Here is a 142,488-nt window from a genome sequence, read left to right on the forward strand (position 1 = left end):
GTTCCAGCTCCAGGAGGCCATCAGGGTGGCATGAGGTGGAATAAGTGGGTGGCGTGGATAGGCGCCGCAGCACTCGGTCCTTGCTCTCAGGCTGAGAGTGGGCACAGCGGGCTGCATCAGGGTGGCGTGCAGGGGAGGGAGGCGCCAGCGTGGCAGCCAGCTCAGCATCCTCTCCCTCTCGGGGCCACATGGCCAGGGCTGAGTGAGGCCCACAGCCGCCCTGCCTCAGCGCGACGGGCTCTGTGAATGTCAGGGAAGGAGTGACCCAGCTCAGCTCCCTAACCCACGGGTGGCTCCTGGCCAGGGTAGCTGGTTTCTCTGGGTGTGTTTTAGTCACGGGCAAAATGGGGACATCGTTTTGACAGAGGTTAGTCCCAGCGGAGCGAGACCTGTGACACACACCCCTCACTGCACAAGGACGGCCCGACTTAGGAGGGGTGCGCATGTGGGTCATGCCCGGTGGATCTGTGCACCCCCCTCCCCACAGCTGGATCCGCCCACCTGCCCAGCCACCATCACCCGCTGACCCACACGGACTCGGAAGGGCGAGCGGGAAGAAAGACGCCTTCAAACTGGTGCTTTCCTTCTTAGTCATGACGAAAGAATCATGGCCTTGGAGCCTTTAATCCAGTCGATCCGGGTCTTCTTGCTTTTGTTTTGTTTTGGCCAAAGAGGAGAGATTTGGGGGGGAAGAAAAGACACAGAGAGTGAGGTGGCAGGTGGCAGGCCACATGGTCTGCTGGGCTGCCCTAACACGTGCCCTGCCGCAACAGTGCTGTGCTCACAGCAGAGACACTTTGTCTCTTGATTCTGGGGCTGGAAGTCTGAGATGGGGTGTGGCAGGCTGGTCCCCCAGGCTGTGAGGGAGGGTCTCTCCCAGCCTCCCCCAGCCTCTGTACCTGCTGCCGACCTTGGCGTTCCTGGATTTGTGGAGACAACACCCCAGTCTCTGCCACATCTCCCCAGGGCACTCTGCCTGCTTGGTGGCTGTGCCCACGTTCCCCTTTTTATAAGGACCTACTTGTACTGGCTTGGGCCTCACACAGTGTGACCTCCCCTGCGCCATGGCATTCATGAAGACCTGTTTCCAAAGAAGGCCACACTCCAAGCTGCTAGGCTGGCACTTGGATGTACCTGTGAGGGAGCACAACTCCTCCCCTGAGAGAGCAGGAAATATCTTGCACAGAAATGGTGACTGTCCCAAGGAAGCAGGAGAAGTCCCCACTCATGACAGTCCTGGCGCCTTCTGAACAGCCAAAGCTGATCAGGCTTGTCCTCGGGACTCAGTGTCAGATCCAGCCCTGTTTTCATGACAATATCTTGTTTTCTGTCACCTCTTGTCCCCTCATATAAGATGGCAAATTTGCTCCATCCTGACTCAGGGAACCACGCTTCAGGCATCTTAGCAGAAAGGGAGGATGGATGGGACAGAGCTGGGGACCAGGACAGGGTTGGGGACCAGCACCCATGGAACCTAAGTCACCCCGACGCAGGCTAGAGTCTGGGAACACAGTCTGGGAACAGCTGTGACTCTGCACATAGTGTAGACCGGGGTTGGGGCTCCCCCACTGTGGGACTCCAAGCCAGCTGTGAGCAGGGTCAGCTGGGTGCTTCTTCAGTCTGCAAAGCCAGCTTGCCTGGGCAGAGCCAACCCCTGGGGTCAGCAAGGGGTCCTCAAGGGACTCCAGCCCAAGGACATGATGAGAGGGGAACTCCTCCGGGAGGGTGACAACCCGGGCGGCTTGGCCGCAGGTGGTGGAATTCGGGTCTGGCTGGGAGCTCTGCTGCTGCGTCTCCAGCCTTTTCTGGAAGGTCCATCTGCTCGGGGCCTACCTGGTACCCCAAGGGCCCCAAGCCCAGTCTGTCCCACATTCCTGCTTCCACTGGAGCCCATTAGGTGACACCTGCCCAGCAATTGTTCTCGATTAAAAAGACCAACCACAAAGTCCCCAAACCTGTGGGAGGCAGCAAAAGCAGGAGGGACACTCATAGCCATGGATGCCCAGATCAAAAAAATCCACACAAACAGCCCAACTTAGCACTTCAAGGAGCCAGAGAAGCAAGAACAAGCCAAGTCCAAATCCAGCAGGAAGAAGAAACCAAGACAGAGCAGAAGTACAGGAAATAGAGTACAGAAAAGAATAAAAACCCAAGAGTTCCGCGTCCTAAGTACTTCAAATGTCTATCAGAACGTCACATTGTATGTCTTAAATATATGCTATTTTTTTCACCATACCTTCTTTTTTATTTACATATGACAGTGGAATGCACTACCACTCTTATTACACGTATAGAGCACAATTTTTCATATCTCTGGTTGTATACAAAGTACATTTACACTATGTTTATTTTCATAAAGTTTTGAGACATGACTTCACTCCAGTATGAACGGCTATTGTCAAAAAGAGAAGAGACAGGAGTGGCCTTCACACTGCAGGTGGTCAGCCCAGCACTGGGAAAGCAGGACGGAGTCCTCAGAAGGTTAAAAATAGAGCCATGGGGGGAGCATAGTGCAGTCCCACTTCTGGCCAGACGTCCACAGGAATTGAGATCATGACCTTGAAGAGACTGCCCCCAGGTCCACTGTAACACTGTCCACCATGACCCAGGAATATGCATCGTGGATGAATGGATAAAGCAACATGGCAGATGTGCAGAGTAGAACCTCTTCCACCTCAAAAGAAGGGCTGACATCTGCGACATCTTTCAGTGAAATAAGTCAGGCACAGGGACTAACCCTCCTGACGCTCCCTCCATGATGACTGTGAAGCAGTCACACTCATGGAGCCATGGTGGTTGCCAGGGCTGGAGGGGAATGTGGGGAGGAAATGGACAAAGAGGACCAATGTCTGTTGTATGAGAGGTATGGATTCTAGAACACTGTGTGCCTGTTGTCAACAGCCCATATTTCACATTTAGAAACGTTGCTAAGAGGTAGACCTTGTGTTAAGTGTCCCTGGTCATTATCATAACAGTAACTGTAAATAAGGATCAGGGAACCTCTGTGTGTTTGGGGAAGCTTCATGGATAGTCTGTGCTGATGGTTTCCTGGGCCAACACTCACCTCCAAACCCATCAGGTCGCATGCAGTAATGATGTACAGACTCTCGTTACATCAAAACAATTAAATGAAAAAAAATGGTTGAAGAAAACATTTAGCCTAGCATGAATCCAACCCCTGAGGGGCGATGAGCATGAGGGTAGCAGTGCCAGGGGCCATGGGTGTGCCTGCTCTAGCAGACCCCAAGAGCCACCTGGGACTCCCTGTGGCAAGCACTGCCCATCTCATCCTCTGTGTAGAGTGCTCCCCGTGGAGTGCTGGAAGCAGATTCTCATCTGAACCAGGACCCCCTAGGTTACCACCTAGGGCGAGGCTGCAAACCTGTTCTTTCCCAAAGCACCTCTGCTGTATGGAGCAACCAGCAGCTGGAACAGGTATATCCTGATTCCCACGAGTCTTCAAAGGAGCTTCCAGGTGCCCCAGGTACAGCTTGGAAGAGCTAGGAAGGGGCTGGCTGCATCTGTCCTAAGCCAGGGGCCAGCTCAGCATCCTCTCTATCTCGTGGCCACATGGCCAGGGCTGAGTGAGGCCCACAGCCGCCCTGCCTGAGAGCGACGGGCTCTGTGAATGTCAGGGAAGGAGTGACCCAGCTCCCTAACCCTAACCCTGACCCTGACCCTAACCCTAACCCAACCCTAACCCTAACCCTAACCCTAACCCTAACATAACCCTAACCCTAACCTAAAGCAGGAACTTGCCATAGTCGAGCAGCTCGCAGGCTCTGAAGGCCACCCTCGGCACCATGATGTCCACCGTGGACATGGGGATATGCACTTTGGGTATAATGACATCCACTCTAGATACTGTGACATCCACTCCAGACACAGTGATGCCCATTGTGGGTATGGTGATGACAACCCTAGACATGGTGATGTCCACTATGGGTGGAGTGCATCCACTTTAGATGTGGTGACATCTACCCTAGACATGGTGATATCCACCATGGCTGTTATGATGTGCACTGTAGACTCAGAGATGTCCACTGTAGGTGTGCTGAGGTCCACTCTAGAAATGGTGATGTCCACCCTAGACATAGGGATGTCCACTGTGGGCATGATGACATCCATTCTAGACATGGTGATGTCCACCCTAGGGCCAGTGATATCCACTCTAGACCCAGTGATGTCCACTGTAGGTGTAGTGAGGCCCACTCTAGACATGGTGATGTTCACCATGGTGTGGTGATTTCCACCCTAGACGTAATGATGTCTACTGTGGGCATGGTGACACCCATTCTAGACATGGTGATGTCCACCCTAGGCCCAGTGATATCCATTGTGGGTATGGTGACATTCATACTCTAGACATGGTGACATCCAACCTAGACATGGTGATGTCCACTGTGGGCATAGTGACATCCATTCTGAACACGGTAACATCTACCCTAGACCCAGTGATATATACTGTGGGGTGGTGAGGTCTGCTCTAGACACGGTGAGGTCCACCCTAGGCACAATGATGTTTGCTTCAAACTTGGTGCCTGTGTGAAGGAAGAGAAATTTGGGCAGAGAGGGAGTTTGGGTCTCGACCTGGGGCTCACAGCACACGCATACCCCTTGCGTTAGGCTTGGTGAAGATCAGTAACCTCGAGCTCAGCCCACAGACACAGCTGTCGTGACTGGGTGAGCAGAGTAGGGATCCTGGGAGACCCACCCCTGTTCTCCCGAGGTCCGAGGCAGACAGCAGCACTGGGGCTTTCAGAAGAGCCTGCACTCTGCCCTGAGTGAGGGGAGATGCGTCACTCGGTCCTGAACCCGTGTTGCACCGTGAATGGAGCAGGGCTTCCCTGGGGCCTTGTTTTGAAGCACATGTGTAGAGGGGAAGGAGTACGAGTGCACTCATGGGAGTGTGATAATTGCTATATGTTTGCTTGACGTGGATTCAAAGGTAAATCACAACAGAAGTAATTAGAGTAATTATTAAAGTCTGCCTTAATCTGGAAGCCCCAGGGAAGAGTACACATTCATCCTCTGGGGCCCGATACACTTGTACGCAACGTGCTGCCTCTGGAACCTTCCGCTGCTCTGCTCCTGGTGAGCACAGTCTGGGATGACATCCTTGCTGGGGGTCTCTCCCTGTGATGTTGTCCGTGAGGCTACTCAGGGTGCTTCCAAGGAGCCCAAAACCATCACCAAGAGCTCGGTGTTTCCCAGGTCACCTTCCTTGGCGTCATGACACGGAGTTGTTTGGAGTTTTGTCCCAGCTTACAAAGCTGGAGGCACAGTGTGTTCTCCATGAGCGGCTGGACTCTCCACTGACCGTCTCCCAGACCCATCAGTGGGAAGTCCTTGGGGACAGAGTCAGTATAGCTCACTGCTATGGGATTTTGTGACCTTCCTCCAGAACCCCAGCTCACCATCCCTGAGAATCACCAACTGAAGGACATACCCCACCCCACAGTGGCTTCGACTGGTCCTTGCTGGTCAGTTTGAAGCCTTCTGGGTGCACCTGCGGGCTTCAGTCAGGAGGGGAACTGCGTCCGTCTCCTGCCGGCCTGCGTGCTCTGCTGGGCTCCGGGGCGCTCTGGGCAGACGGGCTCCCACTTGCCCAGGCACACTGACCTGCTGCTCTGCGGTGGGAGGGAAGCTAGGATTTGTGATTCCGTCTTCACTTGTAAGAAGCGATTCACTAGCGGCTGCAGCTCTGTGCTGCTAGGCCCTGGGCCTGACACAGGCCGTCCGTCCTTCCCAGGCCCTTTCTTCCCGTGTGAAGAATGGGGGTCGAGCGGCACCTGTGTCCAGGGCCACCGAGTGGAACTGGTGACCTGTGCTTGGGACCAGAAGGCCTGTGAGGTCCTCCCTAACAAGAGCACCCACTGCCACAGAGGCCCCGCGCCTACTGCCCTGGACGGAAGTGAGAACTGTGTTGGGGGGCAGCTGCCCCCTCTTCCTCCTATAGGGGCTGCAGGAAGGAGAACGCCTCCAAGGAACCCATCTCGTCTTTCCTGCTCTGGATCCCACAGGGCCAACTCAGCCCCAGCTTCCTGTCAGGGACCTGGCTAGGGACCTCCCACCATCCAAACTGGTCTGATAACTGTTCTTGGCAGACACCCGGCCAACTGCAGGTAGAGAGAAACTGCCACGCACCTGGCACACACCAGGGCTTCCCTGTGCTGGTCTCACCATCACCTGTGAGTTCCCTAAACAGGGCTGGGAACGGTAAGCTAGGACAAAAATCAGGGATCAACTGGGCGCAGGGGCACCTGCCTGTCATCCCAGCAGCTGGGGAGGCTGAGGCAGGAGGATGCAAGTTCAAAGCCAGCCTCAGCAAAAGTGAGGAGCCAAGCAACTCAGGGAGACCCCGTCTCTAAATAAAATACAAAATAGGGCTGGGGGTGTGGCTCAGTGGTCAGTGCCCCCCACCCCCCTCCAAGAAAAATCAAGGGTTGTAGGAAGAGATTGGTATGTGGATGGGCACTGAGACTTATTATTAAAGATTTTTTAAACTAGTAACTGGAGGGCCGGGAGACAGTGAGTGAAAGAGGGCTTCTCCAGCAGATGGAGGCCCTCAGTTCATCCCCAGCTGTACACAGAAACAAACCAAACCCACAAAACTAGTAAGATGGTCAACGAAGCAAGTTCCCGAGAACGAGATGGGTTTTCTGGCCGTCCTCCATACAAAGGGTACGACCAACAAGCTTCTCTCCTGGTCAGCAGGCCCGACAGCTCAGGTTTCACCTCAGCCATCAACACAGTGGATTGTCTTCCTTCATCTCCAAACCACATGAAAATCAAATGTGCATCTTTATCCAGTGCTCTGAATTTCCTGAGCCTACAAGAGCATTTGAGATAAGTAACGAATGTGGATTCTAACAGGTAACAAAAGCAAAACTGGCTGTCTCGTGTCCACAGACTCCAGGACGGACAGGTGTGAAGAAGCCATTTCTCTCCTGAGCACCAGGCGCACCCCCCCGCCCCCGCATCGTCTCAGCAGCTGTGGCCAGCACACGGCCACCAGCAAGCCCTGCTCCTGGAGCACTGGTTTCTTTGTCCCCTCTCGGGCTCCTGGCCAGGGACAGCTTACTCCAGAAAGGTCCTGGGAGGCTCAGCGTCACCCACACCCGCACCTGCCAGGGTGATGGCGAGGGAAGCCCTACGCATGGTCGTCACAGAGCCCCGCCATGTGGGGTGTGGCAAAACCCGAGTGTCCGAGAGCCAGAGCCAGAGTGGGATTTCCCAGCCTGGCCTCATGATGGGGTGAGGGACAGGACTCCATGCAGGGAAAGTCAGGGTCAGTTGCCAGTGTGACTGGCACAGTTGCCTAAGGGACTGGCTGTCCAGGGGTGGCTTCAGATGCTACATGTGGGGTCTGTGTGGGTACAGAGAAGGACACCTCTGGGGAGTCCATGGACCAGCCTGCCTGCACCCTGACTGTCCCTACAGTGTGTGGCTGAGCGGCATAGCTTTCCCGAGCGCAGAGGACAGGCAGGGCTGGGAGCTGGGGGAGCAGCTTGCGAACAGCGGCCACTGGAGAAGGTCCACACGTGGGAATCCAGCATGGCCAGTGCAAGCAGTGCTCAGGACACAGAGCCGCCCGAGCTGCCCAGACACCCACTCTCACCAGCTGGCGCTGAGGCTCTGGATCGGAGGGGCTGCTCCCCTGAGGAGGGACTCAGGGGCCAAGGGCAGTCTCCTGTGCGAGAGTACAAGCACGGACCCCACGTCCTTCCAAGTGGCATTCAGTAACTACTGTTCGAGGTCATCACAAAAGGGGTCTGGGTCAGGCTTTGGCCTAAGAATCAAAAGCCGTGTCCCAGGATGGGGACAGCCTGGAGACAGCCGGCCGCGGAGTCTTCTGCTTCGTGCAGAGGCCACTGGCACGAGAAGTTCAGGGGCCATCTCAGACACATGACATTTGTCCATTCCAAATTCACGGAACGAGGCAGCTTGGCGACCTGCTTCACCAAGTGAAGCCGCATCTCCAGGAGTCTCTGAAGCCCAACGTGAAGCAGTAGCTGCTGGTCCGAGTCTGCTGGCAGGGAAGACGGTGGTCAGAGTCCACTCCGCCCAGCAGTGGAGATGTAGACAGGCATCTTCCCTGTTCTCCTGGGGCTGATGAGGCTCCCTGTGTGGCTGAAGAGCACTTAGAACAAACCCCTCTGCTTGTCCGTTCCATTGCATTTCAGGGACTTTGGGTTTAAAAGATACTCTAAAATGCAAATATCTAAATCTGCCGTCATGCGGACCCCAGTGGAAACACAGTGGTGAGGTGGGGCGGACCTGTGTGGCCTGCGCCTGCCCAGCGGGGCCTCTCAGGCTGGGTGGAACGGCTTGTCAGGCACCCTGACTCCTGGAACATGGTGGGGACCGCGGTTTCCTTCCTCTGCCCAGCAGTCTGGCCCTGTCCCCCTGCTGGCCCACAACACCGTCCACCGAGGTTCCTGCAGTGCCAGCTCTCTCCTAGAAGCTTTGACCAGACCATGCTGCATGGCTTCCACAGGTTGGCAGCTGATGCCCAGCTCCAGCCTTTCCCCTGGCCTTGACTGGACCTTTAACACCAGGGACTGTTTTGACTTGAGAATTGGTTGCTTTCCATTTGGCAGAGACTGGGCAGCTGAGGAGATGGAAGGTTCTAGCAGGGAGGTCGATGGGAGGTGTACACATGTACCGAGGCCCACCCTGGTACATGATCCCAAAGGAGGTCAGAAGTCAGAGGTCAGAAATAGGAATGGGCCAGCCAGAAGGCAGAAACTAATGGACCCATCAGAGGCCAGAGTAAGATGGAGCCGGGGGAGGCTAGGTATGTGAGTGAACTAGTCCACGTCTGCTCAGCGTGGGTGGGTGGGTGAGAGGTCGGAGACTAGAATGGGAGGCCAGGTGTGTGAACTGAGGCAGGAGGCCAGCGGGGGCAGGATCATGGCATAGGTGGGCTCCAGGGCAGCTGGAGAGCCTCTTGCATGGGGGGCCTGGATGGAGGTGGTGTGGGGAAGGAGAGCCCCTAGGAACAGGGGTGCTGGGAGAGGTGCCCCCCACCTGCCCTGGCCACTCCCACGGGGGCCTGCGAGCACCTGCCTCTCGCTCCCCCGGACTTTTCCTGTTGCTGCTGCAGAACTGCTTTCCCGTGGGGAGCCTTCCACCATATGAACAGGCTGCACTCCTCACAGAGGTACTTGGCACACGATTTGAAGCCACAGAGCACCCTATCAAGCCAAGTCTCCGTGGAAGTCCAAATGCAGGGCAGGCCTCTGTTGGAGGGGCTCCTCCCTGCACCACCCCCCCCGGCAGCTCAGAGAATCCTCCATGAGGGTTTTCCAAGAGTGGGGGGCTGTGTCTGAGGAATAGGGTCCCTCCCGGGGAGCGTGGAGTCAAGGCACCTTGGGTCGGCGGGAACCCTCTGGCGAACGCAGCCAGGAAGGCCCAGGGTGGGTGAGAAGCTGACGACTTCTGAGGGTGCTATGAAGCTCTTGCGGGTGCACCTGCCTGTGGGTGAGCTTGGTAGATCTTGTAAACTTGGGTCACTCCAGATGCAGGGTCCAGGGCACTTCTGCCCACGGAAAGTGGGCTCCTACTCTGGCCTCATGCCCGTGTCCCCAGTCCTCCAGACAGGGTGGGGCTGCACTGCCAACATGCTGTGACAGCTCCTGGGGGTCACACACCCCTCACTGGTGGGGCCCACAGCCGTCCCACCCCTGCGCTGTGCCCTGCTCACCAAGACTGGGCGGGGGTCTAGGCGGGGCACCATCAGAGTCTCAGGCCCCAGCACCTCCTCCTCCAGAGCCTCCCTCGTCACCGCCCGGACCCTCCTTCTCCCAGGCTTACGGGGGTGAGCAAAGGGTCCTGCGGGCATCTGTAGGGCACCCCAGACTGTGGTCTTCGGCCAGGAGAGCTCCCTGCCTCACAGTTCTGAGGGCTGGACGTCCAGGCCAGACTCGTCTGCGGGGCTGGCCCCTTTGAGTTCTCGGAGGAAGGACCTGCCCCAGGCTTCACTCCTGGGGCTACAGGTGGCTGTCTTCTCCCTGTGACTCTGCACACCTCCCTCCGAGTGTCTGTGTCCTTGTCCCCTTCCATAAGGCTGCCACTCACAATGGGCCAGATACATCTGCAACCACCTGTCTCAAGTGAGGTCCCATCCTGAGGCCCTGGGGCGCCTGCTGTGTCCAGCCCAGGAACGGCACCCCTGGCCATCTGCAGAGCCCCTCCTGAGCACCTCCGCTGCTCCTCCACCAGACACCGTCTCCTCAGGACCAGATCTCTCCCCATCCGCTCCAGCTGCTACTTCCGGCAGCTCATTCTCTGGGGAAGAGGAGCTCTCTGCCTCCTCTCACACCTGCCTCTGATCCCGGCTCCCAGGTCTTGGAGCTCTCCTTTGCTCAGGGGTCAACTGGAAGTCTGCTGAAAGCTCTGCTTCTTGATCCCCTGGTCCTCTCTACGCACGCCTTCCACATTTCCTGACGGCAGTTGTGTCTGTCCATCTCTCTGCCTTTTGAAGCCAATTCCGACTTGTTCCAGGAAGGCTCAGGGCCTGCCCCACGGAAGAGCTCCTCTCTCTGAGGTCCTGGGACGGGCGGTGGCCACATCTCGCAGCCAGTTCTTGGCGTTTGCCTGGATGTGTGGCTTCTTGGCCCTGCAGCAGTGTCTTCTCTCCCAGCTCTCCTGGGAGCTCTTGAGAGGAGGACTCGGCCCCCCAGGCCTCGAGCACGAGCCGGGCTCAGGGGCTGTCCAGCCAGGGTTGCTGCAGGAGGGCTGCTGCTAATGAAGGTGCGGTGCAGCGTGGAGGAGGGGCCGTGCTGGCGGCTGCGTCCCCAGAGGCAGGAGAGGGCTGCAGCTCTCTCCCCTTGGCCAGATGCCTTGTGCCTCAGCATTAGATGGAGGTCTCCTAAGACTCCGTCTTGGGCTTCCTGATCTTTTTCCCAGAGTCAGAAGCTGCCTTTCTAATGATGAGCTTGTTACTTGCCTTTCCCCGATGAAGCCCTGCAGCCTCTATTACAAGATCTTGCATGGCACTGTGACTTCTAGGCACCAGAAGTTCTCACAGTGACATTTGGAGTAAGCTAGATGTGGGTTCGCATCTAGACTTCACACCGATGGAAAGCAAGAATAGACACTTGTCTTGTGGGCATACGGTGAGGACAACATCAGCTGGCACCGTCTCTAGCCTGGGCCACGGCACTGTAGGCGGTTGACAGATTTCCTGGTTTTCATGTTGGAGTCCAGCTGGGCTCAGGAGATGGAGTCCACCAGGTGTGCACGGCGGGACGTGTTCAGGAGGTCGTGATGGGTCCATCGGGCGCTAAGAGCAGTCCTCCTGTCCAGGCTCTGTCTCCTGAGCAAGCTGGGACGTCTGGCTGGGGCTGCCGGGAGTTGCAGAGATGCTGGGCACTGGGCCTGTACCTGAGATGAGGGCAGCCCGGGGACAGCCGTCTCCTCTGTGACGTCCGCTTAGTTTGCCTGCCCAGGTTCCAGGTCTGCTCGGAAGTCGAGTCCCACGGGTGAGCTGTGCCACAGGAATTCGTTGTCTCCACCGACCACCTTTTTAAATATTAGGAACTTCCTGAAAGTGCATGAGAACAAACTCCAAGGTCGACACTTCAGTGGACCAATCTGCCACTTTCTCATCCTCGCCACCCTCCCCACGTCACACGGCCCTCACCACTGTCCCCATCTCACACAACCCATGCCACCCTCCCCCACCCCACGTGTTCCCTCATGGCCCTCCCCATCCACACGCCCCATGCCACCCTCCCCCACCCCACTTGTTCCCACATGGCCCTCCCCCATCCACATGCCCCATGCCACCCTCCCCCACCCCACATGTTCCCTCATGGCCCTCCCCCATCCACATGCCCCATGCCACCCTCCCCCACCCCACGTGTTCCCACATGGCCCTCCCCATCCACACCCGTCACGACTCTCAACAGAGCAGTGGGGCTCTTTTCTTTTCCCCTATTTACTTTGAATCTCACCTTTGTCAATTAACAGCAGATCTGAGCTATACATGAAGGAAATTCTGATGCCTTTTAATTTCCATTCCAGTTGATTTGACATCCAAGTTTATGCTGTTATTTTGTAGTAGGAGCAACAGGGGCAATTTAAATTCAGAAAATTTCATCCATAGGTGCACGTTTGCTTTTCACGAGGCGTGCCTGGTGAATAGTTTATATACTCCCTCTGAATGGGGACAGCAGTGGCTAAGGCAGCTGGAGGCAGGCGGGGGCGGGGGGGGGGGGGTGCCCGGCCACCGCATAGCAACCACCAGGTTTCCAAGGGCAAATGCTCCTCCGACCCTAAGCAACCGGATGAGAACATCAAAACATGCCTCGCACAAGATGGCTGGTGCCCATTAGTGTTAGGGACTGCTGCCTCCATCGGGAGTGACAGAGCCCTAATTATTAAGGTAATTAGAAGTTATAACACTGGCAACATTCGAGGGAGAACTTGCCGAGCCCATTAACAATGTTACTTTAAGTGATCTGGCTGTGAACTGCTCAAATCTCTAATTACATTACACGTCTGTCTTAAAGGGTGATGTAATTAACTGACGGGAGCAGGATTAATGTATAGAGACTGCTGTGTGACCCTCCCAAGTACTGTTTTCACAGAATGGGCTTCAGGAATGTCATTTGGTTTCCTTCCACTAAACTGTATACATTATGTAGCAAAAAAATCCTAACCTTGATATATTTATGTGCATTTTATGCACGAATTTTTTTTTGTTCTTTCTGCTGTTTAATTTGTTTCTTTATGTTATAAACACTTAAACATTATATTTTTATCCACTATAAAATCAGTTTTTGATAATGTAACATTATAAAGGAAACCTTCAAATAATATATCATTGAATTTTTATAACCAGAGTAATGCATTTTGTATTGCACCCATCACTACATGTGGTTTTCTAGAACAATTTATCATGGCATCCAAATTATCTTGTAAGACCCAGTGAGGTTTGCTTATTTGTCCTAAGTCATTACCTAATCACAGTGTTTAAACAATGTGGGTTTTTAAATTAGATTTCCTGGAAGGACAACATTTCAGGTTGACTTTATTGAGAGCTTTGCTTTTATTTCATGAGTCATGTGTCATTTGAAAATCACCTACTGATTCATACCACACGTGACTTATGAATATCGAGAATGACATTCCCCTCACTTAAAACCAGGATCTCTGGTCCCCTGGAGCAGGATTAAGGGCACAGCTGCCGTCTGTCTGGTCTTGAATCCACAGCTGGCTTTCTCTCTCCTTTGCTCTGTCCAGCTCCAGGTCAGCTTCCTCCTGCAGCCTGTGCCAGGGAGCCTTCAAGGTGGTCCTCCACCCCGTCCCCAGGGTCTCCTCTCATGTCCACAAACAGGGCGGGGCTCTCCCCACACAGGCTGATGGTGCTGGGCCCTGGAGCCCACGTTCAGTGTGTCCCCACGTCGCGTGAGCTCTGCAGCCCTCCTGAAGAGACAGAGGAGACCAGGACCCGTTTTTTGCTGGGATCCATCCTGGAGGGGCAGCACTGGGGACACCTCTGCCTCAGCAAGTCACTCCCTCTGCCGACTGCTGAGGTGGTGGCACCAGCAGAAGCACTTGCCAGGAGAGAGAGGTCCACCTTAGGGTGGCAACCGGCCTTCAGTGTCTAGTGAGACACAAAGGATGATGGGCACCCACCTCCGGGAACATCGCTGCGAGGACTTCCCAAGGTCTCTTGATCCCAGAGCGAGAAGGCCGGTTGGGGTGCCTTTCCCTCTCCCCAGCAGACACGATATGTCGTCTTCCCACTTTTCCCTTCTGAGGGAACCCCGAGCAGCCGCCCTCCTCCTCCTACACGGATCATGAGTTCCAGGGGACGGGCCCAGCCCAGCTGCATAGCGCTTCCTAAGTGGCCACAACCTGGTCCCAACAGACAGGTGTAGGCGCTGCATGAAGAAGCCGGTCGCGGGATGCTGACTGTGGCCTCTTGGCCCATCACGGCTGTGGAGAGCTCGCTCCCTCTACCCTGGACACAGGCAAGAGAGCACCTGGCCCTATTAGTACGTGGTGCTGGCAGCTGGGCACAGCAGGGCGTGAGGACACCCAGGGGCAGGTGTCTGCCTCCTCCTCACCCAGCTAAAGCCTGGAGCCCCGCTCCTGGGTGCGCCTTGTATTTGAGATTAGAACTAAATTTTAAAATAGACTTTTAATGTTCTCACCACAAAGAAAGGATAGACTAGTGAAGTTATGGATATTAATTAGATTGACTAAAATTTTCTATTATGGATACATGGATCAAAACATTACATTTTACCCCACAAATATACACAATTATTTATCAATTAAAATTAAATTTTAAAAAGACAGGAATAAAACAGAAATAAATAAAAGGAGATTTTTACAAGTAACAAAACCAAAGTCCCCATTGTTAGAGAAGTTAAAGGGGGTTTCGGTTACTTGCAGCCCAGAGCCTCCCTGTGCAACCTGGTCACGTGGCACCCTTGTCACGGATGGTCCTAAGTGAGGAGACGAGCCAACAGGCAGCACCGGGCCCTGGTTGCAGAGCAGAGTGGCCACGGACTCTGAGGAACGAGCAGAGATCATTGTCTCAAGCTTCTGGGTCCCCTGGGTGCCGCGTCCCTGTGACAGTACTGAAGAATGAATAGCCGTGAGGGCCCGAGTGGAGAGCCACGGGCCTTCTGCCTCCAGACACTCCTGTCTCAGCTGGCCCTCTGTTGGCCACGGGAGGACCACAGCACAGGTCCCGGCCCTGCCGAAGCCTGTTCCTCCCGGTAGCTGAGCGACATGGGGCCCCTGAGTAAGAGCCAGACGACGAGTGGCCGGACTCTGCTTAGCCACAGGCGAGACTCGCCCTGCTGAGCCCAAACTCTGTGCTTCCGTATTCAGGAACCTAAAGCGTCATTCAGCCCGGTTTACGGCTGTCAGTTCCCATTTCAGTCTCTGTCTTTCCAACTCTCCTGTCCGTACTTTTGCCGTGGCCTTTGGAAATATCTGACAAGAGATTTAAGGATTAATTGAACCTTTCATTAAATGTGAAGGTGAGCACATTTGGATTTTGAAATTAGCCATCACCAAAATCTGCAAAGCTAAATACATGGAAATTAGATTTTCTTCCCCTTGACCCTAGAGGTCATGGGCGGGGTGTGCTCAGTGCTAGGTCTTCTCTCAAGAGTTGCATTTATCCATCTGGTAAAACAGACATGTGCGTGTGCGCGTGCTCACACACACACCCTCAGTGGTGATCACAGGGCTTCTCCCTGGGGAGCAAGAGCTGAGGGGCTCCCCCCAGGCCACGGCCCTTCCCCAGCCTCCGGAGTGGGATGAGCTTCACACTTCTGCATTGTTTGCCTTTGGCCACGGCAGCATTTGTTCTGGGGTCGTGCGGGTGATGTCGCACCTGAAGGAAAGGTAGTGTAGACGGCAGCTGTGTTCAGTGGGCCATATCTAGCATCTGCACCCAGCACCAGCAACGTGGCCTGTGACTGCAGCTGGCCTCGGAGGCCCCTGGTGTCCCTGCAAGCCAGGACCCAGCGAGCCCTGGTCCCGTGAGCCTGTGGCCAAGGGGGACCTGTCCTGCCGGTGTTAACCAAAGGCATTGCTCCTTAGACAAAGGAGTGGACTTGGCCGGCCAGGCTCGCGGCCCTTGGAAACAGCTCTGCTGCACCTGACCTCTGCTGCTTCCCGGGCCTCAGGAGAAAATCGAGCACTTCTGAATTGCTGGGAAGCATCGGCAAATTAACTTGCAACACGTGGGAAGACCTCAGCGAAAAAGGGAATCAATCCTATGAAGTGTAAAGAATTTTTGAACTAAAATTAGTAAGATTATTAGCATTCGAAAAATCACGATCTCAGCAGGGGCACTAAAACATTTCACTTTGAGAGCATCGCATCAGAAATGCTCTGAAAACACATGGAGCCCGGGGAGGTGGCCATGAATGGAGATCAAATTGACAGGGGGCCCGGCAACCTGGGGTTCCCTGCCCGTGCCTTGTTCCTCTTCCTCTCTGCTCATAGTGCAGTGCCCACGCACCAGCACAGGAGCGAGTCCTGTAGAATCATGGCTTCCACACGACCACAAACTCCTGCGTGTACCCAGCGTGGCTGTCTACAGTACCTGTGTCTACACACGTGTCCACCTGTAGCACAATTAAATGCAATTTAAGTCTAGGAGAAGTGCCCCCGACCTCAACAAATAGTACTCAGTACTGCTGATCGTGTTGTCTTCAAGATTGGAGGGTTCAGGACCATGCCTTCAGCACTCACAGACTCAACTCCCAGCGTTTCCTACAGATGAAGTCAGCACTGGAGCGTGGAAGGCCCTGAGATTGCTCACTTAGCTGAGGACCTTCAGGAACCCTTGGCCAGATCCCAAACTCAGAACCTGAACAAGGAAAGAGCAGGGAGGTCCCCTTTTCCACATGGTCATTTCCTCTCCATTCCCTGGCGGCTCAAGACAGGAGACGGGGCACTGGGCGTACCCATTCCAGGGTGGCCTCCAGCCCTGAGGGGAGACGTCAGCAGCAACCTCTCCCCGGAGTAATCGCAGGGGCTGGGGGAGGTTACATGGGCCTCCCCCGAGACCCGTTCCACTTCCCACGCCTGCCTATGCACGAGGCCGCTAGAGGGGTCACTACAGCCTGGACGTAGCTGTGCTGTACCCATAAGGACGCTGTGACAACAGAACGCAGTGTGTGAAGCTCTTCTCACCTGGAAATGAGAAAGTTAAAGCTGATTTCCAATTAATTCAATTCCTTCACCACCTTTTATCCATTAAGTCAAGGAGAAGTGCCCCCTGACCTCAAGTTGTATCTACCAATACTTAGCACATTAAAATTAAAACTGGTAAAACGTTTAGGTATTTATTAACTTATTTAAAAATAACAATCGAACGTAAGTCATCACTCTGTGACATCTTTGTGCAAGGTGACTCTATTTTCCAGGGATGAAAGGATTCGTGGCAGTGTTTGACGTCTGGCTTAAGGGAGGACAACCGGATTCTCACAGCTCCATGTGCCTCTGTTGCTGTTTTGGTTGAAACTTAGGAAGCAAATTCTGCCCCACACAGCAGCGCCTCACAGTGCCCCACACGGCCCCACGGTCAGCAGGTTCTTGGCCATGGCGAGAGCGTGGCTGTAATGACCACTGCAAGAACTCCCACAGGCCTGTGTGGTGCGGCCAGCTACACACCTGAGCCGTGCGGTACGGCATGTGGCCCACGTTACACATCTAAACACGTCCCAACATGGATGAGGGACAGCGAAAACTGCTTGGGAGGTTGAAAGATGGTACCCGCCCAGGGGCCTGCGTCACAGGCCTGCAGGACCCGAGTGGTCCCTCCTGCAGGCTGGGGACCTGACCCTGCTGTGGACTTCACATGGCACTACTCTCAGGATGCTCCTTCACACAGTGTTTTCCCTTTAATCAGTAACAAGCAACCTTAGCCACTGTAACTTCCTGCTTTGTAAACTTTCAATACTTCCAACTTTTTGACTCTTGTCATCACACCTAGCTCAAAGCACAGACACAGTGTTCAGCTGAAAAAAGTATCTTCTCCTTTTTATCTTGATCCGAGGCTCTTTTTTCTTCTTCTGATCTTTATTTCTGCACTTCTAATGTCTTTGCTAAAGTCTGAGACACAACACTACCCTGGCCTCGGCCTGCACAGCGCCAGGGTGGCCCCACCACTGCCTCCCACCCCAGCTCCTGTCCTCTGGCAGGCCCTCAGGGGCAGAAACTCAGGCGCCGTCCCCTGGTGAGGACAACCTGAGCTGGTCCAGCTGCAGCCCACCAGCACAGAGTGCCCCTGCAGGAGCCCCACCTGCCGTGTGCCTGCCACTCACATGGTCACCAAATATGACAGTGGCCCAAGGGGCAGGGACAATGTAAACTAGCCGTATGCACTGCATTGCAAGTCACACTGCCACTGTCACTGGCTACATGGACACTGGCAGTGAGGAGCGTGTGGGGACCCTCCTGGATGAATGGGTGCTGCTGCCCGGGCCAGGCCAGGCAACAGCTGGCCGCTCCTGCGCTTCTGGACGTCGACACACTGAAGGGGTAAAACTGCTGTGATCTGGGGTTAGAGTTGGGGTTCCAAACTCTAACCTGGGTACCCCATTTTGAGAACTGCCAATCATGAAGGAAAATCTTCCAGAATCTCAGAAACTGGAAAGGACTCCACCCAAGCCACGGAGACGGCAGCATGTCCTCAGTCGCGGGATGGGCTCGGGAGCGCTGTCTGGAGAGAACTGGCGTGTCAGCTCAGAGGCCCACGCAGCGCCTGCGATTCCAGGGGCCGTCCCCACCAAACTGCAGGCCAAGAGGCTGCCGCGGCCTCTGGCTTCTCCAGGGGATGGCCAAACCCGTAGCTCCGCTCCAAGTCTCTGTCCCCACCAGGGTGGGCTGAGAAAGGGCACCCGGTCCCAATGAATTCACAAGTACTGGTGACTCTGATGAAGGCCATTATTCAATTTAAAAAGGTATACAACTTGCACCCTACAGAAAACAAAAGTTTAATAAAAATCTTAGAAAGCAAGAAAAATATCCTATTGGTGAGCTCCATAGAGTTAGTATACAGGCAGCCCACACTTCAGCCTAAATCCATTCTCAGAGGCAAACAAAGACAATAAAAGCCAACAATGGCTGGAGCTCCAGTTAATCTGCAGAATTCAATTTATGCCTTGGCAGTTTACTCTGTTTTTTGGTGAACACAGGTTTTTGAAAGATTTTTGGCTTCGATTCAGCCCAACACAGTGAGGCTGGGAGCAGGCAGGGTCCTGGGTCCTGCGAGGACGGCCCCCGGCTCGTTCGCCTTGGAGGGTTGGCGTCTGACTCAAGTGTCTCTCACAAGCCTTTTTTTTTTTTTTATTTTTTTGGAATAGATGATGCAGGTCTGAAAATGGAAAGTAAACGCGTTGCTAATGCGTATTGATATTTTAAGGACATTGATACTGTAGAACAAGTTTATCCAGAAAATACCTTACAGATGACTGGCAAGATAGGTTTGAGCCTGTTTAAACTGCACTGATCACTTTATCACTGTTGACTCGGCCACGAAGGAGACCGTGGAGCTGTGATGCACTGTTTTTTGAGCCTTCTCCAGAGAAAGGTGCCCTCGGAGGGCTGGCTTGGCTTCATCTCAACAATAATCACGATGCTCTTACCATGGGCATGGCCCTGACACACGGCAGATCACACGGATGTTGGTCCCATATTTAATCCAACGGGGGTGGTCATCTCATAACTGTGCTGGATCTAATTAGCACAGAGAGAGCCAAGAATCAGCCACCGGCACCAAGCCCCATCTACCTGACCCTCTGTCACGTGATTCCATCCCCTTTGCTCCCCAAAAGGACCCAGGGTGCTGGGTGCTGCTGCCTGGGCCAGGGTCAGGATGAAAGCAATTTATAAAGACTTAAAACGGGAAAGGTGCTGGTGAGACAATCCCTGCACCCGCTCCACGGCAGGGAAGCCGCAGGCGGCCAGGATCCTCGGCGTGTGCCCTCCAGCCCACACAGGAGCCAGGGCTCCCGGGAGCACCTCATTCAGCCCTCAGGCTCCACCCGTGCTCCGAGGAACTCCTCTAGGGCCACACATGCAGGTGGACTGGTCTCACCACCCAGGGGCCTATGGCATGCAGCGGCCATGCAGGGGAATTGTAAATCACAGGCAGAGAACTAGGAGGTCCCCAGAGCCCCAGAGAACATGTTTCATGTCAAAAGGTGAAAGTCCCTTCAAAGCAACACCAATTTACGACAATGATTCACAGGTGCTCAGCCAACAGTCGCAGGTCCCTGAGTTTGGAAAACACCCTGTGGAACGTCAGTCCTCCCTTCATAATCACTGTCACACGATACCGCGAAGCCGGCAGGGTCTGCCGATGGCTCCCCGTGGGGAGGGGCGCGGCTGGCACTGGAGAGCCCTGTTCCCCACCAGGCCCCTGCAACCTCACGCACTCCGCTCACCATGCACTGGATGAGGCGATTCCAGAGTCCCACATCATGCCACGCAGTCAGAGCAGAGAGGGACAGGTCAGCTGTCATTCTCAAGGCCATGTGGGTCACCCTCTCCTGTGAAAGAGCCAGTAAATAATATGATATTTTATTCAGAAGACCACTAACGCAGGCTGCTAAGGGAGGGAAGCCTTGACCCTCTGCTCAGGGACACACCTGCCTGGGTGGTGCTGGCGGGTGCCTTTGGAAGGCAGGAATCACCCTAGGGCAGGGAGTTTGGCTGCGCTGGAGGGAGGAGCTGGGTTTCCAATCCTTTGGTTTCTGAACCTCCTCACTGCGGAGAATTTCTACTACATCCTGAAGTAGAGACTAGAATAACAGCCCCCGAGCCTCACTGTCCACCCTGGGCCACTGTGCCCACCCCACCCCGCCTCTGGAAGGCTAGAAAGCAATCCAGGACCTCGCTGTTCAACAATAACATGCCGGCACGTGTCTTGAAAAGATAAGGACTTCCGGAAAGCATAAGCAATATCATTACTACCCTGATTGCTAACAGAATTCACTAGCAACTTCTCAGTGGGAAACCAAACCACAGGCAACAACCACAAAAATAGACAAAGTGGATGATACCAAAGTTTAAAATGTCCATGCATCGCAGGGCACTATCGACAGTTGAGAGGGAAACTCTGGGATGGGAGGAAATATTTACAGGTCAAGTAACTGATAAGAGGTGAAAACCCAGAATGCATAAGAACTCCTGAGGCTCAAATCCCCTAAGACCCTGATTGTGAATTGGGCAAATGGCTTGAATAGACGTTTCTTCAAAGGAGATGGGCACATGCCAAGAGGCCCATGGAGAGGCTCAGCCTCAGCCTTTGGTTGGGGAAATGCCAACCAGAGCCACAATGAGGTGTGGCTTCCCATTGGCGAGGATGTGACCATCCAGCGAGGAAAGCAGACGGCAGGCGTGGGCAAGGTGTGGAGAGAGCGGCCTGTGTGCTGGTGCAGGCAGAGGTCCGCTTGCCGTGGCACACGGTGGGACCGAGCCTTAGATGCTAGGATACCAAGGGGTCAGCAGTGCCAGACCCAGAAGTCCTGGAAGTGGGGTCTGGGAGCCACGTCTGTCACCTGTGGCCTGGCAGCATCATTCACATCAGCCAAAAGGCAGGAGATACCAGTGCCCGGGGGTGATGACTGGTCCATACAGACTGTGGAATACTATTCAGCCTTAAAAAGGAAGGACAGTCTGTCACCAGCTACAAGAGGAAGAGCCTTGGAGAGACTACAGTAGGGCAAAGAGCCAGACTCCAGAGGACTTCCCTAAGTGACATCTCTAGAGCTGTCAGGTTCACAGGGACAGAAAGCAGAATGGGGGTGCCAGGACCTGGGCAGTGGGGAGTAGGGAGCTTGTGTTTAGTGGGATGGAGTTTCAGTTTAGGGTGAGGATCTCTGGAGTTAAGGGGCAATGGTTGTGCAGCAACGCATGTCACACACTTGGTCGGGCCAGGCCTGGCACTTCCTGGCACAGCTGGTGAGCCAAGTGGCCCATGAAGCGTGATCCAACTCAAGGCCAGGAGGGTGTGCCACCTCAGAGGCACCAGGCCCTGCTCTGTGACTTCCCCATCCCCACACTGCCACCGGCGGCCTTTGGAAGTTCTCTGAAGCAGATCAGGCTGCTACAGTGTCGTGTCTGGGGTCTGAGGTTGGGGGCGCCAAGCCCGGGGCCCACCCAGGGGGCGGGCAGGCACAGGGAGTGTCCCTGGTTGTGAGGGGCTTGTTTCCTCAGCCTGGGGGATGACTGACCTTGGCTTCCAGGCTGGGGCGCAGGAAGAGGCACGGCATCCTCCCCCGACAGGAAGTGCCACTTCTGAGTTTCCAAGGAATTCTGCCTAAGCACCTCTGGTGTTTTGGCCACCTGGGTGGGACACCCAGGTACCAGGACACGGATTGAGGAGGGAGAACTTCAATGTGAAGAAGAATGTTTTGACCCAAGTGAATTCAGGTTTTCATGAGGTTTTGGGGAGGGTTGAGTGACCCCAGAAGCACAGCCCCTTGCAGGGTGGGGGTTGGTGACCCCAGAAGCAGAGCCCCTTGCAGGGTGAGGGGTGGTGAGCCCAGAAGCACAGCCCCTTGAAGACCCCTTCCAAATTAAATTCCCTTAGGCTGGGTCCTGCTGGAACCCACCCTGAGGCGAGGGCTGTCTTCTCCGGGGAGTGGACTCTCGCACCTGGCGTTTTCTGCGCTGGTGGCATCTCACTCCCCGGGTGGCCACACACAGCCCTGAGCACTCAGAAGGGGCTGGTCAGCAGGGTTCTTCCTCTGCCCGTGCTCCAGACCCGTGTGAGCTCTTGCACAAGTCCCCTGGCATTTCAAAAGCCACGGCTATCGTGCGGAGGTGTGCATCTGGGAAGACACCCTGCCGAGCCTGAGTGTTGGGCTCCAGAGGGTTCTGAATAGTCCACCTGACCAAGCAGACAGGAGAGGCCCGTGAAGGTGTCCCGGGCATTTCCTCAGAACACAGTGACCTCAAATGTCTCAAAAGCAAGGGGTCCCAACACTTTGTGCTCTAGAGCCAAAGCCGCTTCCGGAACAATCCACCAGCTTCGTGGTCTCCTGTGGCATGAGTGTAAAGCCTCCCTTCTACAGGTCCATGAGCAGATTGGCAGCCGTCCTAGGACTAGGTACAGCCGGGAGGGGAAGCGGAGTCTGAGGGGATAACTGCCTAGTCCCCTCCCGGGAGCAGGGTCTTGCCACTTCCTAAACCCCTACCCGGTCTCAGCCAGGGGCAGCTCAGGCGGAATCCTGTTGCCCCAGGTATCCACCCCTGAGAAGCTTGGCCCACCACCCGATTGCCCGCACCTTGGGCTTTAAAGAAACAAGGAGGACTTTTCAGAGATTCTTAGGGAAAAAATGTTCTAATTACGTCAAAAGCAACAACCTGCGTGCAACAGAACCCCTGCCTAGGCGTCCCCACGAGAGGTCCCCAGGTGTGGCCCCCGACTCTGGGTGGAGGGGGTCTTCAGCATGGGACCACCACAGCCTCCTGAGCCCTATCACGCCAGCTCTGTTGCTTTGGTAGAGTCCTCGTGTCCTAGGTGAGTCCTCGTCCTGCGTATCCAGGACTTTGGCTTCGCCTACCTCCATCCCCCTCCCCCTCCGCCCCTTCCTTGTACCGCTGAACTCATCCTCCCTCTCCCTCCCTTCCCGCTCCTCTCTGTCTTTTCGATTCCACAGAGGATCGTGCAGTGGTTTGCTTACCCCCCTAACGCACCCCTGCCGTCGCGAAAGATGCGGCTCCGGTTTCCTCTTGAGGGAGACCAACGTTGCCTCTGTACATTAGCACGTCTTCCTCCTGCAGCGCCCACTGGCGGACACCCAGGCATGCCGTGTCCTGCTGTGGCTACAGGGTGGCAGTGGACGCAGGAGTACCCGAGTCTTTACGTGGTGAGGTCATCCCCTGTGAGCACAGTCTGGGGCCCCCACACTGTCCTCCATAGTGGCTGCACCAGCCCTCCTCCCGCCCTCAGTGTGCCAAGGCTCACTGTCCTTGCGCCCTCGCCAGTGTCTGCCATCGCTGGTCTGGTGGCCTCCCTCCCACACTTTTGGTTTGCATTTCCCTCTGGGTGGGGTGGTGATATAGGGTGACCCGTATCTGGTGGCCATTTTTATGTGTTCCCTGGAGACATTTCTGTTGAGGTCTTTGCCCACTTTTAAAGTCAGGTCATCTGCGAGGTTCTTATGAATCCTCGGCCCTCATCAGACGTCACGTGGCTGCTGAGTGTCTCCACCGCTCGTCTTGTGGGCGGTCCCCTTTGCTGTGCAGAGGGTTCTCAAAGTTTCATGAAGTCCCATCGGAGCTTGTGGTGTGAATCCAAACTGCCCTTGCCAAGGCCACTGCCATCGTGTCCCAGGGTGTCCCCACGTCCTAGTCTAGGAGCTCTGTGGTCTCGGCTTGGGTCCAGGCCCCTGCCCATCCTGAGCCAGCGTTTGTGTGTGATGCGGCCCGGGAGGACGGCCTGTCTTCTAGGCTCCCTTGGTGGTGCCCCTGCTGGCCAGGAGGTGTGGGTGTGGGGTTTGCTCTGGGCGCTGCTTCTCCCAGGATCCTGCTCCGTGTCCGAGGCAGGCTGTGTCCTCGGATGCAGCTGTAGGGTGGGACTTAGGGTCACTCGTGTGATGCTTCCGACCTTGGTCTTCTTTCTCAGCTTGGCCTTGGCTACTCAGGGTTTTCTGTGGATCCGCATGCGTTTTAGGATTGTTTCTACTTCTGCAAAGAGTGAGGGCCATTTTAGCTTTGGTGGGAGTGACATTAAATCTGTTTATTGCTTTGGGTCCCGTGGACACTGAATCATTAATTCTGGTGCATAAACACGGGACGTTCTACCACTTACTGCGTCCTTTGCAGTTTCGTTCATGGGGGTTTCATACTCCCCAGTATACAACTCTTCCCCCTCCTCCCATCACCCTGAGTTGTTTTGCCTTGGGAGGATGGTCCCCTGCCGGGTGGCGATGGCTGCAAACCTCGCCTGGGGCCCACATTCTGCAGCTTCCCCGAGATCCCTCCTTCCCTGGTCCTGGCCGTTGTGAGGGCACGTGGAGTGGGGTCCTTCACACGCAGATGGCAGCATGGGTCCTGATGGGAGGCTCTTGGTCCCCTTCCTCATCCCATGCCCCATGAGTGCCCCAGGGGTGCGTGTGCTGAACACAAGCACAAGTGGGCACCCGGCTGGGTCAGGTCTCCACGGCAATGCTGCCAGATGTGCCCCTGACCGTGGCACGCCATGGTTTCCACCAGTGCCCCCTGTTGTGTGAGGACCTCCTCCCTTCCCGGCACCCGGACCGTCAGGGGTTTCACCAGGAAAGGTGCTGAACCTCCGGGCGCCTTCCTGCACCCGCTGAGAGGGTTCCGTGGCCATTTCGCCCCATCGGCCCAGACCTGCAACAGCCTGGAAACCAGTGCAGTGTGGACGTGATGAATTCCGTCCTCGGGGCCTCGAACCCGCACCCTCCCGCGCTCTCCCTGGCCTCCTCCGGAACGCAGATGCCCAGGATGCGAGTCGGCTTCCGCTCCGGTTCCGGGAGCTTTCACAGACCAGCCCTCTGAGTGATGCGCTACCCTCCCCCAAGACGCCGGTTCGGGGGCCAGGTGTCTTGGGGGCGCCACACTCACTCCCAGCCTTGGAGGAGCGACTGGGAGACGCGGTGCTGCCTCCTGGCCACAGGGCGGTGCAGCCACCCCAGGTCCCGAGCCCCCAGTCAGGCCCACACGGCAGGCACCTTGTCTGCGATTTCACTGCGTCTCGGTTCTCCCTCTGCGAGGTGCCAGGCGGCACTGCCCTGCCCGCTGGCACAGGACAGTCGCAGGGCTCTGCGAGGCCTCAGAAAGGAGGTCACTTCAGCAGGAAGATGTCCTGCTTCCCATGTGGTACGGAGGGCCTTGGGAAGCACACGGGGGTCTGTGGCTGCACAGAGGGGGTCCCGCCATCCCTTGGCCCCCACCCTCCTGGACCTCCGCGTGGCCAGCCATTGGAGGCTCTCAAGTACTCTAAAGCCCCCTTTGGAGGCTTCTTGGCCCAGTGCTGATCAGGGGCACGCTGCTGAACTTTGTGGACTTTCCTCCTCTGTTGGATTCCAGTCCCACGCTGCTGCGGCTGGAGATGGCACGGGTCTGATCTCAGCCTTCTTGACGTAGCTCGGCTGCGTGGAAAACACCAGGTCTCGCTCTCTGGGGTTCGTGAGCCCTGTCGTGTCAGAGTACCCCCCCCGCAGCCTGAGCAAAGCAAGCTGGCTGCTTCCCTGTCGACCTGGCTCCCCAAATCCAGGAACCCCACTCTGAACACATTAGGAATGAATAGTGCACAGGCTTGTGCAGGCAGACCCCAGTGAGCACAGAGGCTCACACACACCGGAAATGGACTTGGCACCCGGCCTAGCGATGCGCCCTTGGGCGTACCCAGAGGGTCCAAACCTGCATCACGCAGGACACTCACCAGGCTGCTCAGTGGGAGGAAACCCGAGCCCTCTGCACCCTGCCACAGTGTCCAGGAGTAGGAAGGGGCAAGGAGGGCAGGGGCGGGATCAGAGTGGACCGCTGAGTGCAGGCCAGGGCCCCGGGTCCCATCCCCAGTGCCGGCCGGGGGCCAGGAAGAGAAGATGCAAACTGGGTGCAGGTGCACAGAGTGGACGAACTCAAGGACAGTCCCTTGGAAGGTCAGTGCGGCTCCTCCACTTAGCTCTCCTGAGATGACAACGTGGTGCAGAGGAGAACAGACCCGTGTCGGGGAAGGGCAGAAAAGAAGAGGTGTTTACGTTTCCTTCTGTTCGTCCAAAGAAACGAGGAGGACGTTCAGAAGCCAGGCTGTCCTCTGAGGTGGTGGTGGCTGAAGCTACGACAGGTGAGGCTGCACAGAGCCCTGGGGCCATGCACACGCATGCACACACGTAGGCACACCTGGGACTGGCCGGAGGCTCCTGCCACCAGAGAGACCTGGGAAAGCCCTGCGGATCTACCTGTCAGCTGCCTGGTGTCCACGGGGCCTGAGTGTTGGGCAGGGGACCTCCCAGCACGTTTCAGTGAATTCCTGTGAGTCAGTGTCGTCCAAAATCAAATGCTGAAATAAATGACAGAGGAGAGGGGCTGTGCGGGGCGTGCGGCAGGGGCGGGGCCTCCAAGCACAGGAATGCAGGTGTGCACCTGGACTCCTCACAGGTGGCTCCCACCCACCGCTGGCACCTGGCAGGCTCCTGCTGGCCCGGCTCACGGCCGCTCTGGGCCACTCAGACTCTCGGATCCTGGACCCTCAGTCCCCACGGAGCTTCCCCACCTATTCTCACGGTTCTATATTCTATTTATGATAAAATGTGACATCCTAACTGCCTTCCATCAGTGAGCACAAGGGCCGCTGGTGGCCGTCCACTAGCTTGCACAACACCGTGATGGACGGCCCCTTGTAGACCTTTCACATGTGCAAAGGTCCGCCCTCAGAGTCGATTCCCGGGTTGCATCTCTAAGTTCACAGATGTTCCCAGACCTTCCACCCGCTCTGCATGGACTCTGCCCAGACCACAGAGAGCATCGTCCAGATTTTGGACCTGGGTCCCAGGAGCACCTTCTTCCGGGTGTGAGGAGCATTTGCATGGTCTTCTCTGAGGACCGATTTTTCGTTTCTGTTGCCTACTTTTTTTCCTACCTTACTGATCTTTTTTCTTGTTGATTCCTAAGACACTTTACATATTAGGGAAATCAGTCTTTGTGGTAGATCGCATCCCTTTTCTCTGCGACCTAACAGTGTGCCTGTTGGTGCAGGGCGAGTTCAACACCTGTGAACAGTGGAAAGTCACGCTCCTCTCAGCTACACTTGAGTTCCTGAGTCCGGGTCACTTCTTCGGTCCACGTCACGGAGGAGCTCGCTCTGCTCTGCATGTTGGCAGCTTGTCTTTTTTACGTTAGCTCCCGGTCCACCTGGAGTCTGTCCCGCTGTGTGGCCTGGCAAGTGAACCCAGCTATGGGTTTGTGGTCAGCTGCCCAGTTGTCCTGCTCTATGGGCAAGTTTCACTCTGTTCCCTGACCTAGGCACAGCTGTGTCCAGTGCTAGCTCCTGCAGAGACCGTGTCTAAGGCTGGGCTTTCTTCTCTGCTCCCCTGGTCTCAAGTGCTCAGCCCCACACTGCTCTAGCTACAGGTCCCGGTGGCCACGTCCTGTCAGCTGAGGACCCTGTGACTCACTTGTTCTGTAGGAGTTTGGGCTGGGATTCATTTTCCGTCATGAGCTTAGAAACTAACTTGCTTAGTTGAAAAAGAGAAATCCCTCGGTAATCCTGTTGGGATGGTGTCACGTTTCTGTGACAAGATGATCCATATGTAGTGTGGAGACTTTAGCAAGAGGAGAGTGGCTTCCCGGCTGCTCGGGGCTTCTGTGCTGCACTCACCAGAGACCGTGAAGCTCTCTTCACACGCATGTTCCAGTTTCCTGTTGAGTTTACTCCTGGTTTTGTTACTGTTGATGGTGTTGCTATTCACATGAGTCAGCTTCCATCACTATCATGAAACACCTGAGACAATTAACTTTATGAAGCAAAGAGTTTTATTTTGGCTCACTGTCTTGGTGAGCCAGTCTAAGACGGGCTGGCCGATGATTTGGGGCTGACACAGCGGTATGTCGTGGAGGACAGAGTGGGGCGAAGCTGCTCACCTCATGAGCCAGGACAGAGGAGGAGAACAGGTCCCACGTCCCCTTCTAAGGCAATGACCTGAGACCCATGAGGCCCCACCTCCTGGGTCCACAGCACCTCCCAATGGCATGGCCTGGGGACCCTTCTTTGCCGCCTAGGCCCTGGCTATTCGTAACCACGAAGGAGAACAGTTTAGGAGACACGTGTAAAATGTAGCTGCCTGAACACCTCAGAAAGCACGGGTCACCTGGGCACGAAGCCAGTCACTGCTGCCACTCACGGTGCCCTGCAGCAGTCCAAGGTCACTACATGTCAGGGCTTCTTTTCCTGCCATGCCTGCCCCCAGAGTGCCCCAGCCTGGGCTGCTGCTGCCAGAGCCCTGAGTGACAGGAAGTGGCTGGACACCTTACCTCCCAGCTCCTCAGGGAGGCAGCCCAGCCGGGGAAGGTCTGCACACGGTCCTCCCAGGGCCTCAGGATGATGGCTGTGACTTCCTGCAGGCCTCTACTGGGGAACCTGGGGTGCTGTGATCACCTGGGCGCCTGGTCAGGCGTTCCCTGGGTGCAGGGAACGCACCTCCCTCCTCTGTCCCTGAGCACATGACAGAAGCCCGACTCCTGCAGAGACCTACTTGCACCTGCATGTGAACAGCACTCCTCCTGCCACGTCCTGGGGACACCTCCACAGGGGCTCCGCCAACATCCAGGAGGCCAGGCGGGCCAGGGCTGCCCACGATGGTGACCACCCCAGACCAGCCCTGCCGCCCACTGACCCTGGGCCCGGTTGTCCCAGTCTGCCGGGGTTTGGATGAGAGGCGGAGGAGGATACGCCAGGTCAAGCCGCGGTTGAGACACGTCTCCATGCGTGTTCACCAGGTGGAGGAGGGACAGGAGGACGGAGGGCTCCGGAGGGGCCAGGGCAGGGCCGCCCATCCAGCTGCTTCTGGCCATCACAGAGGGCGCTTGACCACACAGACCAGAAGGAAGGTGCCCAGGGAGCCACACTGCCTGGGGCCCAGCCCAGAGCCACGGGGCCACCGCCTGCATCCTGCTGGCCACGGCACGAAGCTCGAGTGGAGGGAAGACCCCCAGAGACCCTGGAGCCCCGAGCCCAGTCCACGCAGCGAGGGTGCGGGAGGCCGGATGGGGGGGAGGGGAGGTAGAGGCAGGTGGTCAGAGAGGCTGCAGGTCCGGGGCCCCGACGGCAGGAAGGAGATCCTGCTGGGAGGGCGCCATTCAGAGGGCAGGGCCCTGGAGGAGGGGAGGGGACGGAGGGCAGCAGGGGGACGCGGGGAGCTTGCCTCTGGCTCTGTGAAGAGGCTGCTCAGAATCACAGCCCGGGGGGAGAAGCAGATCATGGGTGTCCTGCACTGATGGCCAGCAGGCGGCCAGCAGCACCAGGGAAGGGCCAGCACTGGCGGAAGGGGACCTTCCTGGACCCTGGACCTCCCTGAGGCTAACACCAGTGGGCAACACTAGCAGAGGAAGGCGACACGGTGGGCCTCGGAGGCGACCAGAGCTGCTCCCTGAACACACGCAGACGAGCCCTGAGGAAGCCAGGGGCCGGCCCAGGGTCCGAAGCAGCCTGGCCCCAGGGCAGGAGGCCTCGGCAGAGGGCTAGAAAGGAGTCCCTGAGGCCGGGGCCCAGGCTGGACACAAGCCCAGGCTGGACACAGAGGGTGCAGGAGTGGGCTCTGTCCAGGGGCCCTGACCTGAGCAGCGGTGGGCCTCTCTGCTGTGCTCCCCGTGTGGCCACCCGGTCAGAGGGGACTTGCAGGGAACTAGAAGGATGAGCAGGTTCTGGAAAGGGAGGAGGAGGGTCGCGGGAGAGGAGAACCACAGAGAGACGGTCCTGGAACCACCCTGCAGGCTAGACGATCATCCGCCAATGCAGGCCCCCTGGTGTGACAGGACTCTTAGTTCTGCCCGCGGACTCTCCGTCTCTCGGGCTGCCCCTACATCACTTTCACCAGCTGATTAATGGCCAGTGGTTTGGTCTCGTCTAAACATGGCCAGCTGCCTGAGCCTGGTGCCGGCTTCTTTTCCGCAGTCAGCAGGACCGCGGCTCTGGGCTGCTGTGACCAGCCAGGCAGAGACTGGCAGAGCTGACCCTGCAGCATCCAAGGGACCAGCACAGTGAGAGCAGTGTGGGGTCCAGGTGATCAGCACAGGGGCCTGGAAGACTAGCAGTGAGGGGCCAGCCCAGCCGGTGGACCAATACTAAACTGCATGTGAACTCCCAGTGAACGTGGCTCCTGGACCCACGTGGGGCCGTGAACCTGGATCAGATGGGGGTGCACAAGTGCGTGTCCCTCACGGGCGAGGCTGTCCTGCCTGTGTCCTCTCCCCGACGCCCCGCAGTCCTCCCTGTAGCCCCAGGTGTCCAGCTTCCCCTCTGCCACTCCACATCCTGAAAACTGGGACAGGAATCTGAATGGGGAGGGGCTCAGGCTGTCCTGAGGTGCAGGTGAGACCTGGCGCAGGCCAGGCACCAAGGTGGCCTGTGCAGTGCGGGGGCCCCAGGAGAGCCAGGCGCGGACAGCAGCTGAGGGAGGATGCGCAGAGGGACGACTGACCGAGCCACAGGGCTCCACGGGGCCCTCAAGGCATGTGACAGAAGGAGTGCTCACCTGGGGGAGTGGCAGGCCACAGACAGAGGAAGGCCCTGGGGGGGCTGGAAGGGCTCCTGCCTTCCCAAGCACCCTACTGTCCCGCCAACCCGAGAGGGGCCAGTCCAGCTGGTTCCCACCATGCCGCGGCAGAGCTGGGTTCCCAAGCGCAGGGGCTGGAGTTTGCAGACTGTTTAAAGACCTGAACTTCACCCCACACACACACCATCCAGGAGGAGGTATTTCTTCACACAGGGTAGACTCCGTGCCTGTCAGCAGAGCCTCCTTCTCAAAGAGACAATTTGATTGACATATTTTCACACCCATGGAGCTTCCGCGGAAGTCAAAGTCCAACAGAGCCCCACGGTGCCAAGCCACACATGCTGAAATCAATGCACAGGCCCACGGTCAGCTTTGTCCTCACCGCTCCCTGGGGGGTGAGCACGCAGCCGGGCAAAGTCACGCTGGGTTATTGGCACACGAAGAATACAGCCGGCACCTCCGGGGCTGGGGCTCTCCTCTGCCTGCAGGGCTGGCTGCAGAGCGGGAGATCAGTACAGAAGGGGAGGAAGCCTGCCAAGGAGGCCTGAAGAACAGCCGGGACTCTTGGCATCAGCTTTCTGGAGGAGCCTTGGACCGCCGCGGACACGCAGGCCAGGCCCTGGGGCTCCCGGAGATGGGTGCTTTCGCCCTGTCCTAGGTACAGACCCTGCCCAGGCACGTCTGCGGGAAGTTTCCACAGGGTGACCTTGGGGAAGGGTGGCAAACTTCAGGCAGCAGGGAACTAATCCCACTAAGTCCTCGCAGGGTCCTATCCAAGGGGGACAGACCAGCAGGGGAGGACCACGGAAGATGAATTTCTGAATTTGTTGCCTGACCAAATGACCTTTTGAGACTCCTGACAATTCGGAAATGCAGGGCCTTGCGGCAGAGAGCGTTACCACCCAGGAAGTGAGGTGCCGGGACAGAATCGATACTGAGAGTCCCTCACCAAGACCGGTCCCCTGACGGGTCCAGGGGACAGCCAGGTCAGCTGTGACCAGTCATGGCAGAGGCAGGGACCTCATATCGCCTCCCAGCTGGCTCTGGCTCCCAGGCAATGGTCAGGGTGCTTGGACTCCTGCTCCTCACACCCATGGGAGGCTCCTGTATTCTGCGTGTCCAGTGAGAGGATGGTGAAGGTGCCCATTATTGAGCACCTGCTGTATGCCAGGCACTGCATGAGGACCTCTAATGTGTGCTCTCCAACATGCAAAACACTGCGGCAGGTACACACTTGTTCCCACGTTGTCACTGGGTGAACTGAGGCTCGGGGTAAGTGCTGCCTGTGGTCTCGGTGTCTTGATGGCAGTAGACGGTGTGACAGGTCTATCAAGTCCCAGCCTGCCTTTGGTCTCGTGGAAGTCCCAGCGTGAGTGGCAGCAGCCCGAGACGTGTTTCGGTTGTCAAAGTCACCAGTGTCGACCGAGTGCCCCTGTGTGTCCTGTGTTCCTCGAGGCCTTGAGGGAAGCCCCAGGTCCCCAGCTGGTCTCTCTTGCCTGCTGGCCCGAGTGCTTCCCACCGCCCACCTGGTAGGCCAGCGCCTCCTGGGCCTCCAGGGAGTCCTGCCTCTCTGCCTCTGAGCTGTGAGGGCCTTGACAAGCCCCCCAGCTCTGGCTCCTGTCTGTGAGGAGGAACAGCAGCATGGCAGCCCACATGCTAGCTCGCTGGCCGACTCTGGGCTGACCGGGACTCCGGCTTCTTGCTTTGTTTAGATGCCCTTTGTCTCTTGTGGCTCCCGGTGCCCCAAGCTAGCCCCGACACCTGGAATTCAACTGCCTGCTTGGCTTCCTGCTTTCTGAACCAGTCTATCCCTTAGACAGGATGCGGGGGTGTTCTCACTTGCCTTTCTGTAACGGTTTCTTAAGTGAACACCGTCCACCTCCAGGTCCCTGCGAACAGAAGCCCTGTTTTTCTCACTCCATTCAACATCCACGCCCACACATGGAGGTCCTCAGTGAACGTCTGTGGAGTGAGGGGCTCGTGCTGTCACCGTGAGCTTGGTCACCCGGCCCCATTGTGCATGTGTGCTGAGCGAGGACAGGTGGCCTCCACGTCTGGCTGGCCCAGGCAGTCAGGGTGCAGAGTCGGAGTCCAGAGAGCAACGGCTGGGGTGGGCAGAGGTGGAGTAGCACCTGCACGGAGCCCGGACCAGAGCTGCTGCACTGAATTCCATGTGGCGGGAGACCCCCGCAGAACAGGGACCTCGGCTGCTGGGAAGAGGGGGCCCGCAGACAGGAGGCCGGAGGTCAGCCTGGCAGTCCCGCCGGGACCTTGAGTGAGAGCACTTGGACGGAGGGAACAAAGGCCACCAGGTACCCTCTCTCCTTCAGGCCTTCCGCAAGCATCGCCCGCCCCGCGAGGCCTTTGCAGACTTTTTAGTTCTTTAATTGACAAGTTCCCTGAGACCAGGGACTACGTTTTCTATTTCCCTCCTGCAGTGGTTCACGGAAACCTTGGTGGGCCAGGTTCTGCTCACACCCAGGTGCCCTTTGTCAGGGCCCATGCATGTTTCACTGCCATGAACTGTCACTCTGTCCACTAGATTCTCATCTCCTTAAAGACCAGGTCTTATTTATTTTAATCTGCCCAGAACTTAGGAAGGTATCTACACGTCATGAACGGTCAGTGTTGACATTGGTCAGATAAAAAGCAAACAAACACGGTTAGATGAATGGGTGGGTGGAACCGTCTCACCTGCCCCAGAAATGGTGGGCTGGGACGTTGAGGGTTCAGCAGAAGAGAGAAGCCATCACCAGGGTCCAGTGTGAGAGCTGAGTAACCCGCAGCAGGGTCACCATGTGGCAGGGGCTGCAGGCCTGGCCTTCAGACCCTCTCTCTCGTTTTGCCTGATGCACCTAGTAGGGGGTTCATTCTGAAATAGTCACGAATGCGTATGACACAGTTTTCTCTGTCTTCACTCCCAGGACTGCCCTCCCTCCCTCTGCTGGCCGTCCTCCACTCCGTGGGTCTCCCTCTGTCCATTGTGATTGGTGCCACATAAAGTTGGGAGGCCCTGCGGTGCGTTCACACACGCACGTGGCATGATGTGGCCAGCCTTACTCATTCCCCAGTTCTTCCTCTTAGCCTCTCCTCTGACCCCAGCTTGACCCCTGCTTTTCCTCCACCGCTCAGACTCCTAGATCTCAAAGGACTGGTCCACTGACAACTTTGTCACCAGCATGAACTGTTAGGTCAAGTGCCACTGAAACCACTGGTCTGGCCCCAGAACACACGGCCAGGGCCAGGGAGCTGCACCCCCACCCCACCCCACCCCACCCCACCCCACTGCCGCTGCTGCAAATGGTGGAGCTGGTGACTCCACAGGAGGCTGACCCCTGTCATCGCCCTTTGCAAACCCTGCCACACAACAGCTGCCAGACACGGTGTGGCCCCGTGGAAATGCCCACCTGTGCAGCCCGCCAGGAGCAGGCAGTGTTCAAGTGCCCCCTACAGCGTCCACCTCACGTCTGCCGTGAGGTCTCCTGCAGGAGGGAAACCTGCCCCGGGAAGTGTGATTGACATTCAGACCCCGAGCGGCAGGGGTCAGAGTGGGCTCCGAAGTTCCCGGCTGCTGTGGGCAGGAAGACATGCTGGGGAGCGGGCAAGGCGGCTGTGTGGAGGGGAAGCAGTGCCCCGTCCAGTGTGTGTGCAAACAGGCCCCTTGTCAGCAGGACTGGCTGTGGGGCAGCCGTGCAGCAGAGGTGCGGTTCCTCCTGACACTGGCAGTTAACAGCATTAACCCATTAGTCCTACTGTGGACTCAGGCTTGGGTTCCTGTCGAGGTGAGTGGAGTAAAACCAAACCCTGCCCAGCATCTCTCAGAAGCAGTGCACCTCTAACCACCTGGGCTCCCGCCTTGGGCTCCCTCTCTCTGCACGATCCGCTGCTGCCAGGGCCCGAACCCCTGCTCCTTCAAGTGCTCCTGGTGCGTTCTCTTCCCGAATGTTCCCATGGTCCATCAAGATGAAAAGGCAAAAGTGGAAGTCACTTCCGAGGCTCCGAAGGCCACCGTGTCTGCACCTTCCTTGTCACCCGCTGGCTTGGAGGCGCCCCACGCCCTGTGCCCACGCCTGGGCTTCTTGCTGCACGGGACGGTTCCTCTCCCCGGGAGCAAGCCTTGGCTTCCTGGCTCAGCACCGTGCCCGGAGCAGCCGGGGGGAGCCCTCTCCACCAGCCTGGGTCTCACTGCTCAGGACCTGGACCCAAACTCACCAGTTTACTCTCCCCAATCACTAAAAGGATCCCCTGGACAGTGTCCACACAGGGCCCCAGGCTCTGCAAGTGAAGGGGCAGTCCCCTCTGCCTTCCTCAGCCACTGCTTGCCACCTGCAGAAGCCTGGCCTCAGGTGGGGATCTAACCAAGAGAGTCCAGCCTTCAGGTAGTGCTCCATGCAGACTTGGAACCTCAGCCGAGCGTCTCGGTGTGTCGTTTGGGGACTGCTGAGGTCCTGGTGCCGTGGCTGCCCTCTTGGGCCTCTCCAGCACCATCTGCACTCAGGGCTCTGCTTCACCAGCACTTCTTTGCCAAGCACGCCAACCCTGTACCAGAAGAGCACCTGCCAGCAGCGCTCAATGGCTTCCCCACTCTAACTCCAGGGCCCTTCGCAGCCTTCGCCTCCTTGGCCTTCAGGACCACCAGCAGAAGTCACCTCCCTTCCTCCTGAGGCACCATCATATCCAGGCTTCCAGAGAACCCCAGCCCTGGTTCTCCCAGCCCCAGCCCCTCCCCTGCGGGTCCATCCTGCACCTGCCCTCTCGGCACGGGGCTTGCCGAGATGCCCGCCCCTGCTGCCCCAGGGGCCCTGCCAGCCACGCCACACCAACAGCCCCTGGTCCCAGCTGGGGGCTCCTCGCTCACACCCCGGTGAACAGCGGTGCTCCTGACTCTCTGGTGGCTGCAGAAAGGACACCCCAGGACTCGCTTGGTGGAATCTTACCCCACATCCTCCCTCCCTCCCCCACCGTCGTCCATAGCAGCTCTTCCTGCAAGTCGCTTGGTCCGGCACCTGGGAGGCGTTGCCTTCTCCTTCTCTCTCATCTCAGCCCATCACGAGCTTGTCCAGAGCCTGTGCGTGGCTTCCACCAGCGAGCGCCCAGCCCCATCTCCCAGCCGGGACTTCTGACCACAGGCAGCAAATTCTCGATAAAGAAGAAAACATGGGGTGGACCAAGGGAAAACAGAGTGACTTTGGCTCATATAAGTATCAGCTGAGAAAGTCGTTCACCCTCCTAGATCCTACCCAGGCTCTTTGTTCCCTTCCTTTTTCCTCTTTGGCAGTGCCTGTGCTGGAACAGGGCCTCGGGCGTGCTCACCACCGAGTGTACCCCAACCCTGAAGCCATCCCATAATTCCTTATTTCACCTGCTTATGCTGAAAAATAGTAGGAATACTACAAATGCATGGGTTTCCCTCTATGCACAACTAGAAGTGCTTTGGATTCTGCTGTGGAGGAATCCAAGCCGTAGCTCCCCTGCTAAGGAGCACCGTCACAAAGCAAGCACACACCTCAACAAAGTCCAGGCAGGCAGCTCCCGCGGCCCTTCAAGTTCCAGTCAAATGTCTGCAGTCAGGGCCCTGTCAGTCTACCCGGGGAGGAGATTTCAGAGCAGAAAGAAACTCAGACAGCGTCCCCGTGGCCAACAGCCATCAGCATCCTGCCCACCAGCCTGCCCATCTCCTCCCTTTCTCTCCTCTTGCTCCAATGTCCCTGTTCCCACCAGGACTGTCCAGTCCCCTCCACCGAGATGGACAGGCCAGGTAGGGTATGGAGAGCCCCAGCAGGGCCCAGCACCTGTCCTGGTGCAGGTCGTGGCTGGAGCCCAAGGTCCATCACTCCTTCATGTGACACTAGATTCCACAGTGACAGAGGCACCAACTCACGTGTGAACAGGATGAAAATTCTGATTTAAACCTCTGACCCTGCTTCTGACAAAATGAAACAAAGGCGCAATCTTCAGTACATTTGTATCTTTTGCTGTTAGTTTCCAGTTTATAATGAGTTAGACTTCAAGTCCTCAGTGGCATTCGCCACCCTTGCACACTCAGCAGACAGATCCCTGTCTCCTCACAGGACAGCCCTGAGCAGGTCTCTGTCCCCCAGAGGTGGGGATAAACTGGGTTATTTAAAGCAGAAATCAAACAGTACCTTCTTTAAATACTAGGTCCTAGCCACAAAAGGTAGCAGATCCGCAAATCTTGTCTGAATGAAGCTCTTGCCGCCTGGCTGGCTTCCCAGCGGCGACCCAACTGCAGAAGCATTTGAAGTTCACTCTAAACCCCCCAGGTGTGGCGTGGCCAGACAGCATCGCCAGAGGGAAGCCCAGCCCTGCCAGGAGGAATCGCCCTCCACGGTTTCCCAACTGTGTGGCAGAGTGGAGCTGCGGAGGCAGGCTGGGGCTGAGAGGCTGTTCCCTTGAGAACCTCCAGTTCTTCATTCCCAAGACCTAAGTGATCTCCGAGACTTGAGAAGCCGGCAAGTGGACGCCCCTCTGCCTCTGGGGCTTCCACAGTCACTTCCCAGGATTGGGGTTGTGGTCAGGGCCCCCTGCGCACAGTGCTCCCTCCTGCAGCCCCATGCTGGTCCCTGAACAGACTCGCTCGCCCACCTCCAAGCTCTCCAAAGCAGGCCTCATGGGATGTGCGCCCGTGTATGTCAGTCGTTCTGCTCGACGTGACCATCAAGAGGTCCCTTGGTGTTGCCTCTCAAGGTAGCAGTGTTGTGTGCCATTATGACTGCACACAGCTCTGAGCATGTCGAGGGTCACAGTGAGAGCAACCACTGCTGAGCCACTACTGGGTCCTAATGGTGTCTATTAAAAGCTTTGTTGTTTTCTTTGTCCATCCATCTGTTGATGGGCATCTGGCTGTTTCCATGGCTTTGCTATTATGAATTGCACTCCATGAACATTGGCCTGCATGTGTCACTGTGGCACCACGATTTCAGTTCTTCTGGATAAACACCAAGGGGTGGGACGCCTGGATTGCAGGGTGGTCCATTCCTAGTCTCTTGAGGAGGCCACACTGGTTTCCCGAGGACCATGGTCGTCTGCAGGCCCACCGACAAGGCACGGGTGTGCCGCAGTCCAGCTGCAGCAAAATAACCTGGGGGTGACGAATAACTTGTGTAGATAGATACAGCAGGAGTGGGAGCCGTTTATTGCAGGACAGGAGCAGTATTTATACATTCCACACAGCTTATCTAATTAGCATAAACTAGATACATCAGTCAACCAATCAGGAATCTCCACACTTAATGGCTCGCTGGTGTTACTTCACAAACCACTCCCTCTGGCAAAATGCCAGGCGCCATCCAGACTTGCTTACAGACTCTAGCACGGGTGCACCTTCCCCACGTCCCTGCCAGCTTCTGTGGCCATTGTATTCTTGCCATTCTGACTAGAGTAAGATGAAATGTCAGTTAGCTGAGTTGCATGTCACTGACTGCAGAAGAATGTCTTTTTCATACATCTGTTTTGGCCACTTGCTCTTCTTTTGAAAAATGTCTGTTTAGTTCATTTGCCCATTTACTGGTTGGGTTATTGGATTTGGGGGATTTTGTTTTGTGGTAAATGGTGGAACTGTAAAAGGCTCAGTGAAATAAGCCAGGCTCAGAGAGTCAAGGGGGTGGCTGTTTCCTCTCACATATGGAGGTAGAGAGAAATAAGAAATTGTAAAAGGGGGTGACCTTATGAAAATACAAGGGAGAACACTGAAGGGGACCAAAGGAGGGGAGGAAGGGTGGGAAAGGGTGGAGTCGCCGAATGAAATCAGCCGAATCGTGCCGTGTTCTGCGTGAAGGTATCACAATGAGTCCCACTTTCACAATAAGTACAAGGCACCAATCTGAAAAATGAGGGAGTAGAAGGAAGACCCAGAGAGGAGAGGGAGGGGATCAGAAGGAGGGAGGGGGAGGGAGGGGACAGTACTGGGGATGGAAATGGAGCACACTGGTAGAGCGCTCACCTAGCACGTGTGAGGCCCTGGGTTCGATTCTCAGCACCACATAAAAACAAATAAACAAAATAAGGGTATTGTGTCCAACTACTTCTAAAAAATAAATATCAAAAAAAATGAATGGAGCACACTCTTATACGTATTGGTGAGTCTGTCAAAACGAACCCCCAAATTTGTAAGACTTCAATGTACTAAAAAAAGAAAAGAGTAAGTGTCTGTCTCCACTGCCGCTTTCAAAATGAATTGATCCCATCATTGTCTTCACCCCCACCTCTTCCTGTCCCTACAAGATGCCCTTTGGCCAACATAGCCCAGGTCAGAGAGAACCCAACAAGGCCCCCTGGAATCTGGACCATGAGCACCATTGTTGAGACCTGGGAAAAGACACTCTGGAGCCTGCCCCTCAGCCCTAGCCTGTCCCCCAGAAAGCTGCTGGGCTCAGTTATGCCCGAGGCCTCGTGCTCTGTGGAGGCACACTTCATGGATGTCCCCTAAATGACAGTGGCACGCTACTGACATGATCCTGATGCAAACGTCATCCCACTGGACAGAAACTGAGAACACAAGGAGAGGCCACGGGCTCCGCGCCACGCTGCGTCTCTGCTCTGCTGTGGGTGTCCTCCGCGAGCGGCTGCTGCCCTGCGGAGGTGGACAGTGTCTCTAGCGTGGCACGCTCAGTGGTGACAGACAAGTGCTCGCGTCAGCGTGGAAACAGCCTGCTTCCTGGGGATGCACGACTGTCCCTTGGAAAGAGGGCTGACCTTGTGCTATTTCACACCTTTAACCTGGTAAGAAGGACCTCGTCGTCCTCTTAACACCAGGAAAACTGTGATTTTCCCACAGAGGTTCGTGCGTCCCCACTAAGGCGCCCCTGGCCAGAGTCCCAGGGACGAGGAACTGGGTTGGCGCCAGGACAAAGGACTTCCTGCTGGCAAAGCAATGGAACTGAACCCCCACACCGGCTGGGCTGTCCCCATGAGACCAGCCCACGTTTTATTTCCTGAGAAGATGACCCATTGGAATCCTCTTCCCAGTAGGAAAATCTCCAGCCCAACAAGACACTTTCCCCGTTGAGTAGAGGAGGACGGCAGATGGTCTCACTTGGAACCCGCAGAGGAGGACAGACAGGCACCAGGGCTCGGGGCTGCCTCCCGACTGCCTTCAGGGACTGAAGTGAGTCCCTCAAAGAGGCCCGCGGAAGTCTCACCCTAGTGCCACGAAGGTGAAATGGGGCCTTTGCAGATGTGATTGGTCAAGATGAGGGCACACGGGAGGGGCTAGGTCCCCACTCAAGAGGACTGGTGTCCTTGAAGAAGAGGAACGAGACCCGACACATGGGCAAGAGAGGCAGGGTGTGAGCAGCAGAGTTGAGAGCCGCAGCTGCACGCCCAGGACACGCCGGGCAAGGGCCACCTCCCGAAGCTGAAAGAGGCCCAGACTGGAGGGGCAGGACCCTGCTGCACTCTTGTTCTCAGACCCTCGGGGACTGTAACTGTGCTGCAGAAGTGACAGGAAACTGCCCTGGGGTAGGGGTGCGGGTGGTCGAGGGTCCTCAGCACACCACGGCTCAAGTCCTGTTCTCACGGCATGTAAAACCACACGCAGGAATGAACATTAGAAGGGTCCTGCGAAAATTACATTTAAGGTGGCACAATTGTTTTCTTTCCTCCTCCAGTTATATTTAATATTAAGTCACAAATTTTGTTTAAGGTCAGTTTTAAAAACATGCAAGATCCCTGGGCCAACCAGGTTTTCCACTGCTGTTAACCACGGCCTTGCCCCAGTAGTATGGTAATGCCCATTTCCACTGACCATGGTGGATAACTGTCAAATTTGCAGACCCCTCCACCAGCCAAGAGACATTTCTGGTCTCGACAACCGGCACTTTGACATCTCCTTAAGTCTTGTGCCGAGGGCAGGTGCCTCGCCCCCTCATGTCCAACCCCACCTGTTCCACTGTCTTCTTCTGTCGTCAGCAGCCAGGGGAGACAGTGATACTCCTGAGGGAGTCTGTCCCTGTACCTGGCCACATAGAACTTCAGTATCCTTTGTACCTTTTTTTTTTTTGTACCAGGGATTGAACTCAGGGGCACTTGACCACTGAGCCACATCCACAGCCCTATGTTGTATTTTATTAGAGACAGGGTCTCACTGAGTTGCTTAGCGCCTCACTGTTGCTGAGGCTGGCTTTGAACCTGCGACCCTCCTGCGTCTATCTATCTGCCGCTGGGATTATAGTGTGCATCACCACCCCTGCCTAAATTCTGTATGCTTTTGGATTTCTATAGTCTCCCTACCATGTGCCCTGGCTGTAAGTTCCTTTAACTGACCCCACTTGGGATAGGGTGGGTCTCTGTACTTGGCTGTCATTTGATAGCTCTGGGAAGGTACCAACTTTTTCCTTTCTAACTATTTCATCTTGTCACTTTGGGACTCTAGCTAAGTAGGGATTCGATTTTTAAAATCTGTGACCAGCACTCTTGCCTTTGCACTGGGCTTTCCGGCTTTACCTCCCCACGATGATTTTGGTTGTGTTTCTGAGCTAACTCCAGGACACTAACTCTCTTTTTTACAGCTAATCTGATTTAAACCCATCTAATGAGTTCTTAATTGAGTTATTGTACTTTTCTGAATTTCTTTTTAAATGTTGATTCCGTCTTTTGGCTTCCTAATTCCCATGCATCTGTTTAAAGCGTGGCTGAGTTTCTTGTGACACGGTGGGTAAGCCTGCAGCTCAGACCTCCTCCGATCACCCAGGGTCTGGGACCTCGCTCCTTCTGCTTTGGGGTCTCTGGTTTCTGCCTGTGCTCACTGGATGCTGAGCTTCCTTGTGTCTACTTCTTTTTTATCGTGTGCTTGTGTCGTGTTTTTCCAAAGTATTGGAAGTTGTTGGAGGCTGGGTAATGTCAGGCTCCTTGAGAGAAGACTTTTATGTGTTTCTGGGGCTCCGGGGGAAGTAGGCGTCTGGGCCACCTAAAACCGAATTCAAGCCTTGTTTTAGTTCGCTGTTGTGATGAAAGACCTGACCCAAAGCTGCAGAGGAGGAAGAGCTGACCTGGGGACCACGTTTCAGAGGTCTCAGCGCACACACGGCTGGCCCCATTCCTTGGGGCTCAAGGTGGGAGTGAGCATCGTGTCGAAGAACGTGGTGGAGGCAGCAGCTCACTTGAGGCTCAGGAAGCAGAGAGAGACTCCTTGCCAGACACAAATACAGACCCCAAAGCCCCGTGCCCACCCCTCCAGCCCCACCCCTCCTGCCTCACCCCCAGTTGCCGCTCAGTGAATCCCGCCAGGGGATTGAGGCACTGATTGGGTCAAGTGTCTCCTGCCCCAGGCATTTCTCCTCTGAACCTTCTCACATCATCTCACATGTGAGTTTCTGAGGGACACTCACATCCAAACTAGAGCAAGCCCGAGGCTTTCTGGGCTGCCTGGTTGAAAAGACAGCTGTGGATCTGTGAGCGGCTGACTCCACCCACTCCCCTTCGTCCTGTGGTGCAGCCTTCAGGGACAGGACGCCGGCTCACAGTGGGGCGAGTTGGTCAAGGTCCTCGGATCTGCTGGACCTAAACTCCAGGTTCTGTCTCCTTAACTCAGTGATGCCACCGAGACTATGGCAGGGTCTCAGCCCATCACCCTGTTCAGCCGATGCCCGTAGACCCCAGGTGGCCTGATGGGCCAGGCTGGTGCCTCGAGTCCCAGTCCTCCTCCGGATTTGCCTTCAGCAGTTTCTTACTGTGCAGTGATTCCTGGGATACTCAGCAGGAGCCCATGGTCAGTGCACATGGAAGCCAATAATGTGGCCCTGGATTTTTACTGAACGCCAACAAGCGAGGGGTGAAGAAGCAAGTTCCACCCTGTCCCCTGCGGTTGGTCGTAGGGCACTGTGGGCAGGGACAGGGCAGCTTGTTGTCCGGATGGTGAGAAGGGGAGCGTGGGGTTCTCTGGAGCAGGCACAGTGTCACCACATCTCTTCACAGGTCCCAGGTTCCTGTTGGGGGATTCTCGTTCTGCACCGGGGATTGTGAACTTGTGACATTGGAAGGTCACTGGCTAGGTGAATGGCTTCTGGGCAGGATCAACTGGAGATGACCATTTTTCAGCTGGTCTCTGTCAAGTCCTGGAGGCCTTTCTTGCAAAACAACCTCAAATACCTTTGTTACTTGATGAATTTATACATGGTTTCCAGCCAGGTCTATTTTGATGCTTTAAAATATTGATTTTATTTATTATTGCCGGGCTGCTTAGGTCATCCCCTGTAGGGGGCTACTGCAAATTACCTGCTCTGCTATTCCTGGAAGTGGCTCTTCCCTCAGCAGGAGGCTCAAGTGTCCAGGAAGCTGTGCTCACAAAGATCTTCATTTAGGAAAATTATCTGAAAGCCCTTTAAAAGCTCCCAAGCAACAGGGCTTCCCGTGTGTCAACCTATTTAACTCTCATGGCAACTATACATGTTCTACTTGTATAATTTGCATTTTAAGAATAAAGAGATTGTGACCCAGATACATGGAATAACTGAACCAAGAACACACAGTGGTGGAGGGCATAGCTGTGGTTTGAACCTGACCCTGGCTCACTTCAAAGCACATTCTCTCTCTGCATGAGAGACAGGATCGAAGACTGACATTTTAATCTGCTCTGTGCAAGCAGAAAAGAGTTCTTCGGGAGACAAGTGGCCACTATGAGCAGCCAAGAAGCCAATGGATAAAATATGCTTTCACTGTGTATTCTGTGCAAATTATCTCAACCATAAAATCTGACAGCTTGTAAATAATGGCGTAAGGAATCCAGAGAGAAGAGAGGTAAAATTGATTCAGAGGCTGGCTGTCCCAAGCCTGTAGCTGTGGCCCAATTCTCTGCTTCCCAACCCATAACAGCATTTCACGGACAGTCACTTCATTTCAATTCTCCTCCACTCTCTGTCAGTGTCTAAATGATGAAGGGCTTATAACCTGAACGGTCATTTATTTTAGGAAGCACACAGGATTGAAAGCAAGCTTATATTTTATAATCATAGAAACTAGTTTATATTTTAACAAGGATAAAGCAGCATGGATGATAATAAGTAACTAGACATTAAAAATTAAATATGTACCTGCTAAACTAAGACTTAAAGTAATCAGAGAAACTCACCAACTGTCTTTAGACTGTAGGGTTGGCAGAATATATTTTTATCATTATTTTAAAATAAAAATGATCAGTCTTTTTTTCTGTAAAACACTGAATCTAAACACACATTCCAGGAACGTACCAAACACAATCATGAAGCATTCACGTCACTGCTGTCTGGGGACCCACCGTATGAGCCATCACAAAGCAGTGCACTGCATTATTTTTCTCCAAATCTACGAGGCAAGTCTGAAAACCTGTAGGAGAGCAGTGCTTCCAGGATCCTCTCACAATGCAGATGAGACGCCTGGGGACCCCTGAGCTCTGCCACTCTGCCGCTCCTGGCTGACGTGTGTGCTGCTGGTCACGCAGCCCTGTGTTTCCAAGATGCCAAGTTCAGAAGGGCAGCCCTTGAAGGACAGAGGGTATTAGAAAACCTGCGGTTGCACCAACAAAAAGAATGCTCAGTCGTCTCCCCATTGTTCTTCACATGTAAGTAAGATGGTCTTCAGGAGCCAAGTAAGACTTTATTTAGCTCAGCATGGCTTTAATGTCATTTCTGTCACTGCACATGACTACCCAACTGGCAAATGAAACCCAATTTTTCAGATTTTTTATCAAGATGCAGAACTTCAGTGTTTGAGATCAGCTGGAAGAAGGCAGAGAACACAGCCTCAAGGAAAAGACCTCCCAAGTGCATCTCATCGGAAGAGGGTGAGTTGTGTGTGTGTGTGTGTGTGCATGTGTGTGTGCGTGCAAATGTCTCCAAGATAGTGAGATGGTAAGACAAAAAGTGTGTGTTCATGTCAAGTAGCAAAGAAAAAATAGAAAAAATGAGGCAGGAAAGGTCCCCACAGCCAGCCCCAGGAACCAGCCCAGTGCCCCTGCACACCTACCCTGGGCCCCAGGAAGCAGCTGGGTGGCACTGCTCTGAATGGTTCAGGAAACCAAAGAGACACAAAGGCACCTATGCTGACCAGCCACTAACAGGCGCTGCACCTGGCCCACAGGTACGCCTGGTCCCCACATGGCCCACGATGCTGACGTGCATCCTGACCCTATTACCAGGCATGCCACGCTGTGTGGAAGGGGAAACTCATGACATGCAGCACAACTACCCCCAGAGCGACAGCAAACCCACCCTGCTCAACGAGCTGCCTTCCAGCTGCCACCCAGACCACTGAGACCCCCACCGGCCTCCCCGGGGTGACCACAGCTGAAGAAGCCCTGTGGACTCTACTGCTGCCCCACGGGAACAAACCACGGTAGCCACCCAACCGACACTCCAGAGCACATCACCAGGAGAGAGTCTTACCACAAAGCCACGTTTCAGAAATTAACAGAGGCGACGCACCTGCCAGACGTGCACACCTCAAGAGGGATGTAAGAAACGTGGAAAGGCAAGGTGACATAAAGCCTCTGGAGGGCACGATGACTCTCCAGCAGCAGACAGCAAAGAATAAGGAAATCAACAAAGTCCACGAAAAACAAGTTTATGATTTAAGGGAATTAAATGAGATGTAAGAGAATACAGTCAATTCAATTAAGTTAGGAAAACAACTCTGATCCAAATGAGAAATGCAGCAAAAAGATAGTGATCTCAGGCTGGGGTTGTGGCTCAGCGGTAAAGCGCTCACCTAGCGGTAAAGCGCTCACCTAGCGTGTGTGAGGCCTTGGGTTTGATCCTCAGCACCACATAAAATTAAACAAATAAAATTAAGGTGTTGTGTTCATCTACAACTAAAAAGTATTTTTTTAAAAAAAAGATAGTGATCCCAAAAGAGAATCAAACAAAAATCTTGGAGCTGAAGAATGACATAAATAATATGAAATATTTAGTTGCAAACCTAAACAGCAGACTCTATCAACCCAAAGAAAGAATTTCTGAGCTCATAAACAGGTCTTCTTAAATAACCTGGATCAAAAATAAAACAAAGAAAAATACACTTAAAAGAATGAAGAAAGTATATGAGACTTGTGGGACATCATTAAATGAGTAAACTTTTGTATTAGGGGTATTCCAGAAATTTTTTTTTTAAGTAAGATCCATAGAAAACCTTTAACTAATTTAATAAAATAATAGTTGGAAATTTTCCAAATCTTAGAAAATATATAGACATTGGAACTAGAAATCTCAAATATTAAATTAGACCAAATAAAGTCTACTCTGAGATGTATAGTAGTCAAACTAACCAAAGTCCAAGGAAAAAAAAAGAGATTCTAAAATCAACAAGATAAAATGTCAACTCACATATAAAGCAATCCCCATTAGACCAATATAGCTTCTTCACCAGAAACCTCATTGGCTAAAGAGAACAGATGGTATATTCAAAGTCCTGAAACAAAAAAAAAAAAAAAAAATGATAACCAAGAAATCTCTACCCAGCAAAACTATCTTTGAGAAATAAAAACTTTTCAAGATAAGCAAAAAATGACAGAATTCATCAGCTCTAGACCAGCAATACAAGAAATGCGTACTCTGGTCCTAGATCTAGAAGCAAAAGGATCATAAGTACCATTATAAACTACATGAAGTATAAAACTCACTAGTAGAGCAGACCACCAAAGAGAAAGAGAAAAAACCAAGGCTTAGCAATATAGAAAATCATCAAGCCACAAAAATGAACAAAGAATATACAAAGAGCCAGAAAACAGTAACAAAATGACAGAGATAAGTTCTTACCTATCAACAATAACCTTAAAAATAAATGTATTGGGCTGGGGTTGTGGCTCACAGGTAGAGCGCTTGCCTTGCATGTGTGGGGCACTGGGTTCAATCCTTAGCGCCACACAAATAAATAAGATAAAGGTATTGTGTGCATCTACAACTGCATTAAAAATAAATAAATAAATAAATATTAAACTCCCCAGTTATAAAACTTAGTGGCTTTATGGGTTTTTAAAAAGACCCAATGATATGCTGTCTATCATAAACCCACTTCACCAGTAATGACAGAGTTCAACTGAAAGTGAAGTTTGGAAAAAGGTATTCTGTGCAAATGGACATCAAAAGCAAGCAGGAGTAGCTACACTTATATCAGATAAAGCCCACTTTAAGTAAAAATCTGTAAAAAGAGATAAAGTCACTATATAATGATAATGAGATTAATTCAAAAAGAGGAAACTAAAAATTGTAAATGTGCATGCTCCCAATGCTGGGACACCCAATTATATAAAGAAAACATTGTCACATCTGAAGGGAGAGATAGACTCTAATATAATAATAGTTGGGGACTTCAACACTTCACTTTCATCAGTGAATAGGTCACCCAGACCAAAGGGGGGGAAAAAAGCCAAAAAAGAAACATAAGAGTTAAGCTGTGTTATACTATAGACTAAATATTAGACCTGGCAGGTGTTTATAGAGCACTTCATCCAAAAGCTACAGAATATATCTTCTCTTCATTCACCCCTAGAATATTTTTCAGGTCATAAAGTAAGCCTCAACAAATTTTTAAAAATCGAAATCATAGCATGTATCTTCTCTTGTCACAATTAAACAAAACTATAAGTCAACCACAAGAAGAGCTTTAGGAATGTATGAATATGTAGACATTGAACAACACGCCCTTGAACAACCAATGAGGTAATGAACAAATCAAAAGGGAAATTAAACATTGTCTCAAAACAAATGAAAAGACAACATACCAAAGCCTTTGGGAACAGCAGAAGCAGCACTGAGAGAGAAATCTACAATGAGAAGCACCTATGTCAAAAAATGAAAAGATCTCAAATGAACAATGCATCCTGATGAAATGAAATTTATCCCAAAGATGCAAGATGTGTCAACACACTCAAAAAATAAATGTGAACCACCACTTCCACAGAATGAAGGACAAAACCATATCACCCTCTCTAAATTAAAAAAAAAAAAAAGCATTCCCTGAAATTCAACATTTCTTCATTGAAAAAAAAAAAAACTCAACAAATTAGGTGTAGAAAAATTTCCTTCAATAAAATAAGGGCTGTTTATGACACAGCCAATGTGCGAAACGGGCAGAAGCTGAAATTATTTCCTCTAAGATCTGCAACAAGATGAGGATGTACACTTTCACTACTTGTTCCCAACATAGAGCTGGGAAGGCATAGCCAGAGAAAATAGGTAAGAGAAAGAAATGAAAGTTATTGAAATTGGAAAGAAGGAAGTTGCATTATCCCTGTTTACAGATGGCATGCTTTTATTTATTTTATGGGTTAAAAAAAAAAAAAAAAACACATAAAGCCAGGCTAAAAATTCCATCAAAATTTAAATTCAGTAAAGCTACAGGAAAGAAAATCAATGTACAGGAATCAGTAGCAATTCTGTACACCATTAATGAACTCCATGAGAAAGTTAATCAAGACAACAAAACACTAATAATAATAATACCTAGGAATAAATTTAACTAAGGAGTGATGAACAAAGAAACTTACAAAACATTGACAAAATAAAGTGAAGAGGACACAAAAAATGGAAAGGTATTCCATGTTCAGGGACTGAAAGATCTTGTAGTGTTAAAAGGTTGACACTACCAAAAAGAATCCACAGACTCAGTGCAATGCCCATCCAGTGCTAATGGTGTCACCGCTGTTGACCGGTGATGAGTCCTTGCTTCCCCCATGTTGAAGAATAACACCAAAGAAGCACGCCGAGGCAAGGTCAGAGTAGAAATCAGAAGTTTATTAAAGGACAGCAGAAAAGACTTCTCCCGGAGGAAGAAGGGGACCCAAGAGGTGGAATCCGTGGAAGTGCGGTTGTCTCCCCTTTTTATAGTTTTGGTGATGGAATGTAAGGGGAAGGGTTGGGACACAGGTGGGCCAAAGAAGTAATCTGGGCAGGAAGGACTTCATTATCACTTCTTTTGGGATGGGCTATCTCCAAATCTGTTGGGGGCTGCTTCCTGGGTTCCATTAACATTTCTTTGGGGTGGACTTTGGCCTAGGGCCTTTCAGGGACTTCATTAACATTCCATGAGTTGTCCTGCGTTTCAGGAATCATTATCAGCATGGCCTCCATTTTAGATTTCACTCAATATGATATTAGACCCGATTTACCTAACTACACTGACTACCTAACTTTAAATCTGGCTTCAGTGGCATTCTTCTCAGAAATAGAAACACAACCCTAAAAGTCCTATGGAGCGTGAAAGACTCCAAGGTCCTAAGCCATCTGGAACAAAAAAAGCAAAGTTGCAGACATCACAATACTTGACCAAAAACTCTTGATCCTGGCTTAAAATCCAACACACACACCAGAACTGAGGACCTGGAGACAAATCCACACGTCTGCAGCCTGGTCCTTGACAAAGGTGCCCAAAGCATACACTGGCATTAGGACCGCCTTTCCAGTAAATGCCATTAGGAAAACTGGGCATCCACATGCAGAAAACTGAAAATGGACCCCTACTCTCCCACCATGATCAACTTGTGGATTAGACCTAAATGTAAGACCTGGAACTATGAAACTACTAGAAGAAAATGTAGACACCAGCTTAGGCAATGACTTTTTGGACAAGACCCCAAAAGCACAGGCAACAGAAGTAGAAAGAGGATTATGTCAACCTAAGGAGGTTCTTCACAGCAAGAGGAACAAGAGGCAGAGTGAAGGGGATACGTGCAAACTCCCGGACAAGGGGTTAATATCCAAACTGCACAAGGAATTCTACATTAAAAATTCAACTTAAAAATGGGCAATTGATCAGAAAAGACAGATGATGAATAAAGAAAATATAGTGTGTATACAGTGGAAATTAATGAGCCATAAAAAAGAATGCAACCCTGTCATTTGGGGCAACTTGGATGAAGGACATTCTGTTAAGTGAAATAAACCAGGCATGAAAAGGTAAGCAAGGCACGCCCTCATTCACATATGGAGGCTAAGAAATCTGATTTCATAGAAGACAGTAGAGCGGAGGCTGGGATGAGGAGAGGCCGAGGCACAGGGAGGCCGGCTCACAGGTGCCGAGGGGCAGGTGCTAGAGCTGTGCTGGCAGCAGATGAGCCAGTTACAGCAACTCACTACACTCACATTTTATAAAGGATGAGAAGGGAGAAGCTCAGAGTTTCCCAAAACAAAGAGATGGCCAGTGTCCAAGGAGATGCTGACTACCCTGACTTGATCCTTCCACGTCGCACACATGGATGAAGCCATCACCGTACACACAAATACACACGAGTTTTAAAGCAAAAGAAGTTTGAATGAAAAGGTCCTCCAAAGCATTGCTCTCTCCATGCTAACAAATTTCTTTTTCCCAAATACTAAGTTCAATGATCGCAGCGAGTTCTTTCATTCCTGGTTTTAATCCATCTAAGGTGGACCAGTGAATTCTCCACCGTTAGTTACTAGGGGGGAAATTATGGCCAATATCCAGCGAGAGAGAGCAGGGAAGAGGGAGGAGGGGACGGGAAGGGGATACAGGGAGGAAGAGAGGGGCAGGAGGGGCAGTGCCAAGTGGGGGCTCACCTTTAAATTTTTTTTTAATTCTCAAAAGAAAAGCATCTTTATCACTGTACATAAGCACCCAAGATCAAATACCTATGTGGCTCCAAAGTCTTTCCCGTGAACTTCTTACAAGGAGAAATCATCTCAAATTATCTTGAGGATGTGGAATAAGAGAACAATTGGCGTCACCAACAAGTCTCCTGAATCGGGCCAGGTCCCTGCTCTGCCCTGTGCCTGGTCTGCGGCACCCAGTACTCCCAGGAAGGCAGGGACAGGTGAGGGATGAGGAACAGCAGGAGGAAGTCCACCGCGCAGCTACTTTCTGAGCGGGAGGAGTCAGGCATCTTCTTCTCCAGGGCTGGGGCAAGACTGAGCCGAGACCCCGGCTGGCAAAACCTCCTGACAGCCCACTCTCCCCAGCGCCTCTGCTCAGGTGGCGATGACCAGTCCTCTTTAGCCTGGCGTGGTCTGCTCTCTGCCTTTCATTTTTGCTTTAGCTGTGAAGGAGCATTTCGTTTGTGAGAGCTGGGGAAGCTGAGGCTGGGGTGTGGCTCCGTGGAGAGGCTGGCCTCACAAGCTGAGCCCTGGGTTGCAGCCCCAGCACCACAGAGGCCGTGAAGCCAGGAGAGGGCACTTCTCCAGCCATCTCACCTGACTGTGTCCTCCCGCACCCGACGGCCCGGCTGCTGTCCGCCACCCGGGCACCTGTGCAGTGCGGGACTGCGGGCTGCGTGCCTTGGGCCTTCACGGAGGCCAGCCTGTCCCCTTCCAGACTCTTTGGAAGGATGTGTTGCTTCCTGCAGGGCTGCTCTGGGGGAAGCCCTGGCTTTCCTCCATCACTGTCCAGTGCCCCCTCCATCCTGTCAGGACACTCGCCAGTCCCCTGCGCGGCGTGTTCCTCGGGCCAGGCTCACTGCTTCTCTGGACCTTGGTTCTCAGCATCTGACTGACACACCTCGCTGGCATCGCCGCTTCACATCTACGGTTCTCGCCCAGCCAGGCAGCATCTGGCCATTATTCTCTAAAAAGCATTTATACTGCAAACCCCTTGGTTCTCCTGTGGCCCCGAGTGCGGGTCGTTCAGCGTCAGGAGAAGTCAGTGGGGCCCTGCCCACTCCCCCCAGCTCTCTCAGTTCTTCAGGGCGACCATGCCGTGAGGTCCACGCCCCTCACACCCATGCTCTCCACCTGAGCCTCACCAGTCCTCCGTGGAAGTCATGTGCCTTTACGTCCCACAACATCCATTTGGCTCTTGATCACTTCCTTAGCTTCGCTAAGATTCCCCACCTGTCCCTTGTTAAGACTGTCCTTTCCTTCGGTTCTCACAACAGGACACGAAAGGTGCTTTGGAGTCTTCAGCAAGGGAGCGTCTGCGTCACCTCTCGAGGGGCTTCCGTGACTGCTCTCTCCACTGGGGGGTCTCCTTTCCCATTCCTCTCTATGTGGCTTCCTCAAATTGGATGTTGACTTTGAGGATAACAAGCTGGAGGACCCGAGTCCTGTGACCTTCCTCTCTGGTGCCAACGACGAGGACAGCAGACGTCCAGCTACTGAGTGGGTGCCTCCTCAGTGCCGGTCAGGGGACGACGCCCAGAGTGTTTTCCCAGCCTCTTTGACTTGGCCAGACCTGCCGTCCTGTCTCTGGGCCCCTGTGTCTTCCCAGGGCTCGGTGTGAGTTCTGTGAGGCAGGAGTGGGGCAGGTCCGGCCTGGCATTAAGCCGGCTCCAAGGCAGTCTCCCTGAGGTCGTATCTGAACCTGGGGGCACGAATGCTCTGCCAGGCTCTCTGCCTCTGCGGCAGCTGGTTATCTGCTCCGCTCTCAACCACCACTATCTGAGAGCCACGGGTAGTCTTCCTTGGGCCTGGACAGCCTGTCCCTCAGCCACAGACTTGCCAGGGACCCTCCGAGGGCTTCAGGAGCCCTCTGGCCCAGTGGCCCTCCTGCCTAACGTCCCACCCTGAGCCTGCAGCTGCTTCAGGAACACAGCACTCTGGTGTTTGCCCCGTCTTCACGCTCATGGGGAAGGAGGCATCGAACAAATGACCCAGGAATGGATCTGTACTTAGAACTGCAATAGTGCACACTGAAAGCAAAGCCCGTAGGCCTTAGCAGAGCAGCCCAAGTTAGACTAGGGGAGAAAGACTTTTTTTTTTTTTTTTTGGTATCAGAGATTGAACTCAGTGCTTAACCACTGAGCAACATCCCCCAACCTTTAATTTCTTATTTAGAGACAGGGTCTCACTAAGTTGCTTAGGTCCTCACTAAGCTGCTGAGGCTGGCTTTGAACTTGTGAGCTTCCTGCCTCAGCCTCCAGAGCAGCTGGAATCAGGCATGAGCCACTGTGCCTCGCAAGAAAGCCTTCTTCAACAAGTGACTTGAGAGGCAAGTAGCCAGGTGACCCTGAGGGACAGGAGGAAATGGGAGGGCAGGTGAAAGCAGGACAAGAAGAGGGCCAGAGGAGGCCCAGGAGGGCGGCGTGCTGCAGGCAGCAGCCCAGTGGGGCCGGACGGGAGGCAGAGGCCTTGGAAGGTCTCAGGCTGCACCTCCAGAGGAAGCATCTCCATCAAGGCTGTGTCTAGGCACAGACCACTCTGGGTAGCTGCAAAGTCTGGGTTGGTGACGATGCCCCTGCCATGCCCTGGTCTCCCAGAAGGAAGGGAGTAAACAACCCTGGCTGAGAACAGGAGGAGCTGCCGAGGGGGCTTGACCTGGGAGGACCATGCCTGGCAGGTCAGGATCTGCGGGCTCAGCCGAGGCTCCATGGTTGACCCTTCCCTTCAGATCTGCAGGTGATGGAATCGGCCTGAGATCCCCTGGGAGGTTTGAGTCTATTCTTATACTCTTACAGGTTGGACTTTATGTGGCCAGGACCAACCAAGCAAGGAACTGGACCTAGGTGGCTTGGACTAGAAACCCAGAGGGCAGTGAGACAAAGTGAAGTTGGTGTTGGGGTTGAGAGTCGTCAAAGGAGACACAGATGGATCCTGGGGAAAAAAAATTTCTTGCAAGGTTCTACTCCTATACAATTATTTGAAATATTTCCAGAATTTTCTTCAGATCCTTGACAGAATTGTGCCGCTTAAGAAATGTCTGTTGGGGCTGGGGCTATAGCTCAGTGGTAGAGTGCCTGTCTTGCAGGTGTGAGGCACTGGGTTTGATCCTCAGCACCACATAAAAATAAATATAAAAAGATATTGTATCCACCTACAACTAAAAAAATAAAATAAAATAAATGTCTGTTGGACTGGGATGTGGCTCAGTAGTAGAGCACTTGCCAGCATACCTGAGGTTTTGACCCCCAGCACCACCAGGAAAGAAAAAATAGTATCTAGTATTATCCTTGGACTGTACTCTGCAACATGAGCATATGCATTTTAGAATTATTACAGAGAAAGTTTCAAACATAATAGCAACAAACATGTTTTAGGTCAGCCCCCCATATAGTCACCAGATTACTGACTTTTAGCCACCAAAATAGGTAATTATTGCCTCCTAATATAGGCAAATATTGATCATCCCAGTTAATTTCAGCCTCCATTTTTTTTTGTGATTAAAATATTTCCTTTTGACAAAAGGTAATTAATATTCATATGCATGCATACTTTTTCAAACTATTGCAAAAGGGACTATGCTAATTAGAATTTTAAAGGGATTCTGATAGAGTGAGAGCATGCGTGTTTCCCGTGTAAGTCACCACAGAGTGGCCTGCCTCCGTGTGTGTCATGTGTGCGTGGTAAGCGCTCCCTGCCCGTCAGCACATCACATACAACCTAGCTCCTCAGGGTCACCTCACATATATTTTACCCAGCTAAATAACCAAAAATAAAATGTATAGAAAGATATATTGCAACCATATATTGTGTACAGTTTGTATATTAAAAAAGAATGATTAAAAGTCGATGAGAGACTGTTTATAAATCTTGATTGCTTCATAATCTTAACTTTGAGCAACATTTTTATCATAATTATAGGCTTTCTTAAAGCATTTATGCAGATTGTTGTTACTCAAAAGGGGGTTTATTCCATTTTGGTATAAACTACACTTTTTTTCTTTATGAAATCACTCTTTGAGTTCCTGATACCCAGTACTCTGCCAGAGCTGCAGAATTCAAATGGGAACCACTGTTTCCACAGTGCTGTGGTGTGCCCTCTCCCCCATGGCAGTACCCTGGACGTGGGGTAAGAGCACAGAGACTCCCCAGGACCCAGCACTTGAAGTACCTGGAAGATCCGATTCCTACTGAAACACTAATGTTCCTGTGAGCGACTACAGTTCTGCACCCACTTCATGGGTCAGGAAACCGAACCCTGCAGGCCAACACCACGACACTATTCAATCCTAGAGTCACAAAGCATTTGTCATGGAAAGACGATTCAGAAGCCAGTGATTTCTGCTTCTTTACTTTTGAGCTTGGAAAACTGAGGTCCCGGAAAGGTGAACTAGCCTGCCCAGTGCACGTCCAGACCTTAGTCTACACTGACCTCAATGAGCAGAGATTCAACTGAAATCCAGGCTGAATTATTCAGAATCTTTAGCATCATGTAGCCAAGAAAAAAAAAAAAAAAAAAATATATATATATATATATATATATATATATATATATATATATATATATATATATATATATACATTTTTTGTTTCAAGGAATCACTTTCCCCAGAGATCACAGACCTAGGAGAAAAGCAAAGGAAGAAAATGCATCACCAGAAACAAACACAAAAGCAAAACAAACAAAAACAAAATTAAGAAGTGAATAACGGATGAAGAAGGCCAGCTAAGGACAAAGAGCAGCTGTCCAGGAAAACCACCTGCCGCTTCCACGCAAGCCCACCTGGACACCACTCCACCGTCCCCCAGGACAAAGACCCCCGTGGTCAGCCCACCATCTCCTCCCCAGGGCCTAGAGTGAGGCCGGGAACATGGCAGGAGATCCGCAGACACCTGCACGGTGATGGGCAGAGGGCGTTCGGGAACAAAACTCTTCCTGATAGAATTAGGGCAAGACCTTCGACCCTTCTAGTTTATGAAATAGGAAACGCGAGTCCCGATGCATGTGGAGTCCAGTCAAGGAATAAGCCTTTCTCAGTGGAGTCAATAAAGAAGCCAGCTGGACTGCAAGACCACAGGGAAGGAAGCCCATCTCAGGTTGGCGCCCTCAGACAGAAAGCCCAGAGGCCTCCAGACCAGAGTGCAGGGCTGTAGCCGACAGCTGCACAGCCAGAGTGTGCTGCCCGCCAGCCTCGGGCTGTCCCCAGAAAGACGGGGTGTGCCCGGCTTGGGCTACTCTTCCTTGTCTATGCTGAGGAACCGGTAAAGAGTCTGCAGGGAAACCTAGGTGGGAGAATACAGCACTGTGGTCCGTTTGCAGTGCTGGGTCTCAGGTGCTTTTCCATGCATGACACCCTCTGGTTGCCACAGTAATGCTGCAATGCAGGAGGTGACATTGCCACTTCATAGGTCAAGCATCTGAGGACTGGACAAGTTCAATCACCTGCCAAATGTTGCAGAGTACACAACAGAGAAGCAAAGCCAGGCCCAGGCAGACTGCCTTGTGCAAATGCCCATGTCACCCTCTCATTCATAACAAATATCTCAAAACCTGTGAGCTATCATCACGGTTCCAAGCGACTGCAGACCAGCATGCCATGACTTCACCCAAGAGACTGCTAAGTCTATGCACAAGCCTCTCATGTGCATAGCACCTACAAATTGGGCACCATCATTATGTGTTGGATATGTCACAAATTTAACTTTTCAAATACATTTTGTTTTCATTATGAATTAGTCAATAGAAGTCCCTTTATTCATGTTGTTATTATTATATTATGAAGTGTTGTTATATGCTAGTCTGTTAGGTGTTTATATGTACATACATATGACATGTGCTTATTAGCAGCCTCCTCCTTTGAATGGCAATGTTCTTCCTCTGTTGACAATATTCACTCTTTGGTGAAGTTTTCCAGTAATTAAAACTGTGTTTCTATATTCAGGAGCTGGGATAAAGTGGAATATTGGCCCTGCTCGACTTTGATTCCAAGAATATTTTGATTTTCCAACTTTATTCCTATTCAACAATCTTTGGTTTCCGTTCTGATTGCATCTGGTTTGCTGTGTGAATTGAGTTTGGGGAGAGAACAGGACAGAGGAAAAAGAGGGGCCATTGCTCATGAAGAAATTTGACAAACCAGTCACACTCATTATCTCATGGTTCATCAGTTGGTTCTACCTAGATAAACTGCATACAAAAATATCACCAGGAGAGTGAAAATAGTACCTCTAATAAAGAAAAGAAAGTCAGAACTCACATATATGAAGAAAATTTTCGAGGGTTGACTTCCAACAATTGCTCTGGTAGGGAAAGCAAACACTGCCAAGCAAGCCATAGAGCTCTGACTGCTTCAAGGAAAAAAATCAAAAAGGCCACCACTGTGAATCTCCAGTCACTTCCCTTCCGGAACTCAGCTGCCATGGTCATGCCATCCTCTGACGGAAGCCCTCATCACCAGCATCCTCTGCAGCCCTCAAGCTCCCTGACCCAGAAGTTGCTGACCCTCTAGAATAGTCCTTCCGGCACCTAGCCTTGAACCTGGACCAGGTGGTTCACATGTGTCCTCCTTCATCTGGGATAGTAAGCAAGAGGGACTACCCCCCCCCCAAAGAGTCAGGTGATTTTTTTATCCTCATAAGCCTATCTAATAAGGGGTTCCTTTCTGCCTCAATGTCAGATGTCCTGGTTGGCACTGGGCAGGGTGCTTGCTGGAGACAACTCTCAATGTCTCTTCTTCCTGGAAAGCATACCACTGCAGAAGACCTTTGAGTAGAAACTTTTACATGAGAAATTTAGCCAGAAGGTGAAAATACACTTCGTCTGAATACAGTTAGAATTTTATTAATTGGATGAACCCATGAAAACTGCTTTTTAAAATGTAATACATCTGCTTTTCCAGTAAAATATAATTAAAATCAATGGCATAGAGAGACTTCAGCTATCTTAGCAAATCAACTCCTCCCTCCATCTACCAGAAGTTTGTCACATATATAGAGGGGGATTGGGGGGCATTGAGAGTTGGGGCATTGAATTCTGCTTTGATTGCATTACATCAATGAGAATATGGGATCTCGTTTGAACCGTACACATTCATGGAACATAAGGAAGGTCTCGGGCTGATCTTATTGTAAGATGAATTACAATCACAGTGATTTCACCTCTATTTGCTGTAAGTGGATACAAGCTGGAAGAGCCACAGTCATCTTTTAATACCCACCATAAAGAACCGGGCATGCCAAGGGCAGCGGCTTTCCTCCAGGGAGAGCCTCCACAAGACAAGTTGTAGTTGTTGTTGCTGTTTTAATCTTCATGAAGACACATTTGTGGCTCATCACATTTTGTAGTATAATCAATTTTTTTTAAAAAATATTTTTTTACCTTCAATTTCAAGTTTAAGTTCCAAGAATTACGAGTTGGCAGCATGGTAATACAAAGAAAGGGCAAGTGTGAGTTAAGTACTACCGAATGCAATCCATATTGTAAACCCTGACACTTAACAACTTGTGGTGGTCCTGAGGTAAGAGGAGGGTCCTGCTACAAGTTAGGCAGCGCCTGGGGGTAGATTTGGGAAGGCATTTCAAGGGAGACTGATGCTCTGAGTGAACACGGGTGTTCTTCTCCACTCTCGCGCGCCCGGAGAGCGGAAGGTAAGGACACCTCACCGAGCAGCCCAAGTGTCACAGCCCGGACCTGAAACACCAACTCTAGGATCCGGCGGGCTGCCAGAGAGGAGGCTTCTTATGAGCCACGCTGAAGCGCGCTGGCCCTTCTGACTGAGGGGCCATTCAGACCTTTGGGAGCACGCTGCTCGCTGCTCGGAGGAGAGGAGGCTTGGGCCCGCCTCTGGGTGCACGAACAAAGATGTGCTTCTCAGCCTCCGCCCTCCCTCGCGCGAGGACTCGGCCCCTTCAGTCCTAACAATGAGGCGAAGCTAGTTCGTACCCAGACGCCCCGATTCCGGAGACAGCAATAACGCCGCTGGTGCGCTCCCGCGCTCTACGCTTGGGTCTGGGCCTCGCTGGAGTCCGGCGTGGCCGCGTGGCCGCAGACATCCAGGTGACCTTGGCCTGCCCGCGGACTTCTTTCCACTGGTCTCCAGCACTCTCACTCCTGAGGCGGGAAAGAGCGTGCGGCTGCGGGCCGAGATTGCTGGGGAGAGCCGAAGCGCCCAGAGAGCCCAGGAAGCATGCGGTAGCGCCTGCTGTCTTCCGCACCCCAGAATCTGCAAAGAGCCACCGCCTTTTGGGATTGGAGAGGGTCGGGGTACAGGACCGGAGAAGAACTAGGGGCATTTACAGACTGGGACACCCACACACACGTCCTGAGGGGCTCATTGGCCCCGCTTCTTTCAGTCTGGGTGCCAGAGACGCGCCATTGCGTTTCCAGAATTCCAGGGTCGCATTTCCAGTGTCCGGGGCCAAGCCACACTTTCAGGAGCACTAGCCTTCCTCCCCCTCCTGTGTACCGTGTACACACCAGCTCCCCTGCGGAGGCCTAGACGGGGGTTAAAACTCCACTTCACAACCCCCATTGATATGGGTTTGACATCTGTTTGCCAGAGTGTTTTGCACTTAGCCTAACACCCACTATTAAGTGACAAAACTGTGGCAGCCTGTCAAAGCCAGCTGACTGGCAGCTGCTCGGCTTACAAAAACCATTCAAATATTTGCAGGTTGTGAAGCTTTATGCAGTGTTGTACCCAATCTTTCAGTGATTTAACATGTAAAATATAAGTCAAAGTTTTAAATCTGGATTCCAAAATGTTTCCATTTTCCATACAAAAGGAGAGCGCTTTCAGGGTGCCTGCTGGAACGGCTCCAATTCCATCGTCTTCCCATTCCCACTAGCGGATTCCTGCACAAACCCGGGTTTCAAAAAATATCAAGGACCCAAATCTCCCTGTTGGTACTGACACTGGGAATGACTAAACCGGATTGCCTTAAACTCGGAGGGAATATGGTTTCTCAAAAGTCGAATGAAAAATCAATCCCCAAGCAAAGAAACATACCTACTTTATTTTCCCTTTAACGGTTGGACCAACCTGCCTTTGGGGAGAGCAGGGCTTCTAAGGACAGTATTCCTAGGCAACATCAGAGCTCTTTGGAGATTTCCAAAACACTAACTCCTCTACTTCCACTTCTAAATGGCTTAGTCCGATTAAGAAATAATTTGCAAATGACATAGTGTTTCTCTGGATTAAGATCCATTGAGTAAAAGTCATGTGGGCTTTTTGTCTTGGAGATTAGAGCCAGACAGACAAGGATCTCCTCAAAACTGCAGCTGCCAGCAATGAAAAAAATCGTCATACATTTGTCCAAGAGCGATCGATAGATAAGTACCCACGCCCTCCACCCCAGAATATGGTCGGGCAGACAAGCGCTTAATATCTTCACCCTGCTGTATTTGTGCTTCTTTTGTTTAGTTATTGCTTTAGTGTTAATAAATATATTTCCTTCAGGTGGAAGGCGTTCATAAATTGGACAGAAAGTAGGGTCGTCGTTTTAAAAAAAAAAAAATGCAGTTGGCTTGCTTTTGAAACATTTCCAAAGAGTCTCAGATGGTGGCGGTCTTAAGTCCGAAGTGCCGACATCTTCACACAATTGGGGCGAGGGGTAGGGTGGGCAGAGAGTAGAGACAGACAGACCGAGATAGGCAGCGAGGGATGCGCGGCTCCAACCCCAACGCCTTCTCGGAAACGCTGGCCTCCTCCTCCGCCTTCTGCTGCCGTGCGCGCGCCCTTCTGCCGGGAGGGCGGGCAGCTGGGGGCGTGGGGGGTCTGCCTGCAGAGGGAGTGACGGCGCGCCGCGAGGGTCTGCGCCCAGGGGCTAGGGTGGCCGCGCCGCTGAGAGTCCGGCGCCACGCGGCCTGGCTTCCAACCCCCGTGCGCGCGGGGAACGCGGATGGCCTGGGCGCGGCGACTTTTACCTGGAAATCTTTGTGTCCACAACACTAATCCTTAGACACAATCTTTCGTCCAGCAGCTGCCATTAGTCGTTAAGGCACTTGGGCGGGGAGTGGGGTGCGCACTGAGGAGCACGTCGCAGAGCAAAAAGAAAGAAAGGCCAAGCTGCTCCCGGGGGAGGACTGACGTGGCGCCCACGACCAAGATGTCCCCCAGCGAGTCAACAAAGCTCAAGCCGGGTCCCCGAACCCAGAAAGCCTGCCCGCGAGCACCCGGCAGGGCAGAGGGGGAGTTCCGTGCGGATAGACCCTGGGAAATGACCGAGCTGACGGGGAGGGGAAGGCCTAGGTTCCAGGAGAAAATGGGTAGCTTGGGTGGTGACACGAGTGACAACTGTCTTTGGGGGAGGGTGGCTTTCGAGCCGCTGGGGCGGAGGTGCGAGGGTGCGGGAGGGGTGCCGGGTCACTGCCGTTTGGGGGGCCGAACCTCCCAGGCCAGGCCAGAACGGCGGCGAGCAGAGCTCGGCCGGTGGAGCGGCGAGTGCGGGCGGGGCGGTGGCCGCGCGAGCGAATGGGGAACGGAGGGGGAGCGGGGCCCGGGGAGCGGCGAGAGGAGGGCGAGAGACGCGGCTCCACCTCCCAGCTCAAAACGGCGTCCCAGCTGCTCGCGAACCAACTGCTCAATTCTATTCACTGTCGAGTAGGAACAAAAAAGTGGCTATTTATTAGAATACTTGTTTGGTATTGTTCGGCGCCACACAAAAGGCGTTTCATTATGTAGAGGGATCCCCCTTTTTCCAGAGAGAAACAATAACTTGAAATTGTCTTTAAAGTCTTTTCTATCAATAATAAATTTCATTTTCTTGTCTCTCTCGCCTGCAGTATGTGTGTCTGGGAGAGTGTGCGCCAGGCGAGAAGAGAGGAGCGTGTGCGAGCGAGTGTGCGAGCGGGGGTGCGCGTGTGAGTGCGCGTGTGAGTGTGCGTGCTCGTGGCGCGGGCGCCGCCGCTCGGTGCTGGCGCCGCCGGGAGCCGGGCCGGGCCGGGGTCCGCGGGCAGCAGCGCGCTCGGCTTCCCGAGCGGGCAGGACCCCTGCGGGGAGCGAGTCAGGGCTCCGGGAGGTGCCCTCGCGCCGAGCGCTGGGGGCGCGCGGACCGGCTCCGGGGACCCGCTGGAGCTGGAGGAGGAACTAACTGTAAGTGTGTCTCGAACTTGCGCGGGGGCTTCCCCCACCTGGGGCTGGGGATCGCGGCGGGAGAGGCTCTGGGAGGGGGCGCGCGTCTCTACGGCGACTTTTCGTAAGGGAGTATGGGGAGTCTCTGCAGCTTTCTGTTCGTGATAGAATACGGGTGGGCGATGTGGTGACCACCAAGAGCGGACTCCCGGGTACATTTGTCATTTTCTTATCAGTGTTCACTCCTCCCCCCATCCTCCGATTTTTGGATTGGCCACAGCCCAATGGACCGAAGCTGTTTCTCTCTGGGTCGCCTGCTTCCGGGAGGGGGGAGAGAGGTCGATCCAGTGGAACTGGGGAGAGTTTCGCTTTGGAGGCCGCTCCAGGTGCACCCCAGTCCGCGCCCCCGCCCCGCCCCGCGGCGGCGGGCTCCCGGCTCCCGCCGCCACCCCCTGCACCTGCCCGGGGCGCCGCCGGCTTGCGGCTCGTCGCCACGCACGCCAAGCAGCGCCGAGAACTAAAGCCGTGAGCTGAAATTGCGTTTTAAAAATTAACATGTCGAAACGTGTGCCATTTCGTGAGAGGTGTTTTGGGCAAAGAATCAATTTAACTTTGACTGACCGACAGACTTGACTGTATTAACTCTGCTACCAGGAAAAAAAAAAAAAAAATCAATGAGCCGTGAGCCCTTGACATGCACCGAGTGCCTTCGAACCCCGTGCCCGGCCAGGAGCCGCGCGGTGCGGCGGATGCTTGGTCCTGTGGGCTAGAGCAGGGAGCCCAAAAGTGGGGTCCCGAACACCCCAAAAGCCCCGCCTGCATACAGGTCGCCCTAGGTGGGGGTAACATCCACCAGGTCGCCCAGTCCCCTTTGGTGCGTCCTCCCTCCTCCAGCGAAATCGCTTCCCGTTGCACCGCGACGCGAGCCTCCTCTGTGTCCCCCGCCTGCGCCCGCAGGCTGCCGGCCTCTGCCCTCTCTTTTCCGGGGTTGAAGCAGCCGAGGGAAATGAAAGGTCAGGAAGTTTCAGACGTGAAATGGATTTTCGGCGTGGCCTGGAGTGAGGAGCAGGGTGGGGCTGGTCCGCCAGCGTCGACCTGGGCAGGGACCCGGCTGGCGTAGTCCCCTGGCAGGAAACAGGTGTTTGAATGCGATAGTGGCCTCCAGTCAATTAACCCATTAAAACCCGCTTTGTGACATTGATTTCCTTCGGCGCCCTGGGGCCGGCGAGCTGTTAGCTCTTTTGTGAAAGGCGGGGATGGAGAGGAGCTATCCTGAGTTGGTACAGAGGACCTTCGAAGCTCCTGCCACCCCAGCGTCGGGCAGCCACAGGAGCCCGGGAAGAAGGCTTTTCCCTTACTCTGGCGTTGTACCAGAGAGTCCTCCCCAGGACTACAGTCTTTTTACCCCAAGTCCTGACTCCCTCCTCCAGTCTGGCGGATGGGTGATGCTGGCAGCAGAGGCAGCAGAGGCCCCGGAGCCCGGCTTTGGTTGTGGACAGCGGTCAAGGCTGGGCTCCACATGGAAGAAAAGCGACGCCCTGTGCGTCACCCCACAGCCTTGGTTTCTGACCCGGGTAGCATCTCTCCTGGATGGGGCAATGCAGGCCGGGTGGCTCCCCATGCCCAGGGAACTCCACGGCCTGGTGAGGAGCAGGAGAAAGGCTCCAGGTGGCCAAGTGCTAGTAATCCAGCCAAGTACCTGAGTGGGCTTGGAGGGTGGGACTGGAGGAAGGGAAGGGAAGGGGTCTGTCCCAGGCACTGGGCACCCTAGGCATCTGGCCATGCTGGGCCAGGCTTCCCTCTGGACAAGGAGGGGCCTGAGCCGGGTTCTAGGTCTTCCCTGGTCCTAGGGAGGAGGCTCCAGGTGGCAGGTGAGCCCTCCACCTGAAGACCACTGGTAGCCAGCCTCTCTTTAAGACCAGTGTGCAATTTTAGACCAGCGCAATTTTAGACAGCTGAACTACACCGGAGACAGTTTCTGCTAAAGCCAGACTCCCCTCTGTGCCTAGGGGATCTTTGACCACTTTGCTGGTGCAGAGTCCCAGGTGCCTGAAGAGAGAGATGATGTCCAGTGGAGATGGGCACTTCTGAAGCACAGAGAGGTACCACTCCCTTTAGCCAGTTCTGTAGAAAACTTCCATTTTCCCCCTCACTGTCCCTAATTTAAGATTTAGGGTTCAACAGCTATCTAAAACAATGCTTTCTCTCTCTGATCTGCCAAACCTCTCTCTACCTCATCTACATTGTCCACTTACCCCCAAAGATTGAGTGACCTGAGAGGGCATCTGGGCCTTGATCCTTTTTCAGCCCTCTTATCCAAGGTTGCCCCTAGGTTCCTGCACCCAAGTAACTGACAGACATCCACCCAACCTGAGGAAAACCTGATCTTCAGAAGCAGGACGGTGGTAAGATTAAGACATTAAGACCAGGCCAAGGGGCCTCTGTTCCCTCGTGGCAGGACAGTGGTGTGGCTCTAAAGCCCATCCCTTAGCCAGGAGATTTCAGAGGATCCACTGTTGCCCTTTGCTGCTTCCTGAGTAAGCAACACACATACTGAAAAGCCTTGAAACTGTGTCAAAGTGATGTTTTAATCTCATTGAAAGCGTGTATTAAAGGACAAGACGTGATCTATGTGCGCTGCTTCGATGAAAGGCGTGATTGGAGTGGACGGGGCTTTAACTGCCAAACTGTGTCGTGTTCTTATTGAAGCCTGGGTGGCTAATCTAATTTGCAGTAGCAGGGATGGCCTGTAAGGAGAAGCACGTCTGAATTCACTTCACTTTTTTTACACAGAAGTTCCTCCTCTTGTGAGTGATGCCTTTCCAGCTTGGAATATGAGAGAGAAAAATGAGACAGGACTGTGTTTGCACCATCACAGTGCTCCTTTTTGCCACAACCCTTGGTCACGGACTCACTCGGGTCTTTTGGGTCTCTCAGAATGCGCTCACAGCCTGAGAAGTGAAACCCTCCTTCCCCTTCACTCTCCAGGCAGCAGGGGTCTGGGGCTTGACTGCTTCCCCCAAGGATTTTGGTTTTCAAAGTTTGTTTTAGGGGTGTACCTTAATCAGATGTCCTCTATTCTTGCATGTTTACATGCTCAAATTAAATTTGCAAATAATTAGGAAGCTAATCCTATGCAGAAAAGTTTGATTTTGTGCTCACTCTTTACACTGTCTTAGGGGAGAAACGCAACACCCTCTGGCCGGGAGGAGGGCTGTGTCTCCCTATATAGCCACATTGAGCACTAGCATGCTTTATCAGTAAGAGACAACATGCATTAGAAAATTACAACTTCTGCACAATGTAAAAAGGTGTATTCAAACTGTTAATTATGGAGGTTTGTGTAAATGAAATTTTAGCAGTGACCCATTTAATTTTGCCATAATTACTGACAAGATAAGACAGGGATGAATCACAATACAGTATATTTATCTTGAACGAGAACATTGGGCTGAGGTAGTTGAATCAAAGAGTAAGAAAAAAAAATCTAAGAAAGGTGTAGGAATATAAAAAAGTGCATAAAAATCACACCCTAAAATCATCTGGGTTAAAACTGTGGAAGGCGCGGCTTGGGTGGCTTTTCTAAAAAGCCCAACCAAATTTAGAGGCGTCAACATTTTCTCCTCAAAATGCAAGACCAGCGCACCCTCTCCTACCGCAGGTCAGATTCTGACGGGTCTGAGCACACCTGTTTCAGGTCCTGGAAGTCTGGGAGGCAGAAGAGGGCGGGAAGGCGACCAGGCCCTCCACCACCCTGGAGTACCCGGCACCTCGCGGAAGGAGGGCTTGACGGAAGCAGAGGGCCGGGCTCCACCGCCGTGTGACCCTGAAGCCGCCCGTGTGGCTGAGCCCCGAGGGCACTGGGATAGGAAAGTGGGAGAGAGGTCCCCGTACCCCCTTGCACGGTTCGCTCGGGCGCGAGTCTCCACGGCTTTTTCACTTGGTGTTCTTTCACAGGACTTTAGCCAAGGTGAAGGAAGGGGAGCGGCCCTCCCAGCGGTCCAATTGCTGATCTTCGTCTGCAGCCCGAGGGCCAGCGGCAGCTCAGCCCAGGCGGCCGGGCCCAGGGGCAAAGGCCGCGCCCTCGCTGCGGCAGTCCTTTCTCACCGACCCCTGAATAACTGGCGTGCGCACTTGCTGGCCGTCTGTAGTGCCCACAGGCGCCGGGTGCCTGCGACACCCACCGCGCGGGAGCCCGCGCTCCGGACCACCAGAGCGGCTCTCGGCTGGGGGCGCTGTGCCCCCGAGGCGAGGTGGGAGCTGGGCAGCGCTCACGGTCTTTCAGGGTCATCCGATGGAAGTGCACGCCCGAGTTGCGCGCGGCCCGAATTCTCTGCCGGGATTGGTTTGGGCTAGGTGGGCACCTTGCAGAGAGCCGGTGCTGAGGTACACCAGGCTGGTGGCCTCCTGAGATTCTTCTCAAAAGTTTCACAAGGGAGAATGGCCAGGGAGGCCCCGCGGCAGGAGAGCCTGCAGTTGGCGGCGAGACCCTGGCGGCCTGGCACTGGGCGGCCTGGCACCAGGCGGCCTCCAGCGTTGCTCGTTTGTCCCGCTACTTCCCTCCCAAGCGCCCGCAGCTCTGGGGAGCAAGGGCGCGATGCCCCCTTGGGTTCCAGTCTTTCCCTACCCTGGTCTTCTCTTTCATTCATAAACCTGGTGGCTACAGACGCAGCTTGAATATTGACGTCTCTCCCCCGACTGCTCCGCCGTTAACCCAATTACAGAATTCATCAAGAACTGTGTTGAATTATCTCTTTCCATACAGTATCAGCATTAGCCTAATTAAAAGCTATAATGTCTGATATAATGATTAAATCGTTAGCTCTGCTGTAGGGAAGCAATATTTTGTTTTCCCTTCAATTAGAAGCTGATTGAGGTTTTCAGAGCAGGTCAGCTGTGAAATTTGAATTATATGTGTGAGTACTGCTCACAGGGTGAGCCCCTACTCGAAGCTCCCAGAGATTCTCCGAATGCTTCCAACCAGAGAGCTAGGAGGCATGCTCACACACACAGTGCTGTGCTCTCCATCGAGTGTGAGGGTCGCCCAGCTAATCGCTGGAAAGAACACGTCGGTGGCTTGGAGGGGAAGGACTTCACTCTTCTTCCAGAGATGCTGCTGCAGCCTCTCTCCAAGGCTCTTTGCAGTTTTGGTGGAGACACTGTGCTTTATGCTGAGAGCTGGAAAGGCATGCTTTGTAGCTGCTCTTAATGGCACAGGGTCATTGGAAGTTCCATACCTGCAAAGCATTCTTTTCCTTCTTATCCCACACCTTCCCCTTTACCGTGACTGAGCCTCCACCCCACCACCCCCACAAAATCAAACCAACAACAACAAAAACTTTGGTCCACTTCGGTTCTTCTGCCTTGGTATGAGCACAGCCTGGCCAAGTTAGTCCGGGCTAGAGCTCAGAGAATGGGCCGAGAACTTCCAAGAACCCAGGAGAGACCACCACCCCCCACCCGGAGTCCTCGCGGGCGATGGAGCGCAAACATCAGATCTCACGCGGCCAGCCCTCGGGCAAGGCGTGTGACTACAAGGGCGCTGCGGCGGCAGAGGAGACAGCCTAAGGGCCGCGGTGGCTCTGCGAGGGCAGCGACACGGCGGCGGCCAGCAGACGGCGATCGCGGCCCGTGCGATGGCCGGGCCAGCGCAGACGCGCCGCATGGCCTCGGGGCCGGATCCGAACGGTCTGCCCGTCCCCCCTCCACCGCCTACGGTAGGCTGGGGGAAGGAAACCCTGCCTTGAGCCACCGCCGTGGTGGCCCCTGCAGCCCCACCGCGGCTCCCCCACCCTCACACCATCTCCTCCCCCTCGCCCTCCGTCTGTGCCTCCAGTTGGCCAGGTGACCTCAAAGGCTTCTTCCAACTTGAACTGTTCTTTTGCTCTCTCCCCCTCTTGCTTTGCTCCTCCTCCTTCAGATTACTCTTTTCTATCAAAAACTCTTGAAAACTGGCAGCTAGTTGCCTCTCTCTGTGGTCTCAGTTCTTTGGGGGCGACACCAGAGCCCCAAAGGTTGCAAGATCTGGAGAGGCGCCTCCAGTGGCCTCCATCCTTCAACTGCCCCAGCAGCCCCTGGAGTGGTCATGGTCTGGGCATGTTTCCTTGGAGGGTATCACCAGAACAGGCAGTCTTTGCAGGCCGTGGAGTGCCCCCGAACTCCCCGCCTGTCCATCACTCACGCCTCTAGCTTGGAGCTTGTGGCTGATGCTGAAAACAGAAAACCCTTCTCTAGATTCTTGAAAGCTTGCTTTCATGTGAAGATTGCTAGGGGGCAGGGGATTTTGTCCACCGGTACCCTCTCTGCTGCCCAGATTTTTCATAAGCACAACAGGGGTGAAGAGGAGCAAAAGCTAAACATGTTTATTACTCCATATAGCAATTTGAGATAATGGTATTTAAGTCCAGAACTCAATTTATTTGTAAGGACTCTTGTGCGATTGCTTAAACACACACGCGCGTGCGCGCACACACGTGCATGTTTTAGGTGTGCATAGCCACATATAAATATGCATATATATGTACATAATTTCTTCTCATGATACATTGGGTCTGATTTTTTGAGGATTATAACCACAGGTTAAATTTTTAAAAAGAACTTTAAAATAAAAAATATCTTAATTCTCATTTCTAAGTTCATTTTCTTGGCATTTTGAGCAGAAGCACTGTGGAATGAGTTGCCAGAAGAGCAAATTTGGTCAATCAACAGTGAAACTAATCCTTTGCCTTGGGTTCTGGACTTTCTCTGACGTTGCTTGGAAGTAGTATAATCTGTCTTCAAATCCTCAAGAATCTGGCTTTGGGGAAGGTTTTCAGCTGGAAGGAGGTTCCTGCTAATCTGGTGGAGGTAGGAGACAGACTAAACTGGTTTTGGACTGTTTTCTCAGCTTTTGAAGAGTCATTTGGGAGAAGGGGTGGGAGCAAGAAAACCCAAAAGCCATCACTGGTAGGAGTTAACATGATGTTCCTCAATTTTCATGCCAGGCACTAGGAGGTCTGGCATGCAGTGCCCTGCCACTGCCTAGTTGGCACAGGCTGCCACTGCCAATCATCTATCACTTGGCAACAAGTTACACCTGCAGCTGTGGTTTAATACTTATGCAGGTGGGCACCCATAGGGTATGCACCCACTTGGGCTTGGGACTATCTCATCATTGAAAGAGCTTATGGAGAGCACCCTGAATGATAAGCACTAGCATGATCGCAAGTAACGCTAAACCATTCACCTCCTGTTTAGATGCTCTAGAAAACAAGGGTAACATCATATTTGGAAACAATTTTCAGAGCTATGGTAGAAAGAAATGAGACCATTTCAAAGTCAGCTATCCAAGTTCCCCAAAGCATAAAGCATTCCTGCAAAGCACACTGGAGTGCAGGGTGTTTATAAAATAAATTGCTCCATTGATATGGAAAATAATGTGCCAAGCTTGATTCATACAAAGCATTTTCAGGGGGTCTTCGGCTATTTAGTTTAAAATCTAAATTGAAAAGCAGAGGAAAGAAATCTTTCAATTGCTAAGTGGATAATACAGTTTATAATTTGTAAACCATTTCCTTTATTTCAGTCTTGCTGACTTCTCCTAACACACTGGATCTCACTGCACACCCATCGCCTCCTAAATTATCAAAGGAAAAATGGGTCTATAAGCATTCTTAAACAATATTCCTGTTCCTTTTTTGTTCATTCACAATGTAACTGATATTTGTAGGTAGTGCGTGAAACAAATCAAAAGATTTAACAAACTTGATTGCTGAAATAAGAAGGTAGTTGAAAACCACGTTTATAAGCCAGATATTTAGTGAAAAAATATGAAACGATGTTTCCTTTCTAATAAAATTATACATTATTTGATGAGTTTAGGATTAAATGCTGAATGGCCTGAAATGAAAGCAGCTTAATCTGCAGAGAGATCAATTTGCTGTTGCACTGCATACTGTAGCAACCCTACAATAAAAAAAAATAATAAAAAAAAACTACAGTAATACTCATAGTAGTTGAGAGGAAAGAAGGCATTATTCCTGTACCTTGAACAAGCCATAAGGTCAGGAAATTCACAATCTGAGGGGTTTTTTAATATTAAAAAAGAGAAGTGTCACATGATCACTGTGCAATATGTCTAAACACCCTTATTACTACTAGTATCATCACCAACATCTTGAGTATTTCTGTTATGGGAGGGTGGGTCTGGAGGCATTTGGCTAAAGCCCTAGTTTACCCACATCCATCTCCTCAAGCACCCTCATCTCAGGTTGCCTGTAGAAGACGCCTTGCAATTCCCAGAGGATGGCAAGAGGAGGAAAAGAGTTCAGTGGATTCTTTGGAAAAAGTCTTCAGCGGCCTGAGCCAACAGAGTTTGAGGCTGGGTTTGGAAATCTCGTGTGCATCCCGGAATCACACACACTTTGAGGTTTAACAATCACAACCGCAGGTGGATGCCTTAATCATTCCATGAGCCAGGGGCCTTCCTTTTGCTTAATGTAGGAAAATGGTATCTGGCCACGGGTCACCAGGCCCCACCTTTTGATTCAATTCGAACAGCCTGGCAATTCTCAAGCCAACAGCTCCAGGGAGACTCGCTCTAGAACAGCGTGGGCTAGATCACTTTTGCGATATCAACAAACTTTTTCAACTGTTGGAGTAACCAGATTCCAGATATATCTTATGGTTACTGACCTTCTAAGAGACTGAAGAGAAGGACGTTAAATGGGATGAGTACCTGCCTATAACCTCCAAGCTCACTGGAAAAATGGAACCCGGTCCCCTATACTAAACGAAGCTGTGAACCAGGAGCCATACAAATGCGCCCCCAGTTGCCAGAACTATGAGGCCTGGACTGTAAAGGCCTTCGGGGAGAGCCGGGACTGGCCAACTCCGAGCGAACCTAGGAGAAGCATGCATTGAATTCGGAGGGTTGGGGCGACTGAGCTGCCCGATCCTTGCAGGAGAACTTGTGGGGAGGGCTTTCAGTTTGTGCCCCCGGGACGGTCGCCCCTGCTCGCATCCTTTTCTGCACTCGGATGAGCTTAGGCGAGGTCTTGGCCTCGGTCTCCCAACTTTCTCCTTCCCCGCCGGCGCGACTTGGCTGGTGGGGACAGAGGAGGAGCTGGGTCTCCAGTGAGCACATTTAAACACGGCCCGGGGCTGTATCGCCCCCCAGCCCCCCCGCCCCGCACCACACACACAACGATTCTTTCTTCGCCTAGCTTTTAAGCCCAATCGTTAATCATTCTGAGCGCGCGGGCGGGGAGAGGGAAGGGGGGCGAGATCGGGGTTCGCCGTCGCCGCGGCGCGCGCACTCAGGAAGCAGTGGGGCTGTGACCCCCCCCCCTCCCGGGCCTCCTTTCCCCCTCCTTCCTGCCTTGCTCCCCCCTCTTTCCTTTCCTTCTCCCCGCTCCGCCGCCCGCGCCCAGTGTATCTACTCCCTCCCCACGTCACTCGCCAGCGCGCCATGCAAATCACCGCCGCCGCCGGCTCCTATTGGCCGCGGCGCGCTCATTTAATGGCAGCCCGGGCCGGGCGTATGGCTGCTGGGCCCCGCGCGCCGCCGGCCCCGCGTGCGCCTCCGCTCCGAGCGCACTGCCCCGGGCAGGCAGCGGGCAGCCCGTCCTGGACTCTGCGGCCCGGCTCCCTGGCTTCTCTGCGCGCTCTCACTCCTTCGCTGTTCCAGACCCCCTCCCTGGCTGCAGCGTAATCGCCCCCTCCGGGCCCCCCTCTGTTCCCCCCTCGGCGCCTGGCTCCCCCCGGGCAACTGGGACCCGCACATGCCCAGCGCACGCGGCGTGCCGCCCTGCTAGAAGTTGCGGCCCCGGAGTTGGAGGCCGCCGAGGACTGAGCCAGGAGGAAGGAGGCAGTGCGCGGCGGCGGCGGGCAAGGAGGCACAGCGCACCCCGGGTGGGCCGAGAAAGTGAAGCCGCAACTTGGCCGCGACTGCACCTGTTTGAACAGCTCCGCCGAGGGCGACTGGGCTGCGGCGGCGGCGGCGACCCTAGCCTCGGCCTCTTTGGCAAGTGGTTTGTGCACGAGGAGAAACTTTCCACCTGCAAGTGGAGCCGGCACTGAGTGCGTGTGATTTTGCTTCTTTTTGTTGTCGTTACCTCCACCCTCCCGTTCTTTTCTGTGCTAGGCAAACCCCCACCCCCGCGTCTTGCTCGGTTTGAGCCACTGTCCATCTCACCCCCACCGGCCGTCTATGCTCCAGGCCCTTTCCCCGCGGTGCCGGTGAACCCGCGAGCCGCCCCGATGTACAGCATGATGATGGAAACCGACCTGCACTCGCCCGGCGGCGCCCAGGCCCCAACGAACCTCTCAGGCCCGGCCGGGACAGGAGGCGGGGGCGGAGGCGGCGGCGGGGGCGGCGGCGGGGGCGCCAAGGCCAACCAGGACCGGGTCAAGCGGCCCATGAACGCCTTCATGGTGTGGTCCCGCGGGCAGCGGCGCAAAATGGCCCAGGAGAATCCCAAAATGCACAACTCGGAGATCAGCAAGCGCCTGGGGGCCGAGTGGAAGGTCATGTCCGAGGCCGAGAAGCGGCCGTTCATCGACGAGGCCAAGCGGCTCCGCGCGCTGCACATGAAGGAGCACCCGGATTACAAGTACCGGCCGCGCCGCAAGACCAAGACGCTGCTCAAGAAGGACAAGTACTCGCTAGCCGGGGGGCTGCTGGCGGCCGGCGCTGGCGGCGGCGGTGCGGCGGTGGCCATGGGCGTGGGTGTGGGCGTGGGCGCTGCGGCGGTGGGCCAGCGCCTGGAGAGTCCGGGCGGCGCGGCGGGCGGCGGCTACGCGCACGTCAACGGCTGGGCCAACGGCGCTTACCCTGGCTCTGTGGCGGCGGCGGCCGCGGCCGCGGCCATGATGCAGGAGGCGCAGCTGGCCTACGGGCAGCACCCCGGCGCGGGCGGCGCGCACCCGCACGCGCACCCCGCGCACCCGCACCCGCACCACCCGCACGCGCACCCGCACAACCCGCAGCCCATGCACCGCTACGACATGGGCGCGCTGCAGTACAGTCCCATCTCCAACTCGCAGGGCTACATGAGCGCTTCGCCTTCGGGCTACGGCGGCCTTCCTTACGGCGCCGCCGCCGCCGCCGCCGCTGCTGCGGGCGGCGCGCACCAGAACTCGGCGGTGGCGGCGGCGGCGGCGGCCGCGGCAGCGTCGTCGGGTGCCCTGGGTGCGCTCGGCTCGCTGGTCAAGTCGGAGCCGAGCGGCAGCCCGCCGGCCCCAGCACACTCGCGGGCACCTTGTCCTGGGGACCTGCGGGAGATGATCAGCATGTACTTGCCTGCCGGCGAGGGTGGCGACCCGGCGGCGGCCGCGGCGGCCGCGGCGCAGAGCCGGCTGCACTCGCTGCCGCAGCACTACCAGGGCGCGGGTGCAGGCGTCAATGGCACGGTGCCCCTGACGCACATCTAGCGCCGCCGGGATGCCCGGGACAGAGGCTCGCTACAGGCGACCCGGCTACGACGAGCGCGCAGCCAGCTCTCGCGCTGTCGCCCCGGTCCAGCGCGGCCTTGCTTTTGTACAGACGTTTCCACATTCTTGTAAAAATGAAAACACTGGAGAGGAACACCAGGTGATACATGCCCCTCACTCACCTTTCCAGGAGCTCCTGGGGACCACGAGACGCTGACACACGTCTTGCATTTTAGACCGAACTTTGGTGTTTTCTCGAGAGTTTTTGTACAGTATTTATCATCCACGGAGGAGGCAGAAAGTGTTTTCTCTGCTCGAGGGGACAAAAAAGACAAAACCAAGCGAGAGGCGATGCCAACTTTTGTATCCAGGCCGGCGCCCTAACTTTCCTCCCTGCATCGCTTCCTGATGCTTGACTGCCCGAGGCCAAGTGACCGAGAGTTGTTCTCACTTGTTACAAATGTAGTAAGGCAGATCCAAACATTTACAAGTTTTTTGTAGTTGTTACGGCTCCTTTGGGTTGGTTTGTTAATTTATACAAAGAGATCCCCCTTCAGATGGCGGAGTTATATTCTGGGTTTTGTAAAACTTTCTGTATCTGAGCATTTCCATTTTTTTGGTTTTGTATTATTTCTTGTAAATGCATTGTGAAATTTTTATTTAGGCGTTGCAGTGTGGAAAGGAGGAATCAGATCATGTACATAGTTTCCTAAAAGCTTTTCTTCTAAAACTGAAAAAAGATTCCCCTAAAAAAAAAAAAAAATGCTTTGAGTTTTGAGTCAATCAATACATTTAAAAGAGAAAAGGCTGTTTTTTTCCCCATAAAATTGAAACGTGCTAATTTTATATGCATGTTTTAAGAGTTCAAAATACAATAACTAATCTGTTGGAGGAGAAAAATTATCAGCAGGAATTAAGAATGAGAGAACCCCAGGAAGCAGAGGGTAGGATGTTCACGAGCTTTATTCCATGGAAGGAGAGAAAGTTAAAGTCAATAGAGGATTTTGTTGAGTTGAGGCATTAGTAGGGAAGATAAATAATTCCCTTTATGGTCTAGCTCTTTTACTGTCATGGCTCAGACAAACTGCATGTACTTGCTGAGAATTCTGCCGTTCTACCTGGCAGGGCATCTTCAGGACAGTTTGGTATGATGGAGGAAGGAGAAAGGGAAGACCCCAATGTGGAGAGCTGGCCAATGGTGGGGGAAAGGGGCCTGGCAAGGGCTTGGCACCCGCAACTACCCTGCAATTGGGATTGCAAATGGAATTTATCTGAATTTGATTCAGAGAAGCACTACCGTTTACGGCTGAACCAAAACACACTACCCCTGAGCCCAGGCTCCATCCCCAGCCCCTCCCGCCTTAGCTTGTCCCTCCTTGGGAAAAGGCAAAATGATTTGATGGATTTTCACATGCACACAAATGGAACACCCCCTCCCCTTGAGAAGGGGATGCAAGTTGCCAACTGATGTGAAGGCTTTTGCCGTGTTTATTCCTGACAAGATCTTGAGGTTGTTTGATGCTTTAAAAATTTTAATTATATTTTTTTTCTAGGTGTTTATTGGTACATTGAAGTTTTTTTTTCTGGAATTTAAAGTTTTCTGTAAAACTTTTGTCTTCAAGTAATCTGACAGCATTAAATATTGCATTTAAAAGTTATGCTGTAGCAAATATGTTTTGAAATTAATCATAATAGTAAGATGAAAACCTATTTTTGGAAAAAAAAAAAAACACCTTTAAGTCCAAATGAGAAATATGCTAATTTCAGCAGCTTTAGGCTACTCCCTTATTTTTTTCCTCCACGTCTTTTCTTGTCTTGGAATGAGTATGCTCTATCCATTCAGAAGTGGGCCTGTGCTATCAGTTTAGTGAGAATTGGATTCAGCCTGCATTGGAGAATAGCTTTAAGTATGATGCTAATCTGACAATTGACATGTGTAATTTTTTGAGTCATTTTGATAATTTTGCTTAAATCACACATTCGTTAAAGATGATTGCAAAAAAAAATTCAAGAACAATGTCCACTGCTTTCTAACAAGATAATAAAAGTCCCCCCTTTTTTTTCCTTTCTTCACTTTTTTTTTCCTCTTAAGGATTTATCTTTTGTGAAACAGTCATTCTAAAAGTGTTTGTGGGCTACATGGATTGTTGGGGGAGCGGCACCTTGAGACAGTCCGGAAACAAATGCCAAAAGCAATCCCTGTGGGAGGTGCTTTGGGAAATTCTGTAATTTGGGAAATCTCTGTTAATTCAGCATGGAGTTCTGAGGACCAGGCCAGGTTTGCCCTGAGGTGCACTAAAAGACTAAAAGATCTTTCTCATATTCTTTGCTGACTATGGTAAGTAGTCAGTGCACCACCCTTGTATCTTCCACCAGAGACACGGAGACATCTCGTCCTAGGTGCCCTCCATAGAGGTGGTTTCCATATGCCTTGGACTGTGGGCATCTGTCTTGGCTCCTCACATATACTAGTTACTTGAGCCCCACTTGAAAGCTGCAGAAGAGAAAAGTTTCGCCACTGCACTGGGAGCACCAGGCCAGGCTGCCCTTGCTTCCTGCAGGATGGCCTTGAGTTGGGCGTTTTATTGCTGGTGCTTCATCCACCCTCAAACCACCAGATCCTCAGACCACCTTAGTTTCTTTCTGTTCTGTTGATTAGAGTTACCGGGAGAAAGGCAGATATAAATTCTTTAATGACTTAATTTAAAAACAACGGGAGGTGCAGGAAGAGAGATTATCAGGAATTCAAGTCGGGCTTGAGTGGACTCACCCCTGATAGTCGCTAGCAGTGGAGGAGATATTCCACTAGGACCCAAGATGTCTCATCCAGCTGCGATTTCCACTCCTGCCCAGGTAATAATACTCATCGTTGCCAAACGTGAAATACTATATGATGATGATTATTGTATGATGACTTAATTCATTTCCAAATCACAGGGTTGTTTCTGTCGCTTATTCCAATTTCGTTTGAAGCCCGAGTAGAGAATGAATGGATCTTTCTAAGGCCTGGTACAAAGTTTTCTTAACTTGGTGACTTCTTCCTACCCCTGGCTTTTGGGAAGGGGCCGGGCAGGACGGTGTGCCTGAGGGTCTTTCTTCCTCTTTCTTTCTACCTTGTTTTGTTTTTCAATTCACTGGCCCCTTTGTTATTGTTGTTAAGAGGTTGACACCCTCCCTCAAAAAAAAAAAAAAACCACCAGTAGCTAGATGAATTAATTTTTTTAACAGTTGCTGGTGCTGCCGCGCCTGATCTGCAGATGTGTCGGGGAGTGTGACTGATAGGTCTATTAAAATCATGCATGTGGGAGAAGAATAACACTCATATTCACGCATTTCATTTTCCCCACAAAGACTGGGCACCGCAGATCTCTGTCTCCGAAAATTCCAGTTAATTCGATCAATCTGGCCTAAGAAGCATGCTCCTGGGAGGCGCGCTGCACCTCGGCCTGGGCCCAGCCCACGACCCACGGTCCGGGTGGGCTACGCCGGCTCCCGCCCCTCGCCCCCGCCCCGCTTCCGCAGCCTGACGCGCGGAGCTCGTGCTGCGGCCACGTCGGCGCGGAGTCTAATCTTAGGTCGAGTCCTTGGAAACTTCAAGTGAAAAGCAGACGTGGCCTTGGCGCAGCTTTCTTTCAGCGTGACTATTTGGCGGGATTGAAAGGCCCAGCCAGATGGGGAGGGGGGAGGGGGCGCAGGCCCCGGCGCTAGAGCGCCCCAGGCCCGCAGAGTGGGGCGGCCGGGAGGTGGGCACGCTGCAGACTCATCCCGGCGCTCCACTCCCTCTTGGAGCCGGGCCTGGGGACCGCCCCCTCAGTCCCAGGGCGAGGCCCGGCGGGGGGGCTTGGCGCTTGCACCCCTCCCCCTCCCTCCTCGCTCGCGGCCTCCCTCCTCCCAGCGCCCCTCCTCCCTCCTCCCGCCCCGGTCGTTCCTCTCCAGCTGCGAGCCCGCGGGACCCCGCTCCGCCCGCCCCCGGGAGACAAGCGAGGGCAGCCCGGTGGCGGGAGGCGCCCTGCTGCCCGGGTGCCGAGTCCCGGACGCCTCGGGGCAGGGTGCGGGCCTCCTGCGGGGCTCGGGCCTGGGCCCGCTGGCTCTCCACCCCGCCGTGCCTCCCGCTTCGCAAGTCGCTCTTCCTCGCGCTCTGCTCTCGCCGAAGCCCGGAACCCTGCGCTCTCCCCTTCTCCTTCCTGCGCATTTTCTTCCTCCCACCGCCCGCACCATCCTGTTCACTTTCACTTCTTGGTTTCCCCCACTCTCTCTCCCCTCTGCTTCCAGGGCCGCCGCTGCCCCTTCACTTTCCTTCTGTGCGCTGCCTGGCCGCCTTTGTCTTTGCGCTCGCCCAGCAAGGCCGCGCTCCGCTCCCCTCGTCCACCCCCTGCAGCCCGGGACGCCCTGTCCGAGGCCGGGTCGGGCAGGTGCCTGGGAATGGCCGGTCCCCGTTTCCTCGCCGCATCCCTGCGGGCCGGGCTGGGCCGGGAGGGCCGCGGGGTCGCCAGAGCGGCCTTGGAGCCCACCTCTCTGGTCCACGCCGTGCCTGGAGGGCGGGTGGGGGATTAAAATGACTGATGCGAGGGCCCAGGGCAGTGTTTTGTGTTTCAGAAGAGAAGGGTCACTGCAGAGAAAATCCTGACCCCGGGTCAGCCGCGAGTCAAACCCTTTTTAACAATCAGCCGGAGGAACAAGCAGGTCTCCGGCGGACCGCAACAAGTGGGCGCAGAGGGGGGGAGGGGTGGCATGGTCGCCCGGCGGGTCGCCAGCCAGAGCCAGATCCGGGATGAGGCGCAGCGGCCAGTATCCACGGCCGCGTGGACCAGGCCTTTGCGGCGACTACCTGCAGATCCAAAGCCCATCTCAAGGAAATACCTGCATTTCCCACTTTTGGGGTCATATTTCAGATGGCTCCTCTGGATGGGAGTCTAGGTAGAAGGCTTCCTTTTGCCTAAGAAGCCCCATTTTAAAAAAGCGATTCCATTTCCATAAGCAAACAACAATAAAACAAATCAGAGACCAAATCCTGGCTGACTCTCCTGTCTCTTTTCCCTCCGAAACCCTGTCTCCTCTTGGATTCTTTGCAGCCTTGATCTATTTGGGGGAGTGTGAAGTAGTATTGTGGAGGGTGCTGTATTAAGGCCTGTTTGTGGCCAGACCCCATTCGCCGCTAGGCTGGAGAATCAGGCGCTGCGGCGGGTGAAAAGCCCCCGACTCCTCGCACCAGTACGGGATTGAGTATTGGGTTTGGGGGTCAAGACTGAGAGGGAGGCCAGTGGACGGGGAATCAAGCAGATCCGTTTCTCTTCCGCAAATACAGGCTGGGAAATCTGTGCTTGAGACTCCATCAAGAGGTTTAACAAACATGAAAAATGTATAAGAATCCAAACAAGTGGTACATCCAACGACAGGAAAAGATAACCTATTTTGATAGTAAAAACAAAAAAACAAGCATATGATTGCCATATTTTCTTCCACATTTTCATCTGCAAATATGAAAACACTTTACACCACGGGGAGGGAGGGAAGTTTCTAAAACAACAGACCCAATAGCTCCAGGTGCAGTCAGCATCCCACGCTGGCTCTGGGTGGCTCTAAGCCCTGTGCTGGAAATGGGTTCTGAGTTCAAAACCCAGGACCAGAATGCTACTGATTCCATTGCCAGGTGTGACCCGTGGACAAAATTAGTCCAAGACAGAAACGCTGGACATTGGGAGCAATTCTGATGCCCTGCAGGCAGCTCGAGAGGGCTTAATTGCCCTTTGCCACTTCAGAACAACCGTGTGGGTACATTAAAGATGCTGTTTGTGAGGAACAGCAGGTCATCACATGCAAAGCCTGGAAACAGTCAGCCAGTCAAATCAGTGGAAAAAATCAGCTTTTGTTAGATTTTGCAGTTTCAGGAATTAGGCATTCACTGCAGAGCTGCAGTTTTGAGAAATTGCAATGTCAGGCATGTTCCCAGTGGGGAAATATTGTGAGTGTGGAGGATCGTGAGATTGGGCTTGACAATGGGGAAACTGACAAGAGTCATCACCCAGACACTGTTTGCTCTCCGGCACCCCGGAAATGCTAACTAGCACTGATATTTGGCAGCAGCCACCGTGCACAGTTAGACTACCCACTTATTGGAAGGAGAGTCTTGGCTAGCTCAAGGACTGACCCCAGATGTCACCTGACAAGTACTCAGTTTATAGGGCAGAGGTGTCTATAGGCATATAAAACCCAAATAATAGTAGTGTCAAGATAGTCCCCCCAAAATTTGAAGCAGAGACCAACTTCTCATTTCTAAGTCACAAAATTGGAAGAAGTCCAGGTGAGCATGTTTCAACCAGGAAAGGTTGGAGCAGCTTTGTACATTAAGTGATCCAGACCACGGGGAGACCTCAGCAAGTGAAAGAGCCCCAGCCCAGCTTCTGCCTGAGAGGGCCCTGTGGATGGAGGAGCTCAGTGCTTTGCACTGCTCACTGAGCCAGAGAGAGGCCCTCATCCTGGAAGACTGCTCACCTGCCCTTTCCCTGGTTAATAGTTCCTCCTCACCTGGGCATCTGTGTCCTAAACAGAATGGCAGCTGAAATCCAGCTTCCTAGGGACACGTGCTCTGGAGACATGGAGCCCAGCAAACAGGGGGCCTCAATGGATGCTCACATGAAGAGGGGCCCTGTTCGCATGGAGGGTTACAGGGAGAACTGGGGCATCAGGAACAGAGGCAGCGTAGGTGGGAGCCAGTCAGTGGTCACACACCAACCACAGCATGCCCTTCCTCCTGGAGAAAGGACTCCTCTTTAGAGTCATATGACAGGCGTCACATTCACCCTCTGTCACGTGTCCAGGTTCTTCACAAGCACAAGCCCTGTGTCCGGCCTGTTGCCGGGCGCCAAGAATTCAAAGGCCCTCCTGACAGGCTCACCCTCTGCTGACGGGAGGCATTGTCACAGGCAGGAGAGAAGTGGGGGGTGCAGTTGTGCGACAGGTACATGCTGGATGCTCCATGAGCCCTTGGCCCAACCTGGAGGACGTGGGAAGAAGCCACCTGTGACTGTGTGGTGCTCCCAGGGACTTCCTCTGGACTGTGACAGTCAAAGGCTGAGTGTGTGGTGGGTGGAGCTGAGCAGAGCTCAGACGTGGTCAGAGATTCAGACGTGGAGAGTCACAAGGCAGCTCTCTCTCAACCTCAGGGCAACAGGGTCCTTGAGGGAGCCCCTCGCAAATCCCCATCCCCCATCTGGATGGGGCCCCTGAGGGGCTGACCCAGAGTCTGCCCTTTCTGATGTACACTGAAGGAGATTTTGAAGCAGGTTCTGGACAATACTCGGAAAACCTGCATTTGGAGATGGGACTAAATGCTTGTTTATGGTAAGTAGTTACCAAGGCTGTGTGGAGATCATTAAAATCTGAGTAGCAATTTATTATTTATAAAGTGCTCTAACTTAATTGCTTAAGTTTTTTTTTTAATAAAAATTGAATTAGTGGAAGAAAAAGGAAAATTTCAAGCTGTATTCTTGGAATCTTGTGATTGGAAGGAGCGACTGATCCTTGGATTTCATTTCCCATTTTCTGACTGGCTATTTCAGCCCCTGCAAACCCATCTCCACTCTCATGAAGGGTAGTCCACACAGACCTGGGAGACACATGGCCCGGACACATGCCTGCTTTAAGGAGAAAAGGAGCACCCGAGACAGATACTGTGTCCTACTGATGCCTGATTTCACCAAGCGGATCTGTGTGGGCATAGAACCGGTGTGCACCGCCCTGTGAGCACACATGGCCCAATGTCTCCAGGGCTGCTGGGGCCCTGGGAGTGGAGGCCATGTAGTGCTGCACCCAGGGTGGTCAAGTGGTCTCATCAGTGGCTATCAGGCTTGGGGTAGCCCAGGGGACACTGGCCTAGAGCAAGGCTAGGGTCCAGTAGCATGTGCATGAAGGAAGGAAGGAAGGAGGAAGGAAGGAAACAAAAGAAAACCACACTAATAACAGTCAGTGATCAGATTTCTCCTGTTGCCTTGTGAAAGGCTCAGCATGCCCAGGACTTCAGAGGCCTGAAGGGAGGAGGGCGTGATTCCGGGAGGTGGGCGCACAGCACTCACTGTGTGTCAGCAGCGTGTCTGCAAAGGGTCCCGTTCAGTGTGATGGGCTGCTGCTGCTGCATGGGAGGTGGCCTTGGCGGCAGTCACAGGAGCAGGTACAGATGGCCGTGGGGTGGAAGAACAGCTCAGCACAGCAAGTAAGACAATAAATTTAAGATAAGAAAGAATGAGAAATATTTTTAATTTTAAAATTCAAAATACTCTTTTAATAGCTGGGCACAGTGGCAGGAGCCTATGGCCCCAGCCACTCAGGAAGCTGAGGCAGGAGGATCACTTGAGCTCAAGAATTCTAGACCAGCTCAGGCAACACAGCGAGACCCTGTGTCAAACAAAATGAACAAAACCAAACATAAAATAAAATGCTCATTTAAAATAACAAACCAATTATTTTAGTCGTTCAGACTGAGAATACTATTAGAAACATATTATCAATTTGAAAATACTGACTGTGAAATTTGGAAAACAAACTGAATTATCCACTTACTAAGAGAATTACATGAAATTTAAAGATAAATAAGCTAGCAGTTTATTATTCAAAAAACGAATGCAGCATGTATAGCAACTATTTTCAGAAAAATAAAATTGCATTTAAAGTTCAAATTAAATCATTCAATTGCATTAAGACATGCTATAAATGAAAATAGATAACAATACCAGTCTATAAGCTACAAGCTCAACATCAATTTGAATAGCATAAATTTTCATTGAATTTGAAATAGCTACAATGATATTAAATTAGGTTTGAGGAAAATAGAACATTTATGATACATTTTAAGGTGAATTGTTCACTTCAAGATTTTTTTAAAGTTAGCCAAACAACGACCACCCAGCCCCTTGCTCTTGCAACCGCTGCTGGTGGGGGGATAGCTTTGTGCCTTGTGCCGGCTCTCCTTCCCGCAGTGCACTGTGGGAGTAGGTGTGTCCTGGGCAGAGGTCATGTGGGGACAGACCTCTGCCAGCATCCAACCACCCTTGGAGACAGCAACTCTGCCTGGCTCAATTTCTTAGAATAGTGTCCTTTCAAGCATCGGCCTGGTTCTAGTCATGCGGAGGAATAATTAGTAATTTCTTGGTTCAGTTCAGCAGGAAATATGTAGGCCATGCATGTCTCCCAGTGCAGAGGAGGGTGGCCTGCTCCACCCAGACAGCCCCCTTGTTCTTGATGTAGGGTCCTCTTGTCATTGTGCAGTGGGACAAGGAGGTAGTGCCCCTGCTGCTGGTCACACCATGTGGTAGAGGCCAGGTGATGATGAGGGAGCTACAGAAAGCACCCTAGGTCCCCAGAGATGCAGTGGGGAAGGACAGGGAGGTAATTGGCCCCTGCTAGGTGGGCCTGGGCCTCAGGTCTGTGGTGGCAGAACTGGGGAATGGGCTTAGAGGTTCCAGGGGGAAGGAATCAGGAATTTGCATTATGTAAGTACTGTGCGAAGCCTGGTCAGGGCCGGGAGTCAGCTCCCGCCTCAGAGTTCCCCAGACCTGCTGCACACATGGGGTCAGGAGTGTGTGCACCAGGCTGTCAGCCTGCATACTGATGCAGAGATAGGGTTCCTCTGGGAAGACCCTGCTGCAAAGGGGTGGCTCAGCACCTGGAGAGGAGGAAGCTGCCATCACCCAGGCTGAGACCAGCTAGGCAGAGAAGGGGCCAGGAGGATGCTGGTCCACAAAGTGCCCCAGGGATCCAGGAGGGGCTTCTGGGTGGGGCAGACTTTAAGACAGTGACCTCCATGTGGAAGTAGGTTGCTAGTTAACCCCAACCAGCCCTTTTTCTCCTTACAACTCTTCACTGCAGTGTGAATTTGTGTGACTTGCTTGTGTTTTCAAAGTACTGTTTACAAAACTAAAGACTTATGTTCTGTGACGGGAATGCTTGGTGTCAGCACTGGGCAAAGGATGCCAATGTGCAAGCCCTTGGGAGACAAGTAGCACAAGCCACCTGTCACACTCTGTCCCCATTCCTGTGAGTTCCCAAGCTGCAAGCCAAGGCCGCAGGCCCCACAGTGAACTCAGGGAAGCAGCTCAGGGTATTTCCGAGCCTTTCCTGAAAGCAGCGCAGCAGCACACAAATGGCTCAGGCTCAAGAATTCTAGACTAGCTCCGGCAACACAGGGAGACCCTGGGTGTGAACTGCAGGTGGAAGTGGCCCCCAGTCCCCAGGTGAACTGCAGCCGAGTGCCCCTGGGTGACTTCGCAGCCTCAGGGAAACTGGGTTTGGGGTAGTTGCCACATCAAAGACAATGCCTGAGGGAAAGGTGGGGCAGACCAGGAAATGGAATAGGGACCAGCCAGGGCCAGGCCAGGGGTCCACAGGGACTGACCAGACCTGGGGTAGCTCTTCCCCCAAAGAGGAGCAAAATATCATGGTTTTTTTCGGTCTATGTGTATTTTTTAAAAGGTTGCTAAGTTACTGGAGCACAAATATGTTATTTGGACTTAACTGCTTAACAAACAGGACCATTCAGCATTTTTTTAGCCTGGGGACCTGTGGACCTAGTGTCATGGGGGTGGTGGGAATTCTACCCTGTTCAACGGGATGTCAACATCCCAGTTTACAGAGCCATCTGAAGCCACCAGGTTTTGCTCATAGGATGTCTTCATGGAATTGCATCACTTGATTTAACCTACGGTTTTAAATACAATTTTATTTTTCTGCAAATAATTGCTAGAGGTGATTTATTCATTTTGGAATAATAAAGTGTTGGTTTAATTAGTTTTCAAGATTTTATATAATTTCCCTTAGTAAGTGGATAATTTAGTTTATTATCAGAATTTCATAGTCAGTGTTTTAAAATTGAGACATATCTAGCAGTTTTCTCTGTTTAAAGGCTGAAATAAATGATTCATTTATTTTTTTAAAAAAATGAACAAGAAAGTTTTTACATTAACATCTTAGATTAACATAACCAAATTTAAATCTACGCAGCTCAGAGAGAACTAGACCAAACACCCGCACACAAGCTCCCACGCCAGGAAACCGCTACCATGCCCATGGAGTCTCCTCTGTTTGGGTGCCAGCGCCCCTCGCTGCACTTTCTACCTGTGTGCTAAAGGATGCTGGCCACCAGCCATGGCCATCCGCAGAGCTGCTTCAGGTCATCTAGATCTCACTTTTCCATTTTATTCCATTGAGTCAAATGTAGACAATTGTGTTCTGTCACATTCTGGTTTTGAGCACAGGATTTTCTTCTCTGTGAGCACCTGGTGACAGTGTCCACAGTCCTGGACAGTCCTGGAGGTGGGCAGTGTGTGAGAGATGCCCAGGTGGCTCTCACAATAGCAGTGATAGTATTGGCACCACGTGATGAGGAGAACCATGGCCCCCAACTCAGTCTGTGAAGGTCGCTGTCCCAAAGGCAGAGGGGCCAGCTGGGTGTGGCTGTGTTGTAGAGCGTGTGCCTACCACGTACAGGGCCTGGGTCACTCTACAGCATTACAAAAGGAAGACAGGAAGAAGAAGCAGAGGTTGACCTGTTGCCCCCAAACCCCCCACGTTTTTGATCAACAGTTTTAATTTTTAGTAGTTATTTTTATCTCGCATGCTCATCAAAATTTACAAATAGGAGAAAATGCTTCCTCTGAAAGTGACAACTCCAAGTACTGCATGTTGGGCACTTTTTTTCAAAAGCTTTTTTATTATTTTAAAATTTATTTTCTTCTTTTGTTAAGCTGAGGAAACTTAAGTCAAGTCCAGACAGTAAGAGAGAAGGAAGCAAGTGAGAAGAAGAAAGAACTTACAATTGAACAGCACTCCATTATACCCTAGTTTGAGAAAAAATAAGACATCAGCTGAGTGTGGTGGTGCACGCCTGTGACCCCAGTGGCTCAGAGGTGGAGGCAGGAGGATCGCAAGTTCAAAGCCAGCCTCAGCAAAAACAAGGCACTAAGCAACTGAGTGAGACCCTGTCTCCAAATAAAATACAAAATGGGGCTAGGGATGTGGCTCCTGAGTTCAATCCCTGGTATCCCCCCACCAAAAATAGACATCAGAGCCAGGCATGATAGTGCACACCTGTAATCCCAGCAGCTTGGGAGGCTGAGACAGGAGGATTACAAGTTGCAAAGTCAACCTTAGCAGCTTAGTGAGACCCTAAGCAACTTAGTAGACCCTGTCTCAAAAAAAGTGGTGGTGGGGGGCTGGGGATTGTGGCTCAGTGGTCAAGCACCCCTGGGTTCAATCAATGGTACCAGGAGAAATACATTAATAAATAAAAGACATGAGGCTTCATTATCTGTTTTCACCCAGGCTCAGTGAAAATATATGAGATGGTTTTGATTCTCACCATTAAAACACCCTTCAGAACCTCTTGCCCATTCGTCAGAGCCTGTGTTACAATCGTATCACTGCAGTTGAACTGAAGGAGATCATACTTCCAGCTGCATAAACTCACACAATGACTGTCCCAGGAGCAAGCACAGATCACGGTTCAGGCTGAGAAACACATGGAGCACAGAGGAAATGGTTGCAACAGGAGGTTTCTTAACAGTGAGTCGGAGGCCAGAGATGGGTCATATTGGAGAGACCAAATATTAGAAAGAAAAGACAACAACCACAGAGCCACATCCCCAAACCCTTTTGTATTTTATTTAGAGATAGGGTCTCACTGAGTTGCTTAGGGCCTTGCTAAGTTGCTGAGGCTGACTTTGAACTCACAATCCTCCTGCCTCAGCCTCCCAAACTGCTGGGATTAGAGGTATGTGCTACCGCACCCAGCAGACTTTTCTTTTGAAAAATAAACATTTTAAATTTTGATGAAGTCTGACTTGCTGATTTCCTTTTATAGTGCATATGCTTTTACTATTTTATTTAAGAAATCATTGTCAAATTCCAAGTCACTAAGATATTTTTCCCTGATTTCACCAAAAAATGTGCTGATTCAATGGCCAATAGCTACATATAGCTTTTTAAATTCATCATTTAATCATACTAAAATAAATTAAATAAATAGTGCAGTTCCTCCACAACACTGGCCATATTCAGTAGTCACATAGGCCAGCAGCTGTTTGGAACCGTAAAGTGCATTTCATTGCTGCAGAAAGTTTTATGGGACATCCTGACATCCGGCATCTTTAGCTCTCATTTAGGTCTGTGATGCATTTTGACCTGACTTTTGCATGCAACATGAGGTAAGGGTTAATGTTTTTGCATATTGTTATTTGTTATTCTAGTGCCATTTTCCAAAAATGATTATTCTTTCCACATTAAACTGCCCCGGTGCCTTTGTCAAACAAACATCTCTTGGTCATGTATGTGTGGCCTACTTTTAGACTCAATGCTACGACTTTGGTCTACTATTCTACCTTTATGCTAACAGGTCACCGTCTTGATAACTGTGTATTTATAATAAGTCTCAAAAACCGGTAATATAAATCCTCCAACTTTGTTCATGTCTTCAAAGTCCTTTGAACTTCCATGTAAATATTTAAATAAACTTTTTTTTTCTTTTTTTATTATTAGTTGTTCAAAACATTACAAAGCTCTTGACATATCATATTTAATACATTTGATTCAAGTGGGTTATGAACTCCCATTTTTACCCGGTATACAGATTACAGAATTACATTGGTTACACATCCACGTTTTTACATACTGCCAAACTAGTGTCTGTTGTATTCTTCTGCCTTTCCTATCCTCTACTATCCCCCCTCCCCCCCTTAAATAAGCTTGCCAATTTCTACCCCAAACAAAAAAGACTTTTGCAATTTTAATTGGGATTTCAAGAAATATATAAATAAATTTTGAGAGAATTCATAGCTTAACAATATTGTTCTTCTAATCCATTGACATGTCACATATCTCCATTTATTTATATATTCTTTATTTTCTCTCAGTGATGTTTTGTAGTTTTTAGTGCACTAATCTTGTACATCTTTTTTTTTATTACATTTATGCCAAATTATTTCCTTTTTAGACTTTAGACATAGACAATCCCATCATTTGCAAATAAGAACATTTTTATTCCTTCTTTTCTAATCTGGAAGTCTTCTTTTTCTCTTGTCTTATTGCATGGGCTACAAGCTCTAGCATAGTGTAAACAGAAGGTACGTGAGCAGGCATTTCTGTCTTATTTTTGACCTAGGGAAACAGCCACCCTTTCATGGTTCGGTGTGGCTATAGGCTGTCCATGCTTTTTGGATTTCTGATCTTTTATACATGTCCTATTTTTGCTAGGTCTGATTTATTTTAATCTGATCTATAGTCTTTCTATTCAAGCTACTTTGTTTCATTTTTATTTGCATGGTGATATGCATTGATGTGAGGCCTTTTTTATATGTTGTGTTGGGAATTTGATGTATTTTTCACTCTTGAAAGCCACATACTTCAATTCTAAGAAATTTCATGAAGTATTCTTGGAAATTTCTTTCCCTTGGTTTTTAATTTCTTACTGAAATTCTTATTGTGGGTCACTCCTGGACCATCCGCTGATGTCAAAAAAATCTTCCATTTTTTTCTTTTGGTTCTTTTTTTTCAGAGAGTTTCCACACTTGTCTTTCCCTTTGTATATTGGTCTTTTTTTTTATTTTTCAGCAATCATATTTTTATCCTCCAAAACTTACTTTGTTCTCTGATTTTTCTTCACATCTTTTTGTTTTACTTTGCTCACTTTGTTTCATGAATGAAATGTCTTCCGGGTTTAAGAAACACTCCCTCCTTGCCCTGGGTCACTTCTGCTCTTTCGGATCCATTTTGCAGGTTGAAGGAGTCTGTCACATGGGGACTCTCCACTGCTGTGTAGTCATGCTTTTTACCTGTTAACACTTTTCACATGAGGCCTTGAAAGGCTAGTAGAAGCCCAGGAGTGGGCTGCACGACACCGGCAGGCCTTATTCCAGCCTTGAGCTTGGACTTTTCATTGCAGGAACACCCAGATGTCAGTTAGTTATTTATAGTTTTCTCCTTCCTCCTTCCTTCGAATCCTTTTGTTTCTCTGGAAGAGAATTCTGCAGTCGCCAGCAGACATTCCTAGAACGGAGCAAGGCAGGCCAGGGGACCTGCAGCTCAGCCTGTGCACCTCCACTGGGTCCTCATTCTCAGGACGGCTTCTCGGCCCTCCCTCGGCTGGGCCTTTTGTCCCGTAATCCAGCACCTCGCGGGTCTCCAGCCGCTGAGCCTGCTGGAGGGCAGCTTCCGTATGCTGGCCTGGAGAAGTACTTACGGGCCAGTCACTCTCCACCTGGCCTCAGACCATCATTTGTGATGTGGGGTTCCGCGGTCTGGGCCCCTGTGGTTCCGTGGCAGGCACTGGTGGGTTTTCATGGTTTCACTCACTCTACCCATTGGTTCTTGGCTTTCTTGAGTCTGCTCATCCCTCCTTATTTCCATCTCTACAGAAGCTATTGTTCAGAGGCCGCTCTTGTCTCCTCTCTTTTATTACTTAATTCTCACATTAGTGGGGTTCCAAGAAGGAAAACAAATAGATCTAAGTGTTCCAGCCACCAGGTTTAACCAGGAGCTCTCTGATCTTAGCATTGTGCCAGTTGCCTCCAGCTCACGACGCACCACCTCGGTGAGCTGAACACTCCTTGGGTGGCTTTGCTTCATTGCTGTGTCATCTATCTCAAGGTTTTGCATTACTGACCGTATCGGGATTTCCTCTTTTATCAGGTCTTGGAATTCACTGCTTTCTCTCACACGAGTCTTCTTTTCTGCATGTTCTTGGCTCCTTATGGGGAAGCTGAGGAGGCTGTAGTTCCTCCACCTTTTTCTCTTCTAACCACCAAGTTTCACCCCTGCACACAACACCAAGCTTTGAGCAATCAAATGGGCACTTACAAAGAGAGGTGACTGGCTGGAGCCCTGCAAGGTCTGAAGGCATCAGCGAGACCTCCTTCTGGATGTCTAGGAGGGCCCTGGGTGGATGTGCAGTCAAGGTCTTTCAGCCAGGACAGGGTCTGCGGACTCCCTGCCTTCACTCATGTCCCCTGCACCTACAGCTTCAGAGACTCTGCCGGCTCACTGTGAAGTTCCTGACTTCTGGGCTTGGTGCGCCAATGCCAGGTGCGGTTGATTTGACCTTGGCACCACTGTTTACTGTTGCCTGTGAGCCTGCTCTCCCTTCTCACCCCGAGGAGACTTTCTCCATTTCCACACGGAAAGGAAGGCAGTGTGAGCCCACGGAAGGGGCAGAGCTTCTCACTGAGCAGACCCAGCCAAGAGCTGACCAGAGCATTCTCCTGCAATGGAGGCACATCTGCAGAAGACACTCCCTTAGGTCCCGATACAGAGAAGCCACAAAGACAGTCTCACCACAGTGATGATGAGACTCACCACCGTGACAACCACCAAGGTCAAATATCACTACAGTGACAACCCACCTCAGTGACACTCACCACCACGAACCCCACCTCAATAACAAGCCACCATGATGACAAACACCCCTACCACCATCACCAATAGGGGCACAGGAGTCGGTCACTGGTGAGGCTCAGGTGAACAGGGAGACCCACTCCCAGGCCAGTGCATTCCCTTGAGAGAGCCATGGCATGTTAAGAGAGGACCCACAGGGTCAGTGTCCCATTTCCTTCACAAACATGAATTTTACCTCCCAGCAGATACCAAGGAATTACCATGGAAAGACTCAGAAAAATTTTAAGTGATTCATGGACCCTGTAAAGAAATGTCCAGAAGTGGAAATCACACCCAGGACTTACGAAGGTATTAACCCATTAATCTCCTACCTATCACACAGAGGTGGGTAACAGCTAGAAAAGAGGGCCCCAAGAGAAGTTCAGTGGAGCTTCTGTGCCCAAAATGTTGGATGGATTTTTTGAACATCAGTCAAGGGATCTAAATGATAAGGTCTTATGGTCGGATAGAATTCATGCAAGGAATAATACGGAAAATAACTACTCTCCTCAGATATGCATATGTGGCTACACTTAAATAGAATCGTGCTCCCTCCTCCCTGGGGCTTGACAGAGGCGGACCCAGCAGAGTGGAGCCATTTGGGTAATCCCCAGTTAACGTGCACCACGTGCATCCGAGCTGCCCAGGGCCCAGGTGCCGCTTGCTGGTGTGTCCTCCGCGCACACCAACACAAAAAACACGGCAAAGGCAAGACAGTCTGGTTTCTAAAATAAAACAAAGAATCTAAAACAGACCCAAAATCCTGTTAGATGGAATATCAGAAAACCTTTCTAAAATTATAGACATAATCCCCACAAAGAGATTTTTAGTTTGTAGTACAAGAAACTTGGGGGTTCAATGAGAAATTGATTAGATGAAAATCTCAGCTGGGTGGGGATTTAGAGTTAGCCTGCTAATTTGGCATCCAGGGAGGAGATCAAACCCGCTTGTGAAACCCAATGCTCCTCCCAGGACACCACCCAGCAGCCTCCAAACCTGATTCTCATAAGGGAACTCTGTGGGCCACACCTACACGCATCCGGCTTGCCTTGCGAGATACCGCGAATGCTCTCCCAGGGAGAAGCCAAGTGTGGGTGAGTCTGTGTGCAGATTCTCATTATGGTTTACATATGGCAAGCAGGAACTCAGGGCCCCGAACCAGTTCTCCATAACCAGTTCACTTGTGCCATGTGTCTGGCCACACGAAAGGGGAAATGGTCCCCAGAGCACCCTGGTTGGCACATCACCGGTTTCCTGGTGTAGGTGCAGCATGTGTGCAAAGATGGTGTCCTACACACCCCAATCCACGAGTCCCCTGGTTCACCAATGCACGGTGCCTACCATATCCAAAGTAGGAAGAGGAAGACAACGCTTGCATTCAAGGAGGGCGTACTGGTCCCTACCAACACGAGTCACAAGGAAAGAGCAGAGCCTCTGCAGTGCCACTCATGGATGTCAACACCGTGTCTGGGTGTGTGTCTCTTATCTTTTCCCAGTATTTCTTTCTTTGGGGGGAGTGGTACTGGGGATTGAACTCAGGGGCACTCAGGCACTGAGTCCCATCCCCAGCCCTGTTTTGTAGTTTATTTAGAAACAAGGTCTCACTGAGTTGCTTAGCACCTCACGGTTGCTGAGGCTGGCTTTGAACTCATGATCCTCCTGCCTCAGCCTCCCAAGCCACTGGGATTACAGGTGTGCGCCACTGCACCTGGCTAGTATTTCTTAAGGGGGATAATGTGCCAAAGTTATCTGGGCTACTCCCTGGGAACATGCACTCCCAAGTCCTTTGCAGGAGTACATGCCCCGCGGGATGCGCCTTGGGCGGGGAGTGAGTGTGGCGCAGCACTCTCACTTACAACCCGCCTCCAACTCGCAGCTCCCATGGCACAAAATGTTCCTTACAGGCCTTGGAGTTATTCCAAACCCTGGAAATCGTGTTGATTCCTTCAACATCAGCTAGATTGGATTTTCACAAAATCAACCTTAAGGCCGTGAACCTCTTCTTTAAGACCTTAGGCCTGTGCTACAGCTACCAGAAACCCAGCTGCTGTCCCTGGGGCTCCGCACTCAGCCACAGCAACTTCCACGGCCACACGTGGCTGGCCCTCCCACATGGCCAGTGCAGACCCTGGCCTCTCCAGGTCCAGCCACAGCACTCGGCCAGGTGATCCTGGGAGGGCCCAGGCTGTCCGAGAAGAAGTCCCCGGCTTCCTTCTGACGGCCGCTGGAGGGGAGCACAGGGAGAAGACACCACAGCGAGGGGTCCCCGTGAAGGCGCAAGACGCGCTCTAGATCGGACCTTCAGTCCCAGAGTTCCTGTGTTTTCAACCAGGGATGCTTCTCAGTCCACGGTCCTCCTGTGTCCCACGAAGTGTGCAGACTTTCCTTTCAGCCCTTCAGCCCGCCACAAGGACCGGCCAGAGCGCGTGCTCTGCTGCTGAAGGCCTGCTTCTTTTCACTAACTCTTCTCCCCTCTCCCCCCATCTTCCGGCTTCTTGCCACATCTGGTGACGCATGCTGGACACCACGGCTGCACACTGCTTGGTGTCTGGGTCTCGTCCTCCCTTGACGAGCACTGTGGATCCTCTTGGCTCTGCCCGCCTCACCCTCCAGGGCGGCGGCCACCCTGCGAGGAGGAGGAGCGCGTCCTCTGGGGGATTGATGGTGTGCTCGCTGTGCGGACTCAGGGTGGGCGTGAGCCTTTGTATTTAGGACCTGTGTCCTGGGAACCCTGGTTTTCTCTTTCATAACATGGTCGTGAGAAGCACCCCTCCTCTCTGTACTGAGGATGAACACCGGATTCCCAGTGTGGGTGCACTGTCCAATACCAGAGCACCGGCGACCACCAGCCATCCTGTCCAGGGCGAAGCCTCCCCGTCCATGCTGGCCAAAGCTCTTCCGTCTGTCCTCACTACTGGCGACAGGAGTGAGAAAGCCAAGCTGTGGAGCCAGGCCTACGGGGCCCAACCCGAGGCCTACGGGGCCCAGCCCGAGGCCTACTGGCCGGTTTTCAATAGGAAAGAGGGCAGGAGAGACCGCGAGGTGAAGGCAGCAGGCGCCCGGTGCACATGGCTTGACCACCCTCATGCCGGGACAGTGCTGTCCACCGTGTCTTCAGTGTGCCGCCCTCCTAATGTCCAGGTGCCCCCGCCTCCTGTTCCCACGCTCACCTCACCGCGGGCTCGTCCCTTCTCTGCCCCTGTCTGCTGGCTCCGTACCTCACTCCTGCCCCACCACTCCCCCTGGGCCTCGTGACCCATGGTGACTTCCTGACATGGCAGATGGTGACTATTCTAGGGACCTCAGACAGCGGACAGCCCTGCTCTCTGGTCTCCCTGCCTGAGCTTCTTGACATGACCCTCTGGCTCCTCCTGCCCCACCATGGCTTCTTTTCCATCTCACCTGTGGGGGGCCGAGTCCCCCAGAGCACACCTTCAGCCCTCTTCCTGCCCCGATCACGGCCTGCCCATGGGTGGGTCACCAACCACCTGGTTTCGCTAGGACTCGTGGCTCCTGGCTCCTGTGGCTCCCACCAGACCACACTCTACACACAGCAGCTCTGAGCTCCTCGGCAGCTTCTCGATGCCCGCAGGCCACCCTTCAGACTGCACAGCGGGCTTCGGGGCTGCTTGGCACAGGCTTCCTGGGAAGTGGGGTTCCAGGCTGAATTTTGCTGTTCCCTCCTCTGTTCTCTAGACCCAATAACACTAAGAACCTGGCAGTTTGCAGCCCAGCATCCCCCAGAGTCCCCAACGCAGACTCAGCCAGGCCGCCCGGGGACGTGGAGTGACCAGACAGAAGACGCAAGAGTCCTCTTTTCCCGGCCCTGCCTGTCTTCACAGACTCCCTCTGCCCTGGCTCTGGGCTCTGCTGACCCAGGGACGTGCGCACCAGCTGTGGTGGCAGTGAACAACGCAGTGCTCGTGAGGGCCCAGCCTGGCTCGGGTTCCGGCTGGAACTGCCTCCACGCCGCCTCTCGGGCCAGGTCAGGGCGTTGCTGGGTCCTCTGGGTCTCTGAGAGCCTTTGCCCTGCCCTTTCCAGTCCCCACAGGGGAGCCCAGGAGATCAGCTGCAGTCTGAGCTCCTTCTTGATCCCGTTCACACTAAGTGAAATGTGATCACTTCACAGTTAGCCTGGGAAGAGCGGCTGATTTCAGAGGAACAATTTTAAAAAATGGATTTGTATGCATAACATCCATTGCCGTCGGTGGTGGTGGAGGCAGTGACTAATAAAAATGTCATTTCCTGTGATTTTTATAAATTACAGTAAATATGCCAGTAATCACCTACATTAGCTGCTGGAACGCAGGCGCCGTCTGCAGTCGAGGCCGGGGGACTTCACGGAGGCCTCGAGAGGTAGACCCCACAGGTGCAAATTGACACCTAGGAAAACAGTAGTTAGTACATGCTAGAATTTGGAGAAGGGAAAAGTGTTAAAATAAATGTATGTCAAGCAGACAAATTTGGACTTCTCCATGAGGATCTGTCACGTCAAACAGGAAATAGCTATAAATTACTCGTAATAGTAAAAATCTTGTCATTTACAACCTCTAAAGCAACGGGCTCATTTAACACATCAGCTCATAGATAATGATCGAGGAGAGTCAGCCGGGTATTTATTCCTCTTTAATGTGCAAAAGCTAGGGTGAGCCCCATGTGACTGCAGAGGACCCCGCGGTGACCCGTCAGCCCCTACACCACAGAAGGAGCCGAGGGCTAACTGCTGCATATGTCAGGATCTGAGGTCCCTTCCTGCCCTGTAAAAAGAATTAAGACAGGACTGGAAGTGTCAGGCTGTGGGTGGTCTCATAATGAATAATTCCAAATAAGTCCCACCCTTATTCTGTTTATTTGTTTTCCTCAGAAGCCATTTGAAGGCGTTGGAGCTGAAAGTGTGTTCCAACATGCCAACACTGCAGCATCTCTAGTCAACTTGCTAACCAATTCAGAGGCAAACAATCACTGGATTCTGTACTTATTTCAGATGCCTCAATGTCCACTGCCCATGGATAAGAGACCACAGCTCAGAGACATTTTCTAAGGAGGCCAAAATGCCTCCACAAAGGAGGCCCAGCATGATCCAGAGAGGTGGACACCCAGAGCCCTTTCTGCAGCACATGGAGACCGGCTGGGAAGCAGGTACTGGTGGAGATGCTCACTGAGGTCTCCGTGCATGAAGTGATATCTGCTGATGACCTGGCTCAGAACATGGGCAGAGGGCTAAGAAGGCCAGAAGCAGAGAGCAGCAGCCTCTCACATCCCCAACCATACCACAAAGAAGGGCCTGGGCCTCGGGATCAAGCACACGGGTCACATTAGTCTGTTCATTCATTCATTTATTTTGTGGAACTAGGGGTTTAACCCAGGGATGCTCTGCTCTGAGCAGGGTCTCACTAAGTTGCCAAGGTTGGTCTTGAACTGCCACTCCCCCAGCCTCAGTCTCCCGAGTCACTGGGATCCTACTCGTGCACCACCGTGCCCAATTACACACTGCATTCATACCTGTCAGCATCGAGGACCTAAGGAGAACGGTCATCCTCAGAGGGATGCTGATCGCTTGCTCTCTCTCCTCCCTGGCCTCTTGGCACCCCCCTGTTTTCTGCTCTCCAAGAGCTCAACTTGGACAGACCCCACCTGTGAGTGCACACACACGTCTGCCCACACCTGCACACACACACACACCTGCACACACGCACAGGCCACGGGCTATAGAAGGACACCGGTGTCCTGGCAGCCTGCGGTGGAGGCCCAGGTCCCTGGATGAGTCCCTGCTGTTTGCTTTCCCACATTCTGCCCCGGGAGGCTCAGACAGATGAAAATCAGTCTCTGTGTCCACCTGGACGAACACAAGCTGGTTTAAAAGAGAATGCTGAATTTAATTTAAAAAGAAGTTAAAATTTTAACATCAGCTTCAGTGGGTGCAGTGTAACCAGGCATTTACCTGATCTCTCTCTGAAGGGGATCCTGTTTTCAGAATAATGGTGAAATTTCAGACTGACCAGTGGTGGCATGGGGTGAAGAAGTGACCTGTGGAGGTCAACACAAGGGCATGGAAAGGTGGAGAGTTTGGCACCAGTGTGTCATGTAGGTCACCTTCCTGTCACTGAGGATGACAGGCTGATTCTGGAAAACAAAGATCCAATTAACCACGTCCACTCTAGAGTCCCCAGACCAAACCCAAACAGGCCCAGACGATGCACATCATAGTGGCAGGCACCAGGCATGGATGGGGACCAGCACACTCTTTAGTGTCCAAGTGTGTCAAGTAGTGTAAACAACTGGGGCTTTCTCTAACTTAGATAATTTGTGGAAAAACCAGCAACCTACAATTGCTAGATTGTTGCTGATAAAAGAACATTTATATTTTTTTTTCTTTCCTTTCTTCTTTTGGTGAGTGGAATGAATAATTGTTTCAATTCTACATTTAAAAATTACATGGAACTATAGACTTAATTTATAACAAAGTTAACTTGTATAGCACAATGGGTAATTTTGAAAATGTTTTGGGCAAAATGTTATAAACTCATTATTTAGTTAGCTAAATGATGCATACTATAATCCTCTGGTTCTAAGACACATATCACATAACTTAAATGTTTTTATCATCTCTGAAATCTAAATGCACTGTCTCCGTCAGTGACCACTTGGGATTGGTGGAGCTTTTTCTTTCATAGTGAGGTGGAAACTAAAGATGTATCTTAGGCTTGTGGAATAGAGAAAAGATGTGTGGATATCTCCTTTAGATAACTTCAGGTCCATGTGGTCAGAGGTGAAGAAAAGCTACTTGTGTAAGGATTGTTTGGCCCTAATACCTCTTTACCTAGGAATTAAACAGTGTCCCCAAACTTCAACATAACTCTTTTTATTCCAAAACCACCTGTCCCTATAAGTGGTTCATTCTGATTCAATCTTTCCTTCTCTACCATCAACTAAAAAAGCTACAAATGGTGGCTCTAGAAGCATCTCAGGATGGACCAAGGAGACCAATTGTCCAGCTGGCACCAAAGTTGATGTGTCAAAAAATATATATATCAAACACCACTGGAGAGTATGAAGCTAGTTAAAATAAGCATGCACATTTCAGCAAAGTCCTGTCCACCTTGGAGCTCGCTCACTGAAAGTGCTCCAAGCAACCTGGTGACATGGAGAAAGCTCCACACTGGGACCTCCACGGTGCTGGCCGTGTTGCCACCTGGCCCCTCCTGTGGGCACTCGCCCTCACTCACTCTTCTCAGCCAGGAGTCTTGCAGAGGACTGTGGGTTATGCTAAGTCAGTCTGAAGTGATGTGTGGACAGAGGAGGAGGAGAAAGACAAAGTGTGGATGTTTTTTTTTTAAGCGATCAGGATTCCAGCCAGGGGAAATGCCCTACAGCGGCTCTGCTGGACACCTACTGCTCACCACCAGTGCCTGCTGGGCCACACACAGAGGCACCTCAGGTGCACGTCCAGGCTCTTGGTTGGCTCCTGACAGCCATGCCATCGGAGGGCTGAGGCAGACGCAGCTTCACTTTCAGCCTCTGCTCTCCACCTCGTCTCATTCTTCCTGGGACCATCCTATATGAACGATTTAAAGGGAATTACCTATTACTTCAATTATTTGTTTCTTATCGACTGATGTTAAACTACAAGGATTTGCATTGAAAGGACACAAAGAAAGAGCAAGTCGTGGCACATCGCCAAATGAAAGAGTAATGTTCTGGTGAATTTAGCCTAAATAATTTACTGCCACATAAAAGTGGAAAAGTGGAAGGTGAACCCTTTGACCAATAAATCTCTCCTGCCCATGAAACCCTTATCTGGTCCCCTCCGATGTATTCCACATGAGGAAGCCATCACCATTGGCTCTGGTTTGCTATTTGTAAACCTTGATCTTCTGCACTCGGTGTCCTAAATATGGATAATTAGCATCAGTTTATCACACTTCTGCATATTTTCTCTTCTCTCCAAACACGCGTGCTTCTGTTGGCTGCCATTCTGCTATGGAAGATTATGGAGACAGATTGCAGAGAACGAATGTGCTAAACGAGATTAGGAAGGAATAGAAATAGCAACTTGGCCAATAAATTCCTCGTGAGAGCCTTATCATGCAATTACACGTTGACTTGCTTCACACTCTCCCAGCCTCTTAATCCAACGCCCCCACCAGGAATAAAATTTCACTAATTTCTGAATTGCAGCATATCCTCCTGACTTGTTACTGAGAATGGTTGGAAGGAGAAACACTGCTGAAAACATCGTGTCAAACTTTATGATAAAAAAAGTAAACTCTGAATGCCTACTTGGGTGGTGCGACTTGGGATGTTTAAAGCATTTTAGCAAATGATTGCATGAAGTCTTGGCTTGGAGGGTGAGTCCCACACTCCTCATTGTGCCACTGTTGGGGATTCAGAACTATCAGAAGGGGGAGGTCTCCCCAGAACTATCTGGTGCATTTAAAATGAGGGCAAAGCATGTACTACTTTTCTTACTTATTATGATCACTGATAGCAGTCAGGATACCTCAAATAATTCTGTCAGGGCTGATCACTTGACCTCTTAAGGACAGTCTCCTCCCTGCTCACACAGGCTGGGCTTCATGCAAGGCCTCTCTTAGTGCTAGGAGCACTGTGGCTCCTATGCACCTAGATGTATAAAAATAGGAAAATTCCTGCCCACTCTGTGCCTCCCCAGAGTGGGGCCAGAGCAGTCTAATGGGGCATCTACAGGGGGAGCTCTCTTCTTGTTCCGCTCTGCCTGTTAATTCTATTCTCCCCAGGGCTTTATAATAAGTTAGGTATTTAAAGAGGCCCATTAAGCCTTTCGATCTACAAGGGACTATTTATAGCACAGAGCCACAGTCAGGCATTAGGATGCCCCCATAGGAAGCAAGGCTCTGCCACAGCAGGAAGACGCTGGCAGGCCAAGCTTGTGTGTGCAGGGAGGAAGGGCACAGCAAACCTTGTAAGTGTGCTTGCAGAAGAGGAAAGACTTCCAGTTCATGGTGGAAATCATTGCACAAAGAAATTCACAGTAATTGTTTATGCACAGATCATAACGTTGCCTTCACTTTCTTTCCTCCAAATAATTTCTACAAGAGTCACAGAGGAGAGGGCTCATGAATGGTCCAGAGAAAGAACTCCATGTTTCCTTTTCAGATGACCTGCTTCCAGGCTGAGTGCAGGGCAAACTGGACAGTGCCCACTCCCAGGTACATGCTGACATCTCTTCCACCTGAGCAGTGCCAGGCTCTGCTTCAGAACCTGGTATGATGGCACAGAGAAGTCCCCTGAACCAGCAGTCAACAGGCTATGAGGGTGCAGGTAGGTCTTGACCTTGGCAAGTGTGGGCTTACCTTTTGCAAGTGGACTGGCCTCTTACTGGCTGCCAAAGATTTTCTGTTCTGGAGAGAAAGCTGACCTGGAACTTTCCTTTGCCTTGAGGGACAGCAGGACTGAGGGGCCTGGGAGGCACTGGGAGGCTCTTATCCAGTACTAGATTCAGTAGGAGATCCCAGCTCAGATGCCTGCCCTCCTGAACCAGAACCAAGAACCTGGCAGTGGGGTGGCAGCTACAACTCTGAGGGCAAAGGCACCACTCTTCTCAAGTCATCTCGCAAGGAAAGCAAATGGATGTCAGGGGTCAGAAGTTCCACTTCCCTGCACCCTCCTTTTTTCGGAGATCCGAAGGCACCTGTTTGTTTGGAGGAGAGAGCCTTCCTAGTGCAGTGGGGATGTGAGTCAGAGAGCCTGGCCTGCTGGTTTTGTGTCCTGGAGGAAATGTGCTGGGGGCTTTGCAGTGCCAGGTTGGGAGCTCTGCATGTGGCTCATCTAACACCTCTGCTCAAACCAGGAGGCAGTTAGACTGTGGTCACCCTAGGCCAGAGGCCCAAAGGTAGGCACCTCCAGGCTTGGCCTGGAGACCCCATCCCCAGGGGAGGGACAGAAGATGTAAAATCAGATGAGGAGTTGTTAATAACTGCCCTCCCCTCCACTATGTCATATTTCCTGAATTGGTGAGCTATGCTGATGGGGGTGGAGTAGGAGGGAGCATTTGCCATTAATCTGGGAACAAACGGCTAACCTCGGTGACTGGTATTTCGCTTTTCTTTTCTCACTTTTCTCAGTGTGGGGAAAGCAGTCAAGCCCGCGCGGCGCGATTGTGAGGGGCTCTGCTGGAATTTGGCAGCGCAGAGGCTTGGAGAGCTGCCCCATGCTGGCTCCTATTCAGCGGGCCGGTTTTCCTCGAGCTTTGGAAGTTTCACTCAGCCATGCACTCAATGGCTTCACAAAGCTGATTACAAGCTTCAGCGCATTCCTGAAGGAGCCAAAAGCGACGCAGGTGCAAACGAGCCGAGGGAGCCCCTTATCCCGGTGACAGAATGGGACAAGCTGGGAAAGGCTTGGACCACACAAATCCAAGGCTCACCAGGCAGCAGAAAGCCTGCCTTGGGAACCGGGGGTCATTATCCGCCCTATTCAGCGGGGCCCGGGGACCCTGGGGGCCCGGAGAGGCCGGCCCCAGCGCAAGCGCCACCGCCAGCGCGGGCCAGCGACAGTGGGGACCCTGCTGGGCCCTGCGATTGGACTGGGGCATGGGCGCTGGGCTTGTTTGTATCGACAGCATCCGTGAAATCCCTACCCCAACAGGCCGCTGTCCTCGCTGATAGGCAACACGAAGAAGAGCGTGGCAGGAGGTTCCGCGGTGCGTGGACCCGCGCGGGTTCGCTGTCCCGGCCGCATTGCTTAGGCCCCGCCCCCTCCCCCCCCCCCCCCCCCGGCACTGCGGGACTCCGCCAGGGACCCAGGCCGAGGCGTCGACGCACAGTTCTGAGGGTCTCTGCGGCCCCTTTCTCCCCCAGTCCCCTTTCATGTCTTATTCCGTGGGGCAGCGGGGGCCGGTAGAGAGCAGCACCGATGCGGTGCGGTACAGGGGCAGTGGCATGAGGGGAGAGTGGGCTTCCTCCACTGGGCCGTGGAGTCAAAGCGCGCTCGGCGAGGCAGAGTCTGATTCTGCGTCTGGGGAGGAGAGCCTGCTTCTCTCCCGAGTCACTGATGATGTCCCCGCTTGAGTTCAAGGACCAAAAACCAGGGGCTGCTGACGGCTGGGAGAGACTGACCGGGCCTCGCCCAGCGCCCAGGAGAGAAGAACGCGCGTGTGGGAGGGACGTGGGCTGGGGGGCTGGGGCGCAGTGGAGGGGAGCGCCAGGGAAACAGCGCGGGCGCGGGGTCAGGCCGCCCTGTGCCGGGTCCAGGCTAGCGCAGCACTCTGCGCAGTCCCTGCGTGGGGCCAGGGTGGCTGGTCCCCCACCTGCACGCCCCCCACTTCCTGGCCCTGCTTGCCCAGCAAGGCCTGGGCCCCGCCCGCCTCGCGCTGGGCCTGGTTGCGCCCGGGGGTCCCCGCGGGCAGGGCGCGGGCGGGCAGGGCGCGCGCGCCGACGCTCTTTTGTCTGATAACTAATTTGAGTTAATGCGATCTTTATGTAAAGCTAACAGCGGATAATTGTCTATTTTCTCGCCAACAATCTCCATCACAATCACTTATCTGGAAACCTGCGGTTGGATTAATCGTTATATTCCCGAGATGAGCGTCGCTGCAATCCGCAGCAAACGCAGTGGGGACGTGGAAACGCCTCCCGGGAGCTGCCCGGACGCGGTGCGCCAGAGTCGGAGCCCGCGGGTGAGGGCAGTTGGGTGCGCCTCTAGAACTTGATTTTGCTCGGGTGGGTGGCGCAGGGGCGCGGGGGCGAAGGGAGGAGGGGAAGAAAGGCCTGCAGGCAGAGCGAGCGGCTGGGTTGGCTTTCCGCGAGGGCGCGCGGCCTCCGGGTGCACGCGGCCGCGGAACTGTCTGTCGGAATCGAACGCTTTTGACCTGGGAGAAATGAAGCCCTCAGACCCACTTTTTTTTTTTTTTTGGCTGCAAAAGATGACTCCGCCCATGGTCTTGATTCTTCCAGCTTCATCCCCTGCTCCACCCATCGTCCGCTTTTGGTCCCTCCCTGCAGACCCCTCCCACAGGATCCTGGTCCCTGCAAATTATTGACAATACATCCTCCAAGATTGGAATCCCAAGACAGAAACTGTGGGCGTGGAAACAAATCCCAATTCCACAGTTCCCGCCCGCTCCGGCGCTGGGTAAGGTGGTGGCAGATGGTGTCAAACCTCTGGGGAAGAAGCACTTGTGTTATAAAGATTTTGTCTTTCTGAGCTGAAGTCAAAACATGAGCGTTAAGTGGAAATCATTTTGGCGGTGGAAGGGCTGAGCACCGTGAGGTCTGCAGGAAGTGTGGCACCATCGATTTCTGGAACCAAGTACTGCTTCTGGCTAGTAGCTGGAGGGTGAACCATCTTGATTTCACCGGTTTCTACAGCTCGGTTTGCCATCCGAGGTCAGGGTTGTAACTTTAAAAATGTTTCTGGAAAAAAATCGCAAATTCACAGAGAATGAAACTATTTGCTCCCCTTTGGGCAGTACAGTTATTGGGTTTTTAGGTAAAGGAATACCTCAGAACACACCCCAAACAAACAGGGCTTTGTCAATTCCTGTTAGGAAGTTTTGCTCTTGAATTTTCCCTTCCAACTGAGGAGGTGTTTAGGAGCAAACAAATAAAAACCCACTTCAAAAATCAACACACAGGGCTGGGGTTGTGGCTCAGTGATATAGAGCACTCTCCTAGCATGCATGAGGCACTGGGTTCGATCCTCAGCACCACATAAAAATAAAAAATAAAGATATTGTGTCCACCTAAAACTAAAAAATATTTTTTTAAAATCAACAAACCAAAGCTCTTGTAAGGTTTCCAAGGTTGCTCTTCCCAGTGACTGTCAGGAATCTTCCCATTTCATCTCTCACCTGAATCTTGTCACCAGGGACCATCTTGAAGTGATCTGTGGACAATACTGATCCCGACAGCCCGCTGGTCAATCAGGCCCAACAGTCTATGCAAATGCTGGGAGGCCCCGCTCCGAGAACAGGGAGCCCATTGTCCTGGGCATTTCAAAGCCCAAGCAGCTGCGCAGACTAGCCGCCTGGGGCCCGGGCTGCCGCGCTAATGTCATCATTGCAAAACGTCAGATTTTAACACCATACAGTCGGAATCCAGGAGCAGCCTTCTCGGGAAGGTTTCTCTCTCCATGGCAATTTTAAAAGTCTGATGCTTCTGTGGGTGGGGTGAGGAGGGGAGGGCCCGGACTGCGCTGGGGAGTTCGCTAGTGACAGTCGGTGGGGAGCCAAAGTCTCCCCTTTCTGGTGGATTCACAAACCTTAAAGTCGTCCTTGGGGTTCTGAGTCTGGATGTCTGACTCATGGCCCCGAGATTCCGCGGTTTTGCCATTTTCTCTAGCCCTGGGGAAGGGGCCCGCGCTCCAAGTGAGGGACAGGACAAAGGCAGGCGTGTTTTAACGAGGGCGCGGTGACAGCCTTCCAGGTTCTCATGAAGTTGAGCTCCAGTTAGTCAGTGATTACTAGGGCGGCCAGCGAGTTAAGCCAGCACCGCCACCGGCCCGCGACCTGCCAGTCCCCACGCAGCGTCCCCTGTAATGGCTTCTGCTCGCCGCCAGAGCCTGGTCCCTGGGCCCCCACCTTGGCGGGTGACCTCGTTTTTCTGGAGCCATTATGTGGGAAGGATGCGCTTGGTGTCCGCGGCGGCGGCCCCCGGGGCGGGGGCGGAGCTCGGGACCCGCCGAAGAGAGCGGGGCTCCCGGCATTTCTGGGGTCCCAGAGCCCCGGCGTGCGGCTCGGCCTGACCCGCCAGCAGGCGCTCTGCTCATTCCCGGGCTGCGGTCCGCCGTAGCGCCCAGCCGCGTCTGTGGGATGGAAAAGGTTCCCAGGAAAAGGAGGCGAACACGGAGAGCACCAGGCCGGTTCGTAGGGTGAGACTAGGGCGCTGTGGCCCCTGCGCTCTGAGGTCTCTCCTGAGGGCCAGAGGTCTTCCCTGGACCCGGATCCCTCTTTAGATGCCTTCCTATTTCTCCGCAAATGGAGTGGGTAGGATTTGGGTACGATTTTTGTTCACCAAGAGGAAAACTAAGAAATAAATGGACATGGTTGGTTTGGTTATGGGTGGGGGTGAAGGCAGAGGTCACTATCAATGGTCAACCAGGGCCTAGGGATGGGAGACTTTTCAACTGGACACCTCTGGAGAAACTGAAGAAGACTCTTTTTCCCCGGTGGAGAATTGCATGATGGGCACCTTGGACCTGTGGTGGCTCCTCTTGGTCCCTGCACCACTGTGGTGTGTGGGGCTGCACAAGCCCCCTGCCAGACCACCCACTGTGGAGGCCAGGGAAACCCAGAGGCAGACTTTGTCAGAGACCTTGACTGTGGGCAGGTGGGGCCTGGGCTGCGAGTCCTGTGGAGATGGAGGCTTTGCTGCTCTGAGTCACTGATGTAGCTCCAGGACTCCCACAGGAAGACAGTCTCGGGCTCGTCAGGGTGTCAGAACGTGATTCCTGAAGGAAGCCTTCGCTCTTACTGTAGTCCACACACACACACAGGGGACCTAGGACTGACCTCTCTGACAAACAGGCTACACAGTCACACACTCACTCTTCCATGGGCTCCCCGCAATGCACACACTCACCCTGAATCTCTAGCGGTGGGGGGGCTTGTGCATGCTGGGCACCTGACCCTGCCTGGGAGGAGGAACCTCAGAGCTGCAAGGAAGTCCAGCAGCTGCAGCAGGAAGAAGGATGTGTTTATTTCTAAACTTTAGTGTCCTAGTCCTTCCGCACTTTGGGAGCTGGGATCCTGCCCAGCACAGTGGAGTTGACTGTACTGTCACATTGTGACCAACTCCTGGTCCATGCTCTCTCTCAGCACCCCCCTTGGCTTCTCTAGTCTCTGGGCAGACCAGTGTTATCTGATGGGTACCTGCCAGCCACACTGGATTTTAGAGATATCGAATTAAAAAGAGCACACAAAGGGCTGGGGTGTGGCTCAGCGGTAGAGCACTCCCCTAGCACGTGCAGGGCCCTGGGTTCCATCTTCAGCACCACATAAAAATAAATAAATAAAATAAAGGTATTGTGTCCAACTACAACTAAAAAATAAATATTTTTTAAAAATTAAAGAAAAAACATACAAAATACCTCATTAATCATTTAAAATACTGGTTACAGATTGAAATGATCATACTTTGGATATATTGGGTTAAATAAAATGTATTAGTTAATTTCACCTCCTTTTTATCAATTTAAAATGTAGGTGTCTGGAGGTTTAAAATGGATGGCTCCCATTTGGGGCTGTGCTGTGTTTCCCCTGAGTTCCCCTAGCCTTCTCAGTGACCCTTTAGAAAGTGCACAGGAAAAGCCAAAAGGGGGCAGAGGTGGGGAGTAGGCAGGGTGTGACCTAGCCAGAGCCCAAGGCAGCGCCACCATATCAAAGTGACTTGTGCAGCACCTCTTACCTAAAAGTCTTTTTACACAAGAGAGTGCTTGTGGGGAGGGGAGCCTTGTGTTTCATTGCTTGATTCATGTCCTTTCCATGTCAATGTGAATTCTGTCCGATGACCACATCTCTCAGTCAGAGATCCTAAATGAATTCAAGTAACTTTTGAAAAAAATCTACAAAAAATGTTGGCCCATGGTGGGATGTAGGTACTACAGGTTACTGCTGCAGGTCCACGCAGTTCTACGACAACCCTGTTCGCTTTCCAATTTGGGGTCAGCATTTTGACACTTTTCTGCTTTAATTCTTCTATGCAAATGTGTCACCACCTCCACCTACCACCACTGTACCCACAAACAGAACCAAAGATTCAAGTGAGAAAACAAAAACTGCAAGCAAGAGTTTGCATCCAGGGAAATGTGTTGTCCTCCTTGCAGTGGGTTCCTTCTGGACTTTAATTCCTGTGACCAACTCAAAGCTTTCAAATGTGAAATCACGCTTGGATCACGGCGATGACAGAAAGCATGTTTGTAACCTTTTTATTTTAAAGACGGTATTTTAAAATAATGTGTGGGTTTTTTTTTGTTGTTTTGTTTTTTGAGCTGAGGTTGTGGCTCAGTGGTAGAGCACTGGCCTCTGCACATGCAAGGCTCTGGGTTTGATCCTCAGCACCACATAAAAATAAAGGTATTCTGCCCAACTACAACTAAAAAATAATATAAAAATATTTTTGTTCACCATTAGGAAAACATGGTCTTGAGACACAAGATTTCTTGAAATGAAGTTACAAAAATTAGAAGTTCTATTTTTCTTTTTGATGCCAGGTTTACTGTTTTGAATAAATTCGGTAGAAGTGCATCATGAACTCAGTGCGTGCTCACGGCTGTGGCATCTTCGTGTATTGTCACTGTACTAACTGTGAGGGATGTATAATTAATACAGGAACAAGCAGCCCATATCTGAAGTGCAGCTCACTTGGCCAACAAACTGGAACTAGCTCAAAGATAATTCAGAATAAAATTACTTTTATTGTAAAAGAAACTGTCCTGTTGCTCATTATTTAACATCCACTTTTCTATTTTTTTCTATTTTTGGATGAATCTTATTTAACTAAGGAAAAAATGTTGTAGAATAACCAAGAATGATCGGAGTTTTGTGGGTAAGCAAGCTGAAATGGCTTAATTTGGGAATTCATTCTTTGAAAACTATCACTCTCTTTTGAGGCTTCTGTTCAACCAGTAAGGAACTGACAGGAACACTTTCGTCTTTGATCAAGCTGCCTGTTTTTTTAAGGTTGCCAAGGAACTAGCAGAGTGAGGCAGGTGTCTTGCCGAAGAGCCTGAGCCCTGCGCCAGGCTGAGGGTCTCGGTGCACGGCTCTGGTGTGGCGAAGAGGGTGCTTGTCTTGTGATGACTCATGTTTGCTCTGACTGAAGTTAGCAAGTACCAGGAAAACCGCAGAAATGAGCAACTCTCCCACTTTTCCAGATCCATCCAGGAATGCAAGAATTAAACAGGGCAAGCAAGGGTAAACAGGAGAAGCCTGGGACCTGCACCCCGAGTGGCCGTGGGCAGACGCCACAGACTGGAAATTCCAATTAACCAGCAGCTTGCGCGCCGCGTGGACCAGTGTGCTGCCGGCTTATGAAGGGCAGCAGCGCTCCTCCGCCCTCTGCTCTTCCTTTTCCCCTAAAGACTACAATGGCTACGCACTTTCAAATATTCACAGGCAAGATATTCCAGATAAATAATCTAAGATTAAGTAAATTAGGTCAACGTTCATACAGGGCCAGTGCAACATGCCCCTTGTGTGGAAATCATCTGGTGTCAGCTGCATTGATTGAAAAAGCACTACAGACCAGAAAAGAAGACTTATTACAAGATGTTGCAAAAGCAGATAAGAAAGCCATGAAGTCTTCTTGTAACTGAGGGGCCTTATCTAGATTTTAATATGGCGGTAAGCAAATTATAAATGTTTTTGCAAGTTAGATAACTTGTATGGGAAAACAGCTGTTCCCAGCGTTCCCATGATTCCGTGCCAGTCACGTAGTTCATGGTCCCCCACCACTGGTGAGTTCTCCTGCTCTTCCCCACAGTACCCTGGGTGTGGGGCACAAAGCCCAGCAAAGGTCAGGGCGCCCACCTGGACTGTCCCCTCTTCCTAGAACAGGGAGGGCTCCGGGGACCGAACCCAGACGACGCTGTGGAGGGCTTCCCGGACAGGTTATTTTCTTGGCTCTGTCCCTGTAAGGTGGCTGAGAGGGGAGACCTGGGAAGGTGCGTCTGCGGGCTTTCCTGTGAGGCCGCTGGGCTTCAGGCTCTCCAGAGCTATTGGTCTTCACAAACTGGCCTCCGTGGGGATTTTATGGGAGAGATGATGATTTCTTTGTCTGATCTTTGCGGTTATGAGTCTCAGGAATCTCACTGAATTGTTTTCCAGTGACCATTTTAATTATTTATCATCACAAATATGGTTTAATAAGTGAATACTTTGCTGGAACTGACGGATGGCTCTAGTGAATGTGGTTCCAGAATGCACACTGACGAAGCTCCACCCTGAACTTGCCCCCCACCTCTTCTCCCTCGGGCCAGGCCGAATCTCTAATAGGAAAGCACCACCTGGGGCGCGTGGCAGTTTACATGAACTGTAGCAGGGCAAAGTGAGGGGCACACTCGACCCTGGGGTGGGAGGCTCCCGACTGCTCTGCTGGGGAAGGAAGCGGGGTGCAGAGCGCTGTGCGGCCCCAGCATTGCGGAGCAGCAGCTGTGGGTGGATGTGAACTCTCAGAAACAGCTGCCACCACCAAAATAGAAAAGCAAGAGGAGCGTACGGCTGAGGTCTGGAATCATGAATTCTTACATTTTAAACACCACGCTTCACGTGAAAATGAGGGCTGAGAGCCGCTCAGCTCGCAGGCCCCTGTTCATGTCCTGGGGACACTTACCCTGCTGGGTCAGTGTTCCTGGCTCGGTGCCCTCTGCAAACCCAGTTTCTGCTGTGGCCACTGGTGTCAGACGCCTGGTGATGGCACTGGTTTAGGGCAGGTGTGCCATCTGGGGACGTCCAGGGAAGGATGGGGAGGAGGATTGCTGCAGTCTTTAGCCCCTCCATACTCCATCCTCAGAAATTCCCAGGGGTACATCACCAGCTGACCTGGGAGCTGGGGGGATGGCAGAGCCTTCAGAGGACACGCCTGTGGCTCACCAGAGGTGACACACCATAGAGGGTTGGCTGGCCCTTTGCCTGTGACCTTTTGGACCCTCCTAAGCTGTCTGGCCACTGCACACAGCACCCCAGGGTGCACTAGAGAAGCAGGTGCAGGGCTGGGCCCTACTCAGAGCCCTCCAGCTCCTCGGGTGGAAAAGCAAACCCGTGTCTTCCTGCTGTCCAGGAGAGGGGTGCATTTGAGAACCCACAGGGACACCAGGTGGACATGCACCTTTTCACTCTGAGTCCAGCTGCCACCCACAGACCATCCCTCCTCGTCTGAGCCAGGCCCAGGTTTCTGGCTTGTAAAATTTCTATCTCATGTCTACTCTTCTAAGGAGGCTGCTCTTCTAGGGACTAAAGAAAAGGGGAGGTCAAAGGTCACTCACAGATGCCCTGAAGATCTGTGCCTGGTTTTTTATTTCCAGTCTGAAAAAGTTAGCTGATGTCTTTACTGGGGTTTGGTCACAAGCAAACACAGCAACGTATACTCCTCCTGATCAGACGGAGGAGATCATAGAGTAAGAATTCAATTCAGTAGGTCTTTGTTGGAGATCATACTCACCGCACTTAGTGAAGAGCAACGTACAATGCTAAAAAGGAGAGTGGTCATGGTTCATGCTCTCAAGAAATTCCCAACCCTGTAGGGAAAAGAGCAAATATCAAAACAGTAGGCACCAGGCCGTGGGGGGGCGGGAAGGAGGGCACGGCCATCTCATCCTGGGACAGCAGGAGCCCCAGGGCCCACACCACCCTCCACTGTGGGGCTCCTGTGCTCCAATCTTCAGGCTGCACTCTCCCCTGGCCAGTCCACACCAGCCAGGATGGATGACCACCCTCTTCCTCTGGCTGCCGTGGCCTCGGCACCCTGGCAGTGAAGCCTTCCCTGACCACCTTCTCAACACTGACACCCTCTTCCTTCTTCCCCCTCAGCCTTCCCAGCACTTGTCACTGAGGAGCATGTCAAATAGGTTACTAGTGTCTGCTCCTCTCTCGCCCCCTGGGATGCAAGGGTCCGCCTGTCCATCCTTGTCTATGTGTTCCTGCGTCCTGGGCTACAGAACGGCAGCTCGCAGGGATTTGCTGAATGAAGGAGGGGGGACAAATGGCCACGGGCAGGCAGAGGACAGAGGCGATGTGTGAGTGGCGAGCGTCCGAGAGAGGGGCTGCCCTGTTTTCCTGGGCGCAGGGAGATGCAGTGCTCCAGGAGCGTCTTGGCTACAGGGGGTGGCTGGGGGGGAGAGGTCTGACTCCAGGTGGCCTGAGAAGGCAAGGTCGTGTCCTCTGCAACCGTTCAGCAGGGCCAGGTGTGGTGTGGGCGAGCCAGGCAGGAGGCTGCCCGGGGGGCCTCAGCGTGGGAAGCCTCCAGTTTGTCCATCAGGGCTGAAGCCTAGGTCCGTGGAGGACAAGGCTGTGAGGACCACCAGGGGCGGGCGCTTCGGAAGATGGCACGGAAGGTTCTGCTGTGTTGGGTCGAGACTCGGATGAGAAAGTGGAAGGACCCGAGTCATTATCTTGATACCACAAACTGTTTCTCCACGAGGAAGCACTGAACACTGGGAAAAAGCACAAATACCTAATTAATTTCTAAATGTTGATAGGTCTCATTTTTGTTGTTTTTTTAAGACCGAAGTGAAATTGGTGAGTTCCGGAAGCCGTCTTGGCACTTTTCATCTTCTGGTCTGTTCCCACACTCTGGTTCCCACTTTAACCCTCATCCACACCAGCTTGAGATCCCCGTGACATCACGGTGCACAACACCCGAGGGGCCTGGCTGACACAAGCAGAAGTCACGTGACGTGCAGGGCCCTGTTCCCGCAGGACTTGGTCGATTCAATGAGAAGAGGCCAGAGCAGGGGTTCATGCCCACATCTGGATGAGACTTCCCTGGCTCTCCAGCTGGGCTGGACCAGTGCTGCCCATGGCTGGCCGCCCAGAGGCAGTACTGCCCGCAGCCACACCACAGCATGTGTAGGGTGCAGTGCTGGCTGCGTCTTGGGCTGACTTCCCTCAGATGAGCCTCAGACAGCCCAGGAGGGTCTCTGTGCCTTAGGGAGCACCTCAGATGTGAGGAAACAGGGTCGCTGCTGGACTCGGGACTCGAAGCCCAACGGCGCGGCCCCAAAGCACATCCTGTCAGTTGTTGTGCTTTGCTGTTCCTGGGAGCTGTGCTGGTCAGCCTGAGGGAAATGACGCCCCAGAGGTCTTGGTTCATGGTGGCTTGACGCTGTCACCCTTAGGCCCATGGTCTAGAAGAGCACTCTGGTGGGAGCACTGGGGGGACTGCTCACCTCACAGAAGCTGGGAAGCAAGAAAGAAAACCTGGGGGGTCAGGGGTACCCAAGGACCACCCACTAGGCCCCACCTCCCCATAGCCACCCTGGGGGCCACCTTTAACACATGGCCTTTCCTGGACATTCTACATCCAAATTAGAGCAGAAACTTAGGTGCCATCCCACCAGTGCTGCTGACCACTGAAACAGGACAACACTAGGCGGCCACGTGCTCCGCTTCCTAGTGGAGCATGCAGGTGGGTGCTGTCCCCGAGTTAGCAGAACCCGCCCTGCCTTGCTGGTTGCATCTGGGGTATTGCCTGACAACCCTGGAGCCGTGCAGCCCACCTCCAACAGGGTAATCCTCCCCGGTTCCCCAGCGGCTCAGATGAGGGTTGCAGTTTCAGCAATAAGAGTTTTACGTTAATGTCTTTATTTATTTATGTATAGTACTGGGGATCCAACTCAAACCTGCTTTGTCACTGAGCTACATCCCCGTCCTTTTTATTTTCTATTTTGAGACAGGGTCTCACTAAGTTGCCCAGGCTGGCCTTGGACTTGTGATTCTCCTGTCTGCAAACCCAGAAGCTAGAAGAAGACAAGGAACCACTCTTGTCCACAGACCTCAGGCCCCAGGGCGTGAACCTGCCAACATCTCATTCAGACTTCCGGCTTCCAGCACTGCAAGGGAACCCCTCTGAGGTTTAGGGGGAGGACGCTCTGTGAGCGCAGCCCTGGGACACTGACATCAAGCCCTGATAAGGAAAGCAGCCCTTCACACCTGCACAGCCCGAGCAGAACCTGCCAGCTGGGCATCCATTCCCCACAGATTCACATGGACACCCACCTTCCAGGGAACTGGCCCCTGGGAGTGCCTGTTGAGAGGGCTGTCAGGACACAGAGGGCACCTTCAAGACAAGAGACTTCAAGGGGTCCTGTGGAGGGGACAGAATGTGGGGAAACCCGGGTGTCCAGTGCCAGGAAGGCAGAGACACTACAGGGAGAAGGGAGCTGTGTCCAGGGGTCCATGCAAGACAGGCAGTTTGGGGAGGGGACAGTTGATCACACCCCTCCAATCCAGCCCGGTCTCCCTGAGACCAAGCCTGGCTGGAGCCCAAGGGAGAGAGCTCCTGGCCCGCACTCACTGTCCATCCCTGTGAGGAGTGAGGACGAGTGGGGAGCAGAGGCCCCTGTGGCAATCACTGGGCCTTGGCCTCTATGCAGACTGCAGCTGTGGGAGCCCCGGGGGCAGGGGGGCAGGCAGGAACCACCACAGCAGGCTGGCTCTCCCTTTAAGAAGGAGCAGCAGACCTACAGCACGGGTGGGGTGCACGGGCCTGGCTGTTGCCCCAGCATCATGCGATGTATCCCAAAGACACAGGAGCCTGTTCTGAGACACAGTGACGAGAGACAGGAGGAAGCCGTGTCTGGAGAGGGAATCGTGCATCTGGCTCCTTTATCTGCATTTGCAGGTTGACCCATCAGCGAGCACCTCCCTCACCTGCCCGCTGAGCCAGTGGTCAGCCCGGGTCCCTCCCTGCCCCTTCATCATCTTCCACCTGTGCTCAGCTCAGGCACCTTCAGAATAAGCACGTAACCTATTTTAATAGCCCAAGATCCCGAGCATCACCAGACACTGCCTCAGGGGCGCACGGGGAGAGGCCAGCACCCGTGACAGCCAGGCCAAGATGATTTCAGATCTGATTGCAGCTACGCATGGCAGTATAATTGCCAATCAGTCTGGGAGGAGATGAGATTCAGAGCTGCGCTCACGTGGCTGGCCCCACCCCGGATCACTCTGAGCAGAGGCAGCTCTGGTGACTGCCACTCAGGCCTTCAGCCCCCGCCACTCATGGAGCCGCCCAGACGTGTTTTCATGCCTAGCTGCCGGATCCCTGCTGGGCCCGCGAGCCTCAATCAGGGGGCTATCGGAGAGGCTGCCCCTTCACGAGATTGCTGGGGGGACCAGGACGGCCTCAGGGCCTTGATGAGCACAGCAGCCGGGCGTCGCTGCGGGTGCCGGGAGCCGGGAGCCTCAGCTGACCTGCCAGGGTGCAGGCAGGCCAACGGGCTGTCACCAACAGCCTAGGATGGCTTCAGACTGGGAACCCAGGGGAGGTACAAGACGTGACCGGCTCACTCACGGTCCTCTGCACAGCCCTGGGGTGAAAGCGCACCTCTGAATCTGAATATGAGGATGATAAATGAGAAATGAAATTGAAACTGCTGGTACATCAAAAGCACCACTGCACAGCAGACAGGACCCTTAAACAGAGTCACACGGACACAGTTCACCATGGGAAATTTGGATACTAAGCTCGAATGGAGCCGGCGACTTCGGGGAGCCTATTCCAGGGAGGCACACCTGTCTCGGAGCAGCCCTGCCCTGCAGCCAGCCGAGCGGGCGCTGTGCAGCTCATGGGCGCCCCACACACCTCCCCCATAACACCTGCCCATGGACTGCCCTCCCTACACCCCAGCCCACATGGAGGCTCCCTCCAAGCACTGCAGGTGTCCCCAGGCCTTGTCACATGACGTGCACTCATGGGTCTGAAAGCCTGTCTACACTGGACTTGTCTCTTCAGCACTGAGGACAGGGCCCGGCATGAGCCGGGAGGTGGGGGAGAAGGAGGAGCTGATTCTGCACTTCCAGGTGCCCTGGCGAATGGGCTGGTCACAGAGAACCGTCATGCCGTCTGCTCATACCTGGCTGTTTTCATGAGATCAAAAAGTGAATGTAACTAACGTCTGTGTGCGGAGATCGCTGCCACTCCCCCGGGCCTAGAACAGACGGCGCTCTGGGTTGAAGGCTAGCTGCTCAGAGGTGGTCCATGCTGCTGACCTCAAAGGCCACAGCAGAGGACCCTCCCTGGCTGCTGGCGTAGGCACACCACTCACAGTCACCCCACCCTAGCCCCTACCCCACCCACAAACTGAAGCCAGGGCTGTCCGCAGCTGGCCCTGACCTCTGAACAGTCAAACCTCATGATTCCCTGAATCAGGGGAGCCCTTCAGAGCTCACACCTTGAGGTTCAGATGGAGACTTCACAGCTCTCCGCATTTTGAGGTGCCGCAAGCTCCCCGTGGGAAGGGAGACCTCTGTGCTCCGCGCGGGGACCGAGTAGGTGTCCTCACCTCAGCAGGAACAAGTCCTGAGACAGCACGCAGCTGTCCCGAGTCCCACCACACAGGGGTCATGAAGCCTGAGTCGGCCTGTGAACCAGGCTGATGAGCCCTCAGTGGCCCTGGGCACGCCCTCGAGGACTTGCCGTCCTGGGGGACCAGACGCGCCCCCAGAGCTGGGGCCCTCTGCGTCCTTCACATGGGTCACGTATAACCCACGTCAACCAACCCTGAAAGAACATGTGTTCTGGAGAATGCAGAAGTAAGAATCTCCACGCAACAGGGCTTTGCAGAGGGGCCAGCCTGGCCTGGGGCAGCCTGGCCTGCAGGCAGGAGCTGGTCTTCCAGGAGTCCAGAGCATCCTGGTGGCTGTGCTGGCAAGGTGGCATTAGAGTTCTGTGCCCACCTGCCTCGGGCCCTGACCCTCGAGAGCACCCACTCCCCACCCAGGAAAGGGTCCAGACACTGCGGGTGGGAAGACGGGCACGTGGTGGGTGCCGCTCTCCTTCCCTGCTCTGGGCCTTGCTCCTCCACCCCTCTCCCTCCCTCCCTCCCTGCTCAGGTGTGTGTGGGTAAAACCGAGAGTCTCCCCCGCCCTGTCAGTGTTTGCTCTCAGGAGCAGCTTTGCCTGGGGAAGGAGGGCAAGAGACCAGCGTCCAGGTCTGGCGAGAGGCACAGGCGGCAGCCCAGCGTGCTCCGTCCCTTCCATCTGGGATGAACGGCCCAGGAGCAGCTCTGTGCCCAGGCCCAGTGCTGCAGCCCAGCAGACCTCTCATGCCGTCCACTGAGCTCAGCAAGCAGGGGCAGACTTTTAAGATCACTTGCAGTAATAGACTGAGGTCTTTTCTCCTGAAATCTGCAGGCCAGAGCCGGCCACTGCCCATCTTCTTCCCTCTCCTCTGGGACGCCTGTGCTCACAGCAAAGGTCTGTTACCTTAGTACCTGCGTTCGGCTGCAGAATCTCATATCCAAGTCCGTAGTGGAAAGAGCATTTTCTCTCTGTAAACCCAGGTGGGGCTTCCAAGAGAATTCTTTTCTGTCCTCGCCTTGTATCCACTAGTCCATCACCTGAAGCAGATACACACCATTTACCAACGACAGCCGGTCAGGACTGACCCCTGCAGGTCTCGGGACCTGCCGCTTTGCCTGTTATTTTTCACTGGACACTTGGCTTGATTCCCGAGGGTCCATCAAGGGTTCAAAGGAAGTCTCCTGTCCCCATGGGGGTGGCATGGGTCACCTGGGAGTTCATTGTCCAGGTCTCAAGGACAAGGCAGGCCTGCGTTTTCAGCCTTCCACAGATAAGAGTCTCTTCCCAGTCCTACTTTCCCAGGTATCTCAGCGCTGAACGCAAGCTCATGTTTCCCACGTGATGTTAGAAAGTGAAGGCACAGAAATGCCAACTGTTTTCTCTGATATAAGGAGGCTGATTCATAGTGGGGTAGGGAGGTAGGGAGGGGGACACGGGAGGAAGAGACGAACTCTAGAGAGGGCAGGGGGTGGAGGGGAAGGGAGGGGCAGGGGGTTAGAATCATGGTGGAATGGATGGACATCATTACCTTAAGTACACGTATGAAGACACGAAATGGTCTGAATACAGTTTGTGTACAACCAGAGATAGGAAAAACTGTGCTCTATATGTGTAATAAGAATTTTAATGCATTCTGCTGTCATAATAAATAAAAATAAGTAGAAAATAAATAAAAAGTAAAAAGGTGAAGGCACAGGCTGCATTCACCCCCGGAGTCCCTGCCGTCCTTGCACCGCTGCTCCTGAGCTGTCAATGGCTGTATGCTGCTCTGATGTGGCTTGTCCCAAAGCCCATGGGCAGGAGGTTCAGTCCAGTGTGGGTTGAGAGGGGGTAGACCGGTTGGAGGAGGGCCTATGGGTGTGACTGGTCTGAGAGGGTGGAGCTATCCTCTGCCCTTGCTGGCAGTCCTGGCAGGAAGGGTTGTTATGCACATGTGTGGCACCTCCCTCGAATCCCTTTCCTATGCCTGTACTCATCACCGTGATGCCACCACCCTGCACCCACCAGAGCCAAGCAGAGGTTGCTCCACACCCTCTACCTGCAGAACCATGAGCTAAATAAATCCAACTTCTTTATGAAGTACCCCACCCCAGGCATTTGGTTATAGCATCACAAAACAGACTAAGGCTAGTAAAAACTGTTCAAACCTTAGCAGCAGGCATGGCCATCTCACTGGCCCTGTGGTCAGGAACCGGGCTTGCTGCTCTGGCCTGGGTCTCTCATGAGATGCATTTGAGCTGGGCTGCATCTTAAGTCCTGGCTGCAGGGCTTCTTTGTAGGAGGTCTGGCTAAAGACATTTTAGAAGGTGCTAACACTCAGGAGTGCACTTTTACCCATCCTGGCAGAATCTGCCCTAGAGGGCATCCCTTGACTGAGATCCAGCTTTGCACCCACAGGTGTTCGTAAAGACATTGTGATGAACCAGGTGTGGTGCCACCCCTGAGATCCCGGATACTCAGGAGGCTGAGGCAGGGGGATCATGAGTTCAAGGCTGGCCTCAGCAACCTCGCAGGTCCTGCCTTAAGATTAAAAATAAGAAAGAAAAGGACCAGGGGTGTAGCATTGGTAGAGTGCCCTGAGGTTCAACCCTCAGCACCAAAACAATCAAGAGAGAGAGAGAGAGAGAGAGAGAGAGAGTAAAGAAAGTAAAAGAAAAAAACCTGGTGATAAACTGGGGCAAACAATGAACCTTCAGACCTCAGGTGGCCGAGGAGGGAGGAGCAGGGCAGAGGTGCTTCAGGAAGGATGGGGGCACCAGGGCCCAGGAGGGCCCCATCCCTCTGCAGATCAGGTCAGAGAAGAGACAGGAGCCAGGCGAGAGACCCCGGGCTTGATTTTGAGGGCAGTCACCACTGGAGGAGGGTGATCTTGCTCACGGTGCCCAAGTACAGAATGTGCACACCACCAGAGCGTGCCCAGAACACACACAGGACACCTCGCTGTCCACCAAGATGTCCACTGAGGTGCCTGTGGGTCAGGGTTTAGGAGATCCATCCTGAAACTTTTTAAAATGTTAAGTGCTTACATTTTTACAGGAAGAATGAATACACTTTTGTACATTTTTTACTGAAAATTTTAGTTTCACACACATTAAAATTCAGGACCTGTCTGATGCGCAGCTCTGAGACTGGTAAATGTGGAGTCCTGGGAATGCCCAGGGGAGGCCAGGCCATCCGCCCCTCCCTTCAAGCCCTGTGCACCCCTCTGTGCTCTCACGTTCCCCAGGCAAAGCCCGGCAGCCACCTGCCCAGTCCCTGTAGCCCCACGTTTTCCAGAACAGACCAGTGCACAGCCTGGTGCGTCCGGCCCCTCTCCCCACACAGCTCTGAAGTGCTATCCTGTGCGGATGGCCTCGACTTCTTCCTGGGGGCACCACAGTTTGTGCACGGGTCCCCAGTGAGGGGGCACTTGGATTCTTTCCCACCTGGGACCATTCGGAACACATCAACCATAAAATGTGCCACAAGCACTTGTGAAAGTGATTTTTTGGTGAACATAGATCCGTTTCATTTGGCTATCACAAAAGCACAGGAGCTGTGTTGCCGGCTCTCACACGTTTACGTCTGACTTGCTGAGATGTGCTTTCGAGGTGTGCGTGCCATTGCACTGTCTGGAATTCTGCTTGTTCAGCGTCCTCACCAACATTCGGTATTGCCATAAAAGCCGCTGGTGGGCTGGCTGCCTAGGTCAGGGGCAGTGGTGTCTCACTGTGGCCTCAATTTGAATTCCCCTATTGAAAAAACATGGTACCGACCATATTTCTTCCTGCATCTCTTTGCCATCATGTGTTTTCTTTGGTAAGGGGTGTTCTCACATGTCCAGCCGACTGCATTACTGGGTGACTTCTCACTGACCTGAGAGTTCTTCACATAGGAGTCCCTTGTCAGATGAGAGTCAAATTCTTGGTCCTGATCTGCGTCCTGCAGTTTTGATCTTTCAGCAGAGACGGGCTGGAGCCAAAGGCTTTAAGTTTAAAGAAGCTCTGGCCAGAGTGGTTTATGGCTTTATGGCTTGTATTTCTGGAATTGAATCCTCGAACGTTTGCTAGGCCAAGGTCAGCTGGGTTTGCTCCTGTTTTTCTCCCAGTTTCTGTAGTTTTGTATTCTACATTCATATCTGGGATCGACCTTGTGTTGGTAGGTGGAGGATCCCCTACAGACGTCCAGGGGCCCCAGGGCCATCTGATGAAAGGACTCTCTCTCCTCCACAACCCTGTCTTTGTACCTGTCTTAAAAATCAATCATGTGAGTGTACTCTGGGCTCTATTCTCTTGTATTGATCTCTGTCCTTCTGACAGTGCAGCACTGTTCTGGTTATAGTACTGTTAGAATAAGTCTTGATATTGGGTGTGTTTTTGTTTCAACTTTTAATATTGCTTTTAATTAATTTTAACCGGTGCATTATAATTATACATGATAATGGAGTACATTATGACATATTCATACCTTCACATAACTTAAGTTGGTCAGTTTCCCAGCACCTCTTCAAATTTTTATATTCTCTATAGAATCATAATTTTAAATACTGTGCTTCATAACACAAGTATACTTTCCTCATTCAAGGTCACTATTGAAAAACTCAGATGTGTTTCCTGGGTTGCAGAGTTTCTAGCCAATTCCCACCCAAAGCCACCTAAAAAAAAAAAACAAAAAAACAAAAAAAACCACCACCCATGCAAACACAATGCCCAAGCTGTGACAGCCCCCAAGGAATCCAGCCAGAGAGAAGAGCTGGCATCTGTGAGCCACGGCCCACCCGGGACCACGGTCAGGTCAAGGGGAAGGCTCCGAGACTCTGCCTTAAAGCGAGCAGGATCCCCGGGACACACGGTTTTCAGATATCTCAAGATACTCTGTGTGATGCCCTGGGTGCTCTTCCTTTTGCGCTTTTTAAAAATTGCTGGTGACTCTAGTAACTCTTCCCTTCCATGCAAACTTTACAGTGAGCTTGCTCATCCTGAAAGGGTCCTGCTGGGCTTGGACTAGGGTTGCCTTGAGTCCACAGAGACCTGCCAAAGACGCCATCTTCCAGGGGGTGGGCAGAGACCGCGCCCCTCTCACTTAGGTCTTCCATCTTGTAGTCTGAGCCGGCAGATCCTGCACTATTTGAGACATAAACACCTAAATACGTCATTTTTGTGACGCAGTTGAAAGGGTACTTAAAGTTGATTCCCCGTGGTTTATTTCTCATGTCTACATACAAACTGATTCTTCTTTTTCTCTTGGTGCACGGCTTGTGCCTCCTGCGAACTCACTCAGCCCACCACTCGCTCAGGACAGTTCTAAGCAGACCCCCGGGATTCGGCACAGATGGCCACATCAGGGTGGAGAGAGGGGGTTTATTTCTGCCTCTACAATCCCTGGGCTTTGCTTAGGGCCCAGAGTCCTGACCTGCTGTGGTCAGAAGCAGAAGGGGTGAGGCCAGTGGGTGCTTGTCCTCTCCATCAGCCTGAGGCTGGCTGCAGGGTCTCACAGACGCTGACGCCCCATTCAGGGAGCGTCTGCCCAGGCCTGCTGAGGTTCCCACCGAGCAGGAGCTTTGCCCGCCCCTGAGGAGCCTGCCTGTGGGTTCTCGGATCTGTGACTGTCCAAGGCATTCCTGGGACGGAGCTGCCTGGTCAGTGGTGTCCTGAGGGCCACTGGCCATGCTCCCTCTGCTGTGTCTTTGTGAGGCTCCAGACGGCTGGGCTTTCCTCGGAATCCTTTCTGTGGCTGCAGGGTCACGTGGACCTGGTCGGCGCTGGAAGGTGCTCCCCGTCGGATGGCATTGTCTAGCGAAGCCCTGGGCTTGGAGTTGGGTTTTCTTTTGGTCTGTCTTGCTTTGTGACGTTTCTAGTTGAAAGGGTCCTTATTCTGAGGGCACAGGACAACTCGGGCTCCCTGTTTCCTCTCAAGTGAGGAGAGGAGCTTTTGCTGTGTGTCTTTCAACAAGCTGCCCACCAACTCTGAGCTCTGGTGTGGTCCGAGTTGCTCACAGAGCCCATCTGCTCTCTGCCCAGCTGCCCGTCACCGCCTCCCTGGCTCCCCACACCAGCCCTTGGCATCCCGCCGACCTCCTTGGCCGGTCCAGCCTGCAGTTCTTGGGTTTTACTGATATCTTCAGACATTCGCTGTTGGCTCGTGGGTTCCTGCCCTCCGTGGGTTTCTGGTAAACCCTTGCTCTTCGTCTGCCTCGGCTTTTCTTGGCGGATGCCCTCTGGCTTCCTAAGGTGGAAGCCCCTTGGTCTGGGCCGACTCTTGCCAATGTGGATGGGAGTCTGGGTCCCTCCCACCAGCTCCAGCTGCAGCCTGCGGATTGATACGCTGTCGTGTTTCCTCTCACGCAGGGTCTCCTCCTGGACGCTGGGTTCACAGGAACGTGTGGCTCATATCCAAACACGGGTGGGTTCCCGGAGCCCCTGTGTCATGGACGCCCTGTGCCCTTTCCCTAGGTGGAGCAGCACAATCCACGTGACCCCGGCGTGCCTTTGGAGGTTCACTCACGACAAGAACGTGACCCCTCGGAGCCTAGGTCCTCTCCACCCCGCTCAGGCTGACTGCAGTTATCTAACCCCTTGATGTTGGCCAGGTGTTGACGACTGTAGGTGCTTTGGCATCACCTCCTGGACGTGCTGAAGGCCGTATGGTGGACTCCGGGTCTTGGTCATCTTTGGGGTGTTGGTTCCTGTTTGTGGTTTTTTAGGTGGCAACCAGACTGCGTGTGTCTCTCGACATCTGTGGGTGCCCATTATTGCCAGTTAGGTCTCAGAGCCTCTGCTGCTGGGGCCTGGCCGCCATCTGCACCACGTGGATTATTCTGGAACCTGGGTGGTGGCTGGGTCGAGACCCTGTCTCCTTGTTGGCAGGGATATTGGGCTCCACTTGGGGCCTGCTGCCTCTGTCCCCTGAGGAGGCCCAGCTCGTTCACTGCTGGGTCTCCCCCAAATTCCTGTACTGAAGCCCTAGCCCAAGGCGGTGACCCTCAGGAGTGGAATCAGCGCCCTGCCCTTCCATCATGGGAGGACACAGCAAGCAGGCCCGGCCACCACGACTCTGCCAGCTCCCTGACCTTGGACCTCCAGCCTCCAGGACCGTGGGAAGTACATTTCTGTGGTCTCTGAGCCAGCAGTCTGTGGCCTTCTGTCATAGCACCCCAGACGGCTGCGCAGGTGGGACCTCACCCTCAGGCCAAGGTGACAGATACAAAGCGGGGGATACCCCAGAGCACTCACACTGCCATCCCGGGGGCCTGGTTGACCTTCTCCCCCAGCCTGCCTTCCCCGTGTTCCAGCGGCCTTGGCTGGTGTGTTCGGCTTCTGCCAGATCCTGGGTGGGGCAGTGGGGGCCCGGCCAGTAGCAGGCTCACACCCTCTGCCAGCAGCGGAGGCCACTCTAGATTTTGAGTTTTTTCTTGCTTTTTGGTACAAGAACACACCCCAAAGTCACCTGCTTAAGACCTAAATTCAATCTTTCCCCCCAGGAATCTTGTTCCTTTGATGGGAGAATTGAGACAAGAGGCCTTGGGTGGAGCTGTGTGGTGCTGCGCGATGCCCCTGGGCTCTGGGGGTGGGCAGAGAGAGGGACCGTGCGTTAGGGTTCATGCTGTCTCCAGGGTCAGCCCCACAGCATGGGTCTCGCTGCCACCATCAGGCCCCGCTCCCCGTTCCTGCTGCACCCACCTCTGCTCCTAAGAACGTCGAGGGGTTCACTCATCTGCTCGGCCGACTAATGTGGCAAACGGTTTCAGAATCATTCCACCAACACGAACCCACAGGGGAAAATGTCCCGGATCTCTGTGCACCTTTTGCTTTCTCGTAGCTAGAAACACACACTCACAGGGTGCTCAGAGAAGCCTTGCTCCTGCCCCAGGGCCTTTCCCCCAGTTTCCACCGCTCCAGAGGTCAATGTTTGGTTTGTTTGTTGCTGTATCCTTTCTGGGTTCTCCTAACAAAATGTGTGTGTGTTCACATGCGTCTGTGTGTGCTTGGGTGTGCAACCCTGCCTGTGCACATGTATATGCAAGTGTGTGTGCATGTGTGTGTGCATTTCCACTCCTTGCCTTAGAAAAGGTATGGTGTCGCGCACGCTCTCCTGAGCCTGGCTTTCCCCGTAGCCACCTGCCCTAGGAGGCAGGTCACACAGCTCCCATGGCACAGAGGTCCTTGGAGTGTGGGCGTCTGGTGCTGCAAGGGGCGGACGTCTGGGACGTGGGGCCTCGTGCGCTGGGCCTGGGCAGCTCCTCAGCACTGTGAGGGTCCTTCCATCCCTGCCTCTCTGTCCTCTGTCCAGCATGCGTAGAAAGTCACAAGGGCCTGGAGTGTGGACCATGCTTGGCCCTCAGCACCCAGCCTCTGGTCCAGCGGTCTCCCTGGTGGGCTGGCTCCGGAGGGTGCACCAAGTGCCGCAGCATACAGTGTTTCCCTGCTTCCCACTGGGTCCCCCAGCAGGCCCGGTGGCCCACGTCCTTCCGGCAGGCTGGACCGTGTCCTCGGCGTGGGATCAGGTGTGCCCCAGGAACACTCAGGCAGACTGTGCGAGAGTGTCCCTGGTGTGCGCTGGCAGAGGACTGCCATAGCCAGGGCCTTCCTGGATCCCTGACAGCCGCTGTCCCCGCCACCACCGCCACCCGGCCCTGGCGGAGTCCTGCATGAAGAGGCTCCGACTCCCAGTCTGGCCTCTGGGTCAGGACACAGAGCAGGCGCTTCGAGCAGCCCCTGGGAGGTTCCTGTCCTTTGTCTTCCTGTTTGCTTTCCAGGAGCCCCAGCAGTGAACCCTCCTCTTGCTCACGGGGAGAGTCACAGTCCTTGATTAATCATGGTGCTAGGCCGGACCGCAGGGCCTCCCACTGAAGGGGAGAACGTACATTATAAGCTTTAACTACACACTTTAAAAAACCAAATAGGATATGGAGAGTGACGTCAGTGGGGTGGTGGGATAGATGTGGGGGAGGGAACCTCGTGACGTTTGTGCTGTGGACACGTCAGAAAGCCACATCTCCTAAAACATTAAAAGAAGAACCGCGGCAGGCTCCAGGGGGAGCCGGAAGTCAGTGTCCACGTCCTGTGCGAGATGTGGAGTCCACCCAATTGTCCACCTCAGGGGGAACACGTAAAGCAAACGTGGTGAGCACACACAAAGACATACTACTCAGCTCGGAGGAGCGGGGGATGCTGGCGTTTGTGGAGGAGCTTGGGAAACAGTAGGCGAATGAAATGCGCAGGCACGGGAAGGAACGTTCAAGATCTGCCTGAGGTGGACTCCAGAACCAGACTCATGGAGTGGAGTGGAAAGGTGGTCAGTGAGGCTGCAGCGCTGGGCCGGGTCAGAAGGTCAGGAGCTCCCGCTAGACAGGAGGGTGAGTTCTGCTGATCTAGAGGCGGCCAGCTAGGACAGTTCATAGCGATGTAGACTTCAAAACTGCTGAAGAGCGAATTCTACGTCTCCCCACACAGGACCTGAGGTGGGGGACGGGTGGACCCACCTCACCTGCTTGCTCTGCCGTGTGCCCTGGACGGAAGCTTGGCCTGGAGCCCAACACACATGCCGTCACCATTTGTCCACGGAAGCTGGACGAGCAACACCTGCGCGTGTGCCGAGGTGGCGGCGTGCTCCCTTCCTCTGGCAGGGAGTAGCAGTGTCCAGCTGTGGGCAGGAGCACTGGGCAGGACCTTCTGCTCTGCTTCTGGACCAACAGGGAGGTCCCCGGGGAGGCGCTGGTGTAGTAGAGCAAAATGAGAGGCCGAGAAGGTGATAAGGACCAGAAACCAAACAGAAACAGCATGCTGCCCAGGAAGGGCCAGCAGAGGCCGGGCAGCACCCCGGAGGGCAGTGCTGCGCAGCCGGCTCCAGGGCGAGAGCCACCTCCGCTGTCCCAGAGCTGTCCCTTGCTTGGTCCCTGTTCCCCTCAGAGGGACTAGATGACTCTGTTCCGGGAACTGGGGCCTCTAGAGTCTCATAAGGACACCTTGGGAGGCCAGAGACCAGAGCTTCTGGCTGGGAAGGACTCCCTGGGGTGGGACGTGCCCACTCTCCTCTGCTCCAGCTTGGTGACCCTGATCTGATAACGCCTCTCTGCCGCTGGCATTTCCCACGCTGCCCGGAAAGCCAGGCTGACCCCAGGTAGGAGCCACCTGCAAGGCACTCTGGCTTGGGGGACTTGACGGCTGTGTCTGCTGCCGCGAGAAGTTCGCGGCTCACCACAGCGAGTCTGCAGACCCCAAGGCAGCTCTTCACACCCAGGGTCACACGGCGCTCAGTCCCTCTGTTGCCGAGCCCCTCGTGGCCTGCTACTTGGGAGCCGATGTCCCAGGGTGCGGAGACACTCGGCACAAGCTGCTGGGCTCTCCTCCCGTGGCTGTGGCCGGGGCCTTGTCCAGCCCTCGTGGTGGGGCCAGGGCCAGGAGCCACGTGCTTCTCTCGTCCCGGCTCCTGATTCCTCCAACTCACCTCCCTGCTCCACAGAGGCTGCCGTCCCTCCACGGACCTCCCAGGCTGGCTACCAGCTTCTGCCAGCTCCTCTTTCTGGCCCACCTTCCACAGAGCCTTGGAGATGACCCTGGGGAGAGGCTCCTCCACCTGGGAAACCCGTCTGGCTGCCTCCACAGTTAGGAGGAGGCCCCTGGCTGGGCCTATGGGCTTCTGCCAGGATGGTCCCACCCTATGATGCCAGGCCCAGCTGGCCCTGGGCTGGGGCCTCTGCAGGGCCAGGTCCTGCAGAGCCTGGAGGCTGCTCCTCCACCCGGGGATGCGCCTTCCTGTGACCTGGACTCAGCCCAGTGCTGCCCTCTGGAGAGGTTCTTCTGAGCACCCAGTCATGGGGTCCTTTTGAGCACCCAGTCATGGGGTCCTTCTGTGCACCCAGTCATGGGGTCCTCTGTGCACCCAGTCATGGGGTCCTTCTGTGCATACAGTCGGGGGTCCTTCTGTGCACCCCAGTCATGGGGTCCTTCTGTGCATCCAGTCGGGGGGTGCTTCTGTGCACCCAGTCATGGGGTCCTTCTGAGCACCCAGTCATGGGGTCCTCTGTGCACCCAGTCATGGGGTCCTTCTGTGCACCCAGTCATGGGGTCCTCTGTGCACCCAGTCATGGGGTCCTTCTGTGCATACAGTCGGGGGTCCTTCTGTGCACCCCAGTCATGGGGTCCTTCTGTGCATCCAGTCGGGGGGTGTTTCTGTGCACCCAGTCATGGGGTCCTTCTGAGCACCCAGTCATGGGGTCCTTCTGTGCACCCAGTCATGGGGTCCTTCTGTGCATCCAGTCGGGGGGTCCTTCTGTGCACCCAGTCATGGGGTCCTTCTGTGCACCCAGTCATGGGGTCCTCTGTGCACCCAGTCATGGGGTCCTTCTGTGCATCCAGTCGGGGGTCCCTCTGTGCACCCAGTCATGGGGTCCCTCTGTGCACCCAGTCGTGGGGTCCCTCTGTGCACCCAGTCGTGGGGTCCCTCTGTGCACCCAGTCGTGGGGTCCCTCTGTGCACCCAGTCGTGGGGTCCCTCTGTGCACCCAGTCGTGGGGTCCTTCTGTGCACCCAGTCGTGGGGTCCTTCTGTGCACCCACTCGTGGGGTCCTTCTGTGCACCCACTCGTGGGGTCCTTCTGTGCACCCAGTCATGGGGTCCTCTGTGCACCCAGTCATGGGGTCCTTCTGTGCATACAGTCGGGGGTCCTTCTGTGCACCCAGTCATGGGGTCCTTATGTGCACCCAGTCATGGGGTCCTTATGTGCACCCAGTCATGGGGTCCTTCTGTGCATCCAGTCAGGGGTCCTTCTGTGCACCCAGTCATGGGGTCCTTATGTGCACCCAGTTAGGGGTCCTGTGCACCCAGTCGGGGGGTCCTTATGTGCACCCAGTCGGGGGTCCTGTGCACTCAGTTGGGGGGTCCTTCTGTGCACCCAGTCATGGGGTCCTTCTGTGCACCCAGTCATGGGGTCCTTCTGTGCACCCAGTCATGGGGTCCTTCTGTGCACCCAGTCGGGGGGGTCCTTATGTGCACCCAGTCATGGGGTCCTTCTGTGCACCCAGTCGGGGGGGTCCTTATGTGCACCCAGTTAGGGGTCCTGTGCACCCAGTCGGGGGTCCTTCTGAGCACCCAGTCATGGGGTCCTTCTGTGCACCCACTCGTGGGGTCCTTCTGTGCACCCAGTCGGGGGGTCCTTATGTGCACCCACTCGTGGGGTCCTTCTGTGCACCCAGTCGGGGGGTCCTTATGTGCACCCAGTTGGGTCCTGTACACCCAATTGGGGGGTCCTTCTGTGCACCCAGTCGGGGGGTCCTTCTGTGCACCCAGTCGGGGGGTCCTTATGTGCACCCAGTTAGGGGTCCTGTGCACCCAGTCGGGGGGTCCTTATGTGCACCTAGTCGGGGGTCCTGTGCACTCAGTTGGGGGGTCCTTCTGTGCATCCAGTCGGGGGGTATTCGAGGCTTTTTCCCATGATGCCTTCTTCTGTTCCCTCACCACTTCATGAGGCCCAGGGCCCCCTAATGTCTGACCTCTACCTGGGGAGCCCTGGACTCATGGCTGGGATCCAGTGCCTGGTCCCAGGCTGGACGGCTCCTGGGCAGGCACCATGAGGTCTGCGCCCTGAGGGTGGTCACACATTCTGAAGCAGGCAGATCCCTTCTCTGGCAGTGAGAAGGCAGGTGCCATCTAAACCCTTGTTTGAGTGTATGTTGGTTGTGTGGCCCTTAAGGTCTGTCCTCGGCTCAGAGAGGGGGATGTGGACGGGTGCTGATGCAGCTCCTGCCTGGGCAGGCGATGGGTGGGCACCACCACAGTGACGGAGAGGTACCAGGACATCCCCGATGCTCAGCTTCAAGCAAAGTGGACCGTGTGAGACAGGCGGAGACCCAGGGGTCCGGACCTGCGGGCTGCGTTGCCTGGGGTCGCCTTGTGCAGGAGGGTGTTGCCTTCAGTGGACTCAGAACCAGCCTCCTTCCTTGGCAATGAGACCAGAGCAGAGGGCTACTTCTTCCCCAGCCGGGCTCAGGTCCACAGAGGGTCTGGGTGGCCCTGCTGCCCCTGCTACGTCCTGTCCACACCGTGTGCCACGCCCACGCAGGAGGCGCTCTGGGTTCAGTGTCCCCCTTTAGGCTCTGCCACTTACCTCTCCCTGTCCTCACCGGCCACCGCACGATGGGCTGAGTTCAGAGCCAAAGCAGTGGTCCCGGCTTCCTTGGATTCTCAGGGGAGTCGAGCTAAACACAAGACAGAGAGGCTCCACTCACCAGCCGGAGCGGAGCACGCTGGCTGCGTTCCTCCAGTGCCCAAAAGCTGCCCCACTCATGTGCCCGACGCTCAGCGGACAGACGCGTCCAGCTCCCTCCCACCCGCAGGCCCGCAGACCGGGCTGTTTTAGTCAGCCTTTTCACTAAAAAAAGTCTAAAACATCTGGCCAGAACAACTGTAGGGGAGGAGAAGTCGACTTGGGGCTTGCAGTTTCAGGGTCTCCGTCGACAGAAGGCCGGTCCATGGCCTGCAGTTGGAGGTGAGGCCGAACATCTCGGTGGAGAGTGTGGCAAGGAGCGGCTCACATGATGATCGGGAAGCAGAGAGAGACCCCAGTGCTCACCCCGATGCCCACCTCCTCCAGCCACACCTTACCCGCCTTCTGCCCCACTCAGTTAATCCCATCAGGTGATTGACTCACTGATTGAATCAAGGTCTCACAACCCGATCGTTTCTCCTCCAGACCTTCTTACATCATCTCACACGTGAGCTTTTGCGGGACACCTCACATCCACACCATAACAAGGGCTGTTTCATGGAGCAAGACTTTTATCTCAAACACCACAGCTGGGGTCAGAAACTTATCTGGCTCTCTAAGCTCTCAGCTCCACGGAGTGCAGCGCAGTTCGCCCAGGTGTCTGCCCAGCAGCCTCCATACCCATGCCAGGTGTGGTCTGTTTCAGAGAACTCTCAGGTTTGTGCTGTGAGCAGACAGTGACCCTGACCACTCAGGTGGGTTAAAGAGCATGGGGGAAGTCCACTGCGGAAGAGGAGGCAGGAGTAGGGCCCCCTGCGTGGTCAATGTCCACACGAGCGTGGCTGCTGGCCACCTCAGGACTGCTGTGTCTCCTGAGGGGTGCTGACCCTGTTGTCCACACCTGGCTGTCATCAGGCTTCGAGGGCCGCAAGCACTGTGAAGCCCAGCACAGGAACACCTATGAGTGGAGGTGAGAGGCCACGTTGACAAGGGACCAAGGGACCACTGTGGCACTGTGTGGGTGCCCTGGTCTCACAGTGACCACGGTGCCTTCTCATGTTGCAAGGGAAGCTGGAGCTCCCACACGTGTGTGCGAGGGGTGGAGGAAACCTGGGGGCACCACCGTTCACACACTAAAGCACAGACAGCTGGACTCGCCTGCAGTGCCCGTGCAGGGGCACTGGGCAGGGAGACCCCTTTGCTTGCTGAGGTCACCTGGTGCATCTCACAGGCACCCTCACATCCAGTGCCACGATGCACACAACCCTCTGCATGAACACACGGGGCAGGATGAGAGGGGCCGTGAGCGGGCTTCCTGGGCCACACAGCAGGATGTCGCGGGTGGGTTTGCCCCCATCTTAAAACCAGGAGTGTGTGGTAATCAGGACACAAGGAGGACATTTTCTGGCAATTAACAAGTGACCAGAGGAGTTTAAAATCCTGGAGTGGAATCAAAGGCCCTTCAGAAAAAGACCAATGAAAATGGCCGGTTGGTCATTAGTCACCGGGGGCTGTCCCACCTGGGGTGGGGGCAGGATTCCTGCCACTGGGAACTACACGGATAAAGAAGAAATTCATCGCCTCCTTTATACCTTGGAAAGTTAAATGCTGAACCGCTCGTTACCATGGCCACCCGGGCAGCGCTGGTCTCTCCTGGCCTTTGGGGGCTGTTCAGCAACAGCAAGGCAGTGCTCCCTCCTAGGGCCACCTGCCAGGGCCGAGGGCTCAGTAGGTGCTTTCCTTGAAAAAACTTCCAATTGTGAGTGTGCCTTCGCACAAGCACACAGAACCAGGAAGGGCCAGGTGTGTCCCAGGGGCCCGCCGATCACCAAGGTGGTGCTGCAGAGAGACAGACAGACAGAGAGGGAGACAGAAGAGACGGGGGAGAGAGGGAGAGAGAGGGAGAGACAGAGAGGGAGAGAGAGATGGAGAAGAGAGAGACAGAGACAGAGTCAAAAAGAGAGAGAGAGGAGACAGAGACAGAGACAGAGACACACACAGAGAGAGAGAGAGCGAGCACAGGTAAGGAGAGTGAGGCACATGCACAGGGCCGGGTAGACAGAGCCCTGTCCTATAGGAAACCCCGTTATTCTTGGTTCTAGAAACAGAGTTTAAATTGTGTCCTTGCGGAGTTGCTTCTGGGGTTCCCTGAGCCCAGGGGAGTGTGGCAGCCGTCTGTGGGTGAACACAGGAAACAACCCAAAACCTCTTTGAACCTGGTGGAAGAGCTTCCCGGGGCCCAGCTGCTGCTGACCTGTGCCAACCTGGTGATGTAAGCCACTTGTGCTCGGGGACCTGCACGTGCTTCCTTTCCTCCCACGGGGGGCCCTCTGGGTGGGAGCAGAATAGACCTTCAAGGCCGTGGCCACCATTCGTGACCTTGGGTGGTCTTGTGTTTTGGTTCTCTAACTTTGTGACCCCCAGAAGACGGCTCTAGGACACAGCCATCAGCCCCTGTATCCCGAAGGCCCAGGGGCTGTCTTGAAGAACCAGCCACACGCCCCTGCAGAAGAGGAACACTGGTGCCCCGGGCATCCTAAGATGGCCACAATAGCACCTGGGCGCTGGGATGCCCGGCCAGGAAGAGCCCAGGGCTCTAGAGTCCATGTGCACGTGGAGCTGTGTGCCGGGGAGGGCAGGCTGTCAGGTGCAACCCGGACCCGCCTGGCCCTGGCCACCGCTCCGCAGGCTGGGCATGCGCACGTGAGTGCAGTGAGGCTGGTGGAGAGGCACCCCAGCTCTGCAGCAGCAGGCGGTCGTGCTGTACACACACCTCCAGCAAAGACGGCGGCTTATCTTCCGCGGGATGCTTCCACTTCACATGTTTAGTGATTCATTTTTATGAGACTGGTAACCCGGGGCCGTCGCCTGGCGAGACGACCATGCAGATGGCACCCAGCAACTCTGTTGAGATGCAACAGCAACGGTTAGCCGAGACCTGACTCCTGCAGGGCTGCTCATGTCTTAGTTTTTAAGCCATAGGGGGAAATGTGTGAGTCAGCGCTCTGTGTCCGTGACAAACGCCTAAGAAAATCATCATGACTTCTGTCTCCGAGGTTCACCCTGGGCCAACTCTCCAGGGGTGGACAGGTGTCGAGGCAGAGACCATGGGAGGGCCACCGCACAGTAGGGCTGTCACTTCATGGCAGAAGGATGGCCAGGGTCCCCTCTTCCCCTCAAGGGCACGTCCCCAGTGACCTTCCTCCCTCCCTCTAGCCGGCCCTCTTTGGGGAACAAGCCTCAACGGGGGTCTTTGGGGACACTTCCGGCCCTCATGGTAACAGGACACATCTCCAGCCTTCAGGTTTTCTGCCATTTGGGCTGGATGACCTTGAGGGCACCTGGAAACCAGGGTGTGTGGGCGCGTGCAGGGTACACGGGGTCACCCCCACCGCCAGTCACGGTGACTTTAAGGACTTCTCACAGAGACACTGGGCTCCCAGCGAGTGAAATCGGGTTCCCCGGTAAGCTGCCGAGGCCCGCTCTACCCCTGTGCAGCTGAAGACCTAAGGAGCTGTTCTGAGAGCCCTGCTCGGGGCACCTCCTCTGCGGGGCTGTCTCCCTGTCCCTGGCGTCTCTGCCTGTGGGCCTCTGCCCCTGGACCTGCCCTTGCGGGTCATTCTTCCCACTCGTTCTCACAGCTAGGGCTTCACTCTCTGCTTATCCACGACCTTCTGGCCCCCGGCTGCCTGGCCCACACCTGGCTCTGTCACCAGGCCTGCCTCTGTCACCAGCTTGCCTCTGTCACCAGCCTGCCTCTGTTGGCAACTTCACATGCTGTCCACAGCCAGACCAAAAGGGAGCTTCCAGAGCGGTGGACTCACTGCCCACTCTCCTTCTGGAATCTTGAACACCCTCCCCACATCTGACCACCTTCTTGTCCTTCAGGTCCTGGCTTGATCCCTGGGCCTCCTCTAGGCCGTGTCCTTTCCGCCCCGGGGTCCCCCTTGCAGAGCCTGTCTGGAGCAGTGACAGTTGTGGAGTCTCTAGCTAACTTTCTCCCCTCCCTCTGTGTGACCACATCCTATCAAAGAGAGGTGTCCTGGAGTGTAGGAGAAGGACCCCCGTGTACCACCACAGACACCCCAGAGACCCTGGGTCCTTCACAGAGGAACAGAGGCTGATCTGGGATCACCAGGTGCCCCCGAGGACAGGCAGGCTCCACCATGGGTCTCCTTCATGCCCAGAGGTCTGCTCAGGCATCGAGCAGGACCCTCGCAGCCCTGTTTGCAGGGAGGTGCCCGCCTGGGGGAAGGTTGGGCCCCGGAGCTCTGCACTCTAATATCCCCTGAAGTGGAAGATCCCTTGTCCATCTTGAGGCTTGCTCTCCCTGGGGACGAGGACAGGAGGAGGGCAGCCCTAGGAGCTTCTCCCCAGAGAGGAGTTTCCCCTGCAACTGTAGCGGTATCATACCCCAAGGGTGCACGTGCCCCAGAGGGTGGCCATCCTGGAGGGTGCGCTTGTCCCCAAAGGGTGGCTGTCCCGGCTCCCTTCCGAGCCACTCACCACAGCAAGGGGCAGTCTGAGGTGACCCATCCTTCCCAAATTTCTTTCTGCTCTCAGCTTTGAACAGAAACAAAAATAAGGAAAGTGAAAATGAGCATTTTACTCCATTGTGGCTATTTCCTCTCATTTGTGTTGTCAAAAAGTTATTATTTCTTCCAATTCAAAGAGATGTTTTAGCATTAATTTACTAAACACAGCCCAGCATTTAAATGCTTCGCGTATTCACGAGCCTTTATTCATGCCAGCACAGTGATATTTAAATATACTCACAGGTATTAAATGAAGAAGGTTTTTTGTTTGTTTGTTTGATCAGTCGCCCGTATCACCTTGCAGCACAGGGGGCACAGGGAGGCAGCGCTGGCCTCTTTGTGGGGCCCAAGATGAGACAGATGTGCCTTCTTTATTGCAGGTGCCCTGTGCAGGAAGGGGCTGTGGGCTGGCCATGGGCTGGGGAGGTGGGAGGGGTCAGGAGGAGGACATGCTGCTTGAACAAAGACACTAGAGATTGCGGCATCATTTTTTATGGACACTGAGAACAAAGTCTCAATAATAACTGTAGAGTTAATTTTGCTTCAAATTCTTTTTCTCCCTTAATAGAGCTCATTATGCAAAGAGAAGTCTCAAAATGCTTTTAGTTTTGTTTTGTTTTGTTACAGCAATATTTGGCAAGATTCAAGCTAGCCATTGTTTTACTTTTAGCTGAACAATCAGGAATCCAACGGTTACTGAGCCCCACTTGTGTGGGTTTCAGAGATGGAAACGGTACGAGAAGCTCCCAAATGCCTGCGGAAGTTTCTGCGCATGATCAGACTTCCAAAGGAAGCCGTTTCCTGCAAGGTGGAGGTTGGGGTCTGCAAGTAGATCATGACTGAGGGGTGAGGGCCAGAGGACACCGACCCCTGGCTTCCGAGGGCAGCGACTGGCCTCAGTCAACAAGTAAGGATACATGTCGGTCAGAGGACAAGTGGTCTGGCCCCACGAGGCTCACGGCTCAGGTGCACGGGTGTGCACACTGCCAGGGTGCCCGAGCTACCCACAGAAGACATATATCCACACACGGCCCTGTTTGCCAAACTTGTAGTAATTTATATAATTATACACATAATATACTTTAACCAAATACACAAAGATTTTTATGGTGCCACTTAGGGTCTAGATTGAACTTAAACCACTACTTAGTCTATCTCTCTTAATAGGATACTAAAAGGAAATTTTATGACAACATTATCAGTAGCATTTTGCTGATAATTAGAATAACAATAATAATACCAAGATATTTTTTCAGTAATAATGGTGTTATTAATGAGATTTTTATGAAAGACAGACTTCTTTGGTATAATTATGAAAATTGATCTTTTGCATTTTACTTATTCACTGAAATCAGATAAGTGGCTTAACTACATGTATTATTTCTAATAAATATTCAAAAGAATGCATTTAAACAAGGCTCCTCATTCTATTCTTGCTCATATTCCTTGCATTTAAATAAAAGTGTAATTGCTCTGCTTTTTAAACTGCTGGTTTGGATTAGCTGTCTAACCTGTGCAGTGTGGCTGTTTGCTGTTTGCATTTTTAATAGCTTTATTACCATTTGGTGAAGCCTTAATTTCTGACTGCCTTGAAGAGTCCTGCCTTTAAGTCAGCACTACAATTTAACCTGCAATAATCTGTCAGGATAAGATAAAGGCCCAGACCAGAGGAAGCACAGTGTTTTTGTGTAGCATTCTGTCATTGTTAAAGGCAGGATCTGAGCGTGTCAAATGTAACCTCTGAAAGTTTTCTAAACTTTGCAGCATAATTTTGCAGTTCATGTTTTTAGTCGATGGCTCCAGAATGCATGATCTTGTTCACTAGGGAAAGCAATTGAAATACACATCAGCTGCCTGAGAATGAGCACTCACGGACATCAGCGGGGCAGTACACTCACTGTGTGTACATATTCATATATGTTGCACACGGGCACACGTAGGTGTAAGAGCAGAAAATCTCAGCATTCCCGCGATGGGAACGGTCTTATCGTCTAAGAACCCAGGACTATGCCTCTGTGCACGCGTGTTTTGCCCCTCCATCCCGTTAGGCATAAAGGTGGGAGAGTCGTATAAAGCAGTGCCTAAACCCAGCAGGGTTCCAGCACAGGGCCCTTCCCAGAGGTCTTACTCAGTCCACCCCCTGACCCTGCAAGTCCCAGATGCTGGATATTTTTTGTGCAGATCCTTTAAAAAGAAGCGATCCTTTGGGCTGTGGCTGTGGCTCAGTGGTAGAGCGTTTGCCTGGCACATGTGAGGCACTGGGTCAATCCTCGGCACCATATATGAATAAATAAACAAATAAAGGGTATTGTGTCCCTCTACAACTAAAAAAGATTAACAAAATAAGAAATCTTTTTAAAAAGCATGATTATTGTAGAAATCAGCACTAATTCCTTAACATCATAAGATTCCTAATGGGTGTTTCGATTTCCCAGTTGTATTATCTAATGCTCTATCTCTGGCATACATGTATATGTCAGGAATACTTTTTTAGTTTGCTTTTTAATTTGTTTGAACTAAAAGAAAATAAGGATCCTGCAATTGTGATTTTTTGGACCGTTTCTGAAGTCCTTTCAAATTACAGGTCTTGCTGCCATTTCTCCCACGGGCAGAGGGAAGGAGCTGCGGATCTACAGGACTCCAGGCGGGGTCTCCCAGCTGTGCTCCTGCAAGTCTAACCCGTCTCCCAGTTCCCCGTGGACTGTAATTATGAGATCTGGGGCTGGTCAGATTCAGGTTTCCCAAAGGAGGCAAGGGGCTTCCCGGTCTCCTCTTGGCAGGGACCTCTGCTTGTCTCTTTTTGAAGTACTGGTGTCCTTTGCTGCTCAGAGCTGCCGTGTGGCCAGACTCGAATTCTATCAGCCCTTCTCCACTTACTAGCCGGACACCTCTGTGAAAAGAAAAATTTCCTCATATTATTCCTGGTTGCCTGGTCGTGCAGTTTATATTGGAAAGGCGGAATAAATATTTGATACCTTCTCTTTGTTTACTAGTTTTCAAAATAATGAATTATTCATCGGCATCCCCCGGTGGTAACGGTTATTATTTTTTTAGTTTCATTAAGAGCTCCTGGATTTTAAACATACACTGGGTTTCATCTTCGGCAGCTATTTCACTTTGATGATCAGATTGTCCCCTCCTGGCCATGGGAAACCTCCTCAGTCAGCCCACACGTGTGGGGGGACAGTGTCCCCAGCTCCTGTTTCCCACCTCCAGCCTCAAACCGCTGCTCTCGTGAACCCGATCCTGCAAGCTTTGCCTTGGCACCAGATTTGCAGACACCCGTACACACGTGGACACCACAGTGTGGCTACCTCGCTACATCTGGACGTCCACCAACCATGACATTGTATGTAAATACTCAGGGCAGATTTTTAAAAACCAAGAAGTCTTTTAAAAAGAAGATCCGTGCCCACCTTGAGCCTACAGTGCCCGGTCCTGGTTTCCCACAGGTGTCTCCACCACCACGCTACGGCCACAGGATGGCATTTGCCCAAATGCCACCAACAAGGTCTGTGCCATGATCTCAGACCCCCAAGCTTTGTGGACCTGGGAGGCCCGGGAGCTCCCCAGGTCCTTTCCTTGTTTCCCGGGCGCAGGACTCTGCCTTGCCTCCCCCACTCAGCCCGGGGGGGCCAAGGTCTCCATGCTAGGTCCACAGGTCCACCTGAAGGAAGAAGGGCGGCAGGCCAGCCGTCGGAGGAGGAGGCTCCGCCGGGCACTTGTCTGCTCTCCGTGGATGGTGACCGGGAACTCGAGCAGCGAGTCCAGGTGGTGGAGGGGGAGAGGGCAGGTGACGGCAGCACCTGGGCTCCATCTGGCCTTGAGGTGCAGGTGTGGGGGCCCCAGTGCCCGCTGCTCTTGAGGCGATCCCACGTCTGCACCCGGGTCCGCACTCCAAGCAGCAGCCCACCCACCTTTGCAGCCACGGTGGGGTCCGCTTTGTTCCCCAGCAGAAGGGATGCTGAGCACACCCCGCCAACCTGCTGCCCGCATGGCTCTGCCCACACCTCGTCCCGAGCCCGCCTTCCACGTCTGGGCCACCCAGGCCTTCCCACGCCTGCCCTCTACAGAGACACCCCCCCCCCCCCGGAAATCAGACACTAGCTCCTCACAGACCGCAGGGACCATCGCACCGAGTGACCCTGCGCTCCCTGGCCATAGAGAGAAGGGAGTGCCCAGTCTGGGCAGAGTCCACAGGGGCCCTGCCCTGAGTGTTGGGGCCACGTGGAGACCTGCCCCTGTGCCTTGCTCAACACCAGCAGCAGCCTCACCTGCCGGTGCCATAGCCCTCTGCGTCTCTGGACACAGCGGTGAAGGGGGAGTCACACCCTGGCTGACCAGCCTCAGACTTGCCGCCTGTGTGGCATTAGTGGTCAGCAGCTGAGTGACTGTGATTTCATGGGGACACATTGGTGATGTGTCCTGTGTCCCTCTGAGGAGTCACTCTGTTCTCTTGGGAACTCCCCCTACAAAGGCCTTTGGAATTGGTGCTGCTCTCGCGGTAGAGCCAAGTGGCTTGACAAGGGAAGGGGTGCGGGCAGCTACAGAGGTGTGTGGGCGCCCCTCCTCGCACACCTGCTGCTGGACCTGGGGAGGGGCTCTAACTGGCAGCTTCGTTGTCTCAGAACAGGAGCTCCCGCGGACTTAGGGGTGGCCATGCCCCTGGGATAGAGGGAGGGCAAGTGGAGGGGCGACTCCAGACCCCATGCCTGTCTTCTCTGCAGAGCTGAGGGTGGCAGCCGGGGGTGAAGATGAGACGAGAGGTGGACGCATAAAGTCTGGACACGGAGACGAAGAAAACGCAGCGGGACCTGCAGAGCTGTCCACTCTCCTGTCCCAGGGAAGGCCTCCCACTAGTGAGGAAGGAGCAGCTCCAGAACCCGTCTCCCACCCAGGCTCCGCCTGCCCCTGGCCTGCCCCTGGCCAGCCTCTGGCCAGCCTCTGGCCAGCCTCGCCTGCCACCTGCCGACGTTGCCTGCTGGACCTCTGCTGAGTGACGGCACCTCCTCCACCAAAAGGAACTGTGGTGGCCCCCGTTCTGAGACTCGAGGCCCCTCAAGCATCTGGGGCAGGAGCAGGCTTCCATGGCCACCGCCATGAGGCCAGGGGCAGGTGTCCTGCTGCAAACCCCATGCCCCCTGGCCGCCTCAAGCTCCCTAATGGCAGGAGGTTACTTTTGCCCGGCTCCTGGGCTCTTGCAGCCTCTGAAGCTCTGGATACCCGGTGAGGTGGCCATGGGGGTGTGAGGTGAGGGCCGTGGGGTGTGAGGTGAGGGCCGTGGGGTGTGAGGTGAGGTGGCCGTGGGGTGTGAGGTGAGGTGGCCGTGGGCATGAGGTGAGGGCCGTGGGGTGTGAGGTGAGGGCCGTGGGGTGTGAGGTGAGGGCCGTGGGGTGTGAGGTGAGGTGGCCGTGGGGTGTGAGGTGAGGTGGCCGTGGGCATGAGGTGAGGGCCGTGGGGTGTGAGGTGAGGGCCGTGGGGTGTGAGGTGAGGGCTGTGGGGTGTGAGGTGAGGGCCATGGGGTGTGAGGGGAGGTGAGGACTGTTCCCACTTTGCAGACGGAGAACAAGGTGCATCACTGCCAGGAAGGTCACACAAGGCCAGCCCAGGCCGAGGGGCACTAGAGAGAAGGTCTCCATAATCCCAGGGTCTCACCTTGGGGATCTCACCAGGTCTCACCAGGGTCTCGCCTGGGGCTTTGGTGACCAGACACGTGGACTGGCAGCACTCAGCCTCCATAGACCCACTGTGTGCACCAGGGTCTGTCTTCCTGCAGGGCCTTGGGCTCTGTCTCAGCAGGCGCAGGAGATGGTTCTCCGGGGCCTCTGTTCCAGAGCTGCTCATGTCTGTCCTGGCGAAGGATCGGGAAGTGGTCTCTGGAATGACAGAGCTGCAGACACCATGCACATCCTCACAGAAACCTCCAGAAACAGGCCACAGGCCACATGGCGTCAAGCCTACACTGAAGACTTTGAAGACCAGCATCTGCGGATCATTCCTGCTTGCAGTTCTGCAGAGCTACGCTGCTGAGGGGATGCAGGCATCTTGGGATCTGTCTCTTAGGGTCCCTCTTGGGGGCCCAGCTAACAGGCTGTGAGAGTCAGGGGGGCCTCTGACCAGGGCATGGCCCGCAGCCAGGCCCAGGAGCTCCTACTGGCCACGGGCACTTGGGGAGTTGCTTCCCCTCGTGCTTCTAGAAGGCGGTGCTTGGGGCTACTCCTTCCTCACAGGCCGGAGCAAGACACACGGCAAACTTCAGGGGTGGCCCCTGGTCTATAGGACGTGTCAACAAGCGTGCTCCCTTGCTCTGGCAGGAAGGGGCAGTCGCACTCCTCACGGGCTGGGTTCCCGTGGAGCTGGAGGGAGGCGACTTTCCCGTGGACACACGGTTCTCTCGAGAGGGAAGGCAGTTCGCCTGAGCTTCCTTCCCAGGTGTGGATGGGAGGGTCTTTGAACTCCTGTGATGGGAGCCAGTGGCTCAGGGTCCACAGTGGCCTCAGGTCTCAGGGGAGTCCCGCCGGAGAGGCCACAGACGTGGGAAGAAGGCCTGTGGCAACAGCAGGTTGTTACCAGGTTTGGAATCCCGGGGTGAAGAGAACACATCAGCCAGTTTTCCATGCAACACACAATGGCGCTGGTCAGAGGCCAAAGCCCAGGCAAGCCTGGGGCCAGCGAGGGTTTCTCTGGGGCCCTCCCGCTCGATCATCGTGGGTTCAGAGGAACCAGATCTGGACTGGGTAAAAGTGGACACAAAGGACTTGACAGACCGCCAGATCCCTGTTTTCAGCCAGTTTGGGTTACTGTGATCTCATTATAGTGCTTGAAAGACAGGTAATAGAATCTCAGGTAGCCGCTCCGGCTCAGCGGCCGGGTCCTCCCTGGTGTGCGTTCCCTTGATTACCTGGCCTGGCCGGGCTCGGTTTTCAGCCACAGCCCTCCAGCACGATCATCTGATCAGCTGGGGGCTTCGCACTGCTGTCAACGGCTCTAATGGGTCAAGCATCAAATTAACCCTTTGGCCCCTTCCCCTGAGAATCCCACACTTATTACAAAGCGATTTACTCCTCCGTCATCAGTGTGGTAACAAAGGGCTCTCGCAAGGGCTTCCCCGGCCGGCTCTCCCTCCTCGTGTCCAGTCTTTTCTGGATAGCTCCCGTCCTCATAGGTGACCCCACGCAGCAGCAAAAGCCAGGCTCCCCAGCAGTTCTGTGGGGGTCTCTCCTAACCCAGAAGACGATGGCACCCAACACTGAGGGCCTGCCCTGCTCTATTCAAAGACAACCGGGCCACAGCGACGCAGGCCAGATGACCTGTTAACTGCCCTTCACGGAGAAATGCATGTCAGCAATGTGTCACCCGGGCCAAGGCTGCCTGAGCTGCGAGCAGGTCCTCCTCACAGCTCTGTCATGTCGCTCTTGTCCCCTAGGTCCCAGCACACCAGAGTCAGGGTGGAGGGCGGAGCTCCCTCGAGCGCAACCGGGAGGGAGGCGGGAGGCAGCCCCAGCACCCTGCGTGCTACACGGTTGCTCTTCTGCCTCTCTGATTTGGGGGTTGCTGCATGCGCCCGGAAAGGGGCTGTGTGGCTGGAGGAAGCTGCTCTGAGCAGCACGCACTGTCCCCCTGCCTCGTCGGAAGTGGACTGGGTTTGGCCAGAACCGTGGGCTCCTGCCCAGGGGAAAACCCTCCTTGGAAGGGAGAGGCTGGGGCTTGGCCAACGTCTCTCACAGCCTCCTGTCACTGAGGACACACAGTGTGCGGCAGAGTTTGGGGAGGCCACGTGTGATCGTGGCCTTGATCTCTCCCAAGCCTTTGAGGTATGCGTGCAGAGGGCGTGAGCCAGACCCACGGGGGCAGCCCTTGTCTCCCGGAGGCCTGCACCTCTCTGGGGACTCAGCCACCAGGGTAAAGGGAGATGTCCTCCCTCCAAGTACGAGCAGCCCTTATGGGGGCTCCTTGCCCTTCATGTTGCCAGCAAGAGCACCCAGGCCACTGCAGGGGTCCAGAGCACTGCCCACCCAGCAGAGCTCCTGGCTCTCAGGCCTGGCCCTGCCCCTTTCCTGCACCCTGCACCCAGGGCCCTGGTGCTCTCTGTGTGCCCACACTGGGTGTCTGGGCAGCCTGGCTGAGGCCCACCCCCCAGAATGGAGTGGCGAGGACAGGGTCTTGGCCCGTGAGCCATCTTCATATCTCTTGATCTGCTTCTGCGGCCCGTGGCACACCACTGTGTGGCACACCACCATGTGGCCAGAGGGACTCTGAGCAGGTTGGAACCCAATGCTCCTGGGTGCAGGCTCCGGTCTCTGCTAGGCACCGAATGCTTGTATCCCCTGAATTCACACGCAGATGCCCATGGGGTGACATTTGGAGATGGCCTTGGGGAGACCGCGGACATGAGGTCACACACGTGGGATTTCATGATGGAATCAGAGTCCTTATGAGAAGAGAAGTGGAGCCCTCACTCTGTCTCTGCCACGGGAAGACACGCAGGGTGGCCGCCCACCAGCCGGGAGGGGCTCTGGGCAGAAAAGGACGGTCCTGGTGCCCATCGGACCTCCAGGCCAAGGAATGGGAGACAAATTCCTGGGTCCTGGTAAAGCTTCTAAGGCGGCGAGCAACGAGAGGCTGGGCCTGAGCGTCCGGCTGGGGCTTCTGTCTAGGAGACCTGGCCAGGTGTGGGCTCTTGGCCAGGTGTGGGCTCTGACACGGAGGGAAGACCCGGGCTCCAGGTCAGCTTCCAGAGGGGAGGACGGGCAGTCGGACAGGCTGTCGCTGTGGAGTGTTTTCTGCCACAGAGAATCAGTATGCAGCAGGAGCAGGGGTGGCTAGTGCCAAGAGGAAAAGACCCCGCAGCCGTGTGGCTCTGTCACTCGAGGAGAGGGTTACGGACCCAATCGGAGGAAACAGAGACTCATATCCACCATCTGCACGTCAAGATGAAGAAAACACCAGCTCTTCAAAGCCAAGAGGATCACGCGGTCCTTCCCACCCTCCTCCAAGTCACCACCCAGGGCAGGGGCAAGCTGGAAATGGAACTCGGGCCCCTCCGCGGCTCCCACCTCAGAGACGTGGCACACGGCACCTGAGCCTCCGGCTCCAGCAGTGTGCTCTAAGTGCGGCTGGTCAGCCGTGCGCCCACCTCCAGTGTTGTCCTCCACTCGGGCAAAGTTTGCAGCCACATTCCCTGAGATGGGAGGAAAGGCGGGCAGCCGGTCCCCATGGCTGTGTGGAGAAGAGCCAGCCAGACTCACGGCCATGGAAATGACTCAGGGTCTTCGTTCCCAAAGAGGGAGTAGAGCCCTTTAAGGCAAATTCCCACAAAGTCCACCAAGACCAGAGAGGAGTCCAGCTAGCTGCCAGCTGAGCCCTGGAACTCTTGGTGCTACAGGTTCAACCTGAGACCCACTGCAGGTGCGAGAGAGGCCACGCTAGCCCGGCCCTGGTTCCACCTGGACCTCATAAGAAGAGGTGAGAGACCCGCAGCAGTGGCTAACTGGGAGAGGCAGGAAGGACGGAGCTGGGGGCGCTGCTAACCTGGGCCCAGACCTCCGGCCTCCAGGAAATAGCCCTGCTCTCTTAAGACCCACAGTTGGTGGTAATTTGTCACACAACCCTGGGAAACAGGCACTCTGCGTTCCAGATGCTTGGATTATGAAACCTAAGGTTGATGTTAGGGTACACTCAGAGGTGGGAGGCTTGTGAACTGCGTGGTTATGCCAGAACTGCACGTGCGCCTTCAAGGTGAGGGCCAAGAACCCGGAAGCCTCCTTTCCCCTGGCCCTCAGGCTGCTGTGTTGTGTGGCTGGGGGGAGGCTGGGTGGCGGCTGGGCGGCACGGCCACTCTTGGCCAGGAGATCTAGAGGGTCGCAGGCTACAAGAGCCTCCTGGGGAGTGGGAGGGTCGCACCCCATAACCAGAGTCAGCCTCAGGTGACAGTGGAAATCTGGCAGGTGCATGTGAGCAGGAAGAGCAGGGTCCCACCCAGAGGACCGAGGGCACACGATGCCCCCAGCCATGCTGGGGTGCAGGATCACATGGTCCTTCCCACACTCCCCAAGTTACCAGCGTTTTGTTTTAGATATTTTATTGATTATTCTCTGATTCTGAAAGCCATACAAACTAACCAAAAATATTCAAACATTTCACAATTATATGATGCATAATTTGATAGTTCCCTAATGTCTTCTTCCAGAAATGACTGTAATTACAAGTTTGGTGAAATGATCTGTATAAATACCAGCATATTTGCAGTTGTATAGAGATAAGATCAGGAGCAGGGGGAAGAAGGAATCCAGAGAGCAGAGGAGTTTGGGAAAGTGGGACATTGAGTTTCTTCAACTTAACTCACTCGAGTGCCCCACCGCAGCCTGCCCATAGTGCGCAGGCCCGTGGCGGAATCCCAAGATGGGTCCAGCCAAACACGCACTCCTGGGTGGAGCTTCTTCCCGGAGTTGGTCTCTCATGAGCTGGGTTGGAAATGTAAGGGAAAACATGACCACCTGACTCTTCCTGGGGGCCTCGTCCCCTCTGCTGCCCCAGCTCCCTGCTCCCTGTCCTCCGTGCTCTGCCTGGACTTCCTGGTCTCGCGGCGCATCAGCAGCTGCAAGTGTGAAGGCTCAGAAAGGTCTTCCAAAGCCGACAGTCAAGAAGAGCCCCTTGAATCTAGAAATGACCTCGTGGCGCACCCTCAGCCTCGGGGCGGGGCTTGGGGCTCCTCTACATGGACGGCAGATGAGAAGTCGTGAACCAGCAGCTCTGCACGTCGTCGTCTATGTGCTGGGCACAGGCAGAGGAAGACGAAGCCCCGGCTTCCCGAATCCTACATGCCAGTGAGAAGGAGCAAGGTGGCTTCTAAGTGTGGAGGCTGAAAGGACCCCCGGGCAGCTGGAGAGGGGAGCAGGAGTGTTGCCATGGAGAACTCGGGCAGAAACTGGGCCCCAAGTGCAGGAGGCTTGGCCAGGCTGTGGGCAAGGCAGGGAAGCCACAGCATCGAGGACCATCAGAGGACAGGAAGAGAGAACCAGAGAAGTCCAATATGGCCGGCAGCAGGGGACAGAGGAGGCAGAGATCATAGCTGGCATTTCTTTTCTTTTGTTGGTACCTGGGGCACTTTACTATTGAGTCACAGGGTCTCACTAAGTTGCTTAGAGCTTTGCTAAGTTGCTGAGACTGGCTTTGAACTTGCAATCCTCCTGCTTCAGCCTCCCAAACTGCTGGGATTACAGGCATGTGCTACTGTGACCAGCTCATAGCTGGTACTTCCATAAGGATTTAGGATCAGAAAAACATGGGTGCAGTTTTTTGGTGACCTTGGCCAGTTGGTGGTCTTTTCTGATGCTCTGTATTTCTGTGGCTGGGTGGGGATCTTAGCATCTGCACTAGTGCACAGGCCTTCCTGAGCCACACCTGTGTCTGGGGCAGCCCACCTCCTGCTGTTGCCCCCCTTGCCCCCCAACAATTCTATGCTGCCCACAGTTATCCTAGCGCCTCACAGTCTCCCCAGCTCTGTGCCGCCTCTGCTCCCTGGATGCCTGACGTTCCTTCACCTGCTCAACTTCTGTCACCCTCCAAAGCAGCTCAGGGAACCCCACAGCTCTGCCCG

At 53.6% G+C, this 142,488-nt stretch overlaps 1 protein-coding gene across 1 annotated transcript; it reads left to right on the forward strand.

Annotated features, from left to right (window-relative positions):
• The first annotated feature begins 71,589 nt into the window (after nucleotides 1-71,589).
• Sox1 (SRY-box transcription factor 1) lies at nucleotides 71,590-72,762 on the forward strand. The gene has a single exon (XM_027938787.2). It carries the CDS (start codon nucleotides 71,590-71,592, stop codon nucleotides 72,760-72,762), a length of 1,173 nt encoding a protein of 390 aa, XP_027794588.1.
• The last annotated feature ends 69,726 nt before the right edge of the window (nucleotides 72,763-142,488 follow it).

The sequence above is a fragment of the Marmota flaviventris genome, chromosome 4 (genome assembly GCF_047511675.1).
Source record: "Marmota flaviventris isolate mMarFla1 chromosome 4, mMarFla1.hap1, whole genome shotgun sequence".
Lineage (NCBI taxonomy): Eukaryota > Metazoa > Chordata > Mammalia > Rodentia > Sciuridae > Marmota > Marmota flaviventris.

Bases quoted from the DNA above. Each gene is read 5' to 3' on its own strand.
- Sox1 (XM_027938787.2), top strand. From the start codon at position 71,590: ATGTACAGCATGATGATGGAAACCGACCTGCACTCGCCCGGCGGCGCC.